General features: G+C 38.2%; 2 protein-coding genes across 4 annotated transcripts; one reads left to right on the plus strand and one right to left on the minus strand.

The window, feature by feature from the left end:
* Window positions 1-51,191: 51,191 nt before the first annotated feature.
* Window positions 51,192-93,410, plus strand: CMC1 (C-X9-C motif containing 1). Its single transcript, XM_063155011.1, has 4 exons — window positions 51,192-51,287; window positions 63,784-63,876; window positions 91,644-91,734; window positions 92,974-93,410. Exons 1-4 carry the CDS (start codon window positions 51,263-51,265, stop codon window positions 93,086-93,088), a joined length of 324 nt encoding a protein of 107 aa, XP_063011081.1. The 5' UTR covers window positions 51,192-51,262; the 3' UTR covers window positions 93,089-93,410.
* A 5,657-nt stretch (window positions 93,411-99,067) lies between these two features.
* Window positions 99,068-121,300, minus strand: AZI2 (5-azacytidine induced 2). Of its 3 annotated transcripts, none has more exons than XM_063154978.1 (8): window positions 121,201-121,300; window positions 112,687-112,916; window positions 110,117-110,242; window positions 109,692-109,791; window positions 107,897-108,045; window positions 105,370-105,431; window positions 102,544-102,659; window positions 99,068-99,769 (listed from the first exon to the last, which is right to left on the minus strand). In XM_063154978.1, the coding sequence occupies exons 2-8, from the start codon at window positions 112,909-112,911 to the stop codon at window positions 99,381-99,383; spliced, it is 1,167 nt and encodes a 388-aa protein (XP_063011048.1). In that variant the 5' UTR covers window positions 112,912-112,916; window positions 121,201-121,300; the 3' UTR covers window positions 99,068-99,380. The 3 variants fall into 3 exon arrangements, with proteins under 3 accessions (XP_063011048.1, XP_063011067.1, XP_063011056.1); XM_063154997.1 differs by lacking the exon at window positions 121,201-121,300 and adding an exon at window positions 121,092-121,151; XM_063154986.1 differs by lacking the exon at window positions 121,201-121,300 and adding an exon at window positions 120,943-121,079.
* Window positions 121,301-137,390: the final 16,090 nt, after the last annotated feature.

Genomic DNA, 137,390 nt, shown 5'->3' on the forward strand with positions numbered 1-137,390 from the left:
CATTCCCCTTAGGGGCCCCTCTGGCCCCTGAGGAAAACTGTAAATAAGGTTAATGCATGGTACTGGGAGCTAAGCATGTAGTCAAAGCATTACTGTGAAAACAGCAGAGACAGCACTTAGAATTTTACTGTAAAAGAGAAGCTTTCAAAAATGACACTTGCTTCCTTTTTAAGTTTTCCCCTACAGTTCTAGACTGCTGGCTAACTTTAATATGTATTGATCTATTACCTTTGAAAGACTCTACTTAAGTACTTATTTTCTTGCCTCAGACCCTCTCTGCAGTAGCTTGTTATATTCTGCCATGTTGTTATGATAAGTGACAGTCTCCTGATTGAAGCACTTTAATTTAGTATTGGCAAACTCATGTCTGTTTTCCACTTGGAAAGGGATGCTTTGTGGATTTTGTAGGAAATGTTAATAGTTCACTTAACCCAGAGAGGACATTTTGTATAGTAAATTACAACCCATCATCATTCTTTAGATTTGTGACACATCTGTGTAGGCAGCAGAATTGAGAGAAATTTGATTTTTTTTGTATCTTGATCCCACAGAAAACACACTGGGGAGCTGCAGATATGCATGGTGTCTTATGACCCCTGCACACTGTAAAGATCAATTATACCTGCAGTTCATCTGAAAAGATTACAAATTTAGCATAAGGTTAAAAAATTACAACTGGTTTAGAAAATGAATAATCTTAACTCTGCCTTGCAGTATATTTTGGGATAACTATTAAACAAACTTATTTGGATATCTCTAGCTGTAAATTACATGGAACTTATTTGTACACACACTAGCATTGGGAATTTGGATTACCTTTTTTTCCATTGTCATTTTGAAATACACAAACTTTTGTTGCTCACTAGTAAGTGATAATCTACGTTATTATTAACTGATAATCTACATTAGCAAAAGACTCCTGGCTAAGATTGGACAACTTCATGCAAATAAGCCTAAGAGCCTTAGAGAAGGGCAGTGTCCCAGAACACTTCTCAGGGCCTGTGGGCATGACTCACATAGATGGAAGCAGCTAAGCCTTTCATTTCAGCAGAACCTCAGTGAAAAGGCACTGTAAGAAGCCCTTGCTTTGCTCTGTGGGAAAGCCTCTGGTGTTAGAAAGCCAGGATGTCACTGATGTCCTCCTGTGCATATCCAACAAGCAAGAAGAATACACACAGAGCACTGCCAAGTCTTACTAAAGCAGAATTTTTTTCTCTTTTAAGTCTCATTTTGGGCAACTGGTTTTAGTTTTGTGACTTATCATCTAACAATGAAACATTGTCAGGCAAATTACATGTTCTGGACAGCGTTAAATGCTCTTGGTAGATTTTGGACTATCTTTTTAATATTAGGTTGGTATTCAACCAGTGTCATATGAAGGATAGATAACATTTTCAAATTATTTTGTTGCTGAAGATGAAATTAGTGACCAAACTTTTCAAATAAACTTCTAATAACACTGGACATCAGGACTACTGCAGAAGCCATTAGCAATGCAATTTCATGAAAGAAGAAATCCCTTTGGATGTTCCAACCAATGGGACCAGTGTACTTGTTGCAAGGAAGTGAACAAATGAAAGCAACCCTGGAACAGAAAGCACTATGTAGGTAGTGTTATATAAAGCTGAGTGTGCCACTTGGCTTCTGCTATAGCAGCTGTTACTCAAACCCATATGGGAATTTCTGAAGACAACTTTTACTCTGAATTTCCTCATCTGACTTAGCAGAGATGAATACATAGTAATGAGCATGTATACTCTTGATGAAATTTCAAGAAAAAGGAGTTTCAACATTCTGAAAGCAAAGTCATAAGGCCTTTGCATATTGGATTAACTTACATACTTAAGACAAATCAAATTAATGTTTCATTTTGTGAGACCAGACAGCTAACACCTCACAGAGTAAAACACCAGCTGCCGATTTGTTTGTTGGTGTTTGGCTTTAAGTTACTGCACGCACCGGGAGGCAAAGAATAAACTTTTAATTAATGTCAAATTTATTATTTCACAATTTGAATTTTAGTCAAGTTCACATTGAGTGGACCAACAACCTGGGGCAAATCCTTGCGCTGTTCTCTTAGGAAATATTTCCTACATGTACTTATTCCACTATTTTGATGTGAAAGATGGACAGTGGTGCTTTAAAAAATCCTCTACTCCTCGAGTTTCAAACATCAGTGCCAGAGTAGCTGATTGTGATTTGCCTTTGATGATGGCTTCAGTTTTTTTTATGTTGATATCTACAGATATCCAACAGCAACTATTCCAGCTGTTGGATATCTGTAGATATCCAGAATACATTGTAGCTATTCTTACACATTCCCCAATTGTGTCCAATGACATAAAAGGCCAAGATTCATCATTATTGATTTGTAATGCATAGTCCAAAGATACAATGGCATAGTCTATGACAACATCACATCTGAATAAATCTCAATATAATTTCTGTGTTCAAGACAAAATAAATATATTCTGCTTAAACAGAATGTTTAAGTGTTATGCAATGGACAGACCCAATGGGGTGCATACTAAGCCAATAATTGCAACTGACTCTAAACCCCTTTTTACCAGACCTTAGCACTGAAAGTTTAAGCTATTATTGTTATTTGTACTAAGAGGTAGTTTAGATATGGGGAAATAATTCATTCTCATTTAAAAAATAATTGAAGTGCTTTTTGCACGGCTTATGTAAAAATTAACTTGTTGGTATATCATAACATTTAAAGTTATTTAGATGTTTGAAAAATTTTATAGTGTCTAATAATAGTAACTATGGAACTTGCACAAATGCTTTTTATAGTATATTTCTAGTAGGCCACTGATAGTGACAACAGGATATCCACAAGAGGGATTCTGTTAATCAGGAATAAACTGATTTGCTGAACTATGCTGTTTGGTAAACCATGCAAGAAAGAAAACCAGTTGTTTGACTGCAGTGTCAAATTTAGAAAACAAACAAAAGGGTTGGTGTACCCAAAAAGGGATTATTTTAAAAAACTGTTATTCTGTGTACATAATATATTTAAATTCCTTTTAAAACATGACAATTAATTCAGGAAAGAAATTAATTGATAACTGGAACATTAACAGCCCCAGTTTAAATAAAAATAATAAAATAGAATAATGGGATTTATTTCAGGACAAAGAGATCTTAATTTTTTCTTGTCCAAGAATGATGGTGAATCTGCAGCTGAGGCCTTTGTAGGACAAAACCAACTTGTAAAGTACCTACACATCAGAAGTTGGTGGTTTGTTGTTTTTCTGGTTTTGGTTTGCTTTCTTTTTTTTTTTTTCCCAACGTTCAGTCACTGTTTTTAGTTTATTCAGGAATGAAAGCTAAGTCATCAATATTAATTTGCTTTTTCTCTCTATCTGGGAGATGTACAAAACTCAGTCATTTCACTTGCAAACGTTAAAATGATGACAGAAGTCCTACACTGTTAGCTTCCTGTAAACAAAAATCCATAAATCCAGTGTTGCCTGCTGAAATGGGATCTGGTAATATGATTCGAGGGAATTCAATCAGCATATTTTAGGTTTTATTTATCCTATATTATAATATTCAGACCAAGACTGAGTAATTTCTCATTGAACACAATGAGACACAACGCCTATTTTTCAGATTTTAGAATGTACTGAATATGTAATTTTATATTTTCTCTCTAGCAGTATTTTCAACAATGGTACTAGACTACTTCTAGTTTCATCTCTTGATTTTCCTCCTGTTAGCCGGCTGGTTTAAATCTCAGTTCTGTCTTAGGAGTTATAAACTAAGTACCTCCAAATATGAAAAGACTTTTTATTGGAAGAGCTACTTAATGCTTGTTTATTCTGGAAACAAAAGAATGGCACTAAATGAAAGTGTGCTTGTGTATTGGATTCCAACATTGCACAGAGCAGATGAGAAGTGAGACAAGTGAGCAATGCTCAAACTTACATACTCTGCTGTGTGAGGGTAGTGGGATGGATTTGTGTGGACTTGCACAGTTAGTGTAAATTACAGCTGATCTGACCTGCAGTCACTTTCATGCCTGTCTGTGCTTTGTGGTACTGATAAGGAGCTGCTCAACTGTTGTAAGCCCTTGACCTTTCACTTGTCTGAAGTGGTAAGTGTGAAATTTGTGACCAGCTATACTTTGGTGCAATTTCAGAGCACATGAAGATGATGGCAGGCGATGGATGAATTGAACTGGATAGTGTAAGAGCCAGCATTACAGACTGAAATTTTGAAATAAGATCCTTAGAGAGAGGTTCATCTTTATCTTATGCAGCATCAATATTGTTCACTGTTTGCTACTGTAATAAAATTATACCTATAATTAGGATTTCAATTTCAGATGTTTATATTTTACTCTAAAAGGAGAATTTAATTAAAAGAAACTTGCCAAATAAAACCATCTTATCCTTCCTACAATTTCCTCTGCCATCAGCAAATTAAAATGAGTAGGAACTCGTGAATGAGAGCTCAGCTTTATATATTTACAAAGGTGTAAATGTCTCTGACTTAATGTCTCTGTCTATGACTTTACATTATGAAAACAAATTACCATCATCTCAATGTAAGCCAATACTAGGAAAGATTCAAATCTCCATATCAATTTTCTAGTAGGATCACACTTAACTATTTTCCACTCCTTGCTACAGATGGATAGGAGGCCACAGGTGAAGAACATTTGAGAATGGTACACCAGAGACTTTTCTTATTTGATCTCAACTCATGGTGGGACCCAGCCATCACCTCTGTTCCTGCCCTGCTCTGCTGACAAAGTCCTTGCTCTCTTCTGGCCTGCAGTACCCTGGTCACCTGGAATGTGCTGTCATTAAAGTTTTAAATCCATGATAAAATTAATGAATAATTAGTTAATATGAAAATTTAATTTCTGATTCAGTGGATCAGTGGCAGTATTTCTTCATAAATTCTAAGGGGGGAAAAAGACTCAATTCTGGGCTCAGAACTGGAGTGGGTCTAGGGAAGGGTGACAAATTTGATTATGGGACTGGAACACCTCTCTTAGGAGGAAAGGCTGAGGGAGCTGAGCCTGTTCAGTCTCAAGAAGAGATGACTGAGAGGGGACCTCATCAATGTTTGCCAGTATCTAAAGCAGGGTGCCAAGAGGATGGAGCCAGGCTCTTCTTGGTGGTGCCCAGCAATAGCACGAGAAGCAATGAGCAGAAACTGCACAAGAAGTTCCTTCTGAACATGAGGAAGAACAGCTTTACTGTGCAGATAACCAAGCACTGGAACAGATTGCCCTGAGAAGGTGTGGGTGTCCCTCACTAGGGATATTCAAGAACTCTCTGGACACAATTCTGAGCCATGTGCTCTAGCACGGCCCTGCACGAGTAGGGAGGTTGGAACAGATGATCCACTGTGGTCCCTCCCAACCTGACCTGTTCTGTGATCCTGTGAAAAAAGTAGCCACGCCAAAAAAGCTGTATTGAAGATGGCTTCTGTTCACACAGTTTTAATTTGGAAAGTGAAATTTGTCAATGAGGCAATTTATGAGCTACATAAAGAGGTATTTTCTGCTGTAAGTTGAACTACTCTTCTATACATTAGGCATTCAAAATTCATGGCTTAAATCCTTGAAAAAGATAGTAGGGTTGCTCATTCTGACTGGAGAGTGTACACAAGTTCTGCTGTCACTGGTGGAATTGTACCCAAGCCATATCCTTGTTTAGCAGGTCTTTTGTTTCAAAGATGATAATTCTTATTGCTCCTAAATCCAACTAATATGGTATCTGAAAGACAGAGGAAACCTGAAAGCAAATTTTCAAACCAGTGCATAATATGCATACTGAAATTAGCCATATAAATAAAGGTCAAGCATGACTCAAACTTAGCAATAGATATTATGTGGCCAATATATGGACCTGCTTTTATAATTGAGGTTTTTTATGGTTCTAAATGTGTATGTTTGATTCCAGTATGAATACTGGAGTGACTGTAAAACAAGAAAATATATGAAATGTATAGATCAGACTGACCCAAACAAACAGTCAATGGCTTAAAATCATGAATGTTCATGAATATCTTGGACCTATGCTATTGCTTGGACTAATTTACCTATTTATTCACTCTTCTACGTTATGTAAAAAGAACACTTAGATGTAAGCTCAGATAGAAGATGCTACTTAAAAATTCCCTTCCATATCAACTGAGTTTTTTATATATTGGAAAGACTAATGAATATGGAAAGCTTAGTTTTGACAACCTGGAAAAAAACAAGGTTAAATGCAATCCCAAATATGGCTTAGCAGGGAAGTTTACGATAATTGTAAAAAATATGCTTTTAAAAGAAAAAATACTGAATATTTAATACTGCAAATACATACTATGTAGAATTATGCCTGAGGGCTCTTTTGCTATGGTGAGTGGATTTAATTTAATTTTAGAAGGGCTGAAAAAATAGTATACAGTACACACTTTTCCAATCTGCCACGTTTTTGTTATTGTTGTAGAAAAGCAGAGAGGAGGTTGCACAACTAATGAGAAAAACCTCAGAAATAATTTCAATAGGAGCACAGTAATAAAATGTCCACTTTGCAAGCAGCACGGCAGAGAGAAGTGCTACACTGATAGTAGAAGGCATTTCATTCACACACTTATTTTTACTTACATAAGAGAGAAAATCATTATCATCAAGCCTGCTTTTACTGAAGTACCTGTAGAAAAAAAAATATTAAACTAACTTTTCATTAAACACTATAAATAAATCTTAAATACTTTGCTATATTGGAAATGAAAAAAACCAAACCATCCTCTAAACCAAACACATAAGGAAATCAATCAAAACAATAACTCAAGACCCCTCAATGAAAAAGCTTTGCTGAAGTCATGTGTTTTGGTCAAAGTTTGTAATTTCTAGTGGTCTAGTAATTGAACTTGCACCAATGTTGTAATGTTATCTCCATGTAAGTATTTTAAAAAACTTAATGGGCTATAGAAAGTTGGAAACAATTTAGTGAATACTTTCTGTAAGAATCAGCACTAAAAATAAAATACCTTATTTATACTCTGTGGATTATTGCTTATACAATAATATCTTCTATAAATATAAAATATTATGCTTGTACAAACACAAGAGGTAGATCAAGTAATTTGTTTGGAATACTGAAAGAGTGGAACTCTTCTCACAGCTGTAGCCTTTGCATTCTGTCAGGCATGTCTGCAGCCAATCTTAGTAGCTGAACTCAGTGAAACCACTAATGCCTGGTTTCACTGAGACTTACTCTGTGTAATTTATACACTGCTAAATACATTCAATAAATATTGGCTGGCCACCCAGATACCTGCATTTGTTTTACTTGTGCTACAGAACTGGAATGACTGGACATACCCAAAATGATATTGTGCAGTATAAGATCTACAGGAGTTTGGAAATACACAAAACTTTGTACTTCACAGAACACAAAGATTTACCAGTGTATTCAGTCAACCCTTTGGAATCTATGCAAATATTCACATATTATATTTGTTTCACCGTGAAACCACATAAAGAAGGATATTGATTACCCTCTCTTTTTTTCCTAGCACTCTTAACAAGGTAATAGCAGCATTTCTCTTCAGCACACTTCAAAAGTCAAATATTTTGACACTTTAGAATTTTTTAATTATCTGTTATGAAGGCATTAATTAGTTCACTGCTTCATCAAATATAACTAGCTATTTGTACAAGCCTAGATAAACATCTAATTCTGTATTCATAAAATAGAAGGATTATATATATATGTCAGTGAAGTGCTGTATGTAACCTGCTATTGTGTCATGTAACCCTTGGGGCATTTTCCTTTACGTTCACAGTCAGGTTTTGATGTAGAAGTGAACTGCATATATGATTCAAATGGGCTCCAGGCAGATGCTCAGATTTTTTCTGAAAACATATAAGGGCTTCAGGGAAACATCTTCCTTTGGTGGTCATAAAAGCACCACTTGCATATTTCCATATGGAATATCCTCAGAACCTTGTTCACAAACATAGGGAGAACTGAGAAGCAAACCTGAGTGGTTCTGGTGCCCTAAGGATTTTGGAGATAATAACCGTGAGGAGAAAGTTCTTGTGTACATAGCAATGTGCTACAAATAGTGGAAGATATCTTACTATTCTTAAATGTTGGGCAGTGCTCTGCTCTGCTCTTTTATAAATCTAGATATTAATTTTGGACTAGACAGATCTTTCTTGCAAGTTATAAATGCTTTGGTCTAAAGCATTTATTTAGAAACAAAATACTGCATATATATTGATAAAATAATAGTATTAGTAGTAGCAAGGTAATGGATGGTAGTACTTATTAATTTGAAACTGTTGGTGGTTTCATAGCTGTTTTATGAGAAAATTGCTGTCCTTTGTAAAATTGTATTAGGAAGTTAATCTTCTCATCACATCATAATCACTACTAAATAAAAGCTGGTTATGTTAATCTAAATTTTCATTTAAGTAATAGTGATGGTGGGCTAAGGGTGGGAGAAAGCCCCTTTTAAACCAGCCTCCAAAACCACTGGTTAATGGAGCTGCATTCAAATATCTTTTTCCACCTAGATCCAGGGTCAGTATAAATGGAAGCATTGCTGAAATTCAGTTTTTTTTCAGTTTTGCAGGGTGTCTCCCCTATATAATTTGGTTATACACAGTCATCTTTTTCTGTGCATCCCCTGACTTATCACTTCCAGGGTGGTTTGCATTTCAGATTTTGTTTTGGGATGTTGCTTTGTTTTTCTTCTGTTTCCTTTTTCTCCCTCCCCGCTACTCTCTTCAGATACAGAGAATCTATCATACATTCATGCAGTTCAGGTAAGCATTTTACTTGTCAGTAAATCCTAGTTTAGAGTCTTTAACTGAAGTCTTCATTGGGCTTTCTATCATGTTGTACCCTATGTAGCAAAGCAATTTCAATGCCTGTAAATACATTCTATTACCTGCATCCAGCACATGATGCTCAGGACAACCCTTCCCTTGGAACACTGCTACTTTTAAAAATTGACTTTCCTTGTCAAATCTTTTATGTGTGTTGTTGAATAATGACTTTTCTATGCCTCCTAATTGTATTGCAACACCAATTCTGTCTTCTGATTTTCTCCCTTAACCTTTTCTCTAGGTGTGCTACATATTTCAACCCTTAACATTATTTCCCCTTGTCTACCCATCTGCTTATTTTAGCTGCTTCTTCCTCTCTGCTGGATTCTGTACAGACTTCCCATCCCCCCTGTCCACTCCTTTAAACTCTCCCCCATAGCTCTGTCTATCCTCTCAGTTGGTGCATTTGTGACCCTTCTGTTCAGATGGAACCCGTCCCACCTATATAGGCTCCATCTGTTCGAAAATGTCCCACAAACCTAAAAGGGGACAGAGGAAGTTCTCCTCTACAGAATTGACGTCACTAGGTGGAATTCTCCTGGGGTTCTGGCCCCTGAGCATCGGGAGCATCTACAAACAATAAAAAGGCTTCTTGCTGAAAGGAATTCCTGGGAACAATGTTACATTACCTACCTATTGCACATATACTTCTCAGGACCCGATCCAAAGTCTAAGTCACTGGGGATTTTCCACTGATCTCAGTGGATTTTGGATCAAGTCTTTGTTCCAGAAATATATGTGTTCAAAGGATGGGTTTGAAAAATAGCAACTTCTGCCAAGACAAGGGTGTTTAACACCTCCAAATCAATTCTCTTTGCTCAAAAGACTATGGCAACTAAGAAAATAAAATATTAGAGAGATACTTCTTTTGGAAACTATTCTTACCAATATTTCCATGCATATTGAGACTTGGTGAAATTAAATCTCATACATATGATGCGACCTTTTGTTGGTGAAGTGATTCTTTTGGTCATTCTCCAAATGTTGCTCAATATCTGCAGTATGTAAAATATTAAAATCTCCTTGTGATCTGCTTCAAGGGACAAGAAAAGCTGGAAACAGATAAAAGCAAAAAACTCCCTAAAATGGAACCTGCTTTCAGCACTGATAAAATCTGTGATGATTTTTTTCTTTATAGCCTAAGGAGAAAAGTTGTATAAGTCTATTGTGTGAAGCAAATATTTTGCTGTTCAAAACAAATAAGGACTGAAACCTGAAAATTTAAACATACCAATGAACAAAAGTTAAAATGTGGAGGGAAGATTAAAATTATTTCTTAGCAATTATTACTCTACTCAGTTGCTGAGGTGCATTTAAAAATGGTTAAAAGACAGGAACAAGAACTGCTCTATACTTTATTTTTGAATAAGGTTCCTTGCAATGATGGTCTCTCCCAGCTTTTTGCAAGGTACAGTAGCTGCAGCTTTGTTTATCTGGCCCCTACACAATATTGTCAGGATGCATTTCCATTTTCCAAGTGACTGCTGCCACTGTGCCACAATCTGTGCTCATTTCTCGAGCAGCTAAACCCTTTGACACTGTGGTTTTTAATTAAAATTACATTAAACTTAATCAGCCAGAAAGAGGCTGCTGTAGAAGGCAGGTTTGATTGCAACCTGCAAAGGGCGCTGGGGCTGCCAACTCGCTAAAGATGTGCCGGCAGATGCCAAGCTGCTCGTGTGAGCCCCATGGTCACAAAAATGCTATGAGAGGTCAGTTCTGTCTTCACTTTTTTCTAGCACTGTCACCAAACTATAACGCGTGACAACTCTTGATAAAGCTCAAGAAAGAGAAAGAAATACATTGCTAATGCAGACAATGTATCCTATTCTTTTCTCAAAGAGTTGAGGGTCACAGAAAAGATATATTTGAAAAAAGTTATTTGGTAAATCCTGCAAATGACAGCACTGTAGGTCTACTTGCACTTTTAAGAATCACAATATATGCAAGGGGTTATGAAATTGGGCCTTGTGATATAAATAGTCCCTCATTCCCTCAAGATTTTCCCCAGAGTTTGTTTTTTTTGTTCTTGCTTGGCTTTGAAGGGAGTAATAAATGAATGAGCAGGCCTTAGAGTGCTAGATAACAATCAGTTTCTTTGTAGAACTAAGACTGATATAATTGCAGAAATTAATAGTTTTTATCTGAAAATAAATTAAAGGTTAAAGTAGAGTTTTGAAATACCATTCATAACATTTTTAGATGTTGCTCAGCAGCAGCCCAGAGCAACTACAGAATTTCTTGAGTTGATCACTGAATGAGAGTTACATATAAGGATATTGTTATTTATATTATTTTAATACATACAAAACTTAAACCAGCTGCCTCTATTCTCCCCTCCTCCTTTCTGCTTCTCCCTCCACTATGTCCATTGTATAGATCTGAACAAATGCACAATGAACAGGAAAGGTCCCAGTGACAGGATTAAGAAGTCTCTGAAACCTATTCCCATCTTCTTGAGTTCTGGATTTTATACTCATAATCTAGAGAGTCATGGTGGTTACAACAACCATGTTTCATGTTTGAAACTGTCCAATCTTCAAAAATTGTATTGCTTTGAAATTTTGTACAGGAAGAGTTAAAAAATGTCCAGGAGCCTTTTAGCTTCTATTATATGGTATTAGACCCACTAACAAGGCTTCTGAAAGCTTCTAGACAAGATTTTAGTGTTTAACTCTATTTTTTATTTCCTTATGCAGACTATTTCATCCTTCTACCTACAATTATTCATTCAGGAATCACTTGATTTTTGCTGAGAGAATTTGATTAATTTTATGTGTTCAAGGGAACACCTAACTACTGTGATCTCATGATTATACAAACTAACCAGAATGTGATGTTTCACACAGTTTTCAATTGTGCATGCCTGGAAATGTGTTTACAGAAACCTGGAAAATCAGGAACAAACTGGTGAAATTAATGAGAGAAACAGGGAACAGCCAGATGAGAGATGTGATGAAATCTGAGTCTAACAGAGTTAAAATTAGCGAGGGGAGCATCTGAAAAGAGAAAAAAAGAACAGGAAGGAAGGTTTCCCAGTGAATTAAGTGGTAGGATAACAGAGTTATTTTCTTACTTCATAATCAGACATATTAAATACAGTGAATGGTATTTACTGTGCTAAGATCTATTATAAACTACCAAAAAAAAATTACATTAGCACTCTTATAAATTAGGAATAACACTAATTAAGGCAATGAAATCAGATTGTTCTAGGAGAAACAGGAATGCTTTTTCTTCAACTGTTCACTCAATGAGAAAAAGAAGAGCAAAGCACATCATGCTTTCTAATTACATTTGGTAGAGGAAGCAATAAAATATATCAGAAAAATTAAACTCATCTTGTGTGACACAAAAGCATAAAACAGAAATGATGGAAGTAAGAAACAATTTTTAAAGTCTGGACTTTTTTTTTTGGGGGGGGGGGTATAGGGATTTGTGGACAAGCAAAAAAATAAACTGTGATGGTTCCATCATATTATGTCTCAAGTAACAGGGAAACATTTTCTTTCCCCTTATTCTTGCAATCTTCACTGTAATTTCCTCAGGTTTTTTGCCACATTATGTATACGGCTCTTATAATTTTGAGTGTTTGTTTTGTGCCTTGGAACTATTCTTGTAACTCCAGCTTTTCTAACTCCCCATGACTAAGCTTTAACCCTGAAATGAAGAGATGAAATGTGGATAGAACTGTAACAGCAAACATCCGTCTTAATTGTTTGGGTTAAATAGGCATTAGCAGCAAACATGAACCAGTTTTACACCTTACTAAATGGTGTTTATTTCATTGTATCAACTAGACTTGATAATGTATCAAGTGTGCCCAGTTTAGAGCAAGATGCATGGCAAGAAACACTGCTATTCTGCACGTGGAGCTTGGCCAGTTGCTTAAAAGGATTACACAGTGGGATCTCTACTGTTTGCAGGGACTGGACCCAGTAGTCAAATACTTCCTTCTAGTACAATGTTCTTAACAAGCAAGGATTAAAAAGCAGACAAAATACTCTTTCACATTTTAAGTCATCTTTTAAGCTACTTCCTATGTAATGAAATCTGCAGTAAAGCTGGGGATAATACTCTTTACTGATCAGCCACACAGCTTTATTTGGAATAGTAAGAGATATTATTTACAAAAAGAGAAAAAAGGGTTGTTCCAGGAAAAGTAGAACTGATGTTTCCTGGTTTGTCTTTGTATACTATCAGTAATTAAAGCTTCTTTTGTGATAGGTCTTACTAAATAACATTATATTTGTGGATTCTCTGGGATCTAATCCTAGTTGAAATTACACTGCAGTCTTTGTCTGGCAGACCATGGCCTCTCACAACTCAGAGATGCCTTGTTTCAGGCAACTTGCTGAATTTATAGATTGTCTACCCACTTCTTGACTTGAGTTTGTGTTAATGAATTGCAAAGTAGTGATGGACAAAGAGCTCTACAGTTAGTGCAAGGCATGGTACATGCACATAAATTCTGCAGGCCCATGGAATAGCTCAAGCCACACTTCCCCCAGGAGAAACAGGGGAATCTAGAATGATGTGTACTACGTGATGGGATAAAGATGGCATCCACGGCAAAGGGCAATTTGATATGGGGAATTTCTACCTCCTGTATAATTGGGGAAACCTCAGAGGTGTGATTGAATGAAGGCAAGGGTGATGGTTACAAAAAATGATGGCTTCTGAAACTAATGTGTAGAGAACCCTGCCAGGAATGGTTCATGTCTAGACCTCGTTAACCAGTTATCAGGCAGTAAGAGCAAATTAGAATTGAGCCCCTGGGCGTCAAGTGACTACAATCTAATTAAATTTATTATAATTCAGAAACCAAACCAAATTAATACAAATATAAAAAGTATGACTTCTGACTGGCCTGCTCTGATGCCTCATGAAGAGGATCTTGGTAGTACTTGTACACTGGAGAAGGCAGCTCTTGTGAAGCTCTGGAGCTCAGGTTATGGAAGACAAATCTAAATTGGTTCTGTCTAAAGCTTGACAATCCAAAAGGAAAATAATTTTTTTCCTCCTAGAAAATGCCCTCCTACCAGTTGCACTAGTTGCATTTGAAGTGATGATTCCTCTCTAATCAGAAAAAGTACACTAAAGACAGGATTAACATGAATATTATTAGCACTCCAGACACAAGACACACCTTTTTAAGAGATTGCACTTTACAGGGACATCACACATGAATATTATGATATCAGTCATATGCATTATTAACATATGTCCAACCACTGCAAACAGCTGTATGGCTGGCAAGTACAAATCTCACGGACCTGCACTTGTTAGGCAGAGTCTTGTAAGCAAAAAAAAGTGAAACACAAGAACAATTATTTTCTTGAGATGGGATATCCAGTTTTTATTTGGTACCAGCACAGCATTTTGTAAGAGATGGGCACACATCTATATAATGTGGCAACTGACCTGCAGCTAGTGAGAACTCAAGTGGGGATTCCCAGCTTCCTCAGACGTTACAGGCAGGATAAAACTTTTTACAAGGATGTATATAAAAGTTGTAACACACCAGAAAAGATCACAGGCAGAAAACTGGGCAGTATAGGTCCCCCAAACACTCATGTCCAAACTTGTCCACTGTCCACACAGAAGAAAAATCCGGGCTCATGCTGCCTTTTAAAGTCCAAGCACATATAAGCCTGACATATATGCAGGTAGCACATGACAGAGGAACCCCCCCTAGAACATCCCCTGCCAGACTGGCAACTCGTGTTTGTAGGAAGCCACAGCCCAGACTGCAGTCAGAGTGTGGATGCTGGAAGCAATGTGGGTGCACAGAGTCAGCTTGAAGAACAGCCTCTTCCAGCCTTGGAAGCCTCTTCCAGCCTCTTCCATTATCTTTGGCTGGATAGGCCAACTTTGGCCTATCCAGCCAAAGTTAATGTAGTGCCACGTGATCAATAAAGGAATGACTGGTGCTTTGAAAGAAGGATTTTTAAAATGAAAAGGTTAAAAAGCCTCCCATGCTATAGAACTGCTGATGTGCAGTGCTGTGTAATGCACAGCATGAGTCTCTCTCCTCCCTACAATTTGCAGTGTCCCTATTTAAAAGGCAATGCCACATCCGTTCATGTACCAGCTCATGATCAAAAGCAACACTCAAAATCTACAATGTCTTGCAGTCATATCTTAGGAGGACTTTTGCCTTCTAGCACTGTTCTCTGGCCTGAAAAATCAGCACTTGGCTCTTTTAATAGTTCCAATGGGAAGTGTTACTTTTGATTAAGCCTGTGTAACACATTTAACATCCAAGAGTCAACAATATAGCTTATGAGTTACTGATTTCTAAGTTTATCAGACTTGATGCTAAACCATGAAAAAAAAAGGACACAAATTATGAAATGGCAAATGTAATTTTTCATCCATTAATGCAACAATGTGAGGTGCCTCAAGGCAATGGAGATGGTTTCTGGTGGCCAAATATCCGTCATTTTTAAGATACCCACAATAAACTAAAGAATTAGTCATCACATTGAAAAATATACAAAAATACCTCTGTGCCAGTAAAGACAAAATCTTTGTTAAATAACTACAACTTCCACTTGGCTGAGTCTGCCATTGATATATCTTCTGACTGGTACCATATTACATGAGTAACCCCACTAATTTCAGTGAAATCAGGCAAGAGGTGAAGTCCTGCATAATGTAAGCACAAAGAAGATCCCAGTATTTACTAAACTAGAAGAGCAGCAATAACCTCCCATAATGGACAATTTCATTTTAAACATCTTTGAAGACAACAGAAGTGAAGTCCAGACTGTTGTTTTCTGTATACATAAATTGATACAGAACTTAACTCTTTTTACTACAGAGAAACATTGATTTAGAAGACACCATCTTAACAACAGAAATATTCTGCCTGGAAATTAAATGAAAAATGCCACAGGAAAAAAAAAGTAAAGGAAATATATATTACAGAACTGGATATAGAATATATCTTATAGAACTGCCTTCTTTTATGAAGTGTAACTTACTGTTCATAAATTCATTTGCTATAATAGCTTTGATATTTTTCAGTGAAATTTAGTAATGTTTGTGACCTGAGAATAAGTGGAGGAAAGAACTAAGCTAAAGATAACTAAGCACATTCATTCTTCAGAAAGTATCTAGAGAAAAGAGTAAAAATCCAATAAAACAAATTTTAAAAAACCCAACTCAATTCCAAAGCAAAATTACTTAGATTATGTTTTTCACTTTATATTGTTCTATTTTCATTCCTGACTGCTCTTTTTCTTTACAATTTTATTGTGTTTTTAAGCCACTGTAGCTGTGGCTTTTAAATTTTGTGTTTAACCTTTTGCAAGTCTAAAGACATCTTTCCACCCAACAAAGGAACACATGCAGGACTCATCTGGACCTATGACTCTAGTTGATACATCACCACTGATTAGGACACATAGGGGTCTATCACACCAGGAGTGTCCCTGGCAGCACTGGGTCATTGCACTCAAGGGGTTAACTGATGGCATTTAATATGCTTATCTGGGGGCAGTGGTTCAAGGCTGGAAAATCCTTCCCCTCGTATTACCATTTGGTCAATTAGCAACCTTTAGGCCAGAGCTATGTGTTCATATTCTCTCTTAATCCTGTCAGGACTCCTTATGCATTCACCAGTAATGGAGTCCTGTGATTAAAACCTTTCCTGGCCAGGGTAGCTGAAAGACCAGCTTCTGATTCCTCACAGAAACTCTCCTATAGGCAATAAAACAGCAGTTATATCACAACTGCTCAAATGGCAAATGTGAAGTGACTGCTCCAGTATAAGATGCTGCCTGAAAAAGAGGAGATGGGGGTAGCTCATTTGACAGAGCTGTTCACACTTTTCCTGCACAGCTGAGAGACATTAGCTTGATTTCCCAAGATCGGTGTGTTTTCCAGCACGGCGAGTTAGAAAAGCCAGCAGCCTCACAGATAAGCTGGGTCTGATCATACATGTTTCAAAGCTCAGGCACCAAAACCCATCTCAACAAAAAAAAAAAAACAACTCACAGAAAGCTGAATATTTTCACAAGGTCAATAGTTCAAATGAAGTAAAAAGAAAAAGAAAAAAGGCTTTAGTGACCTGTCTCTAGTCCATCTTTCCCACAATGATACCATATCTAAGCTCACATTTCCATAGAAATGTTTTTTGTAGATCTTTGGGCAAAATTCACTTGATTTAGTAAAAAAGAACAAATTATTTATGTTCACACAGACTGGAGATGACTGGTAACAACTATCCAGTTCAGTAGATTTGGGAATTAAGCAAAGCAGATACAGCTGATGCAAAACAAGGAAATGAGATCTTGTTTATTTTAGTTTTGATTGTTGTCTGAAGCTATAACATCTGTATTTTATACAGAATGACAGTCAGGAAGACTCATAATTAGCACTGATCGTTACCCATTTACCTTGCCCAGAGTACTTATGACTTCTAAAATATCAAATAAGTTTTGAATGCCTCCATATGGATTTTTATCTTGGGTAGCCATTTTTTTAAACTTGCAGAAAAAAATATATTTCACCAATCTCATTCTATCATAGTGACTGATAATCAACATTCCTGTAGAAAAAGATATAAAACATTCTATTTTTGGTAGTATCAGAACTACTTTAAAATGAGTGCTGTATTACAATACAGTTACTCTGTGTATTATATTGAATCATAATAGCTCCACCTCTGTCAAAGAGAGTAAAAGCAGCAGAGACTATTTGTCTAGAAAAGATGGAAATCTGTTGATTTCAACAGATTTTGGAATGTGAAAATTTGGAAACTTACTCTTTTGACTCATGGTATACAGTGAAGGACCAATCTAAGCTAAGTGTCTACTATTTCACTGTTGCCACTGAAATAATTTATAGTGGGACACTACCATCATTAGACCTTAATTATTATATGGGTAAAAATAGAGCAAAAATATAATAAATACAGTATTTTTACCTTCCCTAGGTAGCTTTGATATCAGCATATCCCAGTTACTGGATTTTTTTTTTCAAAATTAATATAAATAATTTCTCTTGATTACAGGGGATCTTGAAATCTCACTCATCTCACAGCAGAAAAAAATGGAGAAAACAGAAATGAAAGGAAACAGAATTAATTGGCAGTACCTTCTAATTGTGAACACCCCTCTTCATCAATGCTTCTAATTTTATGTTACTTTAACTACAGTAAGTACCATCTAATTTTCTAATAGCTAAACTTCACAATAATATAAAGATGTATTTGTTTTAAACTACTAGGCATACTTCTCATTTTAGTTATAATGACAAAACAGAAATTCTACAAGAAAAAATCAAGTTAATACATGAGAGGGGTAGATCACAGCTATACAGATTTATGCTTCAGCATACTCAATAAAACTAGAGACTGTGCAGGTCTAATGTTCCTCTTTACTATAAAATAAAAGACAAACAACTAGGAGAAAAGCTTTTTCCTATCTCCTAAAGTTGCAGACAAGATATTTTTCTGAAAAGCATTTCCCTTTTTTCTGCTGAGATACATGATTCCAAACCCTCAGTTTATTTATAAAGTGATACATTGCCTCCATCAAAATGCCAAGATCAATCCGTTCTAATTCAGGATGTCCCACTGTTTTACATATTTGTTACAATCTCCATTAAACACGATTGGTAATAATTGATCCCTGATTATTTCAATTCAGACTTTGAAAACCTGACTTTTTATTTCAATTAAAATACATTACCCAGGTATTGTACTGTAAATTTTATTTTAATTGTTCAACATTAGTTTGCAAGTAAGATGTATTTTTGAGGCAGACTTTCCTCAAAAGTCCTCGCCAACAAGTCTGCCAAACTTTTTCAAAGGAAAACAGAAGGGAATTAGATGCAAAAACCAGATATCTTACTGGAATGTTCTAAAAGATGGGTGTGCAAGATGGGCAACAAACCTCCACAAGGAGTCAATATGAGACTCATACTTTGATACATTTCAGGTGCCTGTTTAAAATTAGTGTTTGTCACTGTGAGAAATTCTATGATGAATGTTGAGACAAAAATCAGAATAACAGCAGTGACCACAGCTGGGAGTAAGTTTGAAAAAGAAGCAAAAATGAACAATCCACTCTCTAAATCGATACCACTGATAATGTAGACATATACTTTTTTCATATTGACTGAAAGCTGGGAGTATGTTGACCTAGGTCTGAACCCACTGCCATGCCATCTATATGTATCATGTGCTCTGAAAACTAATTGGTTGATGGACTTGCGCATGGAGGCGTGAAAAACTTTGTAATGCTCAGTCACAGCAGGATAAGACCAGAAGAAGACATTAACAGGGACTGAGGAGGAAGATGACATGGTAACAAGAGTGAAGAAATGCATGTCCTTGTAGACAAAAAAGACAAGAGCGTTTAAGTAAGCAAGAACCATTTTTCCTTTTTCACTGTTAAGAAACAATCCTCACATATATTTTGCTAACTTTTGTCAAAATCAGACTCTATTTTTTTAAATTTTTTACATATAATAGAGAACACAGCAATAGTTCCATATGATAGAGGTGAATGCAGTACAAATCCCTAAAGTGTAATCACTTTTCCTCTCCTATTGGGTTCAAATTTTCTTTTAGAACAGCGGAAGATGGAAGACAGATTTTTGCTGCTGTTTTCATGTGCCCAAAGTCTCTCAGAAATATCTTTTTGTTAAGACTTCATAGCTACAGCACAGTTTTCAGCTCTTACTGCTACTTCTTCCATTACTAGAATTCCTCTTATTCAGTTGGGGCATTCGGTGGCCCATTGAACGAGAGGAATCCTAGTAATGGAAGAAGAAGCAGTAAGAGCTGCAAACTGTGGAATAGCTATAAAAGACAAAGTGGAACAATTCTGCAGTTAATCCATTAAAGAACAAGAAGCATTTTACAAGCATTTCTATCATGAAGAAACCACTGTCTGTACAACCACATAATTCATTGCTTGGATTCTACAATTGACAGGCTTGGTTTGTAGTTTAGCAAGCTAATGCTAACTTTTTGCCTACCAGTCCTTTGCACATTATCTTCAGCTGGGTAGGTGGCTTCTCCATGCTGCTGAACCATCATGAACTACTACCCAAAAGTGCATTAACCATTAACCTGTATACCAGGCACATAAAACCTTCACTATTCTTCACTTTTTGTTCTGGTTTGCCACTGAATATCAAAAGTGAGGGCATTCATTTGCTCACACAAAGATTATCAGTACGAAAGATGACCTAATGCCCACGCATGAAGATGACAATCAACAATTTTCTGCTCGGTTCAGTGGAGCTTTCAACTATCAGGATTATTTTATCTGCACAGAAGACACAGATTATGAAGTGCTTCTTCATTTCACCACTTCATAGGGAACTACAGACCATCACAAACCTCATCACTGCCTATTCAAGCTAGACACTTCTGAACTTCCAGCTCTCTCAAAATAAAGGCCCATCACTGAACACACTGCTGCCTCTCTGGAGTCCAAGAGCAAACACAACAGATATCAGACAGCTTAACACATTGATGGAAGGCATAGGGATAAAATGGTAAAGCCTCAGGAGAAGAGAATACTTCAGTACATATACAGCTGACTGGAAGGGTATTAGCATAGCAAAATATAAGAAGAGAAAAAGCTCTGTTAAGTGTGAAGTACTACCTGTCATGGAAATTAAAAGCACTCATAGCTGTGAGTACAGCCTGTAGTCTGACTGTTGAACCATGACCAATACCCCAGTACAATACACTCTACTTCTGCAAAACAAAAGTGAAGTACTTTGAAAACTGTTCAAATGCTTAAAATTACTTAAAATTAATATAGATTAAAAAACAAATGAGAACTATGCTACAAAGAAGATGCCACAAAATCTGAAAAACAGATTGATAAGAATGACATTTACTGGTGTTTTCTGATGAATTCTGAGGTCTCCTATAAGAATAGTGGATATAAAGCTATTGCAGGACTGAATATGGGCAGCACTAACCAGACAACTCCAAACAGGGACAGCAGTGAAAAGAAAATACCAAGGCACACAAATGTTCTAGCCAATGTTTGCACATATTGTAGGAACTACTCTTGCCACCTTAAATTTTTTCTTGCTAAGATAAATGCCATTCCTTTTACATATCATAAACTGGAATGTTGAGTCCGTTAGATAATCATATGTACCTAGCTGATTTAAATTTGAGACGGGCTGCAGGACTGAAAATCATTAACTACAACATGCACCAGCACAGATGAGAATGTTTACCCAGGCCCAGGATGGATCACCTTGCACTGTGCAGCAGTGGATCCTGACACTTTGAGAAATTCCCATCCAGATTCCTCTACAATGGACAATGGAGACTACAGCAATATTAAGAAGGATGTGTCCTTTTTATGTACTTAAAAAAATCAGAGGTGCTAAGAGAAAATCTTCCTCAGATACTATTGGTAAATTGGCTGGTTAATACTCATGAACCTCACACCTGAGGAGACAAGCACCCAAGTGGGCAGGACAGGAGGAATGTCAAAAGATTTGTGTCTGGTTCAACCACTCCCAGTTTGTATGATATTTTTTGGTTGGTTTTGTTGGCTTTCTTTTAACACCAGAATTCTGCTGGCAGCCATTTCAACAGCTTGTCTTTGGCTGTGAGAAAGACAGTTTCTCTTTCCATGTGATCAAAAGATACAAAAATAACAACCAAACATACTGTAAATAGCTGTAAAAATACAGCTAATACCGTATGTAACATCACACACACTGTAAAACAGAGCATTATTAAATTTAAAAAAACCCTACAACTGGTCCCCAGAATACTGGGGATCCTTATCCTATGTGAAGGAGCTCCTTTTGAATTTCTGTAGCTAAGATCACTACTAGAGAAAGATATCCTCCCAAGGAAGTGGAAAAACAAATAAAATATTTACACACATAATATAATCCTCAGTAAGCTTTTCCCTTATTTTGTTGAATGAGAAGGAAGTTGCTAAGCTTTTTTTTTTTCTTTGTGAGGGGGCTAGAAATGCATTTCAGTATTTCTATCATCATTTTAATTAGCTCCAGAATAAGTTATAAGAAGATATTTAATTTATTGTTTCTCTTTGCAGTGTTGCCACGAATATGAATTTCATTTCTTTTTACCCAACTACTTCAGTATTGTCATTTTAAAAGAAATATGGTACCACCATCCAAGCCCAGTGTGCAGTACCTTAATTTCACAACATCAAATATAGCTTTCCAAACTAGCAAATACATCTAGGCTACCAATATCTGTGCAATTTGATATGCTGACACATTTTTTTCTGTCTCATTTCAGTAACTCATTGCCATAGGCTACAAACAACTCACACTCCCTGAAATGTCATACATAATTAATACATAGTAAATTTTAAAAGAGGAAGTTCTTCAGACCCCTTGAACAGAGCATTTCTTTCAGTTTCTGTCCTACCATACTGGCTAATGTTGATGCAAATCCTATTTCAATATTTGGATGAGACGTGAAAAACTCTTACATCACGATATTCTCTAACCTTTGGTTGAATATACATAAGCATTGAAGCTCAGCTAAATATAGTAGCCTGCCTAAGCAGTGATTCACTGACTGCAAGCACTTCTTACATAGTTTATAAATGTACATATGCTTTTGGCCCTATAGGGCTTGTTTGGCTTGTGCATAAACAAAAAACCTACTCTATATATTCTGTATGTATTTTGAGTATCTGTAAACAAATATAGTACTACATACTTAAAAGATATATTTTCATGATGAAGTGCTGTACCTAAGACCTGTAATTCCTGGAGTCTTCAAGCCAAAAGCCATTCAGGAAGTAGCTTCTGTCCCCGTGGTTCCTGGTTTCAGTTACTACAGGAGCTGTGTAGTTACCCATGTGATACCACTGGTACAACAGCATGTGTACACAGACACAGTTTGCTTCCACAAATGATGTTTGCTGACATAACTGTTTGCAGATTTAGCTGCACAGTCAGTTAGAAAAAGTAAAGCAGCCTTAGGTCTGAATACCTCATCACAATCAACTTCTTTGAGATGCAGAGACACAACTATACAATGATGACTGAAGCCTTGCAGTACAGGTGGAAAGCCTTTGTTTCATTTTGCCACCCAGTCTTAGCCTCGTTCCCTCATTTTTGCTTCCCTGTTGCTATTTTAGTCATCAGTCTTAAAGCAGGTAAAGCAGTATTTATTGCAGTCCTTTAGCAGCAACTAAAATGTGAAACTTACACCTAAAAATTCTGCTTACGTTAGATTGTGCAATAAACCTGCAAGCGTCTTACCAGATAGGAGCTACTAATATTATATAGGCCATACAATTTAGATCCTTTTAGAAAGAAAAACTAGAATGCAGTAGACTTATCTTTAAATGCAACTTTATGATTGTAACACCCAATATAATCAAATTTTCTTTATGCCTGGACACAAGGAATCTGTTCCAGTGTACCACTGTACATCTGTTGCACTACCAAGAAAGAGATGGCTAATAATCTTACATTTTTTGGAGCCTTTTATAGGTGTGTCTATGTGCTCTTGGTTGCCAGGTCTAAAGTCCCAAAGACAGATGGCTAAAGCCATTTGTGTCCCCACTGTCATCCCACATTCACTTACAGCTGATGCCCACTGCATTCAACTCACTTCAAGAGGTTTGTTGGGCTCATTTGCTTTTGCACTCAGCAATGAGAGGCCTTCTCAGGATTAAACATGAAATGATTCTTGTGCATTTCACACATCTTATCATCTCCCAGCACACTCTGTGACAATCTCACTGGCTCAGGCAGGACTGAACTCCCTGCACAAGCTAACTGCATATGCATTTTTGAGCTGATAAAGTCTGAGATGTAAGTGGCTCCCCTGCCTTGAAGCCAATGCCCCTGAAGTTACAGGACACAGAATTTCTTTGCTTTTTACTTTTATCTTGATAGGCCTAACTACAGTCCCAGCCAGGACAGCTCTATATTTCTAGATCTAGGCAGACTCCTGAGGCTTGCATGAGTCTTCAGAGTGCCTATGACAGATTTACTGACCCATCCTTTCAAGTTTTAAGAGAACCACAAAGGTCTGGGCAACTCCTCCATATGTTCTGCATTTCCAGTTGAAGCTTCTTGTTGGGAACCAGTTGTTTTGCACCAAAGAAGAGACCAAATGTGAGCCAACAGTGGTTACTTGGGGGCTCTGAAATAAAATATGTGAGCTTGCTATCTGAGTTACCATGAAAGCACAAAGTGCAGTACTAAGCACAGTCTAGGTTCTCACTCTCAGAGAACTTCTGTTTGTTTCCACAACTGTGTTCCATTAACCAGGCAGGCTACAGCTAGGAATCAAACCAAGCTTCCAGCAAGGCCACTTTTGTCACTCATTCATTCCACCTCATATCAGAATCACAGAATCACAGAACAGTCTGAGTTGGAAGGGACCCAGAAGGATCACAGAGTCCAACTCTTACGTGAATGGCCCACACCATCATTTTTCCTTGAGAACAAATTGAAGAAATTGGCATTCTCATTTAAACAACATGTTCAGTGTACATTTTAATATCATATATCCTGCACATTTAATGCATATTTTTACAGACATGAAATATTTTGGAAAATAATTCATTTTCTGTGATCAATTTTTTCTTTGCAGACACATATCTAACATGCTCTATCATTTTGTTAGAAGCTTGTTTCCAGTTACAGAACCCCTTCCTCAGCATGTTCAGTAAAAAGCTATTTTTCTGCATTGAACTAGGTAAACTTGCTCTGGTTTTAACCTGGGTAAGGATAACAATTTATAGTCCAGCTTGCTTATGTGAAGGATTAATAAAAAGAGAATTTTCCCCTTCCTATAATAAAATGTTTACTCTCTAATAATTTATCTTCTGTCTGAATTGTCTAAATACAGCTGGCACTTCGATACAGGTGGGAAGGGAGGGCTCTATCCCAAGTCTGAAATTTCTCAGTGTGGGAATACACTATTCACTGACACCATGTTCCACCAATGTATTTATTATTACATCTAGCCAGATACTTGCTTCAAGATAATCTATGAATCAAAGACACTATTTTATACGGTCTATGAAGTTGGCAGTTTGTGGGAATTGTGGCTATTTAGCTAACTGAACTCAAAGATGTGAGAAAACTACGCAAAATGCCAAATGCCAGAGGGCATTTATAAAAATTTTCTCTGCTGCAATCAGAATTATTTTTCTTAAAATGTGATAAAGAAAATTCAAGTGTCTTCTGAAGAGTTACAGCATTATTCAGAGACCAAACCCAGTCTTCAACATGCGAAACAGAAGGATTCTAATTTTGCTTTTCAAGCAAGTATCAATAGAATTTAATTATGGAATTATGTCTGATGCTTCACTGAGTGTGCCTTGTAAAGCAAAATAAAAGACTGTCTCACAAGAAAACAACATTATTATCTCTCTAGCTTGAATCTAGCACAAAATAACCTCTTACCATCTTATCTGCAGCTGTAACTGGCTTATTAATCTTTATACAGAAGATATCATAATATCTAGACTATCATAAACACATAAAACATCAGTTTTATGAGTGATGGTTCAGGAAAATCCCTGACCAAAAAAGAAAATCATTGATATAAAGAAAACCACCCAACATATTAGTTCAGTTTCACTATGTAGTAAATCAAATTGTGAACCATAATAAATATAACTGGATAATTGCAGGACATCTACCAAACCAGTTGGGACTATCCTGCTAAATTTACTGTTCATTCACACAGAATCTAGGAAAGGCTGCAGCAAGTGACACAAAATGGCCAATGGCTACCAACCACACAGGTAACCTGCTGTGAAAAGTCAGTGCCAAAAAATTACTCTCCTGTGCATAGGACACCTGTGGGTGAATCCTCTATCACACCAAAAGCTGCTAGCTGGCAATCAAATTCAAACACCTGATCACTAAATACATGTGTATTTACTTGGTCCATCTGCAGCACAGATCATGTGCCAGAACTGTGACTTCAAGTGAGTAAGAAAGGAGCCGTATAGTGTACCACATGTTTGAGAAACAGTTAATAAAACTGCACTAAATATTTTATTACTTTTTAAATTCACAATCAAAATGCTCCAGAGAAAGTGTGAACATCAGATTTTTTGTAATGGGATTTACAAGTTGTTGTTATTATTATTATTATTATTATTATTATTATTATTATTATTATTATTATTATTATTATTATTATTATTATTATTATTATTATTATTATTATATTTTTAAAATTTAATTTTGGGGACTACTGCTGTTGTAGTCTGAAACCTTTTTTTCAAAGCCCTAAAATTTCATAGTAAGAGAAATTTCTGAAAAACCCCATAGTTAAATCAAATAATTTCTCAACTGATTTCATTAGTTCGTGAGAACATGTTCAAAATCAGATCACTGGTACTAAATGCAAACTTTCTGGTACACATGGGTGAAAGGAAATCTAATGCATGATGGGATAAAGAACTGCCAGTCTTGTTAAAAACCAAGATTAATCTAAACCTCACTGAAGCTAATGGGACTTTCCATTAACTTCTACAGTCTTTGGATCAGGTCCTACAGTTTATTTTTCTCTGTCCTTTTATCTTCTCTCCCTTTCAGATTTGTTTTTCTCCTTTATGTGTTACAAGAGCAGCAGTGAGAGCTGAAATGGACAATGCTTAGCTGGCAGTCATTCTCTGGTAATTAGACCGAGCCTCAAACACCTGACCTGCACATCTATGGATATCAAGCACGTCTGAGTGCCCAATTACCCAGGAGTATTAAGAAATAGGTTTGGAGGATGGGCAAATGATTTGATTCTTAAACTCTTCTGTAGTTGATGCTGTGCATGCTTCTTCTTCAGCACAGACTAGAAGACCCAAAGAGAGACTGGAGGTCAAACCCTGTCTGAACCATGATATGCTGTGAACAATTTCTTCATAGCGTTTAGGATCTTTGACCTTTAGAAAATCTACAGCATTCATAATTATATCTAAAGCAGCTTTGATGGTGTCTTCCCCTATAATGGATTCACAGACGTGAATAATACTCCTTAATTTTCAAGTATATCTTTTTCAAATTAATATTTCAAAGAGAAAAACCCTTATCTTGTTAAGAAGAAGAGTTTTAGGGTAGTAGCTCTTGCATAGGATGATACAGTTTGGTGGCCTATCTTGTTAAAAATGTTCTAGTACCCATCTAATGCCCACTTATTTATGGATTTTAGACTAAAAGCCCTTTTTTGCCAGTTTTCTTCACAAGCACTTATCTCAGCATCCTCATTAGATGGTTTTTCTCTTTTCTTTTTTTTCAAGGCCTATCCATGCCCTTGGTACTTTCTTTTGTTCCATTCTGCAAAAGGAATGGCTTTAAAGGATCTCTCTCTACCAGTTTCAACTTTTTTTCCTTTGTAATTAGCCTTATTTGAGGAGCAGAAAAGTAGAAGACCAGAGAGAAATAATAATAATAAAACCCCCTGGTGAACAAAGCAGATGATGTTCTTTACTTCAATCATATGCTGTATAGCCTGAGTCAAAGAACTTGCACATCTTTTTTTTTTTTCAAATCTGACTCATACAGTACATGCAAGCAAGCTGAGAGACAGTTCTGAAGCTAAAGAACAGGAATGCTTTATTTAGCTGGTTATTGTTATTACCAAGAGCTTATTTAAAAGTTATAATTAAAGAAACCTTTTGCAGATCATAATTTGAAAATGAATTATATGTTTACCATCATCTACTGACAAGGAATATATTGATAGTGTTCATACACAAGTGTGTGAATAAGAAAGAATATATTCTATTATATTAATTGGCAAGTGTATGAATCTTTGAAAAATAGGCAGTGAAATAAGATATGGGAACTAAAATGGAACCTGAATATTAATTAATGTAGAATAAAGTCTAGAACTGCTCTTATCGTAGCTAAATCTGGTGTCAGCCTTTATTCAAATAATCAGGGAGGTAAATTTCTTTGCTAATTCTCTTTCAAACTGAAAAATACATATTGGCAATCCTGACAAATTGCTAAACTCTAGAAAGCATTTCAGCACACACAACACTGGCAGAAACACAGAAATCTGAATTTGTAATGATTCTGAGATTCACTTGTGAATGGTTCAGAAGGGCCAAGAAGAACAAAAAAGGGTCCCTTTACTAACAAAGTGAACCGATTTTATTCTTTTTGCAAACTAACAAAAACCCCCAAAAAATTTGTACCTTGAATATCACTTCCTGACTTCCTACAATTTGTCTCCATTTTTCTGTCTTTTTTCCTTCTTGATATGCAGTTCTTGCTATATTAGCTATCTAAATGAATGAACATTTATTACCTGGAACAAAAGCATATTTGGATTTTTAAAAAGCAGAACTCTCCTCTAAAATTACTTCCAAGGACTTTCATTAACAAGATTTACAGAAGATATTTTACTACTGGAAATCCACAGCTGTTGAATCATGAGCCTTTTGTATTTTTTTAATCTGTGAATTACATAAGTAATTCATATTCATATCACTTTGAATAAGTACATAACATTTGACTGCTACCAATAAGTCAGTTATCTTTTATGCACTTGAAGATTACACTTGTGTCATATGTTGACCATCTTGGTTTTATGTTGAGCCTTAAATAAGTTCACCCAAGCCAACAGTCATTTTCACAGATGTTATAAGATTACTAATATTTACTATAAAAGAAGCAACATACATGCAAAATCTTGATCTTTCAATTTTTGTTTATATGTCTAACTTTTAATAATTTTAGAATTATCCAAGTTAAACTAATTTTGATGGGTACCCAGTTCAGTTAAATATTTCTACTTCTGTGAATTTTACTCACAGTACAAGATCTCTTTGAATCTGCAAAACTGACTGGAGTCATTCCAGTAAAAAAGATGCCATTTGTTTTGTTGCTTATGTCAGAGCAAACACCATTTTTGCCACTCATTCTTTTTAATTCTAGGCAGAAGTCTAGTGAAAATAAAGCAGTTTATATAATTTCAGAATGATCACTGTACAAAATTGAACTACAATAAATAAGGTCTGAATTTTGGACAGAAAGTTCAGACATTATCTAAATAGGAAAACTTTTCCTCATTTTGTATATCCTGAACCCAGCCAATTTACCAGCATTCTCTGTAGGATAATTCATCAGTTTGTTGATGCTAAAACCTGCATGTCTGAGGTGGTTAAATCTCTCACTATCTTATCTCTGTACCAACTCAGATATTTTCCTGTGGTCCCTGCTCATTTACAAAACTGTCTCAGATAATGCAAATACATTATGCAATCCCTGCTCACAACAGAATGATCAAATTTAGTTTGTGGTCTGCATTGTTTAAAGAATTACATCTGTTTCTGTTAGTATGCTTAAGATACTGAGAAATACTGTATTTTATCATTTAAAGGACTTTCTTTTCTTGGAAAGGGAAGTTTACTTCTTTTCATTTCATATTTTGTATACTTTCTTTTATATTTTAAGTTACAAGCTGACATTTTTAATTGATCCTCTAGCTGAACCCAGCTATGGCCTCAATATGCACAGGAAAGGCAGACAAACATCACAGATTTTGCAAAATCTATAAATGTGCAAACACCTGTGGTGCCTCACCTGCATGAAGTTAGGCACAGAAAACATCTGTGGGAAAATTAGAAACTGACTCTTGCTCAGGCTAAGGGAAGGTGAAGAGATTTATAGAAGGGATTTCTATTTCCTTCTCTCCTTAATAATCCCAACCTAACACACTGAGAAGAATATAGAATGAATGAAGCCATTTTAACTGCATCCTGCTAGCATAAGCATAATTGGATGCAACAAACCTCTTCAAAATCTTTTCAGTTACATTGTACAATTAAATTTCATTTAGCAGGATGTTGCATAGAATAATTAACTTGAATATTAAGGGGTTTTTTTCCCTTTCCATTTGTAGGAACTTACCTACCTACTAGTGGTAATTTACTTTATCTGGCAGTAGGTATTTTAAGTGAATATTTCATACAGGAAATGACTCCTCCCTATGTTTTAAAGAAATCAAACAGAAATGAAAAGCCTGAGAGTCCATTTTCTCAATTTAAACTTGTACCTATGCTCTCAACCTATTTTTTTGGCCAGCCTGTATTTGTGCTCAGGACTGCCCTGACTCAGGTGCAGGTCCTTGCTCCTGGCCTTTTTGAACTTCATGAGGTTAGCACAGACCCACCTCTCAAACCTGTCAAAGTCCCTCTGGATGGGATTCCTTCCCTCCAGTGGGCTGACTGCACCAAACAGCTTGGTGTTGTCAGCAAACTTGCTGAGAGTGCACTCAACGATGCTGACAACGTTGCAAAAACAGATATCAGACAGTGCTGGTCCCAGTAAAGACCCCTGAGGAACATCACTCATCTCTGGGCTCCACTTCAAGCCATTGACCACAACACTTCAAATACAACCATCCCACTAATTCCTTATCCACTGCATGGTCCATCCATCAAATCCATGTCTCTCCAGTTTAGTGATAAGGATGTGATGCAGCACAGTGTCAAACACTGGTCAAATGCATCCCACTCTGAGCAAGAGGCTGGAGTAGGTGACCTCCATAGGTTCCTTCCAAACAACTTTTCTATCATCCTCTGACTAAAGTGAATGAATAAATCCTTTAATTAGGCACATTCAACTTTGGCTTTGGTACTCACTCACAAAAGAACAATGTTACCTAAACCCTCTGTTTTTCATAGAATCTTTCTTCAAATATTGGAAGCAGAAGCATTAGATGGTTCTGAATGCCTTTCATACAGAATGACTGTCTTTGGTTTCATGGCCAGACACTCTTACAGATGAGCCTACCCCCTTGATTATGGATTTTCTTACTCAGCAGAGAAAGAATTCTGCTCTCTGCTGACAGACCTGAGGACCATAGAATTGCTCTGATCCTGCTGTGCAGAACTTGTTCCTTTGTGAAAATGCATTTATATACACATCACAAATGTTGTGAGTCTAGCATGTTGTCAGCTCACTTAAAATGGTATCCCAAAGCAGAAGATTTGGAAGAAAACAGATGAAGCAGAACCAGAACTATAATGACTGGCAACACACAGATCTCAAAAGTGTCTTTCTATGTTACTCATGACTGATGTCAGACTCCTGCTGCTAAAGGCAGCTGGGCACTCTAACCCTGTTATGAACCAATGAAATGTCCTCCTTAAATCAACCCCATTTGTTCTCTCCATTGCTATTTTAGAGAGGCTGTTTCAGGGCTCATTCTTCTTAAAAATGTTTTAATATTCAATGACATGCATGCCCAGATTAAATCTTTCTTGTGCCAACTCAGATCTTTTGCCATAAAGAGATCTACCTGCTACCAAGGGTTGAGAACTGGTAAGAAAATTTGTTTCTTGACTGAAGATGAAAGCAAATTTACTTTTGTTTGCAAATTAACAAAAAGTGTTTTGCCACAAGTTCCAAAAGCCAAAACCAAATACTTTGTGCTTTGTCCAGCACCGTTTTTTCTTTAGATTAAGGAAATTAAACAAGACTCTGGGGAACCACAGAGCAGCAGGAAAGAAAGACAGGAACCTACTTCTGAGTTTTTGGTGGATCAGCCTCTACAGGACTTGGCCTCAGCCATGCATATGAGCTCCCATATCATCAGCACTAATGCTGCAATGGCAGTCTTAATGCCCCAAGTATTGCCAGTAGCCTGAAACCATACACAGCAAACCTTTCTCAGTACACTCTGAGCTGAAGGCATCCATGGCCAATCTGTTCTCACCAGACTTTACAAATCTTGCAGGCACCTAAAAGGGTTATCTCAAGTCCTCCTCACAGTAAATAAAATATTCTTTAAAAGGCTTTTGGGGATCCTCAGGGCATTCCAGTATTGCCAGGAAGATGCTCTACCCTACCTAGTAGAGAAATACATAACAATGTGCTTTAAAAATTAAAAATTTAAAAGAATCTGAATAATGCTTCCTGTCAATTTTCTAGGTTGGCATCATGTAATTCAAGAGAAAACCATCTCAACAAATTCATCTGGAAATGTCTGTTTAGCCTGTGGAAAAGCTATGTAAAACTGTGTACACAGCACAATACATAATGAGGTTTACACTTGCTTTGGGTTTGTCCTGAGGAAGGTACAGCAATTCTGACACAGTTTCTGTCAGTGTTACCAGCTACAACATGCAGCTCACTAGCACAGGAATCTACTTCCTGTTCAAAGGGGAAAACAAGGACTTTAATATTTACAGGTTAACTGTCTCAAAATATTATCACTTGCTTCTCCTTAAAAATAATTAAGTGCCTCTTTACCAGAATTAATGAAAAAGAATATTATTAGGCAGATGTTAAAACTACAGGGCAGGTCAAAAAATTCATAATGAAACCAGTGTTTTTCTATCTGCTTCTTTAGATTTGCACAGGCTATAATCTCAGACTGCTCCCTTTTGACCTGACCATAAGAATGAATCAAAACTAACTTGATCAGGGTCTTGTACTCTGATGTGCTCAAATAATTTTATTTTTTTGACATGCACCAAAGGGAGCTGTATGCACAATTGGGGAGGATGTATCCTACCAGCAGAAAGACTATGGTTTATTTCAGTATTTTCTGAATCTTGAAAATAGAAAAAGTGAAATGGTAAGACATATTCGATTATAGTACACATCCACCAACAAGTGTAAAATGCCATCAAACTTGAACAGAAAAATCTCTGAAAATTGCAAAGAGCTGCTTGAAAACTTTAAAGCTACAGAATTTCTCAGGAATGCAATAGCCAAGCAAACAAATACACAGTGAAAAAAACAATCTTTTCAGTAGGATTCTGGGGGAGAGTGCTTTTTTTTCTGTTTGTTTGGATTGGTTGGGATTTGTTGTTGTTATTGATTTTGTAGTTATTGTTATTTTGGTTTTGTTTGTTTGTGTATTGACATTTCTGGTTGCATGTTTATTTTGTTTTCTTTCCCCAGAAAACAGATTGATTTGCTTGTTTTGATTTGATGATTTGTTTTGCTGCTTTTAGAAAAACCAAGGAGACTCAAAGCAGACTCAGACCATGAAGAATTTTAAACTGTATGTCTTCCTGTGTCTCAAAACTAAAGGCATTCACACTGTGACCAGATCAGTGCACAAAGCACAATGAAACTTCTGCTATGACTGTAATATAAATAACTTTTGCATTAAGTTGGATGCATGTTAAAGACTAAAGAAAGAATATTATTCTCAAATACAAGGTAGAAAAGTGTAAAATTACAGATTTGAGATAGGAGTAAAATCAGATATTCTCAAGAGTTAAGCCTTCTTATATACCTGCTACTGCTTCAACCAGTGTTGCTAAGGTGTCTTTACTTACCTGGGCAATGAATCGATTACAGCTATACACCTATTCCACTACTTTCATGTATTTATATACATACTTTGAAGGAATCATTCTTCCTGCTGTGGGAGACTTACTGAGCAAAGAAGACTACAGCTCAAAAAGAAGACTAAAGTTCCCAGTTGAGCTACAGAACAACACAGCAAAAAAAACCCCCAAACCAATTAACCAACAAAAAAAACCCCAAAACCCCCAAAACCAAAAAACACCCCAAAAAACCAGAAACAAACCACAAAACCAGAACATTTTGGTTGGAAAAGTAGCTGATACTGAATCTGTTATCTCACTTGTTAAAAATAGGACCATGCTGCTCATTTTCACTTGTCTTGCTCTCATTTCTAGCCTCAGAATTTCCCCACAGATATCCATGCACAATCTGGCTGTATAAATGTATGCCTCACACCAAAACAAAACTTTGACTACAGTCTGCTTCTTAACATGCTTTGACCTGAGAATTCAGAAACAACACTTGTGAATCACTATGAGTATTATGAAGTGTTTAAAACATAATATAGAAAATCTTAAAATTGTAAGGGTAAAAGGTTTAAGTTGCATTTTTAGAGCAATATTCAGTTCTTAACTTTGGTATCTTGGATACCACTATTTACATGATATGGAGCAATTTCAGAAAATAAAAATTCAGATGAAAAGAAAGAAAACAAAGAGGAAGAGAGAACTACTCTTCACTGACCAAACTGACTGGCAGTAACCCTCTTAGTTATTTCAAAAGCTGTGTGATACCCAGGTGAACTTAGAAGTAATTTATTGCTCTTCAGTCCTTGAAGAACTAGCTTCCTTCTTGTCCTCCAAATACCAACTGACCAAACAATTTTCTCTCAATCTGCAGGAAAGGGGTAGTGAAAGTTTGCCTTTAGGGGATCACAGAGGCAAAACATTGTTTTCACCTTTTCCCATTGCTCTCTCAGGGCATAGCACTCCTGACTTCAAGGCAATATCAGCAGTATTTATTCACAAGCCTAGCAAGAACACCCATTAGTTATACTCAAGACAGTATTATTGTGCCCTTTCTCTAATTCTATGTACTAACTCAACATAAAATCACAGTTTTGGGTATTGATCAAATAAAAAATTTCCACTCGAGCAGTCCTGGCAGAAAGCCAGGAGATTTGCTGCACAGCACCACGGTCCTTCCCTGCGTGTAGCCCCATATACTGAGGTTTTCTCTGAAGTTTTGTATCCTGACAGCTCTGCCCCTGGAGTGCCTTGGGATATGCCTGAAATACCTCTTTATCCTCTCTCTGATCTTTATTGGCCCTTCACCCCAACAGGAGACACCAGCCTCACACTGATCCCGCTCTGTTTGCCACATAGCATTCCCCAGCTGCAAGGTGCCATGAACATGTCTTGAGATAATGATCCACATTTGCAGAAAATGCTTCCGAGAAATCATGGGCCCTAAAGTTATGATTTCCCCCTCATCTACCTGAACCCCAACTTTAGCCAAGTTTAATGACAAAAATTCCCCCCACCCCCAAATGAGTAAGCGAGTATTAAATGTAGACTTAGTTCAAGAAAAGAAATCCTGAACTCCCACTTACACCCCAAGCCTGGTTGCTCAGTCAGTAAGACTCTAATTTTTATATCTGTAATCTCTATTTTTTGTTATATTTTGCTGTTAGTTTTAGGACACAAAAGCAAATATTTGAAGTGCTCCAGCACAGTACGGATAATTGTAAAATTGGGGGTTACCATCATACTTATTTAGTGAAGCTCATCTCTTACAAGGAGTGCTTTTTAGACTGGACACTACATCCACCAGCAGCAATGCCAAAACTTGATGAGCTGAAATAAAGAAAAAGGTAAATTTACACAAAATTTACTTTTGTGGAAATACAAAATGAAGCATAGGCTTAAGCATCTTCTTTGAATCACCTGAGACCCACTTTAATTTACCCGACATTGGGAATTGCACGCAGAAAAGCAATGAGGTGATTCTTCTTCCTAAGCTAACATAACATAAAGTTGTTAATGTCTTTTGAACTCTACCTTTGTGCTTTAGCAGACCAGAAGACAGAGCTTGACAAACTGGAGTATTTATCCAGACAAAAATAGCCACTCAGCTGTGCTTTAGTGCCATTTTCTGTCACACCAGCATGACAGCACTAAGTGTTTAGTTCAAATAAGTGGTTCCACGTCCTCTGATAATACAACATGGTTCCAGCATTCTGTTCACTACAATTTCAGCTCCATCAGGGGTGGCACAAGACAGCTCAGTATTCCCAGAGATTTTCAAACTGTGGTGCATGTGTTCTATTATGCACTCAACCCGTCTGGTCCATTTGGACTGGATTCACCAGGGAATACAATTAGCTGGCCATTTTATTTACACAAGCCAGCCTGCCAATTTGTCTGGAGCTTCAGTTATTTTTTATTTTTCTCTTTCTTGCAGTTTTGAATTATTTCTGATGTGGCAACTATCTGTAGCACAGATTCTTCTTCCATCAGGAATTAGTGTGTTAGGCAACCAGCTGTTGGGGGACTCATCTTGGGGCAGTCAAGATCTTCAAATTTGAAGCAGTAGTTATTTCCTCAACAAACTCAAGTACATTGTTCTTTAAAATGAGCCACTAATAAGACTTCTTGTTAATGTGCTGCCAAACAAATAATGGAGAATACAAATGAACAGCAACAGACAATGGCACACAAACACAGGGCAATGAATTTATTCTGCTCCTTATCACACAACTTATCAGTGCTCCCAAAGCAGGGCACTATTGCTGCCCTAAAGACCAGAATTTAACACAGGCAAGGTGTTTTAGGAAAACAGGCAAATATTCAAAAAAATGAGACATGAAATGATCTTATCCAAAGGACAGAGAACTCAAATAATCTCATCAAGCCTTACAGAACCACCATTGTCACTGTATTTGAGATACACTTTCCAAAGTTCTGTTAGCACATACAATACAAATATTTAATGTCAAAAAATAAGACCAGACAAAAAGAAACATAAAAAATCACACTCATTCAAATGTGCTAATTTGAAATGGTAAATATATGAAAATATTGTGTGCTTTTTCAGACATGAAGGTACATATATTACCGATTTTATGATGCCAAATATTTTCTGCCAAAGTCTTCACTTTTCTTCCTCTCTCTCTGCCTCTCTCCTCCTGCATCAAAGAAAAATCTCTCAGCCTTCATTTTTATCTTGAGCCAACAGTCTCAAAATGTTCCATACAATTAAAATGAAAACCTAGTAAAATTGAACCACCCTTCATTAGATATGGATTTTTTTTCTCTGCTGCTACTCAAAACAAATTTCCTGTCTTTCAATTTGCCTAATGACTTTAATTATATTTTTCCAAAAACATGCTACCCTTGGACAAGTCCATAAAGTATGTCCTAAGGTATCCTCTTGCCAAAAGCTTTTCCCATAAGCTTTTCCAGTCAGCTTCAAGAAACTTATTGTGTTTTTGTAATGATTTATAAATAAAATTTGATATGGAACTTTTGGCAACATACCTATAAAGAATTCAAATTATTAAAAATTTTATCATATAAATTGCAAACACAAAATGACTGATCAGATTACATAACATCTCTCATAACTGCACAGGTTTCAATTACTGTAAGTCTTTTTGTGAGCAATAATGAGTCAAACTGAAATTACCACCAAAAAAGGGTTAAATGAGAAAACATTATCCATGCATTTATGGACTGCCACAAACTACCTGAAGAGCATCAAACATTCACTCTGCTCACTGACACCACCAAGCACATTCCCATTTACATTAAGAGGCTTGAAAGCAAAAACCAGAACCTTTATGGAACTACTTATCTCGAGGGTCCCTTATTCTTCAGGCCAGTTCACTGTCTCCTGGAATGTTTTCCTAAAGCACTGTGTGTTACTAGCTCCCCTCTCAGGGAAGAAGAAAGTCCTAAAATCTTTTTCTGTATTCTGTAACTTCATATTGCATATTTGTCTGGTGGACTGACATTGCAGTCAGAACAAATACTCCTGCTGGGATGAGAGCATCTATGAAGCTACAGGAGGAGAGGGGGACACATTGTCAGGAAAAATGAAGTGCCACTGCTCACTGTGGCAGAGAACCTGTCAAGGAAAGGTCTTAAAAGCACTGACATCATACCATAATCAAGAAATGCATCACTTAATAGCTAGTTTTTGTACCTTCATCAATACCATTGCAAAGACATGTTCTAGAGTTTTGATTAACTGCTGGTAAAGTTTACATATTTAGGGAGACTAGATTTTGGGGTTCATAAGGGTTGTTTACAAAACACACTAAACATATCATTGTTTTCATAAATTAGGACACCTCAGCAATAAACAGGAAAATTTCCAGAATGGATTTTACAGTGAATAAAAACATCTGAATTCTAGTTCATGGATCAAGACAGTAATTGTCTTTGTTCTCCCCTCCAGCTGAGTAGAAGTCCTAATACATTGTATTGGTGGAGGAATTTGTGCTCCCACACCAAAACCAGAGCTGTCTGGCCACTGTAATCACTGCTGGGATATAGGGTTCTTGTCATTTCTTCAACATGACTGGTAGCAGTTATCTTAAGAGCTCTGTGATATCTTGGTGAACTTCTAAGTCATTTAATGCTCTTTGTTCCTTGCTGAACCTGCCACCTCTGTTTCTCTCATGTCTTCTACATACACAATATTAAGATCAGAGAACACAGATTCATAGGGCCATTTTTATTTCCTACTGATGAAGGACAATTCATTTGCAAATACAGAACAGTTACATCAGAAAGATGACACTTAAAAAGCCAGTTATTGTTGAAAGGCAATATAGTAAAAAAGCCAACAATGACAAACAGTTCCCAGAATGTTCAAATTCAGACTTTCAGAAAACTCTGAAATAATTACATCTGCCCTTAAGCCATTTGCCTGAGTACAGCTGCACACAGTGAGTGTCCAGGGACACTTTTCAAAGCCTGTGACTGTGAAGAGCAGACCACTGGGTACTGGTGGTCACAGGCAGGAGGCAAAAAAAGTCTGCTTAAGAGGGAATGGAAGAACATAAAGACAGCAGCTACAGGCACCTTGCTGTTGTACTTTCTAAAGCAATGATGCTGACACAGCTCCTTCCCAAGCAGTCCAGAAAGGTGCCTTCACACAATGAAAGAATCAATCCAACCACATAAAGATGGCTTACAGAGTACCTGAATGGTAACTTTATTCCATTTTTACTGGAGAAAGTGAACTCTAGGCCAAGGTAAATGGCAAGGGACAAGTTTTTTCCTGTAGTACAAAACAAACCAAGTCAAAGCCAAGCTCAGAAAGTCAAAAAGAATGTGTCCATTTCTATCTCCATACTTGAATGAATTGTTGAAGCAGTTTCTCTTCTGCATGAACTTCAGACTAGAAGTTCAACACACTGTACCTCATGTGCAAACTTCATTCAACATTGACAGCTTGACCATTTCCTAGACTGCTTTCAAGGATTTCCTTTTTATTTATAAATACAAGTTTACTTTTTACTTTTGCAGCATAGTAGTTTATGCTCAGAAGAAATAGTACATGTCTATCCCACCAAATCCATTCGCACATTTGGAAACATTTGGGGTTGCTTAAGGTGTTCTTAGTTTTGTATCTGTTTTCAAGAAGAGCAGGTTAATTACAAAACTTATTTGAAAGGCATCTGTCTGGTCATGTGGTTTCTGCTGCAGTCTCCAGACAGGGAAAGTGAGGAGGGGAAATAAAAAAACCAGTTGTCATAAATAAACACACCCAATTTATTTTGTGGTTTGTATTTCTGCATTCTAGGTTTGAGCATGTAAAAGGGATCTGAATCTTCTGAGAATTTCTTCTCAAAGAGATTGCTGCTGCTCTGTGCTTCTGGATGTTGCAAAATATTCAGTGCTGCTTGAAAGGGGAAAGATAGTTTTCCCAGACAAAATAGAATTCAGTTTTGTACGCTTTGTCAAGAAATTTTTCAGGTAATATTAAAATAACAAACATATTAATATTTTAATATGAAAAATACAAGAACTTTCCTTTCAAATGTTGGTCAAAATTACTTTTAACATTTACAATAAGAGCTGGAGAGAAAATGATAAATTTCCAGCTAAACATTTAGCAATATTCTTTAAAGTTTTCTGTATTTCAGACAGATTATACAAATCTTAAACACCACTGAATTCCTACACAGCTTAATAGTTTTCCATATTTCCCATGGACACTTTTGTCATCATTCATTATCAATTACTCAATTACATCATAACTCACCCTCTCTCAATCTCAATCTCAATATTTTTTCTGTAAAACAGATAACACCCATATTAACATTCCAGGAACAAGCCTAGCTCCTATGAAATAGTAAGGGAATGAAAAAAAGTCCTTTGTTAAGTTTTTTCTGGACATACAAAAGAAAAAACCCACCACACACAAAGAAATTATGCAAATCACCTTTGTAAATGTACTTGAACAGTCTGGAGATTTGTTAGTTGAAAACAAGAGAGTATTTCTGGTCCTCTGATAATTTTAATGGTAAAATGACCTAGGTGTGCCCCCATAAAACCCAAATACTGAATTCTTCATCATTATTGCCATCACAAGAGGAGACCTAAAACTTAACATTGACACATACAATATCTGGTAGTCCAGAAATCAATAAGAGCAGTGACCTGCTTTCAACTGAAAAGCAGGAAAAATCTCTCCCAAAGGTCTTAATGTCTATATGTCCTTCCAGCTAACCAGTAATACACAAGAAAAACATAGAAGCCTCAAACATGATGATAAAATGGACAGAAGTGAAAAAAACCACTTGTTTTAAACAAGTATGATTCAGACTTATTTACATTACTAGTTGGGTTTTTTCATACTGCAGAAGTCAGAAGTGGCCTGGAGTAAATGACAGAGGAGAGAGAAACTGAATGAAAAGGTGTTAAGAAGAGGTTAAGACAAAACCACCTAGCCAGAATGGCACACTGCTTACAGAATTACAGTAGTCTTCTGACTACAAGTGTGTGAAAAGCTAGGAGGGTATTTCTGATGTACATCAAACACAGTAAAAGCTGAAGTGAAACCTCAAAGCTCTTTCTTTTCTGAAACAGGTTATGAATTTAATTATGCAGAAACAGAATTGGTATGTGCACATCTTCTTCCGAAGGCCTTGCAGATCCTTCCTAAAAAATTGGTTCCCTTATGGTAGCAAAGCCTCCAACTCCAAAGAGTTTAAGTATGCTAGTACTTGCTGCTCTCCCTTCACTGCAGACTCCAGCTCCTCCCTGAGTCAGAGTGAATGCACTTCTCTAAAAAACACAACTATTCTGACAATATGCTCATCCTTTCCCAGGATTTACTGCCAATTTCAAATGCCTAATTGCTGTTGTGAACTGTGAGGACATCCAAACTCTGTGGAATGGAAAATTACCTTTTTCCCTCTTCTAGTCTCTCCCTAATTCAGCTGCAGATTTTCTCCCTTGCTAACGCAAGTATCTTTTGTGGAGGATTTTCCCTTTACAATAAAACCAAAAGTATCTCCAGATTTCAACATGATTGTTACAGATTAACACCAATTCTGACTTTGTATTTGACATTAGCATTGCTCTTTAAAATAAATTTGGTAGTTTCTCAGCAGTAGCACCACATTTCTTTAATGCTTATTGACAGGCAGGTCAGTAGCCAGTGACTTCTTTTTTTTTTTAATGACTGTATTCTTTTGTTCTCTTTGCAGTACCCACAAGGACTTGAATGACAGAAAGTTCATTTTTCTCCGAATGAACATCTGATTAGAGTAGCCCATGCTTTACCCCCCTTTGGGAGACATGCTGTCAGCCAGCAAAGCCATGGTGGTCGTGGTAGCTGTCACTGCATATCCAACAGCTGCTCCGTCACACATTCCCTAGCCTGGCAAGAACCGTGCCGCAGAGATTCTGCCGCTTTTCCCCAGCCTGGCTCTGCGCTGCCCTGGCCCTCCAGCAGGCAGCCTGGCCAGCAGCTCTGCCTGCAGCTGCTTCCCACCCTCCCAGTGCTGCTTCACCGCAGCAGGAGCTCTCCCGAAGGTGCTTTCTATGGCCTTGGCCCTGGAGAGTGAGCGTCACCCCACCAAGGAACCAGCACTCCTTGGCTGTGAGCTTGTGGAGCCCTAACCTGCTTGGTACCCACCCCCGCACACTGCAGGGCCTTTGCTGTACCAATGGAAGGAAATTATGGGGGAAAAATTATGCTGAAGTGGACATTTTGGATTATTTACATTCAAGGCAGAACATGGCTTGATGAATAGAAAGTTAATCAAATGGTCTCTGTATGTTGCCCCAATATGAAAAGAATTATGTCAGTGCAGTAGAGCCGTGCTCTAGCCGAGTGGTAGCTCAGAACACGGGCTAGGTAAGAAAGAATTCAATGCAATTTGCATTCAGTAGATGGACTGAGCATCACCTGCACCGTCATTTCAGTTTAATGCTGAAGAGCTCAGAATGCTATTTTAATTACACAACACTAGGTACCTTAAGATTTTCTTTGGAACAATCCTTCACATTTCCATCTTTGTTGAAAATGTGGTTAGAATATGAATAGAGCTAAAACTGCCACCACAGCTGGTTACACCTTCCCAGAGGGACTTTGCACTAATGGTGGGTGTCCTGGTTAGGATTGTATACTATGTCTCTCACATATGAGTAGCTCTGTGTTCCGCAATGAAATCCAGAACTGAAATCAATGTGAGACACTCTTTAACATCATACTTTTCTAGAAGCCTGAAGGTATAGAAAACTGCTTTAATTTTTTAAAATTAACATGTATTCCTGCTTGGGAAAACCATACAGAGATTAAAAAAGAAATTCAAAATTTTCCCTAATTTTTTGGCTAAGTGATAGCCAAGTGAAAAAGAGTTAATCTGACATTCCAAATGCAGTGTTTCTTTAGAACTCAGGGGTTAAAATCTAGCTGTTACTCCTAATCTGCTGCTTTGCATCAGAAAATCATGAAATTCAAACTTCAACTTCCCTTTCTATAGCTTATCCCAGCATGGGAATAGATTCATCACACACTGCAATCAACTTTTTGGTACATAACTGAATACAAATTCAGTTATACTGAGGGAGATTTACATGTTTCTGTCATAGAACACAGAGCTCATGAAAAAAACAGTTGGTTTATCCAATGCAGGGATTCAGTTACATTTCCAAATAGCCATTCAAAATAAAGCACAGAGAGACTGAGAGAATGGGCATTTTAATTGTTTTCTCTGCCTTTCTATTTCTCTATGTTTGTTTATGTAACTGGTAATTTTTAAAAGTATTGTCTTCCATTTATCTCCTTTGACTTACCAGAGATACCAAATTTGCTCTCCCATAATCTTGTTGTAAAAGTTCTGGATAATCTCAGAAATGTTATGAACCTTACTGAAAGTTTAGAGGACTGAATATTCTTTTCTCAAAAATGTGAATTAGTCACTGAAATTAAATAAAAGGTGCTCTAAAAAGTGTGGGGGGGGGAGGGGAATCTCCAAGAAAGAATGAATCTGAAAATACCTGATCAAAAATCCCTGCTTTTCTGAGTTGATTAACACTTAGTCCCAGTTATGTAAAAACATGACAGAAAGTTAAATATTAAAGTTACACTTTCTTCTGATACATCCCCATTCAGTCATGTCTGATGCTATACTCCTTTCTAATTCTGTACAATAAGTCAGAAAGAGAATCAATATCTGCATATATGAAACTTTTACTACATTTCACATATATTACCAATGTATAATGGTAACAGATACACAGTAGATGTTTTCATGCTAAATATGACATTTGTAATGTCCTCTTGCTCTTTTTGCCCTTATTCAATTCTGCTTGTTAGGCCATTTCAATTGTTTATACTGCAAGATTTTTGGAACAGATATGCTAACAATGCCTGAAAAAATAGACTCAAATCCCTCATACTGATGCTAATAATGCACAATGATCTGACTAATGCTGAATAAATAGTAAATAATAAAAATAGTAAATCCATCATCCAACATTGCATTTTATTAGGAAAAGTTAAGAAATATAGGATACACCTTAACTACCTATTTAATTGGAGAGCAAAGAGGGAACTATGAAATCCTAAATCATAGTATCTGTATTCAACTCTCAGTTTCAGTTTGCCCTAAATTAATATTGTTACCATTGTCACTGAAGTTTCAGAACTGTCCAGCACTTCCCAGATCTTAAAAGATTTGTTTTACTAATTCTGCCAAGGGTTCTCTTGAGTATCCATTTCTGTCTCAAGCTTCAATTACATTACAACACATGAGCATACATGTCCTCATATAATTTTCAGTTGTGAGTAAAGGTTGAACATTGGTAGTAAAGCAAAGGATGTGGTTAACCAAATGCTTTGCAGCAAAGAATTTGAATGTGGAAGTTGTCAGGCTCTTATGGCCTCCTAAGTGCAGCTGGAATCAATGGGATAAATTGCTCGAGTTTTCACCTTGATTCTGCATATTACAACATGTCACATTAATCAGTCCAAAACACATCTCATGATTCTTTAGACAACACCATGGCTTGACACATCAGCAGTGACCAACCCTTGCTGGACCCCCACCAAGCAGCCATCAGAACTGGAGTCAACCAAAGCCTGTATGACTTAGGGATGCACGTATCCCAGGCAGGGAATTAGGTACACACCAGAATCAGACTGCAGAGAAATACATGTTGAGAGCTGAGTTTTCATATCAGATCTCCCCCGCATTCAGGTCTCACTCAACACTGAAATGAATGTCAGTAGGTGAAATGAATGTCAGCAGCTATAAAACCACACTCAGGAACACAAAAAAAGAGATGAGAAAGGGAGATGAGGGTAGAAATAACATTTGTTTGCAGGTACAACAAGAATTTATCTCTCAGCTCAAAAATATGGGACATTATAATTTCATTGCTTTCACCAATAAGTCTCCTATAGTCACAGGCAAATGCTTAACTGCACAACATAGAGAAGATACTAGGAACTAAGCAGTTGATTTTCAAAGCAACGGACGTCTTACAAAGAAGCATGCAAGACTTTTTTCCTTTACTGAATTTCAGGTTAAGGAGTTATATGACTGCCAATTCTTCATCTTGACAACATCCATACCTCAGTAACTAAAACCTCAGAATCAGCGCTGGTCAGTTGAGGTTCCTTAGCAGAGTAGTGTTAAAGTCACATTGAATTTTCCAGACTGGTGAATATAGAGAAGCTAAGTGTTCAGAGTTATTATTGTTGCATCACTCTTACGCACCTAAAAACTAAAGAGGATGGAAAAGATTTTACAAAAAAACATGTTCTGACCGTATCTGTTGGGGTAGAAAAGCATCTTCCTCCACTCACATTCTGTTTATCAGACTTTAAGTGACAAGCTTGAATTTAGAAACAAATGCAGGACAGGTATTCAAATGTAAATGTTAAGGTAAAGTCCCCGTATCTTAGACTGTATATTTTATTTCATAGAGAAAAAGACAACTAACCAAAGACTTCTCAACAATATAAACCTAATAGGTATGCAAATATAACATCATAGATAATTATGTAACACTGTGAATCTGGTTGGATAGGCGTGAGGATTTACTGTAAGTTAAATACTGAGAGCTAGGTGCATGCAAAAGAAGCCATCTGCTGACAGAAGGATTTTTGAGATGGCATCAGGATCACATTTGGCAATGACATTGCTTCTCTTTCATTTCAGCATTCCTCTCTACATACATTAATAAGTAGCTTTTGTTTCATCACCTTTTTCTTCTGCCCCAAGGACTCGCATCTTATCATTTCCAATGATGACAATCCAAATGTAGAAGTATGGATTGTACTTAGGCTTAGTTGCCTGAATCATGAGTAGTGTTACAATCTGAAGTAATCTGAATGGACTATAAATTGAAGAGCTTGATCTTCAGATCTTTAGTCTATCACTAACATTCCTCCACAGTGCCAGGCAAACTGCTGAAGCTCTTTGTGATGGTTTTTCCCTATCTCTAAGGTTCTTTGTGGTTTAGAGATGAAAGAAGCAACTACTGCAGTTGTATGGTGATCCTACATTACAGGGTAGTGTGCCCTATGAGAAACAAACATTTCCAAAACGAAAGAAACAGACAATAATTCTTAAGAGGCTCAACCAGCAGTTAAGAGGATTTGTATCTCTAAGCAGGGATTTACTAAACAAAATGAGTATGTACAAACAAGACCAGCACTCGAATAGGACTGACTATGTAGTGCATTTCAGTTATTAAAAGCTTCCTCCTTCTTTTTCTGTACTTGTAATACAAGGTGACACCAAGGGTGGAGCTGTAACCTCTGTCTGCAGTAAAGAATGGATTGGAAAGTACCTTAGAATTTCAGAGTTTGCCTCCATAGCAATGCTCTCTGTTGTGGCACAAAAAACACAAACAAATTAAAACCATACCAAGGAGTGATTAGGAAACATCCAGGCTAGTACTGATGCAAAGACAGCAAGAGAGTTCTTGTGCCAGCTCATATATCTAGAGGACTGCACCACACAGTAGTTACTGTGGCCTAGAAGCCACATTGAACACTGAACCATTTATTTTTTAACATTTATCTTCCAGGATTGGCCCTTCTCTGTGTGGCACATAAAAAAATGGGAAAGGGTAAAGCAAGAGAATGGCTAAATAGCTTTTCAAAGAACTTCACGAACAGAAATAAAACTTATGATGATGCAGAGCTGCAAGGAGGGAAAATGAAAATTCTAACCTCTAGTAATGACTCAAATAAATTTCTAAACAAAACTAGCAATATAAGCAAGAGTCACCCTATAGTTGTTGTGAATGTATTCAGACAGAAAAGCATTCTGCCCACAGCCTGAAAAGTAACTCTTCTTGTAAGCAAGGTAAATCAAATGATGAAAGCTTTGTTTTGGTGGTCCTTCCCTTCCTTTTACATTACTGAACTAATAATACCTAAAAATCTTAATGAAAGTCTAATGATCTACACTGCTGTAGAGTTTTTAGCTTTGGGATACATCTGAATCTGTTGATATAAAAGAGGAATTTTTTAGCAAACAAAAGCCAGTGAAAGAGTGTGCTCTTGTGTGCAGACTTCAGAAAAGAAATGGAACTGTTTTCCACTTTGCTAGTCAGATCCAGTAGTGACTGGCAAAAAGAATTATTATTTGATGTAATTTTTCTACTTTAGCAGATGGCCAGCTTCCTATATACAACTTCAGTGACATGCTGATAGAGACAGCAAGTTTTGGTAGTCACCCTGATTAGATGGTCCCAGCTGTCCTGAAACTTGGAAAGGTCAGGCCTATGAAGGGGAAGATTTCATTCTTGGTGAAGTGGTAAAAACAGTCCACAGGACTCAAGATAAGCACTACCACCACAGAGCCTGCCACCAAGCAACAAGCCAGTTGTTCTTTGACAGCAAGAGAGGCCAAGGCAATGCAGTGCCAGTGCCTGCACTGTGAAAATACTGCAGAAGTCTCACATCACTTAAGTGAGCCTTGACAGGCTGCAGGTTCACAGGTCTGCAACACAATGGCATCCACTAATATCCAGAACAGGCAAAATTAGAGACTCATGAGACAGGGCAGAAAAAGTTCAATATGCTTAATGCTTCTTCCTACAGTAACAGATTCTGCTGTAAAGATGTCCTATCCTGAAGAGACATATGGATGGGTTTAATTCTGTGGGGGAATAAATACAAAATGCTGCAACTTACATAACAGAAAGACACTAAAACTCCTTCATGTTTTTCCCTCTTCTAGAAGATGTCTCAAGTCAGTGAAAATCTTGGATGGCAATTGCAAATAAGGCCCTCAACAACTTTGCAGTGACTTCAGTAAGAGTACTTTACCTCCAGAAAAGAAGGAAACACTTCTTTGATTCTAAATATTCTCATTTAAAGTTCCCCCACATCTCACACCTATGAATGAATTTCACATGGGTAAGCTTAGCAAAGAATCACAACCCTTTACTGGTAGGTGTATTTCATGAAACAAGATCAAAAACATCAACAGTGAACAAATGGGTTTAAGAGGTGCCACTTGAAAATAAGCCTTTGAACTCATTTGACCAAGGCTATTGCTTAAAAAAAAAATCACACCTGTGTGCAGACAGATAGGCTCTCTTTATCTGGCAAAAACAAGGTGAGGAGACTCATGGGACAGATAATTAATCTCTATTGCTATCTATAGTTTCTTTGTTAACACTGTCTTGGTTGAAGTGTGAAAATATGTTCACACTTTGGAAAATGGGCGATTAGCTAATCAAATAACAATATGAATCTTAGAAACACAGAAATTACTGTAACCCAACAGCACTACTTCTGACTATATAGGGTTTTAAAAATTTTATAAGAAAAACATTCTCTCAATCATCCTTCAAGACTGTAAGGGAAGTTATCATACCTTCCCCACTGTAACAATCAGTGCACAAGTTGTGACCACCATCATCAGTCTATTTCCAATACTTCACCCAGTATTTCATCCTCAGGGAATTAATTGCAGGGAGAATTTTCTTTGTATAGACAAATTCCAAGAAACTGTGAAGAGAGATTACATAAGCAGCAGTGAATAACTGCTTAAGTGCTTAAGTGCTGAGGGGCACTCAGCAGTAGCCACTGCTCTGTTAGGGCCCTGTTAAGTAGCAGTTGTGTGTATTAAGTAGCACTGGTCTCACACCAGTGCCCCAGGAGATGTCCCAATTAAGCAAGTTTACCGTAAGTGTCTCAGTTAAATGAAGCATATGGTACAAACTACGTGGCAAATGCCCCACACATTTCAGCACAACTTCACAGGGCTGCCCAAGTTGTGCAAGATTCATATTAAAAAAGATCTGACTAAACACAAATTGCATACTCCAGATGTCATTTCAAAACTCTCTCCTGGGGTAAAATACAAGTTAGACCTCATGTTTAAGGAAGACTCACTTTGCACTTTTTTTCTTTTTTTTTTTTTAATTAAACTATCCCCTTGAATGCTCCTACAGCATGGAGCTCATTTTCACAGGCGCTTCCACATTAATGGAGGAAGCAATTCTTTTCTCTATATAAGTAGATGATGTTATTAACATCAAGATTGCATATAAAAGCATGAAGAACACGTATTTACAAAGTTTTGCTTTTTTATCTGCGCTACTAAAATTCTTGATGCGGCACTTAACACTTCACATCTCTCACACAGTAACTTTCTCTCTTCTGGTGGCAAAAACTGTTCTGCTTCTGTTCACTCAAGCTGCTGTAAGAACATAATTATCCTGTGTCATTGAGTCAGCCATTGTGCCACTTCCTGGGATCACTGCACTGGCTCCCAAGTCAGACACAAGATATTATTCCTAATTTAAACCCCTTGTGGACACTTGCTACCTTACTGTCTTATTCCATTCCTCCTCTGCATGTCAGCCTCATTTGCTTATCTGTCAAGATAACACTTTCTCTGATACTTTCTCATTTCTGATCATTTCTGCTAACCCCAAAAGCACGAGACTGTTATCAGACTCACAGCTGCATATGCCCTCCCTCAAAAACTATTTCTGACCCTCAAATCTACAAAACAAAGTTGTTCTATCAACTTTTTTTCCTTTGTCCTTATTTTCTCAAGGTGTGTCTCAGTCCCTTTTGCACTTCTTCTTGTCTGTCAGACTTGGAAATAAAACTCCAGAAAGTCCTGTTTCTGCTTTCCAGGCCTGCTTCTGAAGAAGCAGCAGCAGCAGAGGACAACTTCTCCAAGCTACAAAGCTATTGGACATTTATTTTTGCAGGTACTGTTTCCATGAAAGAAGCAGCAAAGATCTGGCCTGAAACTTATCAAATTAACACAACACATGGAGCTGACATGTAAGTTCAAAGATCTTCATCAGTAAAAGAAACCTTCAGTTCTAATTTTGCAGGGCATATATAAGATAACAGTAGCCAAGAGTTTAAGAGCAGGAAAATTACTAACTTAAATAATGCCTTTTTTTAAAAGACTCAACTTACTTGGAAAGCATACATTCCACTTCTTTGGCTCTCATGCTGAAAGCTCCTCTTTGTATCATATGTTTTCTTGTATTTTCTCTTTGTAGATTATATAAGAACTCTTTGCAGATTGGCTGGTATCTTTTTCTTTAACACTCTTATATTCCTTGCAGAAGTGGCATAGCCAAAATCCCTTAATAAAACAAATACAAATAAATTGACATGGTGCATTTGCATTGCTTTGTTCAATCAAAATTCTCAAAACAGTTTATAAACATTAACTGAAGTGGTGTAGTTTAAAGTTACAGAAAACAACTGTAATATTCATGTTTTACTCTGAGGAATGAGATCAAACTTGTGGTTAAAAAAAGAAAAGCATAGAGGCACTTAATGGTATAAAGCAGAAATGCTCTAGATCAGTAAGGCCAAAAGCATTCACGTGGAAGATTTTGCCTACATCACGCTCTACTAATTTCTGTGAATGTATCAACACGAAGAACTTGGCTCTTAGTGTGGCCTCAAGTTGAAAAAACATATTTCCTAATAAAGAGACAAAATTTTCAAATAGGGAAAATATTGTCAATCTGGGGAAAACCTTGAAAGTTTGATGGAAAATCATTTTCCATCAAAATAATAAATAACATGGCATTATCTAAATTCCTCCTACTGAATTTTCTAGACTGCTTATTATCTTCCAGAGGCATACAGTCTGGAAGTTTGGGGAAGGCTCCTGGGTTTCTCACTTCCCTGAGAATGCAATGTTTAAAATTCACCTTTCCACTGTACAGAAAGTAACAATGCCAGGTAACAGAGGAAATGCTATATTTGGAAGAATTTTTGCAGCCTCCTGTAAGAGGCTACTGCATAAAATGACTGATTTTTCATATCACTTGTCAGTCTAAAATGTTAAAGACAGGAAAAGAGGGTAGGCTTCTGAAAATTCTGGCTTGTATTTATTAAAACAAGACTCGAGTTTCAGATATGTCTCCTTACTCCTCATTTCTCTTAATTTCTCGAGAATCATGTTCTTGGGTTTTTTAAGCGTATGACAATTTAAGGAAAATTTATCACTTTTTAAATTAATTTTTTTGCTCTGTGTTTTGTGTCCCAAAGTGGTTATTCTTGCCTCAAGCAAGTAATAACTAAAGGTTGATCAATTAAATATATTGCAGACTCCTAACTAAGAGTTGGAGGTGGGACACTAGATTTCCTTGTTCCTCTGTCAACCGCACTGCTGTCACAGGAATGTGGTCCCAGTGACACTGAGGCATGAGAAGGGACCTCATGTCCAATGACTGGGAAGCCCATTTTTATGGTCAGAAACCAAGTCATCGATGAAAACAGCCACCAATGAAATTCTCATTTGCCACTTTGAGTCCTTGCTGTGGAAGCCTCAGGCACCCCAAGGGCTGGAGGATGTGACACCAGTCCCTGTCAGAGGCTGCACACAGGCGGACACACACACACACAAGCTTCCCTGGGGTTTCCTGGAAACTTGGTGCTCACACCCAGGCCTGTCAGGAGCCCAGTTCCAGGATCCTCAGTACAAAGAGCCATGGAGCTCCTGCGGTGGATCCAGCGGAGGGCAATGAGCATGAGTGAGGCACTGGAGCATCTCTCTTATGAGGAAAGGCTGAAGGAGCTGGGCCTGTTCAGTCTTGAGAAGAAACAACTGACAGAGGACCGTATCAATGTATATAAATATCCAAAGGCGGGCTGCCAAGAGGATGGAGCCGGGCTCTGCTCACTGGTGCCAAAGAATAGGACTAGAGACAACAAGCAGAATCTGATGCCCAGGGAACTCCATCTGAAACATGAGGAAGATTTTTTTTTTTTTACTGTGCGGGTGACCACGCACCGGAACGGGTGCGGAGTGTCCCTCACCACAGATACTCCAGAACGATGGGGACCCAATCCTCCAGGACGACCCTGTTTGCGCAGGTAGGTTGGACAAGATGACCCACTGCGACCCCGTTTCAACCTGACCATTCTGTGATTTTCTGATCCCTCGGTGACTCACGGAGTATGAGCCCACCCACGGTCAGGAAATCACCGCGGTGGCGGCTCAGTCGCGGTGCCGCAGGGCCGCCCCCGTGCCCACACGCCCACACGCGCGGCACCTCCGCCCTCAGCGCTCCCGCCCCCGGTCCCCGCCCGGCGCGGGGAGGAGCGGCCGGGGCGGCCGGGCCGCACCGCGCCTGCGCCGCAGCGCCGGGGAAGCGCGGGTACGGTGTGCGCAGCTGCCGCCGCTGCGTGGGGCCGCAGATGGAGCCTGCCCCCGGCGCCGCAGGTAGGGGCGGCCGACGGGCGGGCGGGAAAGAGGGAGGGAAGAAGGGAGGACGGCGGGGCGGCGGAGCGCCCCCCAGACATACCCACTTCACCCCCGCCCTCCTCTCCCCCTCCGCCGCTCGCCTCGCCAGGCTTCCTGTGGGAAACCCCCGTCGCTTTCCGCTGGCCCTTCACACCTAGCGGAGAGGGCGGTGGCGTGGGCTGCGGCGCACCGCCGGTGGGTGCTGCGAAGGGCCACCCTGGGGGGCTCCGGCCCGGCCTCCGCGGTGTTCCCGGCGGGCTGGGACGTTCCTGGTGCCCTCAGCGGGCTCCCGGCGCCACCTCCCTGCTTCCCTCCTTGCCGCTCTGCCGCCGCCGTGACCTCCAGCGGCGGGACGCGGGGCGAAGGCAGCCCCGGGGCGTCCAGGTGCCTGCGGGTGCCTGCTGTGGCCTCTCTGGCTGTGTAACCAACGTAAAGGCAAAGCACCGAGATTATGCTGTCCTCGGCTTCGTGCTACCGACGTCTTGTACGAATGGCTATAGACACGTGTCCTCAGGAGTGAATGTAAACCCGTGGCCTTTATACCCATGCGGTGTTCACTCGCTGTGCCCGCAGTTCCCGAGTCAGGCGCCTTCGGCTTGGTGTCTTAAAAGGCCATTCTCTTCAGCTAACGCAAGGTGTTGAGTCTCCCGTAGGTGCTGGTGCCCTGCAGTGGTCCTGGCTGTGCGCCTCGGTCCCTGCCGCCTGTGGCTGCTTCTCCAAAAGCTGAAGGATGCTGGCCGAGGCCAGGCTCTCAGTTTCTCATGGAAACCTAGACCTTCTCAGTTTCTGATGGAAACCTGGACAAGGCGTGGAGACCAGACCCAAGGCCTGGGTCTCCAGGCCTTGCAAACAAGGCATTCATAGAGTAGTCAAGTTCTGGGTTTATTGATGGTATCCTCTACGCATCGATCTCTTAATCAAGAAAACATTATAAATCTTAGCGTGGCATTTCAAGTGGTGGATGTTCATCTACAGTGTAATTTCACTTCCCAGTTGTCCTGTGGAAAAAGCCTAGTTATTACATTAGTTAATTAACAGATTCACAGAATAGGCTGAGCTGTAAGGGACCTGCAAGGATCGTTTGACTCTTAAGTAAATGGTCCATAATGGGATCAAACCCTCAACCTTGGTGTTAGCAGCATGCTGTAACCAACTGAGCCAATCCCAGCAATTCCACCTGTTGTGATTTCAGTGCAGAACAAAAGGCATGGCACCAAACACTGAAGTCATTGGCATTCTGCTTCCATATTTATGTATGCAATGACATTATCTGTTCCTCCCAAACTATACTGTGGTTGTGTGTTAGCTGTGATAGGACTGCTAAGGGTGTACCTGCTGTGTGGCACCAATACTGAGATTCATCTGAGCAGTGACATTGCTTACTAACACCTCTCTAAATCTGCTACCTTGTTATCCACTATCTTTTGCTGCCCTCCCCCGCTCCCCATCAGTTTCTGGCTTGTACAGTTCTGTTGAAAACCTCAGAATGAACTAAACGTGGAGATGTCTAAGTGAGGTAGTAGAGAAACTGGAACAATTGCTGCAAGAGGTGTGAGCTGCCCTGTTCATGTTAGCAAGGTGTTAACCCAAATACCCTGGTGTGGCAGGTTTTAATGTCATTGTTGTTAACTCCTTCTTGGCTCAAATATGAGAAAAAGAGGCAGGATCACAGTTCTGTAAATTGTTACCATGACTGATAATTCATTTTATGGTCACAAAAGACACAAGTATTCTCATGGCTTTGAAAGGCAGTAGGGAGTGAATATCAAGGAGTTCTCTTGAAACTCAGGTTGTAGAACCTGTGAATTATGTTGTGATTTGTATGGGAGGAGTTTTTTGATAGCCATAGTTTGGGAAGAAACTGTGGTTGTGTCATTAGGTAATTATTTCCAATAAATAAATTGGCTGTAAACATGTTCACGAGATTTTATGTTTATAAAATCACAGATTATCCTGAGTTGGAATAGACCCACAAGGATCCTCAAGTCGAATTCCTGGCCCTGACTTCTCCAAGACTTCCCAGAGAATCAGACCATGTGCTTGAGTGTGTTGTCCAAACACTTCTTGAACTCTGTCCTGCTTGGTGTCATGAGAACTTCCTTGGAGAGCCTGTTCAAGTGCCCAGCCACCATCTGGGTGAAAAATCTTTTCCTAATATCCAGCTTAAAAAACCTCCTGTAACTCAGCTTAAAGCTTCTGCTTTTCCCCTCGTGAGAAAGCTTGAGACTGCAGTGAGGTCTCCCTTCAGTCTCCAGGCTGAACAAACAAGTGACCTCAGCTGCTCCTTGAGTGCTTCTAGGCTCTTCCTCTCCTCTACACCCCTCACCAGCTTTATAGCTCTCCTTTTGATGCTCTCCTAAAGTTTTATATTCTTTTTGTATTGTGGAGCCCAAAACACACAGGACTCGAGGTGAGGCTGCCCCAGCTCAGAGCAGAGCAGGACAATCCCCTCCCTTGCCTGGCTGGTGATGCTGTCCCTGATGGCCCCAGGACAGGGCTGGCCCTCCTGGCTGCCAGGGCACTGCTGACTCTCATTCCACTCTCCAGGACCCCCGGGTCCTTTTCTGCAGTGCTGCTCTCCAGATGCTTTTCCCCCAGTCTCTCTGTACGTCCGGAATTGCTCCATCCCAGGTGTTAAACTGTGTTAAACTTCACATGGCTGCTGATTGTTCAGCCCTTAATTTGTATAGGTCTTCCTATAGGGCCTCTCTGCCTGAGGGAGTCAACAGCTTCTCCCAGTTTAGGAAAATGTTACACTATTTTGTTTTGTCCTTCTCCAAAATCAATGTCCTGTAGCCCAGCACTGAATTTGATTTTTGTATGCAGCACTTCCGAAGCTATGTAGGGTGCAGTTTTTAGTGGTAGAGGCCATGGGTTATGAGAAAGTTCATTTTATTTTTACTGTGCACTTGGTTATAGCTGTCATTTTCAGGTGGTGATGTTTGGATCCCTACTTGAACATTCACAGATGCATAAAGTGGAGTCATGGACGATAGCTGAGATAGACAATACAGATTTTGGTACCTATCCTTGACATAGGGGTTAAAAACAGAGGGTCTGAAGACTGTTTTGATATTTTAAGTTACTTAACATGTCTATTTCTTCATCTCAGGTGGAAGTGTAGGTTGCTAAATAAAACGGTTTTATCAGTGGACAGAGACAATTTGGCTTGCAGAAAGGATGTGACTTGTTTCAAAGTGGCAAGGGCAGTAAGACTAGAGGTAGAAGAATACACTGAAAAGAGTTAAATTATAGCTTCAAAAGACAGAAAGGATAAAATAATGAGGGATAAAGCAATGTTGAATTTAAAGGGAAAAATGTAGAAGTAAAAGGAAAAGTTGTTTTTCAGCTGTTCTTTTTCAACTTTAAATTAACTTCTTTTAGATAAGTTTTGTGACTAATAACATAAGTTACCAGAATAACATCTGCAATCCTTGTGTTAATGTAACTGACACGTTTTTAGCCTTGTCACCTCATGCTCTGAAACTTGAGAGCACCGGTATGTTTTAATCATATCCCTGATGTTAGTTTCCAAGATGTTCATTCATTTATATTGTGTGTACTGATTGCTCATTTACTACAGAGGTACAGAAGTCAAAGGTAGGCATTGTTTTTAGTTTGTCTCTTAATCCTTACTTCCAGTTAAAGAATTTTTTTTTTAAATTGCAGGAAGAATGTTATTCAGTCCTGTTATTCATAAGCCTTGCTCTTCATTTGTGTGTGATGTTCTTTATTTGGAATGCAAGGTGTAAATTTTATCTTGAAAGGAGTAGCTGAAGAGCTAAATATTCAAGCTCTCCAGGAGTTTGGGCAGATTTGTTTCTATAATGAAACTTTTATTTGTGATTTACATTGTTTTTCATTCCATCTTGTCACACGCTTCTGAAAATCATGTAGTGCTGGAGCAGCTGATTAATAGTATTGAGCATGGTGGCAAATCTTAGGTGCTTAATGTCTCCTCTTGTGATAACTGGGGGATTTGTTGTTTGTTAGATTTTCCTGCATCCCTTCCTTGTCCATATTGAGTACTTTGTTCTTTCTATGTTGGATTTACTTCTTACTCATCTCTTGTTTCTGGTGCAAGTTCTTGCACAGTTCCTTATGTCACTGCTTAGCTCTATTTCATGTGATCTGTTTGGTTTATACAATTCAGATAGTTTGTGGGTTTTTAGGACCTTTCTCTGTTTCTTACTCAAAGTGGAAGTAAGCAATAAATTCTTGGACACCATTCACTGTTAGTTAGAAAGGGCATAGAAAAAATAGGAATTTTACACTTGGGACTGATTTCAGACCCAAGAGGTGCTCAAATGTGCGGGCTTGACTTTTTAAAAAGTGTGCCACCCTGTCCTATATGTAGGATTTGAATTGTGTCTGTACTGTTAGTATATTTTAGCTTCTCAGAAAAACCCCTGGAATGTATTTGGTTGCTGAAATCCTGCTGCGTGGTGTTTTGTTTAAGTGATAGAAAGTTATGTTGAGGATTTTGCATCAGTTACCAAGTGAAGATTTACAATAGGGGATTTAGGGCTGGCTCTGCTAGTTTAATCCTTGGTCAGCCCACAGCCCTATCTGTGTTTTCTGCATTTTGCTGGAATTCTTACCTGTTTTCAGATGGGATTTGAGGTGGGCTGAGGTGTTCCCTTTATAGGTAGCTCACAGCTTAAGTTTTCCTAACTGGCAAGTGTGTCATACTTGAACAATGGTACAAGCTATGTGTTAATGAAGCTGCATTATTTCCAGTAGTAAATATCCTAATCTGTAATTAATTTTCAGGCCCTGTAACTGGATTTGCTGTGTGATCAGCAGTATAAAAATATCTCCTTGTGTTGGCTTGGCTTTAGTTATTACTCACTAGATGTATGAGCATTTGCAGTCTGCATGTAATTAACAAGAAAGTGTGCTTTTCCTTTTCTTTCTAGGCATTACAGACTTGCTGTAATACAGCCATTGTTCACTTTTAGCAAACAGCATTCTCGTAATCCAGTACCGCCATATTGCAGGAACACGAGCCCGAAAGCAAAATGTAAGATAACAAATTCAGCCAGTGAAAAAGGTGAAAATTGACTTTGAGGTGATGATAGAATGGTGAGAAGTTAAAGCTTTGGAAATTTTCCCTGGTGTTGTCATCCCTGTACTCCATCTTAATTTAAAATGTTGTCAGTATTAAAAAGATCTCAAAATCTGGAACTTTTAAAATACAATTAAATTTATTCATATACATTTAAAATCTGGAACTTTTAAAATACAATTAAATTTATTCATATACATTTAAAGAAGAATAAAAAAGGATACTGCGTAGAAAAGCTGCATTGATAAGTTTCTTTTGCTTTTAAATTAGGGTTTCAGAGTACCACAGATCTAGTTTCATTTGGATTATAACACTTCTGTCATTTCATATTGTCCTTCTGTATTTTAAAACCTCTGTAGAAGCTTGCTGCTTAAGGCTCTAGTTTGTATGCAAACACTGATGTGCAAATGAAATTACCAAACTCTGTAGCATTTCACATATGTATAAAAGTGTTTCTTTGGTCCTGGTCCGTCATCCATCAGTTCACACTGGATGTCTTTGATAAAATTCTTAACCTTTAAAGGATTCTGTAGGGTTTTTTTAGGGCTCAGGTTTACAAAGCAGGATGCTGAAATTATTCTGTAGCTTTGACCCCTTGAATTCCTTGTCAGTAAAGGCACAGAAGCCCTCCCAAAGGCTACAGGATTGGATACTTAAAGGATTAATTGATACATCAAATACAATTGTAGGAAAAGACCCTAAGATTTTGGAAAGATAAGTTGTTTTTCTCTCCCATGACTTTAATGGGTCTATCTCTAAATGAATTTGTTCCCATGTGTGACTTGGTGTTTTCAAACAGAGGTTTTGAGTAGTTGATGCAGACTGATTCAATGATACAGACTTGTTGGAGAAGTTTTTATGATGCACATAGGCATAAATGATTCACATGAATTAATCTAAGAATGGTAATTTTTATTTAATACAAGGGGAATAAGCTAGGCAGAATAATGGAGATGAAAATTTTGAGTTGAATGTGTTCTTTTCCTAGAGGAGTACTAAGCTCTAATCATATTTGCTTACTCAAAACACTAAAATAGATCTGATTATTTTTTTGTAAAAAAAAAAAAAAAAAAGTAATGTCTAGAACCAATAGTCTGATTGATGAAAGGAGTGTTTGCCAATAAGCAGGCAGTGGACACTCTGCTGCTCCTTCTGTTATTTAGAAAAGTTTACTTTTCCAGTGTATTTTATAATTATCTCATAGGCAAGTGTTCTAAAGCAAAACTTTGTAATGAAATGGAGTATTTACCTCACAGAAACAATTTTTACCGAGTGACATGAAGAATAACTGAATCCTCTAAATTAATGCAACTTTGCAACTTTTTTATAAACTTGTTATTCATTCTCCAAACCATCTCAAGTATTGTGCAAACTATAGATCTGCATGTGGAAGAAATGACAGAATGGCTGTTAAATTCAAGTTTTAGTAGACTTGTCACAGATTAAAACAAGACCTTCCAGGAAAACAGCTTCTTTGTAGTGGAGATTTTCTTTAAATGTGATGTAGGTTAAAGAATGGTAATTCTGCATCTCCTTGGTTTTCTTCCCTTTTCACTTTAGTAATTGCTATTTCTAGTACTGAAGTTCTTATTGATACTTTGTTTGAGTTTTATTTTTTAGCTTAAAAAAGAAGAGTATCTTAGAAATCTGTCTACTCACAACTGTCTACCTTTGATGGCAACTGGTAGGATAAACTATTAAGATGTAATAAAAAAGAAGATCCCATTTATGGCTCCACATTTCTCAATCTCCCAAACTAATGAAAGTGATTGCTTTTCAAATTTATATTTTGTTGTATTTTAACTTGGATTCATGAACCTTGACTGAACTTTCTAAAGCATTTTTTCTAGTAAGGAACATAACTGATGCTTAAAAGTTAATTGAACTGGAATTCCAAGAAAAGCATGAGGTAGTAAAATTGCTAATTAAAATGATGTAAAGTTACTAAAACTTTCTCTGTTCTTCATACATACTATGATTCTTAATGAAAAAGCAATAGTATTTAAAGTACTGTTTTGAACACTTTTTGAATGTGGCTAAATAAAAAAATTAAGAAAATCCAAATTATAGATTGTATAACTAGAAATGCATATTTCAACGACTGTTACTGGAATTACTTGACTCAGTTCCCTTTGGATGGAGAAAGTGTGAGGTTCTTTAAGTAGCTGGGTAGAGTAGATTTCAACTTTTCTGAGTAATCTGTGTCCCTGCTACAAGAAGTCGTGAAAGAGGTGAGAGCAGAGATGTTAACTACCAGCAGGATGAGTAAAGGGTGAGCAAATCAGTTACTAGCTGTGTTGAATGGAGTGGGGAGATTACATGACTTCTCACAGGACACTCTTCTAAGAAAGCTTTTGTCTTGATATCCTCTTCTTGTAATAGTGTTCTAATTAATATAGAAGCTGCTAGAGTCCCTTTTGTTGTTAGGACTGTAAAGCAGCTTTGTATTTCATTCTCCTCTCACCTTTAAAGGTCTGCTGCCTGCAGCACAGCTCTACACCGTGCTTGAGGTGTTCTCAAGGCCATCCTGGCTCCTTTGGTCAGAGACTAGAAAGTCAGCAGAGTATTTGTCATCTGTTTTGCCAGCTTCCGTACAGAGTGAATTTGGTGTGTTCTAGTGGTTGGGATGTTCTTATTCCTCTTTATGTATATTAGTTTCTTGGGGTTTGGTCATTTTTAGAAAAATAGCAAAAACTATTAAAATGACCAGCTGTGGTCCCTGGCCTTCCATGGCAATAAAGAGCTTTTGCAGCTGAAGGTTTTTGATCAACCACAGAAGGCTGTTATTGCAACTGTAATCTTAACCCCTACATATTGTATTCAATGAGAACCATGAACACTGAGATTTGCCAAACCCCACAGATTCCATAAATGTTTCTTAGTGATTTAGTGAATAAGGATATCCCCTAGTTAAGTAATCTCTCTCTTTAATTCTTTACACTGGGCTGAGGTTTTATGGAAAACAATTTCTCTTTCACAAAAGTATTCCCTTTTCTGTAGCTTTCTCTCCTTGTCTTTTTTTTTTAGGCAAAGTTGTAACTTCTTTAACTGTTCTTTATCTTCTCTTCTGTTCTTTGTCCCCAAGAGGAGCATTCTGGAATCTGCTGATCAGTCTTTAGGAAACATTCAGTAGTTCTATCACACAGATTCCTTGTCTGTAGACTTACATTTTCTAGGAGCTAGTGACTTAGCTGGAAGCCTGCCTTTGGTTTTAATTCTGGCTAACTTTTGTGTATATTTTTACAAAATACTTATTTTTAGCATTAGTAGTATTTAGTCTGTGTTTTGTAACCTTTACTTGATTAGCTGTGTTCATCCATCTGTCCCTTGTAATATTTGATGGTACTTGGAAATTTCATCAGAAGGTAAGGGTAAACTATCAGAGTATTAAATTGATCTAACAAAAATGCCCAAGTTTGGGTTGGCAGAGGGAGAAGAAAAAGCTGCTGCTAGCATTTGTCTGGGGTGATGTGATGGTTCACTTTGTGGCCAAAGGCCGTGATCTCTTCAAACAGCCTACCCAGAAGACCAGGAAAAGTGTGTGGAGGATGTGAGTGATACCAAAAGTATCAACTTTCAAATGCAGAAGGCAAACTGTAGGAAAATATATTTCTTACTTGTCTGGAAATAATATTTTCATGATGAAATAAAACAGGAGTAAGACTGTTGAAATGCAGGTTCTTCTGTAGGGACTAGTTCACAGGTGTCTGGTATTAGAGTAAGAAGTAGCTTTCTTAGTGCAGAATACTGAACTTTAAAAAGGGGAAAAAAGCTCTTATTCTGGAAACTGTAATATAATTGAAAAAAGGCAAAGGGGGTTGATAGTTTTACATCATGATTGTGGCCTATTTTTTTATGAAGTCTTGCTTCTGAGTTTTTTGGGTTCTTTTTCCCTGTGAAAGTTGTTGGCATATATGTTACTGCAGAGGTGAATAGCTTGAATTGATGGTGATCTTGAAATGCTTGTACATCAGTATCAGAAGTGCAGGTACTTTGCTTGTGAACACATTTGCTTTATCTGGTATCTGCTATTTTTAATATTTCCACCTTATTTTTCTTAAATATTTTGTGTAAATCCTAGGGATACTGACTTCAGTAAAGTGTTTTAAGATTGTTGAAGGAAAATCACTGTAATTGTAAAGCAATGGATAGTTGAGAATCGAGGAAGAATATTTAAGATGTCCAAGTAGAAACTCACAAGTAAATATAGTACTGCTTAAACTGAACATCTGCATTTGGGTTATTTGGAGAGGTAGTTGTAGCCAGAGCCTGAAACTTAGACATTACAAGATAATTAAAGTTCTTTGGACTTTTCATACAGTCACTTAGGCTAGGTTTAACGCCATCATTTTTACTGTGCACTGTTAAGTACTAAATATTTTCTAATTAAAAATACAAAAGCAAAATCCTGTAAATACAAATATTTTTTAAAATTAAAAGAACCCATTGAAACTGATACTTCACAACAGAGATGGTTCTAAAAGCTGTAGATGAGTTTATAAATAATGTTTACTGTAGTTTCCTTTATACTGTTGTATAATTACTTTTGAATTACTGCTGTAGCTCTCTTCTCATTCTGCCTACTGGATGCTGCCCAGTGTCCTGATGTGCCCTCTCCTTCCTGCATTTTCAGCATTTGTAGACTTGACAACATGGGACTAAGAAGAAGGAATTTGCCTGGAGCACAGTTCTGTCATGGTTCTGGTTGTGCTGGTGTGAACACCAGTAGAGCTACTCCTTGCTATCAGTCTTACGCCTCTTTCTTTTGAATAATCAAACAGAAGATTGGGTGTTTAACCTAAGAGAAAACCCAACAATCTTTTTGGACTGTTCTGGGCTATCAGGGAAGTCTTCTCTTTTTGGTTTTCTTTTTCTTTGCTTGCTTGCTTCCTTGCTTGTTTTTCCTCAGATGGCCCTGTGTCCTGTTTCCTTTAGTTGCATTCCTACCCTCTTCTCCCCTCTGTCAGTAGAGGGATAGCTGATCCTTGCACTGGAGGCCTGTGCTTTGGCATTTGTGAAAATTGTGGATGCTTCTATCCAGCTTTGTCAGCAGGGGAAACCCAGCAGCTCTTCCCAGGCCCTGAAGACTTCTCTCCTCTCTGCTACATTTCCATGTATGCTGTGGTATAAAAGTTAAACCTGTGCAGAGCCAAGGGTTGGGCTTGGTGATTCTTGTGGGTCCCTTCCACCTCAGGTTATTCTATGATGCTAATTATGGGAAGAAGATAAGTGGATTTAATTACTCCAAAGTGTGAATCAGCTGAGAAGCACCTTTTTACATGTATTTGAGTTAGCTTTTTTGACTTACTCACTGCGAGGTTAGGTGCTTAAAAATGGTGATTTAATGGGGGCGAGTGAGGGCAATGTGGCACTGGTAAAACTTCCCTTTTGGTGACAGCAGGCAACCCACTTAATTCACTCTATCTGCATTTGTATTTGTGTACTCCAAGCACCTGTATAGCCAAGTTGAGTTTAGAAAAAGTGTGGGAAGCAGAAATTAAGGCTGTAATCTGAGCCAGTAGTACTCATGATACTTCAGTCTTTCTTCTTGTCCTCACCTCACTGAATTGCCTCTTATGGATGGCTTTGGAGTTATACAGTGAACAGGATCAGGGAATTCACCTAGTTAAAAAATAACCTAACAGGAAATTAATTTAAAGGAAATTAACTTCCCCTTTCATTCACCAAAGGGCTGCTGAGCCTGACTGTGTGGGCAGAGGGAAAAGAGATCATAGGGATGGGGAGAGGGCAGGAGGGCTGCAGTGCCAGCTTGCTTTGACTGGAGTGAGTGGGGGCACGTAGAGTGGTGGTGCCAGTTCCTGCCGTGTCATTCCACTGAACTGATTTGTCCTGTTTTCAAAACATGCTTGGAAGTTTTCTGACAGCTTTGTCTTGTCTCTAGCCTATGTACTGTACCAAGTGTTTGGTACACTGATGCTCTGCAGAAAGTTAAAATGAAGGATATTTGCAACATTTTATCTGTAAAATAATATATTTGTAGAAATCTGATATTTGTAGTATTTTAATATGAAAATCAGTGCATGGAAGCAAATCTAAGTCTGAGCTATTTGCTTTTAGTGTTTCTGTTGTATGTACAGAATAAAGGGGTTTTTTCCTGATGTAGAAATGCTAAGAAGGGTATTTTTGAGGAGAAATGTCTTTAGTGTATATTGCTCGTTGTAATCCTCTGTTGTTGCTAGATTCCACTAGTAATATCACATACAGTACTGTGTAGTCTTATAGTGTAATGTCTTAGCATTAGTAAACTTTAAAAGATGATGACCTAAGAATGACAGATGTTGGTTTCAGTTGTTTTTTGTAGAGAGGTAACAAAAAATGCTCTGAAAAATAGTGTTTGAAAGTTGATGGTAACTTAAAACCTGCTTCTTTCCTTAGTTTCAGTACATTGCACTTTCACTTTTTCTTCATTTCATCTCCTTTTTAATGAGTAATTTTAAATTGAAATGATTGTCACCAAAAATAACTCTGACAGTAGAATTTCCATAGTGTGAGCATCCCAAGCGATGCTATTTTGAAATGTGTTATCAGCTTCAAAAGATGAATAAAAAGTGTGTTTCAAGATGAAAACCATGTATTTGGTATAAGTGCATTGGACTATCCAGTGTCTTCTAAAGGGTTTTAAACTCAGAAACTGAGAAATAAAAAACTGTTCTTGATGAATTCTCATCCCTTTGTTTTGAAGAAAGTGGATTTGGAAAAGCAGTATTTTTTTAGTGGTCTGTGTTGTTTATTCTAAATCACTAGCTGTACTCAAGAGAATTCTGGAGACGCTGAAAGCGAACTACAACTTTACTTTTGGGTATAGAAATCAGGCAGCAGCACTTCTCTTTTTGAGTTGGATTTCTGAATGAAAAATCTCCTAGATCCTCCACTGAAGAGACTTCATTTTCTTCTGAAGAACCAGAGTCTTCCACATAGCCACACAAATTCTAGCTTGTGCTCTAGTGTGTGCTGTTTTTGTCAGCTTTATGTTAGTGAATGAAAGAGTGCATACAGATCGTGGGCATAAAAAAATATTAGTATAATAAAAAGAAATAAAAATATTTAATTGCTGTGCTGTCTGTATACAGATTTTTTTATTCAATAAGGCAGAAATACAAATGTGCTGCCAGAATTTGCTCCTTTATTTTTGGTTCACAGTGCATATTAAACAGAGTAGAAATATTCAGGATAATGCTCATATTTGTATCTGAGCAAATTTTGGACTTTCCATCCTTTTGGTCTATGTAGTCTTTTCATGGTACTTTCTGCTGCTGTTCGTGACAGTTTTAGTATACTCCTGTATGTTACATAAACAATGTTGTGTTATTTCTTTAGATTGACTCTTTCTGATGTATGGATAACAATTTTTTTTTCAAAATTATCTTTTTTTTTTCACTCTTGCAGAAAATTCTAAGCTGAGACATGTAGAAAAAGATGTTTTGATTCCACAAATAATGAGGGATCGAGCCAAGGAGCTGTGTTCAGATAAGGTGCAAGGTAAGAGTCAAATATTCATTAGGAGATCAGATGTACTCACTTTGTGCCTTGAATATAATCCTTGTTTTTGAAATCATGTAGTCAGAGAATTAATATGTGTGATCTCCATCTTTGTCAGCTCGCTGTGAAACCAGTATTGAAGCATATAAATCTGCTGTGTTGGCTTTGGCTGCTTAGTAAAAAATTTTGGACTATTTTCCAAAATTTTTTACTCTCAGGGGCTGTCGAATTTAGTATGATTAATACAAATTTTTTTCACATCTCAGTCTGGTGAGATGTGAAGAGTTATTGTGTCTCAGTCTGGTGAGAACACAAGAGTTATTGTGTTTCTGTATGAATATTTAATATTAAATAAATTAACCTGCCTCATGCAAACCTTCAGTTAAGGCTTCTCTCATTATAACAAATTTGTTTAAATATTCCCAACTTACTGCATCCTTTCCTTGCCCCAGCATTGAAATGATCCATGCACATAAACACACACGTTACTAGACAGATGTTGAAATAGAGTGATGCAGTGCACTTCTGCTTTCATTTTCTTGTGAAGAGCACTGGACTCTTTAAATTAATAACTCTTCAATAACTCTTTAAAGTGGTGTCACCCCCTCTGCTGAGGGCTGCTTACACACAGGTAAACCAAGAATGCTGCTATAAGAGGGATGTAAAGATGGATGAAAAGCCACTGAATTATTCTGTACAAGTGTCAGCTTTCAGTGGAGAGCATTTGCATTCGATCATCCAGATCTGAGCTCTTTAAACTTCTTTTGTTCATGCACTCCAGCAGTAAAAATTTTCTGACTGCACAATCCCAATATGGGTATATTAATTTATAAATTATGTAAATGTATCGCTGTACTGTATGTTATATACATTATAAAACATAAAAATAGAAGTTTGAAAAGGATGAGATAAAGGTGAAATAAACAGTACTTTAAAATATTTTAAATATTTATCAATCTAAAAAGATTACTGCTAATAACAGTACTTTTTATTGAGATCTATATGACTGAACATGCATCTTAGTTTTTAAAATCTTTAACACTGTAATATAGGAATTTGAATACCTGGTTCTAAATTCGGTGTATTTCAATACTTGATCTTGATAGGTGCCTAGAAAAGATACCTTACAGAGGTGTAAAATTACAGAGGTAATTTTACTTACCTATACTCATTTTTCAGTCCTATCCACAAGTTTTGCAAATGGTTTGCTTGAAATTAGGCTAATAAATTATCTTCTCCCCTGATGTCAATCAGTTTTTCTTCCAAACTAACGCGTGTCAGTGTTTTCAACCCCCTAAAACTCTCCTTGGGAAGATTTTTAACAGGTTAGAAAGGTTTTTAACAGGTAGAAAGGTTGACATCCTTTTAAAGTGCACAGATATAGGAGGTTTCTGTAGGTGACACATGTTTTTTGTTCACCTACAAAACCAAGCCAAAAATTACATAATTAGATGAACATATCCAAATACCTGTTTTCAAAATGCAAGTTTCTTTTGCAAAGGAGTTACTTTCTTAGTCATTATTAAAATGACACCTTCACCTTAAAGGGACACATTGAGTGTTTAGTTTTTGGAAATTCCTGCTAGGTAGCAAACTGCTCACAGCCACTTGTCATCACCAAAAAGGTCAGTGGATTTGGAGCACTTGTCAAACCTGACACATTTTTTTTACAAAAGACAACTCTTGAAGCACTTTGCCACAAATTATCCGGAGAGCAAACCTCTCTGTGCTGCCAGGGATTTTTGTGGCCCCTCCCCATCTCATTACAAAGTCTGGTAAAGATGCCAACATTTAAAGGGCTCGTTTTTGTCAGGTTATAACACTGATGCTGTCCTGCAGCACACTGTGCACTCCTGGCTCCAACTACTTTGCTGCAATAGCTTACCTCTGAGTGAGGCAGTGAAGGAGTTTCACAGGCAGTGCTCTCTCTGTAGCCTTAGTCTGCAATTCCTTTCTTATTCCAGTCAAAGCAGCCACTCCATCAGTAGCTACTTTTGCACAGCTTTTCCATAATACATTGTTTTTTATTCAAGATGCCACTTACTGTTGAGAATACATCTTCTCTAGTACATCTTTCCTTTAGTGGCTCACAAAAAAAAATGTATATTTTTGTGCATTTGATTGTTGAATTGCAAATACCACAAGGTGTGAGAAGTTAAAAACTTCTCTACTTTCAAACTCAACTGTATAGCAAACCTCCCACACTATGTAACTTGTTTTAACACTTGTTTCTTCAAATCTTTAGCAGTGTCTTCTGTGCATCTTCCAACAGTATTTAGTGACAAAGGAGTGCATTTTAGTTTGTTGCCATATTATTTTCCCTGAATTATTTCAGCAAGTTTTACCATGACAGGAAGAACAGTTATTTCCCTAGTGGCATGTGGCTTTTTGTGTTTTGCTATTATTTAAGAAACTTCAAAGGAAGTTTCTGGAGTTTTATCACTAGGGCACTCTATGACTAGAGTCAAGTCTAGGTAAAGTGGACCAGTGTATTTTTAAGCATCTGCTTTTAGAGGTTCTCCAAAAAATTTTAAAAAGTAGTGTTACCATAATATCTGTCAAAGAAAAGTGGCATCATGTAATAGGTGCCTTCTGCGCTGCCAGAAGGACTTAACAGACCTTTTTCTAAAATTTGAACAATAGTTGAATCATTTTTACTTTGAATTCTATACCTGTTGGGGAAAAAAAATGAAGATGAAAAGCAATTACAGTGGTGTGGATCGTTTGAAAGATGTTGGTTAAAAGTATTTTGAGAGCTTGCTATTTGTATAATATTGTTTGAGGTTAACCAAAGGCACAGTGTGAATGTATTTTTCTCCTCTGAACTTTGTGCAATATGAGGAGTTTGGTTTCAGCATCTTCATTTTCTGTGGCAGCAGCCAATATTGGAGGTTCTTGAGCTGTGAACCATTACCTCGCAGCTTCTCCATCTTTTTTCCTACCTAAATTTTAAAGCCAAATGTTATAGTTTTTCTGTTAGTTAAGCAAATTTGTAATTTCTTCCTTCTTTCTCCTGTGTAGAGTTTAGTTTTGTATCTTTAGGAAAATAAGGTTTGTGGATGCATCCATCTCCCCATAATTCTTCTGTCACCTGTCACTAACTTTGATCAAATTGTGTGAAAGTTAGAAGTAGAAACTGAGTATTTCTGAAACAAATTTTTTTGTCAAATAGGTGAGCAAAACCCCACATTAATACCTCTATTAAAATAAAAAGGTGGTAGCAGAGCTTCAGTTATTTTGTTGTACACCTTTTCATCTGGGTGGAGGGGAGAGACCAAACCATGGGAGATGAAGCTTAAACAGTTTTGTGATCAGTAGATTTACCATCTCATAAATCCATTGTGAGATTATTCCTGGAATAAATTTGTCTTGTTAGTACACAGGGATAGGTGTTAATCAGAGTAAAGAGGCTATGCTTTTTATGCTGTAAACAATTATAAGCTATGAACATAAGCTGTGTAATTAAGTAATCAAAGCTCTTGTGGCTTGGTTTGTGTGCTGTGGAGTGTACACACATGCATGAAATGGAGTTGTTTACACTGAGGGCAGAGTTACTCATTTAACTTGCTCTCAATGTAGGATTTTTCTGCTTTATGTTAAGTCCATGTTTCAGAAACTCCTATTAGTAGACCTCTGTTTCTTTTTGTCTTTAGGAAATTGTGATAAATGCATCAGTACTGTAGGAAATGAGGCTATTCCACAAGTGTGGGCCCTTACAATTGGCTTGATCAGGCTGGGTTCACATGTGTCCCTATGGGGAGCCCTGTACATTCAATAGTGCTCTGCATGAGCACAGGGTCCATCTGTAGCCAGCCCGGTACCTTAGCCTGCAGCTATACCACCTAGAGCTGTGTGCTTATCAGAGCTAATAATGCAAGTAATGACAGCCTGTCCAGCACGTGTTCCAGAGCTGTCCAGGGAAAAGAAACCCCAAGGGTTACAGAAATAAATAAAAAAAATAAAAGGCTCTTGTTAACTTAAGAAGTGATCCTAGCACACAGTTAAAAGGCTGGCTCATTGCTGTGTGTGGTTGTTAGCCTACCAAAATGCCTTAGGGAAAAAATAACCATGGAAAGTATGTCCACTCTGGTCATATACCATTTTACTTAGATAATTGAAATTTGCTTACAACTTTTTTTTTCAGATTGTTCGAGTATAAGTTCTTGTGTGTTCTGTATGTTTCTTAAGAATTTTGTAGCTCTCAGTTTCAGAAAGATTTTTGTGTGATTTAGGATTTTCGAGCACTTTTTTCAGTGAAAATGGATATATTAGTAGTTTTGTCAGCTTGGGTAGTACTTCTGTTAACATGCTTTCTGGGAAATACTAGTCAGTTTTCTGTGACCGTTATGTAAATATGCTTTATTGTGTTCATATCCATGCATTGTATGTGTGTATGTGAAATTGTGGGCAAAAGTGTCAAAAAACGAGCAAACAAAAAACCCCAAAAACATTGTCATAAAGGAATGTTTCACTGTATTTTTACAAACTATAGCATGAGTCTGCCTGAAACAATATTAAATGATATATTTCTGTATCAGCATGTCCTTGCATTTCAAACCTAAGTAACTAAAAGGATCATTTGTTAGCTTTTGCCTCATTTACTGCTTTTATGAAATAATTTCTTAAGCGAGCTGTTTTCCTGTTTTGCTTTAATTTCTAGTTATAAAATCTAAATGTGAGTAAGCTTCTTCAAAGCAAATTCGTAGCAAATTTCAGGAACATGGAGTTGGCGTTTTTCATCAGAATGGTGACCTTTAGCACATCAGAAGTTCTGTAGTTTCACCAAGCTCTGCTTTGCTTTCCATGAGTCCGTGCCCTAAAATTAGGGAGACCTCCATGCTCTAAAACTTGGGACAGTCATGGAAAAATTTGCAAGAGCTGTAGTTGTTTCTTAATCATTTCTAAAGAGAAGTTTGTCTAATTTCTTGAGAGCACTTACTCTGCTGTTCAAAGTTACAGATTCTGAAACTGAATTTGATAGTTTTTTTTTTTTTTTTTTTAGTAACAGAAATACAGAAACTTGAGCTGTCAGCTTAATTTGATTTAATTTTGGGTTACTTGGCTTGGAAAATAGAAACGACTGACTGACTTTGAGATGTTGAAAGTTTAGACTCTGAAGAAGTGTTGAATTGAGATCCCAAAAAGAAATTACTGGGTCACAGAGTCATTAATGAAATTAATTCTATATTATATTTATTGTAGATGTTTCATGTATTGGTTGTATTGTAAAGCATTTCTGCCCACCTTCCAAAACGTCGCAACTTTTTTTTTCCTGGGAAAAGAGCAACTTGCTCCAGTGACAAGGGGTTTAAGTTCTGAACGTCTTTCCTCTGAATTTTGTTGTCTGTTACTGTCACATCATCTGGATTTGGGCTCTTAGGGTCATGAAGAGGACCTGCAAACATCTTCTGTAACTGAGACTCCTTTGTATGATTGAAGGATTCAATAGGAAATAGACCTACAGTATTTTCAGGGTCACTGCAGGGACAGATAGTTCAGCCTGGTTCTGCCATTAGAAAGATGGTGAAGTAGAGGTAGCCATTTCTTATTTTAAGCATATTTTGGGAGACGTCCATTTGATCAAGATGACAGGTTGTATTGTCCTTAAAAAAAAAATTATTGATCTATTTAAAAATTTTTACGAGGGAGACACAAGGAAGATATTTCTCCTTGTACTGAGTTGAGGACCTTCACTGAAGAACACTGTTGTGTTGGTTCTGTTGTCTGGAGGAGCTGTGTAATTAAAGCAACTGGAGTTACATTGCAGAAAAAATCTCATAATACTTGGCAGGGCTTTAAAAATGGTTTGGAAAGTGTGGCTGGAAAAGGACATTTCCGAGCAACCATCCTCCTCCCATTCTCCAGATTTCCCATTAGCCCTCTCCTCCTCAGGGCTAGTGTTGATACTTAGTGAAGATGATGGGATGCAACACTACTGCAGGCTTCTCTACAGTTGGGCATGACCAGTGTCATCAGGAGTTTTGATAATGTGCAGTTACTCAACAGTCCTGTCACTGACATTATCTCTGTCACCCTAGGGGCCACCTGCTCCAGACCGTGACCCTTACACCTGACATAGCAAGGTCCAGAAATCCAAAGAAATTTCTGATTGAACTACATGTGGTGCTGTACATTTAAATGCCCAAGCACACCTTTAGATACTCCTTCTTTAAAATCACATTCTTTTTATATATACTTTCCTATCAGAAATTCAGATAATGAAATGTGTTAAATCCTTAGCAAATTTTGCTTGATGTTTCTTACTTTCTCTGGTATTGCAGACTGAGTTCTGTTAATTGTTGCCAACCCTTGTTGAATGCTGAGGGAGGATTAACCTGGTGGTACCTACAGTTCTGACATCAGAAAATGCTAACACTGATAGTAGAGGGAAATTACATGACAGCTCTGCTTAAAAATTTTGATGACTGTTCTTGTCTTATAGCAAATTAAAACTAAAATCACCATTTACAGCTGAGCTTTGCTCATCTACTTTGCATCATTGTGAAAATATAGTCCTTACAATTTTTTTTCAAGTTCACATCTCCTAGGAATATGTGGGAACACAGTGATCTTCTAATTGACCAAAGCAAAAAGATCAAGTGACTGATAAAAATCAATGAGTTAACATGACAGCTGCCGGTACCTTTTTTTAAATTGAGCTGCTGTGATCAGAAATTGCTTACATGCGCTTATGTCTATATTATTCAGAGTTTGGTGGAAAGCCTGAGAGTTACAGTGGAAGAATCACAGATTTTTTATGACCACAATAGCCTTCTCTTAGGAGGATGAAAAAAAAAAAGCTGCATTATTCTCTGCAACTCCATTTTTTTGTGAGAGGAAGGTTAGTATAATTTGAGAACATAGTTTCAATTCAGCAACAAAACTGCAGGTGCAGAATGGAGGAAAGCTGTTGTCCTCTGTTGCTATATTTATTATCTGAATATTGAAGTATATTATAGTCATATTGTGTGACCACATGACCTTATATGAAGCTATTAATATTACCTTATGTTTTACATGTTGTGCAGTAGTCAGTTATTTAAATTATTTTAGATGTTTTGGTAGTTTGCAGTTATATTTAGTACTAATAGTAAATTGCTATGAACTTTTTTGTGGCTTGCATTCCTTGAGAGTAAGATGCTGAATTTTTATACGATGCTCTTATTTGCACACAATAGCTTTTATTTTGGAAAAACTATTCAGTGCTATATATTTCCAATGAAAATTTACTCTCATCACATTTAACTATGTGAATTAGTACAATCTCTTGAGGGATTATGGTATATTGAGCTTTGCTCCATCAAACTGAGAGAACAGCTATATGTAAATTAGAATTTAAAGACATGAGTTTCTAGATTTGTGTGTGTTTGTTTGTTTCCTTGAGTGAATGATAACAGCATGAACTACCCTAAGCTAGTTTATAGAAAAGAAATATGAAGGCATATTGTCTTGCTTGAAGATAGAAATTTCAGTGGTCCAAGTAGTTTTGAGCACTTTGAAGAAAATGTTCGGGGAGGGAACTTGCCTGGTTTGATTATTTTTGTTCTTCCCCCTGTCCATGTCATTTCAACCCAGCTGATGACAAGAAATGGGTCAGACTGCTGCTAGCGTTACCACTGCAACTTAGTTGTGTGGGGTTTTTTATTTTTTATTTTTTTATTTATTAGGGAAAGGAACAGCTTTTACAGGGACAAAGAGAAATGAAATCACTTTCAGTGAAAGAAAGAGGCCTCATTATAGCCACCAACAGCAGTTATTGACAGCTACACTTCCTATTAACAAGGAGCATTTAAGAGTTTGGCTGTTGGATCTTTGGACTTGATCTAATTTGCTAGCATTAATTAGTTTCTTTTGAGCACAGACACTTGGTGCTCACAGCTATAGATTTAGAGGACTAATTAGGACAGAAAATTGAACAGAATGGGGTAAGGCATTAACCTTCAACCATTACCAGCTGGGGCTCTGATAAAGACCACAGAGTCCAAATGCTCCTATTCATGCAAAGAGTACTTTAATGAATATCAATTTCAGCCAGGTTGCCATATCTTACAAGCCCTGTTCTGATTTTGATTCTCTTACCTGGTAGAGATTTTTATGTATAGATATTAAAGTGATATTGGTAGTTCAGAGCTCATAGATGAGAACCTCAAAAGGTTATCTGTGTTTTGTGCAGTCTTTCAGTTTGCTTTTCTCAAGTTAGAGATTTTATTGGTTTCCAGCTAAGATCCTGAATTTCAAATTGATTTCTCTGACCAACATAAATATATTAATATAGCCCAGATTAATTGCATGTTCTTAATAAATGCTGATGTAAAAAGAAGATGCCTGTGTGGTTTTGGATTATTGTAGTACATGGTAGTAATATCCATGAGAAGAGCACTCACCAAGCTAACTGCTGAAAGTTTAACAGAGGTTTGCTTCTTCTGCAGCTCTTATGGTGAAATACAATTATTGTGTTATGGTGTTCAGCTGGTAATCCAGTTTTAGGAGGAAAACTATTCTTCCAGATTGTTTTAACATTTGCAGAATGGATTTTTTCTTTCCTTAATTGTATATAAGGAAAGACAAAAACTAACTGCTTTTGTCCTCTTGTATAATTTCTTGGATTGTTGTAAGAGTTGAACTTGAAATTAAGCATCCAAATCATCAGTTGTTTCCACCCTTTGGTCATATTACTACTCCCTGACAAATTCCCCGTTGAAGCTGAAACATTGTTGCTGTCTTCATTTGACATCTGTACTTGGAAATTCTTTGCCCACTGATGAGAAAGGTTTAAAAGTCTCTTCTCTATCATAATTTCTCCAAACTTGTTTTTTCAGGAATGATGCTAACATTGATGGATATGCCTTTTATGTGCTCTAATTATTTCCAGTTCTCCACTAGTACACTCTGTAGTGTTAGATTGAATAGCTGGTTTTGTGTCTTAGGGTCCTGGTGAGGTAAGATTGGTACAAACTGTGAAAACAGAGAAATGCAGCCTTACCTGTATCTAATGATCGTGGGGTATTTCATGGTGTTTAGATCAGTCTTTAGGGAACCATGTGAGGGGAGGAGTGGAGGAGACATGGTCAAGTTCTCCCAACAAAAGGGTGAGTTCCAGCCCCTGACTAATGTCTTTTCCCAGGTGTTATACACAGTGTTTGCTGATCTCAGAGTTTTCTTTTCCACTTGACACATTTTAATTCTTCTGTGTCAGTCATTCTTATTACCAGCAAGGGAGCACAAGCCTGGGATTCTGTGAGGGGTTTTTGCATCCATTCTGATGGTGGCAATAACCTCTGGGTGCAGTGTTAGAGTGTTACAGTGAGATGTTAGTGTGGCGTGGGTGGACAGAGCAGTGGCAGTTCTTGACTCACAGTATCTCTTGCTTTAGCTGCCTGTCCTTAACAGTGTATGAAGTTGTTGCTCTGAAATTTTGCTATATAAACCCCTCTTAGATACTGCATTCAACAGCTACACAGTTAGCAAGTAGTGTAAATAAATCTTAATACTTCTAAGAGGTCATGCTATATTCTCATTGCCTGTGTATAAATATTTATGTTGTATATGAATTATTAATATTACCCTTGGGTTAGTTTCACACAGAAAACAGGTTATTTTTCAGCTGTAGAAGTCAGAATGTGTTGTATAGGTACCATTAGGTTCAGCAGTGGAAAATAAAACTTAGTTTGATCAAAATGTTGCTTCTGTGAATTCAGAAATACAATAACTAGTGAGCATTCATGCAGCCTAAAAACAATATATTGACCTTGTATTTGGCATAAGGTGATAGGGGAAAACTTGTGTCCATTCTTTAGAAAACACGTGGAGTTGATAAGTGTATTTGCCAAAGATAATTGCTTATCCAAACCTCAGAAATTGAAATGAAGCTCAATGGGAATTAATACTAAATTGAAATCAGAATAGGAGTAGTGATTTTACTTAATATACTTTGATTTAATGAGACAATGGATTATGAGAGTTGTAGTTTTGATCTCCTGTATGTTGGAGACCTATACCTGTTGTACATATTTTGTGTAGAATGTTACAACTCTGCAGAACCAGTAAAAGAAAAAAAGGACAGGAATCACAGTTCTTATCAGGCAATAAGTGAACAGAAAGTTGAAACATAGTTTGGCAACTACACACACTTTAAACAAGAGGTGATGTTCCAAGTGTTCTTCATGCTTTTTTGCTCTAAGTGTTCTTCATTGTTTTCTGAAAACAGTGAAATCTCAAATTTTTATCCTGTTTTAGGATGGAAACATTTTAAGCTTCTTCTTACATGTAGAGCAGTAGTTCTAAAGATTGCTTAGCTCAAACTGAGGGAGTTGTCCCTCTAGTACTTATTCTTTGATGTAGTATTTAATGGGTCCTGTGGTAACAACATTGACAATGCACAAGTGGGATTTTTTAATGCTAGAGACAATGTTGTCTGTTGCTGAATAAAACTATGTTCTTGTACATTATTTTTCAGGTCCTTTTAATAACAACAACAAAAACTAATCCCCCTCTTTCCCACCCCTAAATGTAGTTTTGTTGCTTTTGTAAATGCTTTCCAGCAGTTGTCTCTGTGGTGCTGCAGAGAAAAAGAGTAGGGGGATTTGTGCTCTGGAGAGTGTTTTACTTAAAGGCTACAGTATTGAAAGGTCATAAAACATTGTGCTGTATTGTCATCCCTCTGAATTTTATTCGTAACAGTCCTGCAGAAAAGAGCACCTGGAACATTTGCTGCCCCAAATCAGGATGGATGCCTCTACAGGAAGTGTAATCATGTAACAGAAGGCAGGAGGTGTTTTGGATGAGGAATTAAGAGCTGCAGAACTGCTCAGAGGATAGGAAAAGGGATGATCAAAGACTGCTAGAGGTGTACAGAGCTTTGGAGGTATGGATGAGGCTTTAAATTTATGATTAGGGAACAAGAAAAGCAGTTTAACTGCTCTATCCTAGATTTGAGTGGAATACTAGTAAAGGATTTGAAAGGAATCATGGAAAGGAGGGAAGGTAGTCATGCTGATGGGACAGTGAGTAAGAAAGGAGGAATTTTGAAGAAAATGTAGAACACCTGTGCATGAAAATTTCCCTTGGATGGAGTGAACAAATTCTTCTCTTAGTATTTATTCATTGTATTGGGAAGGAGTTGAAATGGTTGTAGGGAATTTGGGACTTCAATTATGGTATTAAGAAATCTGCCTTCTTACCTTTTTCCTAAAATGAGTATAAAGAAAGATTTCTTTAAGTCACTACTGCCTTTTTTGGGGGGCTTCTGATATTCGTGTTCTGGATTTCCTTGTATTACTTTTATCACCTGTAATGTTGTTCACTTTTTAGTTTTCTTTCCCTGTGGCTGTGATCTGGAATCTCCCAAGGAGAGTCCACTTATTCTTCTTTTCCCTCCTCTTCAATATACACTAAATGATGCCCTTCAAGCTTTCAGATGACAGCATTTCAGGGATGTTTAAAGAGTCCTTTTTGAAGCACAAAATCAAAAATATATTGTTACATTTGCATGCCAGGCTTGAGACAGATCTTGCTTTGTTTCCTGGTGACAGAAATGTCCCTTGCTCTTTGCTGCAATCGGATGCCTGTGAAGTTGGTGAAAATAAAGCACTGCAGGGTTGTGGTTTGAGATGTGATCTCACCTATGGCTGTAGACTGTCAGACTTTTAAAAAGTTGTTTTAGGGAGACACAGCTAATCTTTGCAAAAAGACCTTCTGAATGCTATGGTTTAATATGTGGGAAATGTACAGAAAATGCATAATGTGGAAAGACAGAGAGAGTTGAAAGTAGGACTTCTTGATGCCATCTAGACTGGTCTAACTATCCTTCAAAAGCATGAACTTCATTTCTGTAAAATGCTTACCAAACCTGATGCCCTTGGAGGGCACATTTATCAAGCATGAAAGGGTTGCAAGTCTGCAAAGGACTTTGGGAAGGCATTTTGGGCCATCTTCTTCTCTTGGGGCCATACCTAGTGTGCCTGTGTCTGTCCTGTAATCTGGTTAATGTTTAAGCTGCTATGGCCGGTTTCAGTGTTTAGTTCTATTTTACTATTGAAAAATGCTTTTTGCTTTCTAAGTTTTTTGGTTTTTTTTTATTTATTTAATGTCCAAACTAATTTTTCTTTGCATATCAAGCAATTTGGGTTCTCATATATTGGACAGATTGCTGGCAGTGATCTGAATAAAAGGAGGATTTCAAATGGAAGAAAGAGGATGATCTGATTTATGTTAACGAGCCAAAAGGAAAAAAGAAGAAGAAAATACTTACTCAGTAACCATCCTGGACAACTATTTCTGTCAGAGTCCCCGAAATGGCTTAGGGAAGGTGTTGAACCCTGAGATTCCAGACTTGTTTTCAGGAGTATTAAGTACTTTAAACAAAGACACCAAAAATCTTTAATGCTGTGATGTTAAAAATTACATTTAAGTTCAGAGGGAGAACTTGTGCTTTCAGCTTGAAGAAAATTATATCCAGTGAACAAGAGTGACCACAGTCTGCAACTTCAAACTTTGTTGCTCATTACTTTTTTTCCTGCCTTTGGGGTGATAATTTTCTGCAGTGACTCTGACAGCCCAGTCAAAATGATTCATGAGGCCAAGGGTGAAAAGAACTCTTTCTTTTTCTCTGGTGTAAATAATCTTTGTCATTTCTGATCTGTCCTGATTTCCTCCTTGTGCTTCTTTGCATGTGTGGTTTTCCTTCTTTTTTGAGTGGTTTAGGGTTTTTTTACATTAAATGTAGGCTTTAGCATGTATGTAGTTAATGAACAGAAATTTACCTTTGCTTTCCATAGAATATGGAAAAGAGGAATACAAAAGAATGGTATAGTGTTTGGGGTTATATAACTTAAGATTTAATTAGTAATTAACTAATCTCTACTGGGGTGCTAGAAGAGCTCACAGCTTCTCTGGCATCTTCAATGACTTACATCAAAAGCCCTATGTTTAAAATATTTTATATTAGTTATGTGTAACAATGCTTCATGACAGTTGAGTAGCAGTATTAATGGTTCTTCAGCCTTTTCTTCGTAGTAGAGGTGTCCCCATACTTTTGAAAACTATTCCAAATTTAAGGAAATTAAAAAGCATATTAATGTATGTATGTGTGATGATTTTTTATATTTTATTTTATACATTCCAGACAGCTTGAGGAAGTTTTGAGTTCTTTGTGGAGAGTGAGAGTGGTGTGGAAAAGATGCTTTTGCTTCAGCAAGACTGGTGTATGTTCATTTTGATGTGCTCCATCTGTTGAGTAACTATAAAACTTCAGCAGTTTTAAACCAAAATACTGTTGGGGGAATCTGTCCTCTTCACTCTGCTGTCAAATTCATGCAAATACTACTTACTGACTGTGCACAAACCATTTAGCAACATTCACTGTTGGGCAGAGAATACTTATTAAATTACTACCCCAAAAAATAGTATTTGCACTTCTGTAGAAGGAAGATATTTAACAGAATTGTGGACTTTTGCTTTGGCTACCTTCTCCCACCAGATGAACAGTTCTGATCTCATGATTTTCTTTTCTTCAGTGGTTTCAGTGCAGTGCTGTTTGTTCCAGACCTGATGTTACAGATCTCTGTGGCCCTAATGTTTGAGTTGCAGTGACTTGACTTGCCTGAAAGTAATTCAGCCACTCTAATAAAGAGGAGAAATAATTGCCTCTGGGAAATGTGTTAAAAGTACTTAAAGGTAACAATGTTTGGGTTGTGGTATCAAGTTCAGCCAGATCCATTTCACATAAGCAGTAAATTGTAACAGTGACTGTAATTCTTTTGTGTGAAGCAGGTAGAATCTCCTTGTTTCTAATGTAATATAATCACCGTCTTAAATTTGATTGTAAAGTTGATACACTGATGACAGGGTTCTGCTGTGTTATAAAAAGACATTTTTGTACTAGTAGTTGTCAAGTCCTCAGGTCTCTAAGCTGAACTTGTGACAAAAAAGTCAGAATGAATACCTAAAGCTTGTTGCATTTCAGGCAATCAGAGGGGATGAATCTGAGTAAGAAACAGAGTCTAGCCTTCCTCTTCTCCCTTCTGCAGTCTTTCTAAGCTCAAGGGGGATAGAATTTACTTCACTCTGTTCTGCAGTGTCCAGAGAAGAGACCCTTATAAGTGGAATACCCTTGGAGACTTATGTCAGCTCCTCAAACTCCTCCTTTGATTCTTGGTTAAGTCATGTAGGATGGGAGACATCTCATCCCAGTTGTAGTCCTCTCTACCTCTTCCCCATCCCCTTACCCCTGCCTTGTCAAGGCTCAAGGCAACAAGGACAGGAGGGTACTTTCAGAATCATCTTTGGGTGGGACATGGAAATTTTGGGTGGCTGAAAAGAGGTAGAGTGTATTCTGCTGGTAGTCATTCTTAGTGTCTGTTCAGCATGTGGGACACTGCATTGGTATGCATAAAGCAAGGATGGCAGTGCTATCAGTTTTTGTTTGGGTATTTGATCTTCTGCAAAAGCCTTGTAGAAACTCTTGGACTTTGCAAGCATTTCCTAAGGATTTCTTTGAGCTGTTTTTTTCCCTGTCTGTCTGGTTGCTTCCATATCTTGGGAATCCCATTTGTTTGTTAGTGGCTTCTCTAACATGAAGCATCAATGTGTCTGCAGGTTCTGTGCAGGTGTGGACTGGCAGGATAGTGTCTTTCAGCTCCCAACAAGATCTGATCAGAGTAGGGGAAAGGCAGTTGCTGCCTGCTGGTTCATGGCAAACAAGGCTCAGCTGGACACTGGTTACCAATTTAAAATTTGGGAAGAGCATTTGTAATTGAATGTAGGCTTTTTACTTTTGAGGCTCCAATCACTTTCCTTTTTTTTTTTTTTCTTTCACTTTAGTCCAGCTAAAGTCCTGGACTTTAGCTAAAGACCAAAATCTAAATCAAATCAAATATATAAGGCTGAAATCTTAGTATGAAAACAGGCAAATAATCTTAACAGTGTAAACTTCGATTTATAAATTTGAGACTTGCAAGCAGACTGCTGTACAAGAAAACAGATGCCATGCAATAAATTAATACTAAGCTGAATAATAAACAAGACTTATTGTTAAAGGTCTTTAATGCAAAGACAGTGATTTCAGACTTTCATATGCTTGTTTTCTGTCTTTGTTTAAATGGAGCCTTTGCATGTGTTTTCTTTATTGTTCTCTTTTGCACACATTTGAGCTTTGTTGGGTGGAGGACTCGGTCTCTGGTTGGGCAGTGGTGATTAACTTACACTAAATAGGCAGCAATAATGTGATTTGAGAATGAAAAGGATTCATTTCTTTTAAACGAGGGGAAAAAAAACAAGGTTGAAGGAAATAGTTTACATAATCTGTAAACTAGTTAAGGAGCTGAATATTTATGCAGGTTGAAATTGAAGCTTAGTTGCCCTCTAGGGGTTTTACATTAATACAGCATATGCTAGCTTTTGGGTGTTTTTTTCTTCTTTCAGAATAAAGGTGAGACAGGTCTTTGGAAAAAACTTACATGCTGACAAATCTGTGGTGATAGAGGCATGTGTACATCTGCATTCAGTGAGTAAAACTCATTTAGTTCAAAACTGAGAAAATGGAGGAAAGATTTTTAGGCACATTAGGTTCTTTTTAATCTCGTTGTACCAGTGGAGAATGTACTCACAGTCAACCAGTCATAGCACTGAAGTCTCAACCAGGAAAGGTCCTTTCTTTCAGTCCTAAATAAACAGAAGACAAAAAGTCACAGGAGGTTGTAGTGACAGAACCAGGACCCTCAGTCAGTTTCTGCTCATGTCCCAGCTGCTGAATGCTGCTTCAGATTCTTGTGTCCTCAGCTGCCACTGAGTGATGCACAGGGGTCTTCTGTCACTTCTGGTCTTACAGCAGGTTGAGCCCTGGATATTGGTCTGTGATTGAATGTGTTAGGAATAATCTTAGTCTCCTCCTTTAGAAAGCAATTGACAAAACCAGTAGTTTTGCTTGGATAGGCATGTGCTGTTTCATTGGAAGTATCCTCATGCCATAGGAAGAAGTGACAAATGGCTTCTAAACTGGAGCTACATATATGTATCCCATTGTCTTAACTTTCAGTATCTCCTTTGCCAATGATTTTGTAGCAGATGCACTGTTAACATATTTAACTGCTAAATAAATTCATAAGTTTGGTTGTTTTTCTAAAAATGGAAACCGCATCTCTGTGATTGTTTTTGCCGTTTCTTTCATAACACTGTATGTTATGCTGTATTTGTATGTTGATGCTCTAAGATGTTTTTGCATCAGAAACAAGATAACTGGAGCAGGCAGAATAGATGCACTTAAACAACTCCCTTCTGCCAAACTTGAATCCCTCTGCATACAGCTTGAGGAGCACAGTGTAGTCAACTTTCAGAAGGTAGAGCTGTGTCCCCGAGGCTTCAGTGTACCAAACTGCACCTGGATTTGTGCTAGTAAAGCCAATGTTCTCACACAGATTTTTATGCCATTTGCCTATTAAGCTTTACACTGCAAAGCAGTTTCTCTCTTTTGAGGGGTTTTCATACCTAGTTTCTGGTGCATTTTGTTTTGCTTTGTAGATTTATCAAAGACTGGTTTGTAAATTCCCTCTCTACTAGTATTTTATTTTATTTTATTGTCCTCAAAATTACAACTTTTCTTCTGGAAAAATGTACCTGGTTATTGCAGTCCCTTATTTAAAACATTTTACAGAAGATGAAAGATAAATTTTACAGTTACTACCAAGTTTCCAGATATTGCTGAGTTTTGATAGTGTGCTTTCCTGCCTCGTGGTTTAAAGTAATTTCTTCAAAATCATGAAATGAGTAGGGTAGTCTGAAATTCTAAATGCCTCCATAGTCAATGATGCAATTTAATTTGAAAAAGTAAGTTTAGGTACTTTATTACACAGCGGCCATAATTGCAGGGGTTGAGTTACTCTTCACTGTTCACTTCAGAATATGGACACAACAGAATTTTTTTTTTCCTGGAAAATTTGCACTTTGGTTTTGTCATCCTTACTAGCACTGAGTAGTACCTCAATTAGCAGGAATTCTTCCATGGTGAAGAATTCCTGCCTCCACACCAGCCAATGGAAAAACTTGGGAAAAAAAGACATTTACTGGAAAGTAGGGTAAGTACATGATAACTGTTTTGGAGATGTTGGAACAGTGGTTGGGGATGAACTGTGACCTGTGAGGGAAAGTAACTTCCTCTTTTAATAACTGTATAAATATTTTATATTCCATATATTGGGCACATTCTGTAGACTCAAAAGACCAGAGATTTTGACCGTATTCTGTGTGCCCTATCTCACCCTCCAGCTGGAATACTGGAACCAGTTTCAGGTTTTTTTTAGAAGATAATTCATTCAGGGGAATGAGAACTACTATTACTGCTACCACCAACCTTCAGTATTGGAGCTCTGAGTTAAATAGGTAGTTTTGGAAGTCCATGAAACTGAACAGGGGCAGGAGGAAAGGAAGAGTCCCTGGCACAGCACGGTGTAACTGAGAGCTGGTGTCATGGTGGAATAGCTGGGCAAGTGCCTCCTCAGGAGAGATATAAATGCCCCACCGTGTGGCAGAAGGCCATTACTGTTACTTCTTCCGCTCCGTGAAGCTCTGCTTTTGAGAAATAGATCTGTTTTGCCTTTAGAGTTCAGCTGAAGAGTCAGTCGCTGTGGGACAGAGGGAGGGGTGTTGTTGCTTTAAATCCTCTGTTATCCGAACTTCTCAGCTGTCCCCGAGTGGCTCGGCAGCTCCCGAAGGAGGCGGGAGCGCCGGCAGAGGCGAGGCTGCTCTGCACAGCTCAAGCTGGATGCGCTTGTTTATATAAAAGCAGGCAGTGACAGACAGTAGCCATGGGGGAACTTGCATTTGTTCCAGTTCTGCCTCTTCCAGCGCCGGGTATGGTAACGCTTGATGTCAGGGATACTTACTGCAGGGTGGCAGGAAAATTAGATCAAGGCAGTTGTTTGAAACCAGTGCAGTTTAACCAGGTGGCTGTGCTTGCTGGGCTTGCATTACCTGAAGCCTTTTAGAGAAGGTGATGCTTGTGCTTGACAGGAACATTCCTCAAGCAGGTTTCTTTAGTGGACAAATCATGATTTACCCAAATAAAATGCTTCACAGCAATGTGCTTGCTTTGCTTAAAAGGGTCAATTTTTGTAATTGCACTGGGAAGAAAAGGAGGTCTGCTTCTCTGGAAAAATCTTCCTGCACAGCCCAGCAGATTGTCCCCTCTGAGCACTTAAATCTGCCTTAACTGACAAAGTACTTGCTGTAAAGCTTTATACATAATAGTTATGCCCTTGCTATTTCTCCTGTGTCTTCTGAGGACATAACCCTCCTGTGTACTGCTGTGCTCTGCCTGTCATGCTTAGTCAGAAGCAGGAGGACTTGTCTTGTAGCTCTTACAGAGCTGGGTTGCTGGAATTTGCTTAAAAATATGACAGTGTACTGGATTCCTGTGTGTTTGGGGCAAAATGTGTGCACACGCATATGTAGGTAGGTGGGTATACTCATGCATACAGAAAATGCTGACAACTCTGTGCATCCAGGAAGGAGGATCAGATCAGGTCTATGGCACCAAAACTAACAACTAGACATTTCTCTTTATCATCTCTGCCAAAGCTCCTTTTCCTGTTACAGTCCAAGTTCTGTTGAAATTCTAGTGACTAAACGTATATTGCTAATGAATTCTGTCTTTCACAGTATTTAATCATTTAGCAATAGTCAGGAAGTCTCAACCTGCCTGACATTTTAAGGTATATGTTCTTTTCTGACTCTCTGACTCTTAGGAAAACACTTTTCCTAGTCAAATTTCAGTATTCATATGAAACTGAGAACCTGCTTTAGTCTTTCCAGCTCTTGTCCCCAAGAAGACATTTTGGTTGGATCTCATACATGCAGGACATAGAATGAGCAGAGCTGACCTGCCTTTGTCCTAATGGCAGAACTAAGTGCTCCTTAAAGTATCCTAAGATTGCATGTGTATGTTATTTTCAGAACTTTTTTTTAATGCTTAATTACTTTAATCTGGCATATTTTTGTTAATACTCTTAAGTATTTGTCTGGGTTTTGTTAGTTGAACTGATTGGGTTGGCTTGAATTGCTGTGTTTGGCTGTGTTCCTCAGCTTGTTTTATGTGTTTTTCTTAAACAAAACAATTATTCTGTTTCTTAAACTTTGCTTTTCAGTTCCATTCTCTGTTTCTTGGTGCTTATTATAAAATTGGAAAGAAAAGGTACAACAGTCCACTGTGGATAAGTGTGGGTTATTTGGGACAACAGAAGGGCTTCTCTGCTGTTGCTTGAGGTTTTTGGTTATGCCTCTTGGAAACATCCACAATTCTCAGTCTGAATGGTAGCAAATGTTGAACTGCAGGACACAGGTAGTGAGTCTGGTGAGAGAGGCTCCCCCAGCACAAGCCTCTGCATCACATGGGAATGGGACTGTATCTTCATGGTTCATGGCTTCCATGAATGTGCTTGTCATTCCTTGATGGTAGTTTCTTAAGATCCTCTTTTTCTCCCCTACAAATTCTGTTGTTGGATTTGAAAACAAGAGAAACCCTGCTAATATTTCTGTAGGAAAAAGATCAGCAGCTAAGCAGTGAGTTTTGAATTAACTGATGTTGGAGGATCCCTATGTGCCTTACATCCGTTTTCAGAACTGCTGTGGTATTGTGGTTTTTAAAAAAAAATAAAAATATATATTTTAATAATTTTTGAAACAGAATGTTTAAATCGGCCATTGATTTCCTATATTGATTTTAAAAGCCCATTGTAAGCAGTTGACCAAACCTAGATCCTTGTAATATCAATGGATGTAGGACATGAAAACTTTGGAGACTCTTGTTCCTAAGTAGGTAGGTGGAGTTTACAGAGCGAGTAACTGGATTTACTGAAAAAAACCCCAACCAACTCTCAAACATTTTTGATCTGGGTACAGTGCCATTGCTCCCTACTGCTCTGGCCTGTTTCTGTATCCAGCTGAGAGATACTTTGAGGCCAATTAATTTTTGCAGCAGGATTTTGAAAACCTGCTAATGAAAAAAGCACGCATGGTATGAAACAAATAACTACAATTGCAGTAGCTGGGAGTTTAGCAGGACTTGAGTGGGCCAGGGCAGAGAGATTTTCAAGGAATCCAAGCTAGTATATACCTTTCTGGTTTCAGGAAGTTTTTCCCCTCTTTCATCCTCTTGGTTTGGATGCTTGTCCATTTAGACTCACCATGTAAGGCACCCTAAGGGTTTTGAAGGGCATGTGAGAACTTTATGCTTCAAGATATAAGCCAAACTTACAGTTGATAGGGATTAGGAAGAAACTTCACTTGAGAGGATGTTTTTCCATAATGTAGCCTTTCTGACACATTTCTTTAAAGCAGCTATTACAGCCTTCTGAGAAAGATGGTGTACAGGACAAATAGGCCCTTTGATCCAGTATGTTATGTTCTCATCTCTCAATGTCCCCTAAAGCAGTCTTCAGATTTATTTCTAGGATATTGGTAAGATGGTTTCTTTAACCCAAGGCATTGTGTTTAGGCAAGCAGTTTCTAGGGGTTTTTTTGAAACATTCTTCCTCTGCAGATCACAGTTATGCTGTTTGCCTTCCTGATGTTCCTCTCCTGCTGTATGTTCACCTCAGTCATGAGGCAAGGGAGGTTTCTGCATTTTATTCTGGAGTGCCAGAGATGCTGTGGTCTGCTGGGGGATCCTCTGTTTGCACTCTGTACTTTAAGATAAAGCTAAGAGTGCTGTGGTAAAGATTGGCCAGGAAGATGAATATCCCTTCCTTAAAATTCTTGAATTCCTGGGATTCTCTGCTCCGCAGTCCTGTATTGTGTGCTAGTATGTATTGATCATCTCTCCTAGGATAGATGCCTGCAGCTAAAAAAGCTGAAATGGAGCAGATTTTGGGGGGCTGGTGATGAGCAGGAAAATGGAAAGTATATGATTTTTATGTTATAGCAAATGAATATTTGCAGAGACAAAGTATTTGATCTGATAACAGAGGTTCACTTGAAAGAATCAAGGTTATTTTATGTCAATTTTCTCTTTGCCCTATATAAGATGCATTTAATTATTTCATGCTATCTCCTTCTATTCAAATTAATCTGCCTTATATATGTTGTTGCTCAAATTAGAATAATTCTTTAATCAGCTGTGTTATGCATGCCATAGAAGGCTAGAATAGGAAAGCTACTCCTAGCATACCGACGATGCATGTATTTTATTTGTTGTTGTAATTTAAAAGTAAAATCAGAAATATTGATTTCTACTTGACTGGAGAGATGATTTAGTTTGAATATCAGACTGATCTTAATCAGGTGAGAATTAATTGAGTTGGAGGTATTAGATATTCAGTGATGTTAACTGAACCATGAGCAATCTACAGAGAAGCTTTCTTTTGTACTGTGTTGGAAATATCAAATAGCTCATACTCTACAATGTGAAACAATCTCTCCATGTTCATGCTGCTACTTCCTCTGGCTCATTAAATGCACCAGTAATCTGTTCTGTGCATACTGAGTCATCTTCAGAGTAACAAGCTAATGAATCATAATTTAATACAAAATTTAAAAGCATAATAACTACCCTTAAAAATGTTGCTGGTAATGTTTTGGATCATTTAATGTTTTTGTACACATTTTGCAAACATAGGTTTTAAAATTTTGCCTTTGTTTAGATTTTAAAGGGAGCTGTTTCCTCCTCCTTCTGCTATCACCCCCAAGTCCCCATTATTATTTGGGCATCTTTCCCCACTCAGTGGGGAAAGGAATGACCCAAGGAATGACCCAAACACCACACAAAAAGACAAAACTATTTTTTTCTTTTTTTTTCTTTTTTCTTTCTTTCTTTTTTTTTTTTTTTCTTTTTTTTTGTGTAGAGGGAAAAAACCTACCCCAGAATAAGTCTGGTCTGGATCATGATGCAAGCTGGTTTGTTTTTTTTCTTATTTTAAGAGTGTGATAGCAGTATCATAAGTGTTGAGAAAATATAAATGGTGAGATAACACCTCTGTAGGACTTTCTCTTAAGTAGTAAAATTGTAAAGTCTTTAAATAAATGAGAGCCAGACCTGAGAGGATCATTTTATCTTGATAATGGGGAATATTTCATTTATTTTGTGTACAAGCACATCTGCAAAATAGATGCACAATTATAATTGATAAAACTATGCTTCCAACATGATATGAAATGTACAACACTTCACAATATGAGGCAATACGAAGGTGCCAAGTATTTTTATAATCTGAATCTGCAAAAAATGAACTTTCAGAAACAGCCTTCACGCTACAAACAGTTCAAACACTGAAGATAATGAGGACAATTCCTTGCTGTTATATCAACACGGTTTCCATGCTGCTGCTGCTGCTTGTCTGGATATAAGTCCCACTTTTTATTCTTCTCTTACTTTGCACATGGGAAGACTTTGATGTTTGGAGGAAGAAATAATTAACTATCTTAATATTTTAAAATATTTTAAGTAAAGAGAAAAAATCCTTTAGAAATCTGCTACAAATACAATCTGATGCTGGTTGTTCCTCTTTCTTAAATTGCAAAAAAACCCCAGAACTTTCAGTTTGTTTTTAAACTTGTGGCAGGACGTAGCATGGTTATTTTTTATGAAGTCTTTCCTTTATGTACACATAACTGAAACTTCAGCAGTCCAACACAACTATTCCACCATTTCATTTTGAATGCAGCACAGTGAAGAAACCAGCTGAATTCTGTTTGGATGAGGGATGGTGTTGTAGGGTACATAAAGATCACTTTCATCATAAATATGTGGCCTTGTTTTTGTTGTCCACTGTTTGTAGTCCTGCAGACACTGTGATTAACAGTGTTAAATTTAACCTTGTCTGGTTTAATGGCGTGGAAGAAAATCATCATCTTTATTCTGCAGAGCTGTGCCTATGTCTTTTGCCAGATGTTGGTTTGTCCCTTTGACTCAAAATCCTACAAGTTTTATATTTTTGTCATAGAGAGCAAATATTTATTGAACCTATCAATATGTTCTAAAGTTAAAATGGACAGGACCCAGGCTTTTTATCTCCTTTTTTAAAATTAGGACTTGTATGTCCCAGGACATCTGTTGGTGGACCCCCACCAACTTTGTTGTAGCTTTCTGTTGATGTATCTGATCTTTTCAAATACTTTAGTGTGTATTGCATATGCCTGACCGGCTGCTTGAATGGACAGGGAAATAATTTGTCCAGTTTTTACTCTGTGATAAGTGAACTGTTAGCCAGCTTCACTTCAGTTTCCATCTGCTTCTCATATTATCTTGTCACAAAGTCATAAAACAGAGTTGGGGAAAAAGCAATTAGAAATACTAAAGAAAAACATTCTTCTTAGATACTGTTTTTTTCAGCACAGATTAGTGTGGACTGTAAAGATCTTTGTAAACAAAGTTTTCTTTACTGTGCCAACCTAGCTAATTATCAAAGAAACCTTAATAAAAAGAGTGCTCTGTAACTTAAAGAAGTTTTTAATCAACCATCAAATACACTAAGTCAGGCACTCAAAACTAATTGTTCATGCCTCCAACATAATTTGTATAATTCTGTATCTGAAGGGAATTACAGAAAGACTTGGAATGGGATTTTTATTTAAAAAATGCATGTCTCTCCAGCTTTTTAGATAAATTAAGAAGGCTTTAAAAAGCTCCTTTTTTGCTTTTACGTATGTCAGGATCTAATTTCTCCTAGTTCTTTGTGTCGTGCTTTCTCAGGTGGGTAAGTTGGGATAGGAAGACCCAGTGAGATCCGGCTCTTGGATCCAGGGCAGTGCCACAGGACCAAACTCAGCAGCTTCTCTGAGCTGCTCAGGGCTGGAGATGCTCCCTGCTGAAGGGTCAGTCCTTGGAAGGACTCGCTCATCTCTGGCCTCAGCCAAAAAGCCCTCCTGTCTCTCCCTGAAAACGTGCTCTTCCAGCATAGGCAGATCCCTGGCACATGCCAGCATGCCATAGTGAGCAGGTGAGAACTGGCAAAACTGAATTGCTCTGTGTTCAGACATGGCTGTTCAGCTCTTGTTCAGTTGACAGCAGACCTCTGTTTTGGCAAAGATGCATTTTGGCCTTATGTACTTGGTTGATTTAGAAAAGGTACTAAATTGCAGGCTCGCTTTAGCAGTTAAAATCTCTCTATGTGGCTGTAATGGCCAGAACGTAACGAGACTCTGAACTGCAACCAAAACTTATTTTGGACTTGCCTTACAACAGAAATGCAAAGCTTTCTTCATGAGAGAAAAAGAAGAAATCTGGCCTCAAATCAGTGCTGAGCTGTTCAGTGAAGTCTCTCTGAGCTGTAGCCTCGAGAAGAGATCTTTGCTCTGTGTGCATGCCCTTAGACAGAGCCTGTGGCACAGAGAGGAGCCTGTGGGGTGACCTATGTCAGATCTGATGTCACGAACCATGACTGCTGCAGGTGAAAGGGGGTCTGTAGCCAGTTTCCGTGGTAACTGGTGAGCACCTGCAGCTTGCTGACGCAGTAGTGGATCTGTCCTTGCCTGTGCACAGAGCATTCAGTGATGGACATATGTAGTTGTCCTAGAAAAGCCTTGGCAAAGGGTGGATTTGATGGAGGGCAAGCCTTTTCCCCCTTTCTTACAAGGCATTTTCACTTCTGTGGCGTTGAGCTCTCTTCCTCAGTTTATTTGCCTTCTATCTGGAAATATTGGGAATGACCTTTATTGTTTGAAAAATGACTTTCCTTTGTGTTACAGTTTGCAAGGAATTTACAGACTTGCTCAAATTTACTTCTTGTTTTGCTGCTGCTTGAGGTTTTGTTTTGGTAGCTTGCTGCTTGCAGGAAGAAAGAAAATGTATCAGCCCATGAACTTCTAAAGTCATGGAAAGCTTTCCTGAAATCATAAAGATAGTACCATACACAAGATTATGAAAAGATCAATTTTTCAATTTTGTTCTTTCTGTGATGTGCAGTGTATCAGGCAGAAGGTTTGTTCGGATTCTTTGGTATTCTGATTACCCCTCATAGCTGCTAAAGTGTTAAATTACAATAGGTTTGTAACTAGATGCTGTGTATCTGCTCCTTTTGTGGTGTCTTGCTATGCATCCTGAAAGGATGGTCAACAATGCAGATATTGCCTGAGTGAGGAATGACTAAAGATTATCAGACATGGAGATAAATTCTTGGTTTGAGATGCCTGCAACTATTGAGCACTATTTCAGACATTATTCTCCAAACAAGTAGTTCAAACACTGTGTGTGCTGCTCAGCACTGACACATTCCATTTCATGGAAGACTCACAGGATCGTAGAATAAACTGAGTTGGAAGGGACCCGTCGGGATCATCAAGTCCAGCTCCTGGCCCTATGCAGAACACCCCTATCACACCATGTGCCTGAGAGCATTGTTGACACATTTGGTGCTGTGACCATTTCCCTGGGGAGCCTGTTCCTGTGGCCAGGGTGGATATCTTTTCCTGGCAGCAAACCTAAACTAGCCCTGACCCAGCTTCATGCCATTTCCTTGAGTCCTGTCACTGGTTAGGAGAGTGAAGAGATTGGTACTTGCCCCTCTGTAAGCAAGACAAAGCACAATTTAAAAAAAAATAAAAATTCTCCAGACTCCTGAAGGTTTCTGGTATGTGTCCATAACTAAACCTGTCTTGCATTCCTTACATGACTGCCAAACAGAAGAGATGGATAATCAAGCTTTGTGTGCTCATATAAGGATGCCTAATATGCTTTAACCTTTCTTCCTCTCTGTTGTTAAGCATCAGTAATGTTAAAGCTGAACAGCTGGAAGCAGTTTTATCACTTTGCAACAGTGCCTGGCCATGTACCACAGGCAGGGCCTTCTGCAGCCAGGGAATGCTGGCAATTGCAGTTCAGGCTTTTTTTGTTCACTGGGACATCACGCCTTTAACCAATCAAGACTGGTGAGTTAACAAGTGAGAGGGACCTCCTGTTGTCTTCAGTGGTTTTTTTACTTCACAGCTTCCAGAAGAAATGATTACTACTACAAAAAGAAAAACCCCAACCCAAAACCTCAGCACAGCACTTAAAGAAGTGCCTGTAGAGAGTATAAATCAAATTAGACAGACCAAAAGCTTTCAAAAGCTTTGGATGTTTTTCCCACAAAAAACCAAAGAAATGTACTAATAGGTATGATTTTTCTGAGATGCTGATGTAGGAATAGTCAATATAAATAGTCCAGGAAAGAATGGAATAAATGACAGATTCACCCTTGAAAACCAAAGAAATAATCTGATAACCTAATAAAACATTGGCCTTGTTCTGAGCTTCAACTGCTTAGTAAACTTCAGCTGTCCAGGTGTTTCCTCAAAGCTGTGCTTGTGCATTTGGTGACTGTAAGTCTAAACCACATTGATCTTAGAAACTGGGTGTGGTTGCTAATAAATACCTTTGAGCACAGGCTACAGTGTCTTCCCAGCTGGTAATAACTGGTTAACTTAAACCCATTTTCTGCACACTTTCATCTGGTTTTCATGTAGGGTGTGGTGGAGTTGCCAGTGTGTAACGCTGGGTGCTGTGTTGGAGAAGGTTTTTAAGTGTTCATCAATAAATAATATGTTTGAAGTAGGAAAGAAGTCAGTTCTTTGTAAAGTTTCACAGTATAAGAACCCTGAAATCTGTCATCAACACTTTAGGCAAAAACTATCTTGTCTTGTCAATTATTATAGTGAAAGCCTAATTAATAATAGCTGTGGACAAGCAGATTAATCTCACCTAGGGATTGCTTGCAGCTGTTGGATCACTTTCTCAAAATCTTGCCAGTAGTGTTCAGGATCCTAAAGGGTGGATTTTGTTCCACTGAGGTCCACAATTGCTTAATGCCCATTTCAGCAGGCATCTGCTATGAGCAAAGGACAGGAGTGCTGCCTTTATAGACACAAATCTCCTCTTTCTTGTTTATTTAAGTCTTGATGTACCTATACACTGAGCATAGGTAACATGATTTAGCTGTTGTGTGATGTAGTACCATTACATGTTGATGTTACTAGATTAGCTGTAAATTGTGCAGGAAAATAATTTTTGTATACCCTAAATTTGCTGGATATTAAATCACTACCAGGAGGACCTTAGAGTAGGACAAATGGATGGAATTCCAGAAGGGGATGTGGTAGGGGTGAACTTTGTTCTTGATCTGGCTCCTGTTGATCGTGGACACATGGCATTCTTTTTTTCTCTCTTTCTCTCTTTTCCATCTGCTAAATGTAGCTGATTACCTCTTAGAACAGCTTGAAATCTCCTGATAGAAATAACAGCCAGTTCTTATCTAGGGTTATTATTCAATGAAACATCTGTACAGAGTGCTGGTAACAATGAGGCATAATTTTAGTTACTCACAGATAAATCCCATGTCCTTACCCATGACTTTGCTGTTCTGTTTTAGTATCTCACTGACTTGTTTTTAAGTCTTAAGGTCCTTAAAACAGACCAGGTACTTTCACTTCATTGAGCAACTTCATTGTTCTTAAATGCCAGAGATCTAAGTGGTAGCCCTGAGTTAGAGCATGTGAAAAGCAGGCACAGCATCATGGATTTGCTGCAAGAATAACTCCAGAAATGGTATTAGCAACAGCCATATGTGTGTGAATGTGCTACATGATGAGGGGAGAATCCCAGTTAAAGTGTTGTTGCTAAACAAGTGACAAAGACCTCGCAAACAGTATGAGAATCTGGGCCAACTATGGTTGTATTAATAATAAATCAGATCTGGTCTGCTACTTCCTACACATAGAGTTTTTTCACCTATTGTCATTTTTCTAACTTCAATTTGTTGGGGTTTTTTTGGTTTTTTTTTTTTTTTTTTTTTTTTTTTTTTCCCCAGCATTTACTAAATGCTGTCAAGAAACTGGTGTTCTGATGGTGGTGAAGTGTCGGCAGGAGAACGCAGCACTGAAGGACTGTCTGGTTGGCTAGTAAGTCCCTCTTGAGTTTTTGCTTGGGTTTTTGTGCATGGCCTGTACTAATCTAGAAATGTTAACTGTTCTGAAAAGGGCTCTGCAGGCTTAGGGACTTGGATGTATTTTCTGAAAATTGTATCTTTGCTTTATTAAAGCCGTGCTGGTCAGGGCCCTAACTGACAAGATTTTATTTACCATATGAATCTATGGCTACAGAGCCCCTCTTCTTGATTCACCTGGGGACAGATTTCAGCCCAGAGGACCTGCAGCCCTTTATTTGCTCTGGTACATCACAGATGTGGGGATAGGGGTGCACAGTGAAGCTTCTTTGTAGTCTGTTAGTAAGACAGTAAAAGTTGGTTTTCATTTTGCTTCTGTTTTTTAAGATTTAGTCTGTCTTGAAAGTGTCCTGCTGTTGTGAACAGCAGTTGCAGGAGCAGTGGGAAATTGTTATATATGAGAGGTCAACTCAATGCCATGGTGGATTGAAACATCTTTTTTGGAAGTCCTAATTTACCCCCAGTGCCATTAGGCTGAAGTGTTAGATTCTTGAATTTCCCAGGGTGAGGGCTGCGAAGTTTTTTAGTTTGGCTGGGGGAAAAAGGAGATTGGTTTGATTTTTGCCGTGTCCTGCTCTCTTAAACCAGCGATTGACATTAAAAATAAGTGCCTTTGAACTAGTGACAGTTATTCTCAAGTATTTAGGAACTGATGAAAAAAACATCTGCAGTCAGGCAAAAATTTAGGCCTAACTACAGCCAGAACTTGCTGGAGTTACTTGGTTTTATTTGTTTGTTCCTTCACCTTTTGAAAAAAATAAAATTAAACAAAATGCTTTTGACAAAAAAGGTTTATAGTGTTGAATAGCTATACTTCAAAAAATTATGAGAGAAAGGAATTTAATATAATGATCAAGGACCATTATATCTACTGTTAAAGACATACACTTGAACCTATTCCCAGTAGTTACTTGGATGCACTAAAAAAATAAGTCATCTCCAGCAGGTTCCTGTGTTGAGGAAGAGAACTGCAAGTGAATTCTTCAGCTGATCTTAAATACCAAATGTGTTTCCCTTTTTTTTTTCTCTCCTCTTGATGGCTTCACTACAGAGGCTTGAAAAGGAGAGTTATTTTACTGGTAAAGGCAGACAAGTTTTCTTTGGGTGTGGAAGGAAGATCAGTTATGAGTGGTACTCGTGCAATATCTGTTCAGTATTCCAAGATGAAAAACAATGTGTGTTTTCTGTCTTGTAGCTATTCTGATCCATCATTCTATGAAGAATGCAAAGCAGAATATTTGAAGCAAAGAGAAGAATACAGAGCAACTGGAATTAAGAAAAAAAGACAGAAGTTTACTCAGAATGTGTGATTAAAACTTAAAATGAACTTTTTTTACATGCAATTTAGATTTCACTTGATTTAACAGACTTAAATTGTCTGTACCACTCTGTGTGGAGTTTAACTGAAATACACAAAATGAGATTAATGGAGAATAAAATAATGTCTGAAATTAAGAGTCAGCTTTAAAACTTTTCCTAATTAAAGATCTAGAGCATGCCGTCACAGTTTGCAAGAGAGGTGGCAAAGGTGTGTTCCTGTATCTGGACTTGAGATTTTGTTACCAGCATTCAAGTTGGAGTTTATAATTCCAGCATGTCCATTTGAAATTTAAAGCCTATATCTAGCTGCATGAGCCAGGCTACATAAAAACATAAGGGTGAATAATTTAAGTTGTATTAACTGGTCACAGATTGGGTATACACTGAAGTTGGTCTGTCAGTTATCACCTGAAGCTGACTGTATGGAGATGCCCTTACTAGAAGAGAAGGGTGGCAAATGCAGAAGAACTACTCAATGTGAATTACCCTTTTCATCCAAGATGATGTCAGATGAGAGCCTGGCAGTACTTGTGCCTGCACTGTAACTCATTTTTACGTCTACACTGTGACTCACTTTCAAGCCTACACTGTCAGAAGGGATGGAAGGATGCCTTGTGCTTGTACGTGGCCCAGACTGACCATTTCAGCTCTAGGGGAGACAGTAATCTCATCCAGACCTTCCTTGAGAACAGGGAATGAGCTGCCATGCTTCAGGAGTGAGTGAGTGACCACACTTGCAAAATTATCCCAGGTAGAGGTGAGAAAAGAACTAAACCAGGCATAGAAGATGCAGATCACTTTGCAGGAACTAAGCAGGTCCCTAATTTTAAAAGAGCATACAAACATTCTTTTGTGCACTGATACTTGAAGCTGCTTAATTGTAGTTAATTAATTAAATTATTAAAAAATTAATTGTAACTGCTTAAATGACTTCACTTATGGCTTCACTTGGTGATACTAATAGAAAGTTTTAGAAACTATCTTGGAGTATCATCCAAACATTCTGAAATTAAATGAAATTGTTTAAAAGCAATGAAAGGCTGCACTTAAACTTGGTAACTTTAATGCTCTGATTAAAGAAAAAAAAAGTAATTTTCTGAGTAAGGAATAGGATTTGATACTGATCCATTAGAAGAGGCAACATTTTACTTGTTTATTTTAATACTGCTTCACCACAAACAGTGTTCCTCTGTTCAGGGAGGCAACTCTGACACATGTATATGAAGGACTTAATGCTCCAGGTCAGTCATTGCCCTTTATTCTGTGCCTGTTACTGGAATACTCATTAATAATGTTGCTGCAGTAGATTGGGTGCAGGACTGGACTTGTGAGGGACAAACTGAAAAGATGTGCAGCATTCTGCCTTGTTAGGCAAACTTAAATGGCACTCAGCTCTAAAAGTAACCACCTTGAAACAGCGTATGTGGAACAGTGTCCTTCACGTGTTCTCAGCTTCTTATCTCAAGCGTTTTGGAAAACAAAAATTTTCCTAATGAGTTGTTTTGCTGTATGTATTTTTAAAAGGAGGAAATTTAAAATAGATGTGTTTTTGATGACAGTGACTGTTCTTCTGTCCCACTATGAAAATCTGCTCTATTTTCAACCTCTGGAAAGCCAGCAGGAATTGACCCTTGGATCATGCATCAGCTTCCTCTATAATACACCTCAGGCCTTACTTCATGTGATGTTCCCTAGCTTTGAATTCTTGGTTTCACACCTTTCATTTTCTTAGTATCTTGTGCATATCCTGTACTTGAATTACATTTACATCTTTTATTTAAAGTTTAAATGAAAGAATGAGTACCATGACATGACAAACTCATACCACTGAATTACTTTTGGTTTTGGTTTTGTCTCAGCCATAAACTCTCCTTCGTACTCAGGTTAATTGGAGGCAGCCCTGGATTCTAATCAGTGTAAGAAAGCACAGCACAGGGGCCTATCTGTCCTCTTCAGAGCACTTGGCAGGCACCCAAGACACTCCCATTTTTCACTGGAGGCTGTATTAAAGGTCTCTTCAAACTCTTGAGGGGAGCCCCCTACAAATGGAAGATATGAGAGGAAAGAAGGAGAAGGTGTCATGTACTTATTTAGAAGTTTGCCTTCAGACACTAAAACCCAAACTCAGAGGGAATCTGAGGGGCAATTTGTAATGCACAGGTTTTTTAAAGAGCAGTGGAACAGCCACTGCAGTCTGAGACAGCACCCAGAAATTAACGTGCAAGCCAGAAACCCATTCTGCTCCACATTTAGCACAGCCGTACTCCTCCTCAGGTAATTCCTGTAGGAAATTCCTCTGTCCTGTTCACTCTGCTGATCAAGAAATGGTCAAATACACTTGCACTGTTAAGTGTTCCACCTAGTTAAAAATTGGTTCAATAACAGTAAGCACCTGGGTGTTTCTTGCATGTTTCTCCCTAGATCAAACAGCCATACTCAAACATAATCATCTTACCACTTTGATTACTGTATCTTAATGTTTGACTTGCTCTTTTCCATCTTAAAATACAATTAAATTAATTTTGCTGGACAGTTACCACACAGGGTGGGTTTTTTAATGGTCCAACTGCAACTCAGTTAAAAGTAGTTTGTACCTTTACTACTGGTCATAAAAAATAAAATGCTCTCATAGACTGCTCTATGTTCATACAATTGCAAGTAGTAACACCACTCTCCCTAAAGAAAGGCTCAAAAGCCTGAAAAAAACCCTCAAAAAAAAAAAAAAAAACCTAAAAAAAAAATAAAAATTTAAAAAACCTTGAACTCCTACCTGCCCTTTTTTACACTCAGAGAATCAGGGAAATACCTTACACCTCTGCAGCCACTGTCCTTCACAGGGCCTGTCTGAGATCAGAAAAAAACAGAGGTGTCAAGTCAGGTGCCAGAGCTCTTGACTCTTCCTTTACCAGCCCACAGCATCATTAAAGTTGCAGTTGTCTCAGCACAGGAGTGGCAAAGTCTGCTGCAAGCTGGTGTTGGAAGAAAATTCAATCTGCTTTATCCCACCAGTATAGTTCATGTGATACTTACATGGGCCTGGGTTTCATTAGTTGGAATGGGTATTGTTTTACTGTAACTCCACCATATGTCTTGTGCTGCTCTTGTCTTTTTCCAGCTGTAAAAATTGGACAATGCATCACAGCTAATTTGGGGGTTTGCTTTCTTCAATATGGATAGTTCACATCAGCTGTACACCAATAAACGGCAGAGAAATTTCAATGATCAGATTTTAAAAATACTTAAAATTAACCAAACAGGGCAAGTTAACATGTAAGTTATTAGGAGGTTCATCCAACTCACCAAATACCCAAATACATAATCATCAGGTTGCCATGTGATCATTTAAATGTGCAAAGCAACAACCTCGTCTTGCCCCAAAAGCTGGCTTTCATTTCTGTTAAATGTAGTTAGTGCTTTCTTAAATTAAAAATTGTCAATTTGGTGGAGGTTTTAAAATGTTCAAAGTTTGCATTCAAGTCAAAATTTTCTTGAGATCTTTTAACATAATTATTTGAGAACTTTGGTCCTTACTATATGCAGTTTTACAGTTTTATGTAACACAGGCACACTAACACCAGAACCCCGTTATTACAGCTACTTCTCCATGTAATTTGCTGTCACTGATGAAAAGATTTCACTTCTGAAAATGGAAACAGCACTGTAAGCCACTAGTGGCGTGGATTTAAATGACTTTTCCATCTTCAGTCAAAATCTGATTGTAAGCTTCAGACCCAACAGATGCTTCACAAGCCAGCCAGCTCCCAAGTGACTCCAGGTCTGGGGACTTCCTCTTCAAATGCTACAGCCTGGACATGGCAGTGAGTGATTGGATTGGAAATGCTGCCTGCAGCAAACTCTCTGGCATCAGTCCCGCTTCTCCCTAGTTAGCAGCAGCACTCCTGAAGTCCCTCTCATCAAACATTGCCTGGGAAGGAGCACAGAATATAAAAGCAAGGGTCAAAGGCAAAACCTGGAAATTCTCAGGCTCTGCAAAGAAAGTCTTAATTTCATACAGGACAGGACAGGCTGACTGGGAATCTTTTGAAACAAGTAATCAAAGGTAAATAAATCCTTCAGATTTCAACATCCAGAAGGATACTTCTCACAGAAGATGCTGAAGCAGGCTACAGCAGATGGCTGATTTTTTTTCCTTGATTCAAAGCAATGAACCTCAAATCTAATTGTTTTTGGAATAACATTTATACACAATAAAGAAATTAAAACTTCAGCAAAAAAATTTGTGCCCAATACGAAAAGGAGATTTGTTAGTGAAACCAATTTCAAACAAAAATAAATTTATTTAATATCTTACACAGTAGAATTCCTTCATTGCACAAATCATATTAATGCCTGTTGAATATTACATTCCTTAATAAAAAACCTCTGTAATACTGAGGTGGGGGACCCCAAAAGTAAACTACATTAGAACTAGGTACCATATAGCTTATGCAGCCACATGAGAAATGTTTTCTTTGTTATTACATAGGTAGTTGGTTCTATCAGCTAAAGCCTAGTGACTTGGATTTGTTTTATGCATATTGGATTTTGTTCTATTACTTTCCAAGAGATTGTACTCCCCTGAGTCAGCTGTGTTCATTGGTCAGAATAAATTCCAGCATCTGACACCATTTCCATTAATCACAGACAAGCCAGTATACGTGAGCAAGATAATAGAAAGATAAAAACAATATCTGGTGAATGGAAAACATTGTTTATGTATGCTGTTTGTACTACAGGAGAAGGTCTCTGGAAGGCATTGTTTTTGCCTTTGACAGACAAAGTGAAAGATGGGCTCTGTGTGAAGTACTTACTGTGCAAGGGAGGGTGTCTGGAACCACACAGGTCACGTAGCACCCTCCTAACGCTTCTACAGCCCATCATTACTATGGCTGTGCTACTGCCAGAGCTTCCCCATGTATTTGCAAGCCATCTTAAGATAATTAGCTACTAAACAGCTGTGAAATTAATTTTTATTACTTTGACGTTAAGCTGGATCTGTGAAGCTGAATACTTCACCCACCCACACATTTGTAAATAGCGAATTCAGTATTAGATACCTTCCTGCCCATTACAAGTTAGGTATCATGGATCTAAAATACAATGCATTTTTCTTCAACTTTTTGAGCAGTCAAGACATTTCACTTAACCCTGTTGTAGTAAGCCAGATATGAAGCAGAGAAGTTTACAAAAAAACCCCAAAAACATAAATTATGCTTGTCTAGAAACAGTTCATGGCCTTAAGAGGAAAAAAACAATGAAAAAGTAGTGCCTATACACCCATAATCTATAAAGCAGGTAGCTGGAATTCCAGTAGCTCTGGTTCTCAGTGGCATACTAAAGACACCACAAAAATACTTATTTTTGTATATCAACAATGCAACAACACCAAGTCTGATTAAATTAAGGCTTTGTTTCTTTAACAAAAGAAAAATTAGTAGCCTTCACTATCCACAGGAATGAAGAGTCAGAGTTGTGGTGCTGTGCAAAGGAGGCACAATATGGAAAACTGCACTGTGAGCACGCTGGGTCTGTGGCAGCAGCACTGCAGTTACAGCAGCTTCCTTCAGCAGGAACTGAGGGAAACAAGCTGAACCTCCAGGATTCACAGAGGGCAGCAGCAGCAGCAGCTTTACTTACGGTCCTTCACCTTTCACAATCAAGCCCTAAATGGGGCAATCAAACAGCATAGCCTAAGGGTGGTTCTTCTGCCACTATCTCATATAAATCAAGGTTGGAACAAAAAACAAACCAAACTCACCTTTCTCAGTTAGATATTACAGAAAAATGCATTTACAAACCAGAGGAATCAAAGCTAATTGAAAGGAGGAAGGAAGAGAATCCAATTCTTCATATTATCCTTATTCTGAAAAAGAACACTGTCAAAATATAAGCTCAGAGCTGGTTCAAGTTCTAACACTGGATGCCAAGTATTTTCTTGATAACATACAAATAGCAAACAAATACAGAACTGGATTATTTTGTTTTATTCCACAAACTCACTTTTCATTGTAACCTTTAGCAAATGTATGTCATTTGCAGTACAAGACTATCTAGGCCCCATACCAGATTTCTTTGTATTTACATTACACCAGCACAGCTTTAACATCAAGGAACTCACTCCTGATTTACAGCAGAGGAAGACTCAGCTTTCTGATTTGGAACTAGAATTAAAAATAAAGAAAGAACATTTCAAGCAATTTGTTTTCTCTCCTTAAAAGTTCGAGCATTAAGGTGCCTATTCAGAATCACTCCAAAAATGCCTCAGTTCATTCTAAAAATTGTTTAACTCTTGTGCAGACAGTTTTGATTACACTGATCCAGGTAATCTGCTGGACAGTTTAACAAAGTTGGATTATTTTTCATTTCCCAAAACATATTCTCATTGGGCTTTGGAGGACTTGGGAATACCCAGGAATTATCTTCCAGAGAGCTCTTTCCAGAGGAACGGTGTTCCTGAAACATTTTGCTGTCAGCTGGAATTGGTCTCTCATCTGTCCAAGCTTGTAGGGTCACCCTTTCTGATGGGACACGGGCATCTCTCAGCAGAGGGGGAGACACAGCACTGCCGAGGGCTTTGTCGTTTTGTGACAGGTTTTTATGCACTACCCCAGATGTCAGATTCACCTTTGAAATGTTCAAGTCAACACATTGCACTGGTGCAGTAGAGGCAGCTGAAGGAAGAAGATAAAAAAGATTTTTAAATTACATTATCTAACGCATTTTTCATGTACCCCAAATGTACTACAGTCTAGCAGGGATGTTAAACACAGTTTCTTCCAGCCACAAGTTTTTGGACCATATTCAGTAACTACTTGAAATCTAAAAACAACATACTACCCTCACCAGTCTAAAGATGAACCCAAAATCCTGACATCATAATGTCTAAAACACACCCAACTCCAAGGATATCTCCAAACTCCTATTTCAACACAGATAAACTGATGAATCTTTCTGACCAGACTGAAATGAATGCTGAAACAGAGACCATTTTCACATGCTGGAGAAATCATCCAGATGCAGAAGACTGAATGCTGCTCCCTATTCTGCTGATTCTTTAACAAGTAGTATTCTTGTGCCATCCAGAACCCAAATTCTCGCTGCCTATGAAGCAGTAAGAGGGAAACACGTAGTGTTCACAGGTTCTCTTGTCCGACTTTCAAAAGTAAAGTGACAGACTGCAATGTTCAGCTGTGTGACATTCCAGAGGAGTTTTCAACTGTTAGGGGGGGTGGGGGATTTTGAAACAGAACAGGATCTACCTCAAATGGAAGAGCTGTACCTTCAACACACATCTGAACATTTGGCCAAATACAAGCAGGTAATTTTGTTTTGTAGTGATAATTTACATAAACATGTAATCAGAGTAGATTAATGCCTCCTGAGTTAAAACTCACATAATACATAGAGTTTTCTAGAGCAGCTGTTAATCTTGAGCATGAATTGTAATTTTTAACCTTTGTTCTTAAGGGATAGAAAAAGAAGCTGGTATCTTGGTCAAAGAATACAACTTCTATTTGTCACAATAAATTAAAATTTGTGGATGTCAGCCCAAACCACCTTCCAATACCATGGGCATCATGTCTGAAAAACATGCAAGGCACTGGATTTGGCATTTTTGTGCTGGCAGGGGTAAAATGCAATTAGAGGCCCACAGACCTTTAGAAGTTCGAGAAAAACTGAATCCACTAAAATAGATTGAAAAAAAACCCCAAAAAACTCCCAATAAACCAACTAAAACCACACAAATAAAACCACCACCAACAACAACAAAAAAACAACCCCACAAGCACATCCATTTGTTGAAAATTCCTCCATACATAACACATAAAATGCCTCTCTACATTCTACGTAGAATCCACAAGTTAACTGATACTGTTCATGTCCCACACAAAGTACTGAACACGTGTTCTGCAGAATTAATGCACCTCTGACAATGGCAGCTGGTCTGTAAATGCCAAAAGTCAGTACTAGAGGTATAGGAAGTGGAAGGCTTCAGTCAATTGTACCCATATTTTGCATAAGCCAAGATTTGTCTATAAATACAAGCAAAGATATATCTGCATTGCATTCGTAAGTGTGGCTGATGACCAAGATTAGACCTGTCCACAAGATTAGACCTCTCACATACTTCTGAAAAATTACTGAAAAAAGTCTACAGATGAAAAGGCAAAAGTCCACTGTTTCCTGATCAATCAAGAATGCCTTCTGTGGCTGTGGATGAACAACCGCATAAGAACTGCAGAAAATGAGTCTCCTCACCAAGGAGAAGAGAAAAGCAAGTAGTTGTGTAGTGGCAAGACAGGTAACTGCAAATTAAAAGTAAGGACATAAGGACTGTATGTGATCACATCAAACCTTGACAGATCTAAGATTATTTAGACTCATTCAGCTGCCAGTTTCTCTGATGCAGTTATTTGACAAACATGTTTTAGAATTATAGGAACACAGACTCACCTGGTAACAATATGGCCAAATCTACAAAATGTGTTGACAGTTTGTATCAGCCAAGTACCAGAGACAAAGTGATCATTAGTCACTGCTGACCACAAAGGCAGGGACTGCTCGGGAGGTGAATCCTGTCATTACCTCACTGAGCTGTTCAGAAACAAAATGTCTTGATCTGGTAATGGACAGGGACATCAGAGACTGTCACCAGTACATTGTAACCAAGTCCACTGTCTTCCACCAGTATTCTGAGCACAGTAAAGATCACAATTGAAGTGAGCAGAAAACAAAGGAAATTAACTCTTTACCACAGTTTGTTTGCCTGACAGTCCAGCATTTGGCTTCAGAGAAACATATGTATGGAGTAGAAGAACTGTCTGATGAAATGCTCATGGAAAATTTAAATACTTTATGTGAAAAATATTTAACCCTTGAAATTAAAGGCAGCTTTGTTTCCCCAGTATTCTGACATTCAGAAAATGTCACACTGTGTAGCATTTCTTCAGAAAAGACAACTTTTCTGAATAAAATACAAAGAAATAGGAAACAATAAGGAACTTCATTCTTTTAAAGTCTGATTTTAAAATGTTGCAAATTTAATACTTCATATATTCTGCACTGGGAAAATAAGACTGCATTTGCAAAAAGATTTTTTCCCTCCTAATATGAAGTAGTTGTGGTAAAAGGTCAAATACGAGTAAACTTAACACCTCAGCCTTGTGCACATAAGCAACACTTGACTGAGAAAAAAGCCACAAGGGGAACAGAATACAGTACTGAAGAAAAAACACATCAGCAACACCTTTATGTGTGAAGTTGACCAGTATGAGACAGAAGCAAAAGCAGAAAATGGGGAAGCTGGAACCATAATACAGTCTAGCTTATCAACTTCAATTGATGAGATTCTGGTAAGATATGATAGCTGGTTTATTTTTAAAATGCTACAGCTTGCATCAATGGTTTGTGTTTGTAAGGTCTGTTACTGCCAACACTGACTTGCCTTTCTTGGCTCCTGGTGGGTTCCTTTTCAGTTTTCGCAGGACCTCAGCTTGCTTGTCAGTCACTACACGTAAATTGGACATTTCTCTCTTCAGGTCCCAATAGGTTTGTTGCAAACTTTCAAAACAAAAATTTATTACAAGTTAAATATTGCTGCCTCTAAAGCAGCCTATCAACATGCCTATCAAGTGTTGACTGTTAGTAAATTGTTCTGCAAATTTTGTTGGAGCACCCTAACTGTAACTGGACTGAACAGTACTAAGAATTACCTTCAATGGATGGACCTTTGTATCTAATTTGATTCTTACCTATTGCAATATACAATGCATTATATATTGACATACTAGGTAATAATAATAATTTCAACTCTCCAAAGGAAAGAAACATGAAGCTTACTTTTCATTTCAGTATCTGAAACTAACCATCTTCCAATAAAATTAGTCATCTCAAAGGAATACTTTAGTTAAAGTGACACCAGGTTATAAAAAAGGCAGAGTGTTAACTCTGAATACCTTTCAGTAAATGACCACATACCCCAACACATACTATGAGCCTAGTAATACTGATTTATTTTTATTTCAAATAATCAAGAACCAGTATTTGCGTCTTATACCATGCACATTGCTACACTGAATTCAGACTAAATACCTGAGACCCAAACTGGGCATACACACAGAGTCCAATCTAAAATATAAACCATACTCGTATTCAAGGCCTCCAATTTGTATTAATACACTGCCTGACCAGACAGTGTAAAAAATAGTGTTCCAATTCATTCTCTAAGACAGCACAATAGAAGAAACATATTTAGCAACAGCAGCACTGTTCCAACACTGATGTTTCAGGTTAATAACTGGTAAGAAAATTAAGAGGGGGGAAAAAAAGTCAGCATTACCATATGTTTCTTGGTAAAATTTCTAGCAAAGGCTCACTGAATATCACATTTATGTTGATTAATAATTAACTTAGTGTTCAAAGACATAAGGATGTAGTTACTTCAACTTAAACATGAATGCAATGATTTAATGCTTTTTTAATGATTAACATCCTACCAAAACACATTTATTGAAGACAAATATAATGGACGAGAGTTTCCAGAATTTTTTCCTCCTCACTACATTCACTAAAGGCATTTATTTCAAAACAGCTCAATATCTCAAGCTACTGAGATGAGTAAGAATTAATAAGCTTTATAACAGTATGTAACACTATCCTTCAAAAATAGCAATATAGGATCACTCCTGCATGAAATATCAAGCACAAATGTGGTCAAAATCACTCTGAGAAGTGGCTATTATGCAAGTCAACACTGAGAGAGTTCCCTTAAAGAAACAGAACTTCTGTCCACAGAAATAATTCCCCGGAATACAAAAGTTCAGATGCATAAAGTTCTGTTAAAGAACATAGGAAGGTGTTATTTTAATAAATAATGTGTTAAGTGTCACCAGTTCTGACTAATAGGAAGTTAAAATTTTCAGAACTGATATTTCAAGAAGTTCAGCTAAACCTGTGGCCTTTCTACTGCAGACTCCTTTTGGCTCTTTCAGCTCTTAAGAGCTGACAATTTTACAGCTGATGTGGCAACCACACTTCCTTAATTCTCATGTTTTGGTCTAAAAAATAAGATCAAAAACTTTAGTTATGTTCAACCAGAACTGTCCAGTATTTGTCACAGAAGTGACAAATACAGGGACATCTCAAATATCTGCCACCAACCAGAAGGAAAGTGCTTGAATTAATTTTTTAAAATGCATTTAGCAGTTTTACAAGCATCTTGCAAAGGGTTGCAGGTACCAGAATTCCACTTAAATCACATGCAACTGATTTTAATTGTTTTTGTGGATACTGGCCTAGAATCCCATTGCAAAGCCTAATTTTCAAGTAATTTGTAATTGAAAACCAAGGATTCCCCATGCCTGGAATTCCCTGCCTTCTAACATGTGATATGAACCTTCACTATGACAGCCTGTTTAAATGTACAGCAGATTAGATTTGCACACTGAGAATTTAAAGTCAGATTTGCAGGCTGCTCACAAATATTAAGAAACTAGTTTCCAGAAAGTTAACTAGGGGCAAATGCCTCCATTTCCTATAAAAAGCAGGATTGCTTGCTACAACAAATGTTTCTCATAGGAGGTTTTTTGAGTGTTTCCTCCACAGATTTTTGGATGGGCTTACATATTTATTACACGTTTAGTATTTATATTACAATTAACACTATAGAGTCCATATGCTCTTTTAGATGGCTGCCACCTGAGCACCACTTGATGGAATATATCTGCTCTGATTAGTAATTATTTGATCAAATGATCAGTTTAATCAGAGCAGTGATCAAAGAGATAACTGCTGTGTGTTGAGAGAACATATTTCATCAGGTGTGTGAGGCTGACAGCAAAGCTCCAGGAGGAACCACAGGAATAAGTATCCAGTCAAGGTGAAAGGACAAAGTGTGATTTGTGTGTAGTGTGTGCATTGTTAGCCTCACTGCACCAGAGAACAGATGATGGGAAGTGTCTGTACGTTCTCTTTCAGGCTGAAAAGTCTCTTCAACACCCAAGGAAGCAGCAAGGCTCACTGCACTAAAGCCTGGCATTGTGAAGGGCTGCTCTTCCCTCTGGTGGAAAATGCTGTAAGTGCACCAAAGGCATAACTACCTAAATATTCATACAAACACAACAAAGGAAAAAAATGTACAATGATCTTGCTAAATAACTATACTTAGACTTTCAGTGAAATTATGAAACTTGAAATAACACACCTAAAGAGTCAGCAAGAATAATTTACTTGTTCAAACAACTGTCCCTCTGTAAACTGAAGTATTTCATACCTCTGGATGTCTTGCCTTTGAAGGTGGTCTCCATGTAATGGATTTTCCTCTTGAGCCTGGTCCTGCATAACAGAGTGAAAAGAAAACAGAGAATGAATGAACATGATTTCAGATCTTCTCTCTCAAACAACAGCAGTGAAACTCCAATTTGCCTAATACTGAAATTCACAAGTAGTCTTCATTTGTGTTAGCTGCAGTGGGTTTCAAAAGTGATTTCAATTCTACTAAGAATTTCCACTAAAAATGCTTAAACTACCTACGTACATGAAGGCATTGTTCAGCCACCTCCATACTCTTCTTTCTTAAAACAGCTGAACTCTCAGAATTAGACTTTTCATGTCCATTTAAGAAAGTAATCATTCTCTCAATTTCTGCTTTTTAAACAGTCTTTTTTTTCTTCTTTCTCTGTCACGGTATATAAAGATCTTTAACTTCAAGGAAGCTGTTTCAGTATAGATTTACTTCCACAAGTTACTTTTATAACTTTATAACATAACAGAAAATAATTTATGTTAATTTGTTAAAAATAACATAACAGAAAATAATTTATCTCTTCAGTCTGAAAGACTACTTTCAAATTGCACATATAGGCAGCCACACTGAATTTACCAGGATTGTTTAGGAAATCAAACATTGGACTCACTTTGTTAGCTGTGCTTCTATTAGACTCTCACTTGTGATGAGCTCCCTCCCTTTCATATCCCTTCTTTCCATGTTCCCTTCCTATCATGCCCTCTAGCCAAAGCTGTTATGGATTTGATCCCTTTACAGTGGCTTTAAGACAGGCTGCACATATTTCAATCAACTTGTTAATGTACACACTGCATCAACTACAATATTAAACTTGAGTAAGAATATCTTAAAGTACAAAAAATAGAAAGTACACTTGCCTAAGGTAGAAAACATTTGAAAACATGTTTTCCTGTTTTCATTTTCATTATTACCTATTACATTCATTAGCTAATGTAATGAAAATAAGTAATAATGAAAATACCAGCTGAGCTGAAATAATGCTGATTTGTCATTGCCCATTGATCACACTTGACTGTATTTCACCTGACAGATTTTCCCCTCCTGAGCTTTATCACCATCTCCCAAAGGTTTAAATTCATAGCATAAAAAAGTTGCACTGTATTACCCCATATTTGAAAACATGCACTTTATTTCCTGTATTAAGCAGTTACCAGGATCAAGAAGAAATTGTATTAAAGACAAGCAAAAAAACAACAAACCCCCCCCAAAAACCAATGTAACAAAACCTCCCAAAACAAAACAAAAAGCTGTTCCCTGTATTTGCTCTGTGCAACAAAAGCTGCTGGCATAAACATTATTTAAACAGTGTCACATGCAGTATTCCTTACAAATGCTATTTTAGTCTGTTCTCTCTGACATCACTCACTCTCACAATACAATCTGTAATTATTTATGCAGCTGTTACTCCGTTCTAGAGTTACCCGAAGACACCAGAACTTCACACAAGTTACAGCAGGCCTTCAGATTTACAAGTTATTGAAGGCACCTGAAACAGCTCCAGACCCAAGTGAAACAACCAACAGTAAGGGAAGTTAACAGAACACCTCACACGCTTTATCCCCACCTAGTGGAAAAACTGCAGACTCACGCAAATGCTGTGTGATACCAGATTATATAATCATCATTATTAATGACCATAAGGAATGTAAAACAGTCTGCCTCCTCAAACAATCACATTTAAATGTTTTACATTCACTGTGTGACTTCAGTGGGACTGCAGAGTCCTAGAGACTGGCACTGTACCTTTATCAAAGGTAAGATGGAAAGAAGAAAGAATGCACTAGACAATAACTTAGTGCTTTTTGTTACAGTTATCTTAATTTTCTTTTTGAGATCCTAACAACGCCTAGGTTACAAAATGTGTCCCTCAGAACAGATACTTGTCCCAGAAATGGCAGGGAAGGGTGCCAAAAGAGGAACTTTCCTGACAAGCTTCATGCAACTACCCTGAAGAAAAGTGCCATACCTCCTTAAACAAAGTTCATGACATCTTTAAACATTAGCATCCCGTTGCTATTAAAAAAAAAAAAGAAAATAATAGAGGCCAGCTTTTGCCCAAACTTTCTTAGCAGCCCAGGTTACACAGAACTTCAGTGGCTACTTATAAAAAATCATAAAGCTTTATTTTCTGTTGCTATATGGGCAACGGCTGGGAAATCTCACCCATATAGAATCATAGCATATCTTAGAAGTGACCTGTAAGGATTAAGTTCAACTCCCTGCTCACTGCAGTACTACCTAAAGCTAAACTTTCTAATTAAGAGTGTTATCCAGACACTTCTTAAATTTCGACAGGCTTGATGCCATGAACACCTCCCTGAAAAGCCTGTCCCTATTTCCAAGAAAAATGACAGTCTACGAAAATATTTAAGGTTAATTTTACCAAGATATTAATATTCATATATACGTCATCTTTTTGTTAACCCTTGATTTTGATTGATCTTGGGATTTAAAAGTAACTATTAATACAAAAATTCCTTAAAAATTAAGGTACCTTCTGCTTGGAATTTTGCAACTCCTTCCTGAGACTGTTGCACTCTTCCTTGAGTTTTTCTAGATCTTGTTCCAGACTATGCACTTTCAGGTCACTGCTCAGCTTCTCTAATTCCCAGTTAGCCGGAGTACAATTCAGACTTTTTATCACTGTGAAGAAGACAAACAAGACAATTAGATTCCAATCTCAGTCCAAAGAACATAATTCAATATGCAAGATGTTCTTCAATCAGCCCATGCCTTACAAAAACATTATATTCTGGAGAAACTGGAGTCCATGGCAACAGGGAATTATAACACTGGTAATGCTGTTATTGGTCTATTTTCTGGGTTTAAAGCATGGAGCCCTACTTTCTAGGAAAGCTAGACATTTGACATAGAGAAAAATGAAGTACTAGCACAAAAAGGCACTGGAAATAAAAAAATCAATTTATGGCAAATACACATCATATATGCCAACTTGCATACTTCTCACATGCTTTGAAAACATGACTCTTTTTGCCCTCAGATTTGTATTATTACAACACTTACCATTACGTTTTCCCCAAGTTTAACATCAAGAAGTTGCCCACAGAACAACAAAAGATACAATCCAAACAAAAGGGGAAAGCATAAAAGTTACACAAATCTTGTTAGACTGAAGCAATTCACATGGTAAGAAGCAACTTAAGCTGATGCTACCATCAGATCAGTAGCAGGGCAATAGTGAGACAGCAAGAAAAGAAGGAATGTGACAGGAAGAAACAAGTTTTCAACTGCATGGTACACTTATTTCCAGAATTAATAGTTTAAACAGCCTTAAGTTACACTGATTTTTTTTTTAAAGCAAGGTACCCAGAGTCCACTTATGAGTAAAAATGAATTACAAACAAGGAAATCATCACATTTTCAGAGCTCTCCTTACAAACTCTGCAATTCTTACCTCCTGAAACGATGACATCCTCAACAGTGATACTAGCACTACCTGCAATTTGTTTTTCTAGGTTTAAACATTTGTGCAATTGAAGTAGTGCATTACATACATTTTTAAGGTCCTCTTGGAGAGTAATGAAATTCATGCACAGCCATACTCAAAAGTGCCTTTCAAATGACTGCATTTGTACATACTCTGAAGTCAGTCCATACTCTATACAGATGGCATCTTTTTGTAACTAAATAAAGGGTTTTTTTCCTTCCATGATGTTTTGTTTTATGCATCTATTACATACAGAGCACTCTTTCCAACTGCAGTAAGAGACGCTGGATTTGGGCTTTTGGAATTGCCAGGATATAATGTTATTTTCTCCTTCCTCTTTTCACCAGGTTCTCTACAACCAACATCTTTCTACTTTCCCTCATTTCCCAGCCAGCTAAGTAACTGTTGGCAACTGCAGCTGTTGCTATACAACATCCTCTTGTATTTGTTGATCCAACAGCAAGACAAAGCAATATGCTGGACCCTCTACAGGTGCCAGAGGAAGTGGGATTGACTGAATGATCTTCATACTTGAACAGGCCTGTGCCCTGCTCTGAGGAAAAGGTGCTGGGGTCCAGAGATGCACATGACCCAGCCTATAAACTGTTAGGTGGTGCCCATTTCTCAAATTTGTCAATCACCTAGGGTGGGAGAACACAGCAGCCTCAGAATATACGTTTCACCATTCACGAGAATGAAGACAAGTTCGAAGTAGCTCACTGCTGTTCATGCCTCTCTTACCTTGCCCCTGTACAGGGTTAAGCCTCTTCATGCCCCAAGATCACAATATAACCACTACAGTTCCTCAACATACCTTAAGATGAAGTAACCAAGTGCATACCTTGCTGAGTTTCCACTTCAGTTCTTAGTTGTAACAGCTCTACTTCTTTAGATTGCAACTGCTCGTTCAAGTTTTTCAAGGATTCCGCACTTTCTTTTGCCTATTTTTCAGAGGAGAGAAAAACCCCAACCCAAAATAATTTGTGAGGCATTTTTCTATCATGTCAGACAATTCAATAATTCAGAACAAATACAACAACAAAAAATATTACTTTGATTTTTATTTTAAGCATTATTCTAGCCCAGTAATAAAACTGAGGTACATTAAATCGTTATTTCTACAGAAAATATTGTCATGTACTTTAAAAGGGTGATAAAACCAAGACCACAGATCTTAAGAATATAAAGCTCATTCTAGAGTAAACAGGTACTAACTATGCAGTGCTGATAAAGCAAGCCCCGAAGCCATTACTTAAAAAGGCACACCATTTTTTCCAGTTTGCTTTTCAGATGGTCGCGGTCGATGCAGGCCTCTCGGTAGGCTTGGTAGGCCTTATTGACTTGTTCCCGCCCAACCGAGCTGCACTCCTCTTCCGCCCGGGAGCCGAGCACCTGAACGGTCAACACACAGGACAAGGCAGAAGTTTTCTGTGTTATGCTGGGAACTGCAAAATTTTAAGCCTGCCATATTAATCTAACAGCTTTTCCTTTTTTTTTTCAGTTTAGATAACAAATTAATCAAATACGCTGATACAGGCCATGTTTTTTACAACAGTGCAGCAAAGGCTGTCTACAGATTCTGAAATCTCTAACAATACTTAATGCTCACTAATTTATAGAATCATAGAGTAGTTTGAATTGGAAGAGGACATTTAAAAGCTCACCTAGTCCAACCCCCCTGCCATGGACAGGGACACTTTCCAGTACACTGCTATGAGTTCACTCCTATGAGTACTTGAAAACTATTCATAAGTTATCATTACTCCCACTGATAATCCCTTAATCATATTTTTTCCAGGCTCCAAAAAAATGTAAACTGCTTTTTGAAAAAGGAGTTTTAAGCATATAAATGCACAAAAAGTTCAAAGGAAGCCAAACATAATTACTTAAACACCTCATAATGTAAATAAAGATTTTTTCCCGCGTATTTATGTACAAAAAGCCAAAGCAGAATAATTTTAGAAATATCTATTAACTTTGAGATTACCACCATCTTACTGCCTGCTATGGCAAAAGACAAGCAAGGCAGAATAACCACTACCCACTGGATTGCTAGAAAAAGGGGAACAGAGTTAAAATATATTCAGTGTTTTTAATAAGACAGAAAGAAGTCTTACATCAAATTATATCCAGTCATATTAAAAGTTCTTGTTTTAATTAAGTATTGCATTCTCCTTTTCATTCTTTTTATCCTGCACACTTCCTTTATGTGTACCTCTTGCAGATATTCACAACAGATTTTCATATATTTTCTTAAAAATTAGGAGTCACACAAAAGAAATTACTAAAACAAAGCACTGACACTCACATATCTTCCTTAAATATCTCCTCTTTAAAGTGTTTGCTTGAAAGAAAGTATGGGAAAACAGGAAGACAGATAGGAAGCTTCTGCCCTTTGCTTTTTTTGTTTATCTGTATGATTCCCTTTAAGTTTTGTCCTTTATATTTTCTCCCCCTAATAAAGCCACTCACATAGAACACAAGCCTTAATAAGCTTTCTGGAAGTTTCCATGCATGCTGAAACGACAGACTCCAAAGGGGTAACTCCCCATATATTTTTTAAGCATACAGGTACATTAGCTATTGACAAAAGCTGAAAGTCACTAACAGCCTTGGCCTCCCTCATGAAGCATTTTAGTGGTATTCACACACTAAAAAGTTTTCTCTACAGAAAACAAAGTAGCATCTTAAGGAGAATTAAGCTAAACCAGGCCAAACCAAAACACACAAGACAAAAAGAATTGTCAAGGTCAAATCCTGTTTATTGTGATTCTGAGTAACAACATAAAAGATGTTACACTCAGCATGGTTCAGGTCTAAAGCTCTATTCCTATTCCCAACATCCCCTTAAACTTTACATAAGACAGTCTTGAGATGGTTTTCCTTTTTGAGAAAAAGTCAATCCTGTCTTCATCAAGAATTCCCAAATAAGTGTCAAAGCTGTGCCAAGTGTGACTCAAGTGCTTCATTCCAATGCCACAAAATAATACACACTTGGAAAGCTTTTAAGAGTCAGTAGCATAGTTAGGAGAAAAGTCCTAAATAATGTCTCAGCTCTAACACTAGGATCTATCTTTACATCTTATATAAGAAAGCAATCTATCAAAGTCAAGAACTTCTGCAGTACAAAGACACTCAGTGCTGAACAATGGATGTACATTTCATCACAGCATTCCTTACTTGGAGAGAAAAACCTGTGCCCTGGTCAATTTTTAGCTTTAATGAACTTCACTAGTTTATGGCCATGAGAAACTGCTTATAAAACAAATTCCAATATTCATTTATATTTCAGAATTATTGCACAAAAACCAGTCAGTCAACATCTATGTTAGGCATTTCAACTTTGCATTTCACACTTGAGGCTGTGATTAGCTAGACCTAGCTGGATATTCTTACCAAGCAATTCTTCCTTATCATTTTGGTATGCTTAAGGGTCTTTTGACACACAGTTCCTGGATTCTGATTATTTACAAGCTTTGCACCTCACTGTTCAACAATAGTGTGTCACATGTGCCTAAGCTAATAAACACCACGAAGTGGCACCCAAACTACAGTGAGGAATTCTATGCAATTAGACATCTGTCTGAATCAGTCACTGTCTTTGCATTGCATCATGTATGTGCCCAGTGAGAATCAAAAATGCCAGTATGACACAACTACACTACCAGAGGAACAAACTGCATTTCACTTAAATAAATAAAACAATTTATAAAAACTTTTTAACATGGAAATTATTTCAAGTATATATTTCAAATCCTTAACCCTCTTCTCTGCCATCCAGCCAGGAGCAAAAAAGAAGCTGCTACCAGAAACTGGTATATCAACTATTTTCTTACCTTCTCTTCTAAAATTCTCACTTTTTTTTTTAAGAAGGAGTTCTCCTTCTCTGTCTCTTTCAGTCGTTTCTTGATATCTTCATATGCAGTGACAAGTGCAAAGTGTGAGGCAACAGACTCATCTCCACTATAGGATGGAACAGGAATATCGCTGTCTCTCTTGTGAGCATTGTCTGCTTTTTCATGGTTCAAAATACAGATGTCATCCTCTACCAACTCCTCCATGACAGCTGTTAAAAAGACAGATACAAGTGCTAAGTTTTCACAAAGACAAATTCATCAGAGAGTCTGAAAACCTTCCAAAATAATACTGCAGGGTGTTTCTGTCTAAGTATGACAAGACAAGACTGAATAATCAGGAAGTATCTTAATGTTGCAGAAAAATCTTGAAATCCATGTCACCTTGAAAATACACTGTTTAGAAAAGACACATTTCACCGTTACTTGATATAAATATTGAGTACCTATCAGATGTAGGAACCCCCAAATTCATTTTTATTAAGACTTAACACCAATGTAGAATTTGGCTGGTACCAACTATCTGAACTCCAAAGGAGTATTATATCAGAGCTTTTGCAAGCTGGCACTGAGCAGTAAAAGAGTACAGTTCCAACAAATCAACCAACTCCTGTGGTTCCCGAGCACAAGTGCCAAAGCCTCTTTATTTTTGAATGCAAATACTTATATTTTTCCAAAACATTAAAGTAATCTTAAATAATCTTAAATTACACTTTTATTTGTCCTTAAAGAGACTGCATGGGTAGCTATTCTTTCCCTGGTCACAGTAGAAAACCTCCTTCTGAACAATTACAGTAATTTTTGACTGAAAATATGATGAGAATGAAAACATGCACAGTAACATGATCTGCCTCAATATGTGTGGAGAAAACTGACAATAATCTGATCATTAGTAAAGTGTCACTCTAAAATACCTGGCAGATCCATGTGAATTAAAAATACAAAGTAGATGTTACACTGAGCTTTTGTTACAACCTCCATCATTCAGACACAGCAAAACATTCAAAAAAGAAAATACAATCTTAAAGAAATTCTATATATTTTCTTGAGCAACAGGTCTCAATGGAAAATCCCCAAAAGCATTTTCTTTAAGAGTTACAAGTTGTCTGGAACAAGTTTTGGGGTTTATTTAAAAACAAGCCAACCTCCAAAATGCAAAAACAACTAACCAAAACCAGACGCATCTCATTTAGTTATGAACATCAAGATTACTTGTATTCATATGCAGTACTAAGAAATGCTACTAAGTGCCAGATAACACCACCGCCCTTGAAGCAAAATAGTGATGTGACTTCTACAAAAAGCAGACTTTTATTTTTTCCCCTTCAACAAATCCTTAGGTTCCTGATGATTAGCTAATGAACCAACAGAAATGCTGGAATGAAAGAACTGAGCATAATGAAGACAGTTTTTTGTACTGCAGGAAAAACTTACTTCAACAGAAAACCGACTTGATCAGCAGAACTTTGCAGAAAAGGCATGCCTTAGTGGAAAAAAACCACAGTCACAATTGCTGCTTCTACTGTGTATTTGCTATTTGAATTCAAGCTAAACTTCCATTTGTTTATAGATACTGGACTTCCATTTGTTTATAGATTACAAGAAGTAAAGGCCTGGAGCTTGTCTGTATGGTCAAATTTCTCTCACCATGCTGGAAAGCTTTCAGAGTGCAGCATTATGAAGAGCTGTAGTACAGCTACTGCTGAACAATAGTGCTGTTATCACATTTGTCTCAATTTGCTCCCAGCCAGTTAGACAACATGATAAAAAACTGTGACAGCTCATTTCTACTAAATAAGACAGCAGTGGAGTTTTTCAACAGTGAAAAAAAGACAAGAATACTACAAACCAAAGCTGAACTCCTTTTAATGGTTATGTTCAGGAGGTAAATAGATGCCTTGCATGTTGTTTGATGCATTCTGACAAAAAAAGTAGCCTAAGCTTCCCTTGCTTGTTGTTCTGCCTTGAATATTCTGTGATATTTAAGTAGAAAGAACCCTGCAAGAAAGGTTTGCTTCCCTTTCATTGTAAGCACAGTATCACTCCATGCACAAGGTGACCTTCACCAAAAGCACCACATCATTCAAACTGCATTAACTGACTGAAGGAATTGCTCATTTTGTCTTCCAAGATGAGCATAACATACCAGCTTATCCTCCCCCATTTCACCAAAGGCTCTGCAAGTCTTGTCACCCATCTCATCAAATTCCCAAGAGCCTGCCCTCTCAAGGCAACACATCTCCTTTTCTTGGAACACTTGACTCAAATGTCGTTAAAGAAGTGTCACAGCTTATCATTATCTCTCAAAGAAAGCAGCAGATTTGTGACCTTGTACATAACACAGATCTTTGTCCCCATGCTTTCCTAGAGCTCCTAAACCTGAGCATCAGATATTCCCTATTTCTTGCACACATCAGTGCCACCAGGAGATGGCAATATGGGAAAACAGGACCATATTTATTCTGCATTTGTTAACCAGAAGTGCTTTTATGAGCCTCCAGGAGAGAAACACTTTCCAAATAAGACTCAGTATACACAAATACTATTTTATAAATACAAATACACACCTAATCTGCACCTGTTAGGAAGACTAGTTACTCTAACATTTTTTTACTTGAAAGATCTCATTTAGTTTATAGGATTATTCAACTCTGGTTTTCTGATGCTGCTCTCTAAGCCAGAAGTGGAGATTATTTAGAAGAGAAGCATTTAATTCCATATAATTCAAAGGGACTTTGTTTGCACGCTTTTCTAAATTTCTACACTGAAGATAACAGTTCCCAAAAATCCAATATACACATTTTTGACTAACTGTATTGCATACTAAATGATGACAAGCTGCCATTAAACAGTTCAAGATCAGCAGTACTGTAAAAGGCCATGGTGAAATGCACAGCTCACCCAGCTTTTTTTGCTGTCAGGATAGACAAAACCCTCAGTATAGAAAAATAAATGTCTGTAAGAAATCCCCGACTCCAGCTGTAGTCTTTGATTTCACCCGAGGACAGGAATCAAAATTTAGATGCCCCAGTACTGTATTACCTCATCTTAAAAATATGAACTGACAGCAACAATCAAGCAAGTGTTTTGATTATTCCACAGGTTATAGCTCCTCAAATCTGGAAGAAGGATGCCAGAAGGTCTTTCAGGATGGTTCACCAAGTCCTGCCACAGACTTCTGTCCTGTTTTAATCAGTTTGACTTCTCCTAATTCAAAGTCACATTCGTATGCACTGCTGAAAATGCCTCAGAGCTGACACTCTGAAACACCTGAGTGAATACTGACCTCTCTGGAGCTGCAATTCATGAGATAATCTGTCCTACAGTAACCAGGTCAGGTGAAAGATTTCTCACTAAAATATTTGAAGTAATATACCGACAAGTTAATGTTTCTGAATACAACTCATGTCCATCTCGGCCTCCTTAAGGCAAACTTCACAATCCCATTTACCACACATCCCATCCCAAGAAAGGTCTTCTTAATACTTTTTTACTCCCTTTACTTCAGCACAGTAGCTAAGTGTTTTGCCAGTGATAAATATATTTCATTTACACTTTAGAATGATCTGCACACTTAAAACAGCCTACTTAAAAGGACTTTAATCTTTATGTCCAAAACAAAATACATTAAAGGAGTACCAGTACTACTATTTGTATTAACTAACTAATGTTTAAAAGCCTACAAACAAAAAACCCAACCTGAACACACTGTTCATAGGAAACAGCATTAAGTTCTAGCTGGACTAATTATGCTCCCTGTTTGTAAGCAAATGAGTTTGAAGAGGTGGCACCACCTAAGTTTTCTTTCACACAATGTGAAGAACAGAAGAACTAACAGGAACCACTTCTGTTGCTCAACATAGGTTATAGAACAGCTTTGATTCAATACACTGAATATTTTGAGCAAAATAATGTTTTCCCCTTATCTTCCTAATGCTTGGCAGAAACACTGATTTTCTCTTTAAAGAGCTTTAAGAACACTAGTCATTAACACCATGGGAGGCAGTTAAATATAAAACACATTCTACATATGAGGAACATGGGATGCAGAGGCTCTAATAGCAAACAGACCGCTGCACAAACAGAGCTCTGTAGTTTGAAATGTTAATCTTATTCTCAGATCAGAAGGAGAGATAGCAAAAGCAGGATAACATTAAATTTTTCCCAGTATGAAGCAGATTCTTATTTTGGCCTAACAGTTCATTTGAAAGAGAATAAAATAATTCTCAAAATATTTCCAAATACCAAATGCAAATAATTTCAAGATGGTTGTTTTCTTGTTTGCCTTCCAGACTTGAAGGGTTTGACTTCCTAATGATAATATGAACTGTTTCCAGCTGTTGATAACAACAGCATAATTTTTGTACAGAGAAGGGTATACATAAATGCATGTAAACATAAAAAAACCCTTTAAATTCAAGAAATGCCTTTGAACCAAAGGGACGCTGAGTGAGCATGTTACAACCTTCATCTTAATTTCAGAAAAAAGCTGTACTGTTTTTTTTTTTTTTCTTTTTTTTAAAGACACTTCAGCATAGCAAGGAATAATACAGAATTCCTGTAGCCAGCATCAAAAACTCCACACAGTACTTGGAGCGTATGACACAAGATGTTAAAACAAGCAGCAAGACTTCCAGTCTCTTTAAGCATCCATCACTTTGCACCTCTCCTTCAGAAATCTTAGGTTCTCTTTGATTCCAATTGTGAACAGACTGTTCTACAGAGAAAGGCATCACTTTTTACACATACTTGCTCCATTTCAGAGTAATAAAAATTCTCACACATCTCAGCAGCTGCTCACACCCACATCTGCTGCTTTGGCCGCTGCTCATCCTTCCTTTTAGCCAAAGTCCCCAGGCCCAGCACGCTCCCAGCGAGTCCCTGAGCACAGGGGCACAGCCCAGTGCACTGGGTGCTCCTTCAGAAACACGTCAGCATGGGAGCTGCACCACAGCTCCAGAGCACTTTCATTCTACTGCCTTCAGGAAATGGAAACTCTCTGTCTCTGAGCTCACACACCACATCACTGTAGCTCATCTATCCCGAACATCCGGGTAAGCTACAAAAGCCAAGTAAAATCTCCTTAGGTACAACAGGCAAGTTTTTTCAATCTCAAGGTTTTTACAATAAATAATCTACTCTCACAAGGACCAGAAAAGCAATAAACAGCCCATTTTATTACAAAAGCGCTTGATGAATTTTACTTTCTCTGAACAGTGTCAGACTCCAGTACCTCCACTGCTAATTTGCAAACCTTATGCATCCTCAATGTAATGTATTCAATCTGCCTTTCTGTGGATGCTGTCACAATAATCACTCTCCCTGACAACCACCTGAAAAGGGGAGAAATAAAAACCCAGAAGTAGAAATCAATAAAATATTATCCTTTCAGCATCATGTAATCCTGTTTATTAAACTAATACATTTAATGTTGAAAGTAATTAAAAGCAGTGCTGTCAAACAAACCTAAGTAGGACCAAAATGGCTTTTGGCTGTTAAATATCTCTAGCACCAAATATAAGTATCTTGAAAGGTTATTGAAACCCTTCTTTTGCTGTTCATTTATTCCCATTTCAAAAGGTTTATAAGGAATAACTATCTCCAAAAGTTTAGAGGATTTGTTTTGGATTTTTTTTTCCGTATCTTGCTTTGTAAAGCAAATAGTAGGTCCTACCTCCCAATCACAAGTTTCTTCCTATTCAATTCAATAGATTAATTACAATTCAGTAAGTTCACAAGTTCAGTGATAACTCTTTTGTAATTGTATTAACTTTTAATTCAAGTGGAAAAGTGCCTCACCTGTTACAGCTACTGGAAGGCAAGTGAGTCTCACCGATGGCCCTTGCACATCCTGCAACTCACTAACACATCATCTGCAGGTTTCCGATTTCATCCAAAACAGGATGCCAGCAAATCTGATTCAGGCTCCCTTTTACAAGGGGACCAGATGATCTTGCCAGGGCCTTTTCAACTTGGGCTGTCTTCTAAAATCCTATATTCAGATTTATATGGCAATATTTCAGACAAACCTGGTAATTTGAACCTAAGTTGCACTTAACAGCTTCCAAGTGGATGACTTCGAATATTCAAGCCATTTATGCTTCACTTACCCTCTCAAGCTTAATTTCTTCTCCCCAAAGGTCCTGTCAAATTTTAGTTGCATCTACAGTTTCATACACTAAGAACTCCACATAAAAACATTGTATAATCATGTACATTACTTAGTTAATGCAAGTATAGTATAAACATTTAGCAAAAACATAAGACTGAGTCCAAAGTGAACCATGGATAATGGGCACAGGTATGGAGTTCAGCAGAACTCCCCACTGACTCCTACCAAGCTGGTTCCTATCCCGACCCCTTTGTTAATCCTAGCATTGCCATCTTAGCAAACTGGATCTCATTATCACTGTTTTATTCAATATGGACTGTCAGACTTCCCCTGTCTAGAAAATCCCTGTGAAAGGATGAAAACATATATCAAAAGGTAAACCCACATTGCATTTTATTCTGTTTCCTTCTACATGTTCTCTTAGCATGTGCAGTGACAGGGGAGTTTCCAGTTTCCTAAGTAGGCAACCTACATTTAACATTTCATAGTGCACAATCTCCAATTCAATGCATCTATTGAAACAATACAAACAAATTTTACTGCATTTGCAACTCTATGATTTTCCAATGCTGTGAGACGAAATTATTCTATTTCTCTGCCCTGAGTACACTAAGTAGTTTGTTCATATATTTGACCAATAATTTTCACACTTTCCCCACCTTCTGAGTGTCACATATAAAAGATATACTGAAATCCAAAGTAGAATACTTGCTGAAATTCAGGCAATCTTAAAACTATCTCTCATTTATTTCCCATTTTTGCTGCACAAAGATATCACTTCACCCTCCTTGCTCTTTTGAAAAACTTTTTACTATTTAATTTTCATTGTAAAGCATAACCTAGCTAGCACTTGGGTAATGGTCACCTCGCACTTTTCTAAACTACAAATGCAGCAAACAAGGTTCTGAATAATTATAAATGTTAGCAAAAAACTGTGTTGGGAGTGAGAAAGTGGCTAAACCCTTCACATAGTATAATTTAGAGTTCAGTGAACCTGTGTTTTCTGCCTTTTGACTTCACTGAGAGTTTAGATGAAAAAATTCTGCTTAAAATTTGAGGCAATAATCAACTACTTAAGTTATAGGGCAATTATCTGATAAACACTTCTAACAAAAGTGCTGTTATTAAACAGCAATTATTCAAAGAACAAAAAGTAGTCATAATGTTAGATTTCTTTTGGTTTCTACAGTAATTTTAGTAGAATTACTAAAACTCTAAAATAGATGTTGGAACAGATAACTTGGATTATTTGCAGCAGAAGCATGTGATCATAGATCACTATCCCGGAAATGAAAGTTTCCCATAACAACATGTCCCAGAAAACTGTCTCAGAAGAGAAACTGACCTTTGGAGTCCAGAGCAGACTTCACTGTCCTGGCAATAATTCTCCCCTAAGTTAGCTTTTTCCAGAGTCTGTTTCCAGCACACTGATTTTACTGCATACATACAGTGAAAGGCAGTGGGGAAATGAAAGGATTCCTTAAGAAACAAAAAACTCCTAAAAGCACTCACTGGAACAGCTGACACTCACTTCTAAGTTGCTAGGGGACCAATTCATTTAAGGAGATAAGGGTATTTTCCCTACCAGGTGAAACAGCAGGATTTCAAGAGGCAATTTTTTATAAGTTTAAAGCACCACTAGCATACACAACTACCTCAATGCTCATCTACACTTCCTTCTTCCAAACTAACACGGCCTGCAGCACCTGTATTCCTGTCAGCTCCAATATTCTATCATGTTTCTGTTTTCACACCCGTAATTTGCTCATTTCCTTCGCCAGACTGCTCTGTACCAAGGCACAAACTGCAGCTCCAAGAACCCACGCAGCTTTTCAACTCGATCAGAGGCAGCTTTGTAGCCAGGCTAAGAGCCTGCCCGAGGCCCAAGCCCAGCCTGCTGGCGGTACCTGTAAGCCTGGCTCACCCTCCCGCCACGGCATGACCCCTTATTCCGGCCAAGCGTGACTGGGCAGGGACACGGCACAAGACCGACAGGCTGCTCCTTCTGAAACTCAGAAGTTCCACTTCAACATGAGGAAGAACTTTATATGAAGGAGGCAGAGCACTGGAACAGGTTGACCAGGGAGGGCGTGGAGTCTCCCTCTCTGGAGTCATTCAAAACCCACCTGCACACAGTCCTGTGTCACCCGCAACCCGCTCGAGGTGACCCTGCCTCGGCAGAGGGGCTGGACTAGATGATCTCCCTTCCAACCCTCAAAATTCTGGGCTTATACGAGGACGACTCTTATTTTAAGGAGAGAAACGAAAGACCAGCCTCTTTTCCCAGGGAGAGTCGCTCCTCTTCCACGGGGCACGAAGCTTCCCAGCACGCCGGGGGAGCCCCGGCCGGGGCCGCCCCGCGTTCCCCCCGCGCCGGGACCAACCTGTCCGGGCCCCGCTCGGCCGGGCGGGTCAGCGGCGGGCGCTCAGCTCGGCGGGGAGGCAGCGCCGCCCCTCGCGGTCTCCGCTCGGGCCCCCTCGGGCGCCCATCGCCCCCAGCCCGCCGGCCCGGCCGCGGTTTCGGCCTCCGCCACCGCGGGGAATTCCCGGGGCTGGGCGCCGCCCCCGCCGCCTTCGAGGAAGTCAACAAACGCCGCTCCCGGTCCCCGCCAACGGGCGAGCGGCGCTCCCGGAAGGAGAGAGGCGGCCCCGCCGGCCGAGCGGGCAGGAAGGAGGGAAGGCGGACTGCAAATCCCGGCGTGCAAGCGGGCCGCCGCCCCGCCCCGCCGGGGGCCAGAGGGCTGGCTCCGCCCCGACCTGGGTGGGGCTGCCGCCGGCCCCGGGCCGCCTGGGAGCTGCTGCGGGTCGGCGTTCCCATCTGGAACGCTCTCGCGGAATTGTTAGTGATGGAAGGGACCTCTGGAGATTATCCAGGCCCAGCCTCCTGCCAAGACAGGGGTCAGCACGAACAGTGCTGCATTAACGCGTCCAGGTGGGTTTGGAATTCCTGCAGAGAGGGAGACTCCCCCGACCTCCCTGGTCAGCCAGTTCCAGTGCTCTGCCCCCTCAGTGTAGAGAAGTTCTTCCCCACGTTGAGGTCCTGTGTTTTAGTTTATGGCCATTGGTCTCTGTCCTGTCTCTGGCGCCATCCTCTTGGCATCCACATCTGAGTTATTTATATGCACATTTGAGTTATTTATATGCACTAATGTGATCCTCTCTCAGGCCCAGCTTCCACAGTCTCGCCTTAAAAGAGACTCCTGAAGGGCCTCCACTGACCCTTTCCAGCAGCTCCTTGGCTTTCTTGTACCGAGGAACCCAGAAACGGGCACAGAACTCCACTCTCGTCTGGCAAGGATACAGTGCTCCCCGGCGGTGCCCACTCTTCCAGCACCACTGGGCATCTCCACAAGCAGGCAGTCACTAAAAACTCACTTTTCTCCCTTTTCTGAGGCTCACTGCACTCCCTGCCATCATTCAAAATAAGGCTGTAGCAAAGCAATAAAGATCAGTGATTTTTAGTGGGAGCTGCCCCCAGCTTGCTCCAAATACTCCTTAGCAGAGGAGCCCATCCAATTCAATCCTTGAAACTCTTTCCAGCTTCTTGAGAAGTTACACCTGCACACAGCTGAAGAGACATGGTGTAACATTTTACATTCGTACTCTTTCAATTTTCTTTTTCTCCCAACCAGGGAGAGATGAAAGGCACCGGATGCTCTGTTGCTACAGCAAGGTGAAAGATCATCTCATGTAACCTCATCTGCCAAAACCACTGCTTTTGTTCCTCCACCAAGGTCGAAACAAAGCAAGAATAAATCTAAATTGCAGATCAGGACCTCTGTTACAGGGAATAAAAGCAAGCTGATTCAACAAGTCTAATGTAGATTTACAGGGGAGAGCAGCTGTGCTCTTCAAGACTAATTTAAAACTAACAGGAGTTTCCTTTGCTGCTAAAAAAACAAGCAGTTTGCTTTTATGTTGTGAGAGTTCTTCTTTAGCCAAGTCCCAAAGGACTTTTGGCAACTGTGCCACAAAGTCAGCTGGAGCAAGGGAAGTGTAGTGCCAAATTGATCTATATATGGAAAAATGTTGCAATATTGAGTACTCCTTAAATGCTTAAAGACCAAATGGAAACAGGACCCCTGCTGTGGGTAGGGAATTGTTATTTGGACGAGAATCTAATTTAAAAACCAAAACCACAAGTTCTCCATTAATCATGCTCACAGACCTCAAATTTTTAAAAAGTTTGTAGCATGCTTCCATTAATGAGATTTTTACTAGAAGTTTATGTTACATGTAAACTGCTTTTTATTTTATGAGCCAAAATAGTACAATGCTATTTTCCACTATGTTTCTTACCAAGAGCAGCGGCCTTCAGTTGAAGGGCAAAAAATACTATTTCCAAGTTAACATCTCTTTGTAACAATTCATGTGACATGGATACAAATGTGTTTGCATGTCACTAAGTTACAGAACAGAGGTCTTACTACATAGTTTAACATTGATTTGAAATAGTGCCATTATGAAATCCAGAAGAAAAGCACATAAGGATTTGGGCTATCAGATATGCCCACTATTTTTGTGGATAGCATTCACAGAATAATTAGCACGTTTATTTTTAATAATGTGTTTAATTTGTAATCTTTTTCCCATTAAAATATATCCTATCTACAGAACAGTTAAACAAAAAATAGTCCCAGACAATGGCTGGTATTGTAAAACCTGTTGCTACACATTTAAAACCAGCTTAAAGACAGTTATATTAAAACTAATGTCAGAATTTTCCAGTAGTAGAGAGTCTGGTTTTGTTTGTGTTTTTCTTTGAAATGTTGAATCTTTAGGTGGATAATGATTCATCATGTCATTTATATTTCCTGAAAGAAACATGCTTTGATTTCTGAAGAGATAAAAATGAATTTATTATCATCCCATTTGCACAGAAAGTACTAGAACAGGGTATGGATTAAAAGCTATTTAGAAAGTGTAAAAACATACATAGTTCAGCTGCCTATGGGCATGCATTGTTCTGTTGGACAACTATGGAATAAAAATAAGATAATGAAACATACCATTAGATTGATAGATTCTTCCTGTAACACCATCATGTTTCCACACATGTTTGTAAGCTGCCCACCCTAGAGCTTGGAAGCTACCAGGAATTATCTTCTAATTTGCAAGACATTTCCCTGTACTTCAGCCTGACATCCTAATCCCAGGATGTGTTTCCTTTGAATGTTAAGCACATACAAAGGAAACACATTGCCAGGCACAAGCATTAGGCCTCCAGAACCAGAATACTGACTTTTAAAACACAAGAAGAAAACCCCACCAAAAGCAAATCCCAGCTCTTTTCAGACTTTAGCAAATAATTCACCATAACAGATGGCCGCAAGGATGTGTGCCAGAGCATCCGGTGTGTCAAAAGGTGTGTCTTTAACTGAAACTGGTAACTTTCCAGTACTAAATACATTCCAGTTTCATGACCCATCAGAAAGGTGTGTTAACTGATTCCACTGCTTGTTTTTCAGATTTATGGGAGGACTATGTTTTGCTACAAGAGAGAAAAGTTAAAAATTCTATCATGAAAACAGATAATTCTATCACTGATCAGCAAATATAGTTGTTTGTATAAGTAATATTAAATGACACCACATCAGATTTTCACCTAGAAAATGGTAAACAGAAGATAAAATATTCAGAAATGTTGAGGCCCCAGCTGACAATGTGAAGCCTGGTAGGGTTCAAAGACAGGTTGGATAAAGCCTTGAGCAACCTGGTCTAGTGGGAATTGTCCTGCACATGGCATGGAGGGGCTGGGGCTAGAGGATCTTTAAGGTCCATTCCAACCCCTTAGCATACCATGATGGTTCTGTGGTGGTTAAATAACTCTGATGCATTAGAAGTGTGTGCCTGGAACAGCTTACTCCCTGTGCTCTGTTGAATTCTCTTGACTACTTCTATTATGTGTGATTTAAATAAGTACAATTAGAATGATACAAAACTCTTATTGCATATAATTAGAACAGAACAAACTTGATAGAAAAATCAGCATTCTGTGAACCACATTTCATTAGATTTCACTTTGACAGATGCAAAGGCTGTGTTAAACACATCTATTTATGCAGTGCAAGTCCTTGCAAATACAAAAATAAGTCATAGTTGCTTTCTTCTGATCCCTTTCTGTGCTTGACATTGTACAGAAGCAACAGAAAGATCACAAAACCTGTCCTGCTCAAAGATAATGGCTCAGCACTCTTTATACTCTCTGCAATCCTGCACCAGTCAAAGTAGGACACAAAGCTGCATTACAGTAAAAATTTGGAAGTACCAAATAATAATGTATGTAATTAAAATCCTAGTTGTGCATTTCTCTGGACTACTGATAAAGCATAAGTAACATTTAAAATAAGTCTGCCCCAGCACAAACAAGCAATCTGTTTAAAGTCAGTAGGTAGCTGTAGAGGTAGAAAAAATGTGAAAAGAACACTCAAATAAACCAAGCCCAAAACACTACACAGTGTGATTTCTGAAGTGCTTTGTTTATGGATTTATAACAAATCAAGCCCTTTATTACACATGAAAAGAATATAAATGTCCATTCAGTAACATGTGCTGTGCAAGGGCGTGGGAAAAATGCTAGGTAAGATGACTAGACTGGTATTATTTTTAGCTGTCTATCTTGACAGATGCAGGCCATACTGGAAGGTAAATCTTCATGGTTTTGGTGACAGCAGGCAGCTGGTGCTTGTTCTGTCCTGGCTATTGTTGCAGGGCCTCTTAAGGAAGGCTATGAAAGGAAGGATTTTGTCAGGAAAATCCACAAACACCAGAGGTTTATGTCCAAAATGAGATAGAGGGTTCCTTCAACTTAATCAAAAGTGGGGCAAACACATGCTGAGTTTTTTCTCTCGAGGTTTCAGAGGACACAGCCTCCTTTTATCCTAAACTTTGGCCACATGTCACCCTCTTCCTTTCTCCATTGCCGAGGCACTAGGAAGGTACAGCCTTCCCAATCTGCCTGCTACATATTCCCCCCTTGAACTGACTGTTTTACCCCAAAGTTCAGAAGTTCAGGCTTGTGCAGACCCACTTGTTTGTTCCAGGAGCCAAGCTGTCTGAGCTCTGCAACAAACCTGGTGCCAAAGTTAGTAGAGAATTTAAACCTATATCAAAGATGTTAGCACCCATACCTTCACCCAACAAATGCTTATAAATACATTAGCTTTCCTCTCATTTTGATAACACAAAAAGAAAATAAAAGATAGGTCTGTCTGGGGGAAATTATTTAGGATTTGTTTTTACTTTGTTACTTTTTTAAAATTTTTGTTAATCATTAAAATGCAGAAACATAACTGGATAGTTTTATGACTAGCAAAGAGCAAGCGAAGACTAAGAACAGTAGAAAAGCAAAACCCACCTTTATTTTCTTAACAAAAATGATACATTTTCCTTGATTAATTCTGAGGTATTTACAGTCCTGTAAGAAAACTATGACGAAAAACTTCCACATAGGCTAAGTCTTGTATGAGGGACAGGTGTGGGTGACACTTCCAGTGAACCAACTTCTTTATGGACCCTGCACTGGAAGAACTTTTTTAAACCTTACAGTATCTAAATTATTCCTATTGCAATAGCAAACATCCTTGAAGAATAATTTCTAAAGGTTTAGTTAAAAAGGATTTGAGAAAGAGCTGTAAAGCTGGTTTTCACCAGGCAGGGCTTGCTGACTTGGGCGCCAGTGGGTCCTGCACTAGAAAAGTTTATGAAGACAAGTTTCTGACTAAGAACTGTCTTACCCAGCTGCCAGCAAAGACGATGAAGCTCCAAATTAAAAAGCTGTCAAGCTCCGAGACTGCTGCCCGGCTCGGGTGCCCTCACACGCGGCGCTCCCTCAGCTTTTCCCTCACATCGCTCCGTGCCTCCGCCGCCGGCCGGGCGCTGCCTGGCGGGCTCAGCGAGCCCGTGAGCAGCGGCGGAAATGCCCGCAGGGTGCGGGGCAGCGGCTGAGGCCCGGGTCGGGTCGGGCCGGAGGCGCGGGGGGCACAGCGGCCCTGCCCAGCCCCGCTGTCCCGGCCGCGGGCGGGCGGGGGGCGCCGCTGCTGCGCCCCTTCCCCTCAGCGCGGGCTGTGCCCGGCGGCCGCTCCGGCTGGGCCCCGGGCTCCATGTCCGGCGGCGCGGGGAGCGGGGCAGTGATGCCGCTCGGTGGTGCCCGGTTCGCCCCTCAGCAGCGCGGCCCGAGGGCTCCGGCCGCGGACAGGGCGGTTCCGCGTCCTCCGCTCGCTTCAGGTGCCCGCGGATGCTCGGGTGCGGCTTTCGGTGAGGCGATGGGCGCTGCAGGGACACCGCAGGTACCGCGCCCGCTCCGGTTCGCTCGGAAAGCGGCAGCTCTGGAAGCAGAGCAGCACCGGCCGGGCAGGCTGAAAGGGGCCGCCCCCCCGCCCTGAGGGCTCCTCGCAAAAACCTCCCTTTATTCCCCTCATCCACAAGCCCTAACAGGTTGAAGGAAGAAGTGGTTGATCATAGGAGCTTTGTGGCTGGAGCTTTTTTTCCCCCTTTCTTTCTTTTTGCTAACCGCTAGCAGGCTTCTCAGTAAATCTGAAGAATATTATTTTTTTTAAATCACAATAGGTCTACGTATATTTATATTCCTTGAGCCTAGTGGTGCTCCCTTGGTGAATTAGCTGAAATGGTGGATCCTTGCAAAGAAAAGATGCTTTGGCAGACGAATATTAAGTTCCTAATAAGAAAGATAGTGCTTAAAGGAGGCTAAAAATATAAAACACTGAACATTCATCTTTCATCATAATCTATAGCTTAATGAGTAGGGGTGGTTTTTGATTGACAAAATCAGTGTCAACCCTTTACTAAATTCAGCTGAGCTAAATTTCTCTTGCTGCCTCCTAATGATGTCACCAAAATCCTCATGATTTTGAAATACTAAATTGTTTTGTGCATTAAAATCAAACATTTCTTGTTTGTGCTTAAGCAAATACTATTTTTAGTTAGTTATTCTTACTTTGTCCTTTCTCTACTTTGAAGTTTAAAACAAAATAATAGGTCATTATATCAGTAAATTTGACTAACTTTTTTCTTTGTACCTAAGACACATCTACTGGGTTTGTTCTGTTCCTCAAATGAAGGAACTGTCTGTTTGAAGCTTTGTACAATTTTACAAATGTCTGGAAAACTCTTGGAAGTTCTATTTTGACTATTGTGTGATGTTGCCAGAAGGTTTATTTGTGTGTGAATGAAAAGAGAAAGGAAACAGAAAGAGGTCTGTCCTGAACTAATTTGGTGGTAAAAATCATGCTTTGGAGGGGTCACTTCACTCATTTTTTTAATAGGAAGCTCTGTTCTGAAAGAAAATCTTGGCTAAAAAGTGCATAAACTCTGAGGCACAGCCCTTGCCATTCCAAATATGGCAATTTATTGCCATAAACTTTTTTCACAGTTTTTACAGAAAAAGGTTTTTGATTAAAAAAGGATCAAGGATGAGGAGAGGAAGCTTAGAGTATGACCAGAGTTTTGCTACTGACTTAATATGGTATCAGGTTTATTAAGCATTACTTGTTTTTTAGTTGACACTTAGTTATTTGTACTTTTTTCTTATCTATTTCATGTGTGCATTTAGTTTTATTCTGCAGTGCAACTAGGATATGGCACAAATGGGCCAAGATGAGGCACACTCAGATAATTTCAGCATGATAAAGAAAACATAAAAGTATCAGTAGTGTGCAATTCATAAGCTGAATAAACAATACTTTTATTATCAAATGAGTTAGCTCTGGGTTGATTTGTCTGTCAAATGTCTCCTAAATTAAAGCTGTGTCTGTCTATTCTTTCTTTCATGGATTACAGCAGGAGAAAGTGGTAAGAGCTAACAATACCCTCAGAACATTCTAGTGTCTTGAGACAGCTTCCTGTAGCAAATTGGTTTTTGTCTGATTCCACAATCAGAATTCTAATGGATGGTTTCTTTCCTTGTGAAATGCTTTTACTGTTTTGTATAATCCTTGATTGTAGTTACTGTTTAGGTTGATGATTAAGGGTTGTTAGCATCTTTTGTAATCTTATTCTTAACCTTTCTTAGAGTAAGCTTTTACATTGTATGAGTGCTGTTGTCATTTCCAGTGACACACTGTTAAAATCAAAATATAAGGTAGAGACATGGTCAGGACTTGCAGCTCTCTGAAGACATGAAATTATCTGAATTCAAAAACTGCCGTGTCCCAGCCCACAGGCAGTGCCTTGCCCTGTGGAAGGCGCTGAAGCAGCTGGCCCCTAATGTTTCAGTGTTTTGTCACTGGCAGCTGTGATCAGGGTGCCTGAGCCACAGAGCTCAGACTGTCAGGGTGCTCTGGAAGCATTTCAGCTGAGCAAAGGGAGCTGGTCTTCAGCACACTGAACTTGTTCTTGTTAGTTACACGGAGTTTGAACTTCCATATACCCATCTGATAAAACCAGTTAAAATTCCATTACCCTTTCCTGACTAAGCTTTTGAATTTTATTTCAGTGTTAATCCCAAACTGCTCATCTCTCAGTTATGAGTATTTAGAATTGGAAATGTAGCTACTTTTTTTAGCTAAATGTCTTCAGAACTTGCTCAAATGCAGGCATCCCTGCTGTTTGGCTGTTTCTTTATGGATTTCTTGTACAAATCTTAGTGAAACACATTAAGTGAGCAAAGGAAACAAGAAGAATTTGTAGGGTTCATTTTATGGTTTTGTTTATTTGTTTTTCTTTTTTTTTTCTTTTTTTGGGAGGAGGGGAGGAAGAGTTGTTTTATGGGAAGTAGGCTATAGGAAGGAAATGTTTGTATTCCTTATTCATGGAAGTTATTAAGGGGTACTGTGATAAATAGATGATTTGGTACTATAAAAAGAATGAGTGAGTAATTTTCTGCTGAGATAGTTACATTAATTAGAGACTGGCTTAATAAGCCTCCAGTTCAGTGATACACACTGTAAATGCTTTGTATTCTCTAGTCTTCCCTAACCAATGGAACTCTTTTCCACAGCTTCAGTTTTTAAATATTTTAGTTGAGTTCAAACTGTCACTTTTCATCTCAGGAAAACAGAATGACTCTTTTGAGGCCTTCAGATGATAACAAAAACATTATCCTACTACAGAGGTATATATCTCTTTAATGAACAGGAAAGTCCTTTGGCATAATTTTTCATCTCTGTTTTCTGCCACTTAAATACTGATGAGCCAGTCAAATTCCAAGACTGCAGTTTCAAAGCCATTAGCTGGTGAGGCTGATGTGAAAAGAAATGCAGAGAGATGTTCCAGTCCAGTCCAGTCTGCTCCTTGATGGGTCAGCAGCATGTTCTAGGAGGGCAAGAAAGATAATTGATTTCATTAATTTTGGAGGAATAATCACAATTCAGGATAGACTAATGTACTTATCAGAAAAGCATTTTCCTGAGGGCTTTTCCATTTTTTTGACCCATGAGAAGAAGGAGAGTTGTAGATAAGCATACTGTACTGAAGGTGGGCTCCATGTTCTTGGGCCTATGCTCTTCCTATTTTTTTTTCTTCTGATCTCTTGTTTGAGAATGCATTTATGAAAGTCTTTCCTTATCATCTGGAATGTATATGACAGAAAAAGAGTATGGTCCAGCCATCCAGGCATGTCATCCACACATCAAAATATATTGCTGATTTTTAATTCTTTTTTTTATTTCTTTTTCTTGCATACATGTACCAGCAATGTTATATTCTGCAGTTAAACCACTTAAACCAGTCTTGGGTTCAAGTTGGGCCTGCTGTGCTTTCTGATCATTGTGCTGACCTTGTAATGTAGGCAGAGGTTGTTGCTGTCATACTTCATTTCATTATCAAAGCAATTAATTCTTTAACAAGACTCTCTTCTTCCCTTTGTGCAATATTCTGATTTGACAAAAGTAAAATTAAAAAATCTTTTAATATAGTCATTCTTCTGGGATAAAAGAAAACTGTTTTGTAAACTAGAAAATGAGTGAAAATAGGAGGCAATGTAATGATTTTGTTGTTGAAATGTCATTAATGTTCATATAATTAATTATGCATTTTAAATATATGATATACATTTGGATGTAATAGCTATAGGGAAATGGTGATCTCAAAGAGCTGTATTGACATATATATTTTACAAAATCCTACTTTTTCTCCACAACACTTTCTTGCTGTTTTTTCCTATTACCTTCTTCCCAAGGTGATAGAGAAGTCAGTGGCTGGAGTAAACCATTGTATATGCACTGACTGACAGTTTCCTGGTATCCTTGTGGTGTGTAAAGATAAAATGCTTTTGTTACAAGATGTTACTTTTAAATCATAAAAAGAACTAAAAATAACTTTACTGGTAAGTAAATCTTCATTGAAAAAAATCTGTTGTATTAGTTGTTATAACTCAGGGATTTTTGAAGAATTTAGAATAAACACAGTTTGACACTTCGTAATGAAGGATTTGCAAAGCCTTTATTTTCCTATGGCTGAAAAAAAAGAAAAATGTATCTGTATAAAGTGTGGGTTTATAATGAAAATGGAAAGTGTTTGAAGCAGGGACTGATGATGCAAGTTCATACAACTCAGCCCTGGTATTGCAATATGGATACTCATCCATATTTTAAGTTGAATTTCTGACAAGTATCTTCCTGAAGAGACTGAGCCCCATAAGAGTGGAAGTAATCACATCTATCTGGAGCTTCCTCTAGGAAGCTGTTCTGGGAAATATGCAGATAGCCAAGGTAAGATTACAGGGGCTGTAATCCTAATTTTTGGTCATCTTTTTTGTCGGGGCAGGCACATACTTTGTAATATATGCAGAAATATTTTAGATGTGCTCTTTTTCTCAAGAGTTTAAAAAATTAAAATTAGTTGTAGAAAACCACTTTCAATCACTGCTGAATCTGTGCTCCATTACTGGGGGCAGGATGATTTGTATCAAATTTTCAGCACCAGTGTATTTTTAAATTAGATTGTCCTTCCTGTTGTCTCTACTGATACCTATTTAACTTTACTGACTAATGTTTTTAAGAAGTCTCTGTTGTGATTTCCAGCTTCTAACACCAGTTGCCTTTGAGCAAAGCTGACTTTTCTGATGCTCTCAGGCTTGGGTTAAGGCGTACAGAAACAAGAGCAACATACAAACCGATCTCATCTTTTCAGCAGAGCAAAATCTGACCTGACCTCTCCACCCCACCCTTGCATTTTCCAAAGCTTTTTATTCCTTGGGGCTTTCTATTAGTTTTACTCTCTGGGAAACCATACCATAATCTTGTCCACAAATGAATATGCTGAACTCTTGCAAACCCCTGAATGATGCTCTCTAACAGACAAATGTTCTCTGCCCATTTCTCTGGAGACCCTCAGCCCCAGCCGTCACCTCTCTCCCACAGTGCCACAGCACAGCTTTGTACAGAGCTCTCACACTCTCCTGTGCCCTGCCCTGTGCTCCCAAGCCTGTTGGCATTGATTCCAAACAGCTGCAGCTCTTCTGGAGCAAAGGTTCCCTCTCCTTGCCAGCTGCAGCATTGACAGAATGCCTGGCCCTTTGCTGTGGAACAGGAAAGCTTTCTGAGTCCTTCTGTGAATTTTGCTTTTATAACAAAGTTAAGAACATAGAAAATACAAAACATACATCTTACATTTACTACAGTAGAAGTTCTTTCAATTGAAGTTTATTTATTTTGGGGCAGGATGATCCCCAGTTGAGAAAAATTGCACAACTGTGATGTTTGTGTCATAGTACTTTTGGATTTTAGCATCGACAGGTCCTTCAAATTCATTAAAAGGATTTCTGAATGTCTATAAAGACAATCACAATTGGAAAATTGATCAGTGAAGGATCTCTGAAGCTTTTTATCTTTACTTTCTTTACTTTTAAATTATAATAAGCATAAAGTAAAAAATGAACAGGTAGTGTGTCTTGTTACTGCAGGAATAGCAACGAAATGGAAAAACTAATTTTTTTAAATGTATTAGATTGGACTTGCTCTCTGTTGGTACAGAGGTTTATCACAAAATTCAGATGAAGTCAATTTGGATTATAATTGTTCACCTGTGAGAGCTTTCAAAGATAAGGATTTTATTTCTTCCTCCTAATGCATTCCATGCAGCAATTGATGGCAGCAGAGATACGGATACTTCTCCCGAATAGACTTCCTACAAAGGCCTTTTTTCTTTCAGTGGCTTTTTAGGGTGCTCTGACAAATTTTGTTCCAATCCAGGTAATAGACATTGCGTGGTGTATAATTTAGATGTCTTTGTTAGAGCTATCATGCTGAATTCCTGGTTACTCTTTGTTCCGGAGCTTGGATAGCACCAAAACACATTAACAGTGATTTCAAACTCCTTTAATGTTGGGAAAATAACACATTATGCACACATGACTGATAGAATATTTTCATATATGAGTTACTGTATAGCTGTGCTTAAAGGTAGTTGGAAACTGATTTTTCATATTATATAGGCATTAACAGACATAAGAATAATACAATAATTTTTCTGGGAATTTTGAGATTTTCCGACTGTCAAAAGTTGAGAAGTAAAACCATGTCTTAGAAGTAGCTTAAAAAATTCCATTCAAAAGTAAAATTAAAGTACAAAGAGATTAAAAATTGAAAGTGACACTCTATCTGAAAGTACACATGCATACAGTAGTGTAACCAAAGCTGTATGTTCAATTTGGCAAAAAAGAAGGTAGAGAAATATGGCTGAAGTTCCTATGATCATGAAGGAAGTGGATAAAAAAAAATGTGGAACTGTTGCTGGCCAATTCTCGCAGTACTAAAACTAGATGGCATTCAATTAAGGTAGTTGGAGGTGAATTTAAAAGAGACAAGTGAATTGCTGCTTTATGCAGTAGAGATTGAGCTCTTGGAATTTACTGGAGATGGTGTAGTCAGGTAGTACAAGTGTGTTCAGAAAGGAATTGTTTCATAACCAAAGTAATTACTTAGTAAGAACAAAAGTAGGCAAGGGTGTGCTTCTGACATTCCTAGCCCAACACTTGTAGGTGCTGTGCGAGTGTGCTGGGAGAAAGTGGCTGGATGTGTGTTCTCCCTACACAGCATTTCCTTTTGTTACTCAAAGAGCTGTGCTATGTGGGTTTTTTGTCTGACTTAGCAGTACTTACATATAAAACCTTCAATTTGTCTCACCAAAATATATTTTTACTCATGCTTGCTGGCAATTTCATAGGAGCTTAAAGCTGATACGAAATATAAAGTAATTTCTAAATTACTTGCCATTTTTTGGGGGTGTGAATTAATTTTTTCTTTTTATAGGCATTTGGAACATCAATATGCATTTCTTGCCAGTGTATACTAATGAAAATGTCAGATATTTACCATAAAATAAAACTATCTCATGACTATTGCTTTGACTGCTTTTGAGTGCTTGCCAGAGATTAGACTGTGTATATAATTTTGTTTTAATAACTTTATGTTGGGTAGCCCTGCACTCTAGTTTACCCAGATTTGTGCCAGAACAAATCAAATATGAAATCTCTGTCTTATTTATTTTGGAATTCTAAATGTAATATAGCTTATGGATATTTTAAGAGAGTATATTCTGTGTGCCGTCATCAACTATGATCTATTCTTCCTTCTGTTCAGTGTATCAGCACTTGTTCCTCAGTGACAAGCATGTTTTTCCTGGAAGATGTTACTCCTTACATCCCACTTAGTGGAATACAAAACAGAGAGCTCAAAAGCACAATCTTTTTTTGTTTAATATCATTTGAACCATTTTTCAGATGATTGTAATTTTCAATAAATCAATAATGCCTTGCAAGATAGTTGCTATGTTACCCACAGCCAATGCTTGCTTGGTTTATACTGATAGAAACAGCAGAATGCCAATTTATTCATACAGGAGCCTGTAAGTCTCAATATTCACTTATTTGGGTTAGAAATTGTTGAAGTGCTGTCATTTTTGAATGTTCAGGCACAGCACAACTTTCTATCTGTGAATATATACCTGTGCATACATGCATACTAATAAATTGGAATGTTGAATGTTGAAACTAAAAAGAAATTGGTTTTAAATAAACAAAAATTGTCCTGAGAGATGTAATATTTTGTGCAGAAGGGAGTCCTGGTTCATTTTTAAAAATAGGTTCTGTAATATTACCATGAACTTTTCTTATTTATGTATAAGTTTACTATGCCAAATATGAATGTCCTTTTTTATTGTTTTTATTTAGTGTTCAGACTTCCATTATAGGAGGAAAAATCTGAAAGGGCACATTGAGTTTGTGTATCAGGGTCTTGGTAATGGAGAGGCTCTAGGGCTGGCTTCTGTGAGAAGCTGCTGAAAGCTTCCCTCAATTCCAACAGTGCCAGTGCCAGCCTGGCTCCAGGATGGACCCGCCACTGCCCAAGGCTGAGCCTGTCAATGGTGGTGCTAGTGCCTCTAGGACTACAGATTTAAAAAGGGATAACAGATTTAAGAAGGGGAAAAAACTGCTGTGAAAAGGTACGAGAGAGTAATGAGAACACATGAGAGAAGCAAGCACAGACAGCAGGGCCGTGGCAGAAGGAGGGGCGGGAGGCGTTCAGGCACCATCACAAACTCCCCTGCAGCCCGTGGTGCAGCCCATGGTGGCGCCCCTGCAGTCCAGGTTCATGCTGGAGCAGGGATCCACCTGCAGCCTGTGGAGGACCCCATGGCCGAGCAGGTGGGCACCCAAAGGAGGCTGTGACCCTCTGGAAGCTTGTACAGGAAGCAGGCTCCTGGTAGGACCTATGGACCCATGGAGAGAGGAGTCCATGCTGGAGAAGGTTTGTTGGCAGGAATTGTTACCCCAGGGGGGACCCATGCTAGAGTAGCCTGTGCCTGAGGGATTGCACCCCTTGGAAGGGACTCACGATGGAGCAGTTTGTGAAGAACTGCACTTGTGGGAAGGACTCATATTGGAAAGATTTTGGAGGACTGTCTCATGTGTGATGGACCCCATACTGGAGCAGGGAAAGAGTATGAGTAGTCCTCTCCCTGAGGCAGAAAGAGTGGCAGAAATAGTGTGTGATGAAGCGACCATAACCCTCACTCTGTGATCCCCTACTCCTCTGGGAGGAGATAAGGAAAAACAGTATTTAAGCCTGGAAAGAAAAGAGGAGTAGGGGGAAGGTGTTTTAAGGTTTGGTTTTATTTCTCATTACTTTGATTTGGCTTGTAATGAATTAAACTAAGTTCCCTAAGTCAACTCTATTTTGCCTGTGACAGTAATTGCTGAGTGACCTCCCTCGTCCTTATCTTGACCACAAGCTTTTTGTCATGTTTTTTCCCCCTGTCCAGCTGAGGAGGGGAATGACAGAGCAGCTTGATGGGCACCTGGAAGTCAGCCAGGGTCAACCCACCACAAAAGGCCATCTGTCTTTTTATGTCTCTGATAAGTGTTGGAGTGGTTTCTTTAGGAAAGATAGCATGTTGTCATTGATCTTTAAAGCCTCCAACAGATTATTAAATTTACAGGTGCAGAGTGTAGAGAGATAGGCCCCTAAGCAGAGTTGATAATTTAAATAGTTTCCAGTTTGTCTTAGATTGGCTGAAATTATTTTTTTATGTGCTTGGAGAAAAACTGAACCTTTGGCCTTTATGATGGACCAGAAGAATTTGTCATGTGCCTGATACAACTTATGCTTAATTCACCCAGCTGATCATGTACTTCTTAGTATAGTCATTCTGATTTTTTCCAGATATTTCAATTCTTTTTCTCAATAATGATATGCCCATTCTTGTAGAGAGGAAAATATTCTTAAAGGAATTACTGTGTTCTTGCCTTTGGCTGAAGCACAGCTCACAGCTAAGATCGTGAGGAAGCTTGCCATGCCACTCTGCTAGACAAGCAAGACTACACCTGAGATTAGCAGTCCTCTTGACTTGTTTCATAGAATTTTTACTAATACCTGTCTGAAAAGGTGATTACCTAGAGCTCTGAATGGCAGCAAAATTAGCTCCAAATGGGCACTACATGGGGTCTGTGGAGCATTCCTCCAGAAGTCCTCAGAACCATCTGCTTGTGAGAAATCCAAGATAACATGCTTCAGGACTTTATTTCAATTTTCACATCCATCTGTTCTGATCATTACACACATCTGATCTCCATGTTGGAGAGGCTTTTCCTGACCAAGAGAGGTGGGATATGAGAAGCAGCTTTATGTAAGAGTTCCAGAACTCTGACCCCTCTCCTTCTGTCCTCCCCTCAAACCTGAGCAAGAGGTGCACCTTCCAGCAGCAGGCACAAATAAGAGAGCTGTGTTTTAATGAACATAAGGGAGTATATATATTTTCATTCTGGCAGCACTTTGGGACTGATGTTTACCTTCTCAAGTACGTCTGATGCCAGCTTTGCCAAAGGCATGTAGAACCCTACCAGCAGGTCTCAGCCACAAGTTTCAAGATTTCAAAAGTGCTGCTTAGGTCGTGGTATTACACTAAGCTTGCTGTTCAGGAGGGGCCTTGATCTACTTGTAGACAAAATATGACCTAATGGATAGGAAGTATTCCCAGTATTCCCTGTCAAATAGAAGTGGATGGAAACTTGGTCCTGAATGGTTTTGTGCTGGATTTATTTTTGTGAGTTTCTGTCAATTGCAGAGTTAATCAGACAGATGCGCAGTGAATCACAATGTATCATGATGATTTCTTC

This window comes from Melospiza melodia, chromosome 1 (assembly GCF_035770615.1).
Source record: "Melospiza melodia melodia isolate bMelMel2 chromosome 1, bMelMel2.pri, whole genome shotgun sequence".
Lineage (NCBI taxonomy): Eukaryota > Metazoa > Chordata > Aves > Passeriformes > Passerellidae > Melospiza > Melospiza melodia.

Bases quoted from the DNA above. Each gene is read 5' to 3' on its own strand.
- CMC1 (XM_063155011.1), top strand. From the start codon at position 51,263: ATGGAGCCTGCCCCCGGCGCCGCAG. The intron at 51,288-63,783 runs GTAGGGGCGGCC...TCACTCTTGCAG, and splicing joins GCCTGCCCCCGGCGCCGCAG to AAAATTCTAAGCTGAGACAT. The intron at 63,877-91,643 runs GTAAGAGTCAAA...TTTTTTCCCCAG, and splicing joins GTGTTCAGATAAGGTGCAAG to CATTTACTAAATGCTGTCAA.
- AZI2 (XM_063154978.1), bottom strand. From the start codon at position 112,911: ATGGAGGAGTTGGTAGAGGATGACATCTGTATTTTGAACCATGAAAAA. The intron at 102,660-105,369 runs GTATGAAATACT...TTGTTTTGAAAG, and splicing joins CAAAGGCAAGACATCCAGAG to TTTGCAACAAACCTATTGGG. The intron at 99,770-102,543 runs GCAAGTCAGTGT...TTCTTCCTTCAG, and splicing joins CCCACCAGGAGCCAAGAAAG to CTGCCTCTACTGCACCAGTG.